General features: G+C 32.9%; 2 protein-coding genes across 2 annotated transcripts; both read left to right on the top strand.

The window, feature by feature from the left end:
- Window positions 1–23,268: 23,268 nt before the first annotated feature.
- Window positions 23,269–81,855, top strand: LOC113509503 (calexcitin-1). The gene is made up of 7 exons (XM_052892594.1): window positions 23,269–23,378; window positions 25,594–25,622; window positions 69,199–69,265; window positions 69,364–69,416; window positions 71,862–71,981; window positions 77,595–77,807; window positions 80,207–81,855. Exons 3-7 carry the CDS (start codon window positions 69,208–69,210, stop codon window positions 80,315–80,317), a joined length of 555 nt encoding a protein of 184 aa, XP_052748554.1. The 5' UTR covers window positions 23,269–23,378; window positions 25,594–25,622; window positions 69,199–69,207; the 3' UTR covers window positions 80,318–81,855.
- Window positions 50,741–55,139, top strand: LOC128200156 (uncharacterized protein K02A2.6-like). The gene is made up of 2 exons (XM_052892593.1): window positions 50,741–51,786; window positions 52,161–55,139. The coding sequence occupies exon 2, from the start codon at window positions 52,309–52,311 to the stop codon at window positions 54,916–54,918; it is 2,610 nt and encodes an 869-aa protein (XP_052748553.1). The 5' UTR covers window positions 50,741–51,786; window positions 52,161–52,308; the 3' UTR covers window positions 54,919–55,139.
- Window positions 81,856–144,179: the final 62,324 nt, after the last annotated feature.

The raw sequence follows: 144,179 nt of genomic DNA, 5'->3' as shown, positions 1-144,179 counted from the left end.
ATATATTCTTTAAATGGTGCAAAGAGATAATAAATAAATAAATAATATTTGGGAATCTAATGTAAGTATGACGATGCAGATATGTTTTTTGAAAAACAAAAACCTTTTAAGAGAATAAATTCAAATAAAAAAGTCAATAAATTTTTACATTTTAAAATATTTCCATCAAGTGGGCGGTCAGCTTGTTTGCCATTTTAAGTAACATAAAACAAAAATATGATTTTTTATTGTACTTGCAACGGTAGATAAGAAGCTATGGACGTATTAAATAGTTAGTTAAAACATATTATGGCTCTAGAAAGGAACTTTAATAGCTAATAAATGGAAACAATACGAATAAAACCACTTAATGGGTCCGATGGGATAAATATCCATAAGTTCGCTCCCTCCCTGAGGGACAGATTGCGGGAGATAGCGATAGTAAACAGTTCGGTACGTGAAATAAATGTGATAAATGTATCTATATTAATACTAGCGACCCGCCCCGGCTTCGCACGGGTACAATGTAGAAACAATATGGAGTTTGTGTAATTGTTGTGTAGTTGACTTATAATATTACTATGATATATGTGTGTTACTCTTTCACACAAAAAATACTGAATGCAATTTTAATGAACTTTGATACACGGGTAGATTATAGCCTAACCACAGATAATACAATATTATACTGAACCTAAGTGAACATATAAGATACTTTATGTACCTACACATTCACGCAGGCAGAGCCGCGGGATTCAGCTAATTTAGCAATAAAAGTAATAATAACTCAGGGTTTGCTGGAAGAGAACTCTTACAGAGTTAAGCTCGCCTGTTGTACATCTTTATTTTATATATATTATATGTTTATAATTTTTTGTCTACAATAAAGAATAAATAAATAAATAAAAAATAAATTCATATTCATTAATCATATCGTACATTATTGTATTATTTTCTTTGAAATGTTTTTGTTGAGAATAATTGGATTGTATCCAGAAACATGGCTGTATAATTATCATTGTGTCATTCGTGAACGTGAGTTGTAGTTTTGGAGATGAATCGTACAATACCAACGGACATGTATGACAAACGTTTCTAGTCTGTTTGGATGTTGGTAAAAACGTTGAAACATTCGTGTTAATAGTGTTCATACCGAAGTGTAGTAAGTGTATTAGTAGTAGTTTCTGTTTAAAGGGTGGGATATGGCGTGAATTTACAGGGTACAGAGGAATAACACCATGCCTGAGTCCTCAGGCATGGCAACGCATGGGGGATATCATGGGCGAAACAGTACACTCTGTTATGTCCATGGTACTGCTCATGTCTATAGGCGACGGTTACCACTTCCCATCAGTTGGGCCGTCAGATTGTTTGCCATTCTAAGTTGTATATAAAAAAATCTAAGTATTAACCGATCTCCACTGGTTCCCTTTGGAAATCATCGTGAACAATTCTTGTTGAATTAGTCACGATCGGCTAACTGACTTACTTCATCCTCACATATCATTCTTCACTAGTGCCCCGCCGGTGTACACCGATAGCGCGGGTGGGGTTTACCATTCTATTATCACCCATTAAACCCTCTTAGTACAATAAAGCTGTATACGGATTCCTATGCCGAAGCGAATACAAATGTCTTTAAATAAAGCAAATTTTGCGGTGGTTATTGGATTATTGGTTACAATTATGTAGTCCCAGGTCAGGTCTTTATGCCACAAATATTCCGCTTATTTCTCGTTAACATCGTATCGAAATTCACGACGGTGTAACTAGAGGTAAATTTTCCGTATTAATTATTATGCAGGTATTCGGTTTGTGATCCAAGCGTTAAATTGTGAAGTGTGCTTGTTGTTTCGCAAAATACTCGGAACTGTAATATGTAAGGGCAAAGTATTTTGAAACTTAGAATGGCAAATAAACTGAAGTTGTACCTATTGTAAATCACTTCTGTCCCATTCGTGTTTCAACCGTGAAGCAGTTGTGTTTGCATGGCTGTGTTTCGGTTTGAAGTTTGGGATATGACCGTGAATTTACAAGGTACAGAGGAATAATACCTGAGCCCTCAGGAATGGCAACGCATAGGAGGTATCGTGAGTGAAACAGTATACTCTGTTATGTCCATGGTACTGCTCATGTCTATAGACGACGGTGGCCACTTTCTGTCAGGTGGGCCGTCAGCTTGTTAGACAGTCCAAGTTGCATAGAAAAAAAAGTTGGTGTTGAATATTGTAAATAAAATATTTTATATTAAATATTTTTTTTTTATTTTATATTATACAAAAATCCACAGATCTTAAAAAATAACTTAGATGCTAAGTCTCTTATGAATACAGCCAATAATGGATTTTATTTATACAAACAAAAATTTTGATTCCAAAGCGAGGTAGGCAGGTTAGAGTGAGTGTATGCAAATATAATATAATTAAAAATAAAATTGTTTATTCAGTTTCTGCGTTTTTATTGTTAAGTTATATATATATATATATATATATATATATATATATATATATATATATATATATATATATATATATATATATATATATATATATATATATATATATATATATGTATATGTATATATATATATATCTACTATAGGCTTTGTTTGAGATATTTTAAAAGTAATAATAGTATGTAGTTGTTTTTATTAGAGATAGTACTAACTACTAGACTAAAGTGTTATTTGTTTGAGATATTTTAAAAGTAATAATAGTATGTAGTTGTTTTTTATTAGAGATAGTACTCATCCATACCTTGTAAATTCACTGTCATATCCCACACTTCAAACTAAAACATAGCTAAGCAATCATTTGCTTTACGGATGAAACACAAACGGGAAAGAGGTACTCAAGCAAACGATTTTTGTACAAAATCTCCCTTTGGTAAACTTAAATGTATCTCATATTAAAATAAAAATTATATTATAGTAGAACAACTGTAGCAGCTGCACCTTGCGCTATAAATTTTATAAAGAAAAAAAATTTAATTTTAGAGAAGGATCAGTATATATAAGAAGCGACTAAAGGACCTTAATGATCGAGGGATGAGTAGCAGTGTTCCTCTTAAATCATCACCAAAGGTTAAACACGGTCGCCAACCCGCCTGCCAAACGTGGCAACTATTAACGAAATCCCTCCTAATTATGTAAGCCTTTATTCAACAATGTACAATTTACGTCTGATATAATGATGAATAAGTTAATCATTTAGCTTTAAAATATAATTAATATTTTTTTTAAAAGAAATTTAAAATAGATATTACACTAGTCACTTTAGCTTGCCAGTTTTATGGACTATATTAGTGACTTTGCTTATTCATATATCCTTGCTTTGGAATCTACAGTCGGCCAAGAAATACCTACTCTATTGTTTATAGAATATTAGAGTCTTCCAAAATTATTATTTCAACCGTTAACTGTCCACTGCTGGACATCATAAGGGGAATTTTTCCAGTAGTTGCCACACTTGGCAAGCGGGGCTTCCAACATTGTTCAGTGTTTTTTTTATACAACTTAGAATGGCAAACAAGCTGACGGCCCACATGATGGAAAGTGGTAACCGTTGCCTATAAACATGAGCAGTACCATGGACATAGCAGAGTATACTGTTTCGCCCATGATACCCTCCATGCGTTGCCATTCCTGAGGACTCAGGTGTTATTCCTCTGTACCCAGTAAAATCACGCCATATCCCACCCTTCAAACCGAAACACAGCCATGCAAACACAACTGCTTCACGGTTGAAACACGAATTGGACAGAGGTACCCAAGCAATCGACTTTTGTACAAAGGCTCCCTCTGGTAGTGTATTATTAATACAGAGGAAACAAGAAATTACAAATAATGTAGCAAAACCTAGTATGGAACGAAGTTCTACGCTACTTTTGTTTAGACGTGATATAAACTTTTTGTCTCGTCGCGCTTATTGCGTTTGTTGTGAACAAACTAAGTTGGAAGTGCTAGTTGGATGTATTGTAACAAAGATTCTAGCAGATAGTAAATAGAACAGAAATACAAGGAGGGCAAAAACAATGAAAACTTTTATTGGTGACAAATTATACTTACCTACTTTATTAATTAGAAGTAGAAGTTTGTTGTTTGGAATTGGGACGTGGCGATCCTTCTTATTCCCAAGATGTCGTAAGTGACGATCAAAGGAACAAAACATATTGCAACTGATTAATGAAAGGAATATTTGGTAAATAACCATATTCCATGGGTACCTACTAACTCATATTATTTGTGTCTCCGTCTTACGAGGGATGATACATTGCCAGTAGCCGGATATTAAAGGATTATGAATGGAATAACCGTTTATTCCTCTATATGAGTGCGTGCGTATGTCCGCTTACGTGTGTGCGCGTACGTGTAAGCATGTGTGTGCGTGCTTGCATGTGTACGCGTGCGTGCGGCGTGTGTGTTTGTGTGTGTGTTTGTGTGTGCGCGCGTGCGTGCGTGTTTGTGAGTGTGTGTGTGTATATGTATATGTCTATGTGTTTGTATGTATCTGTATGCATTATTCAATATTCTCGTAATAATGACTTCACTATGTAATAGAACATATAAATTGACATATAACCTTTTGTATTTCTTTAAATTAGTATGTTTCAATATTTTTTATAAGTAAGTAATGATTATTATAATGATATAATACTGAAACTAAATAAAATGCTTATAAAATACTTTTTTTAAAAAATACAGTATATCATTAGCGTGTTGTGAGTTAACGTTAACACCTTTTATAATTTTTCCATGGCTAATAACAGTTAATTATATTTTAACCGTCACCTTGTTATTTGTTTTGATATTTTAACCTATCAATTATATTTAACAAGAAGTGTTTGAAAACAAATAAAAATAACGATAAATTTAAATAACTACACTAACTGTATCGCGCGATTTCACGCGTAATTTAAATGTGATGTGAAATAACGTAAACCTCAAGCAAAAAATGAGTTTTAAATGCGAAATTATAATAAGTTTTCAAACCTGACTAGTAGTTCCAGAGATTAGTACGTTCAAACAAACAAATAAACTATTATATTAGTATAATGTATATATACCCCCTTATTCAATAAAATTAAATCTTACAAATACTATTACACTGCTTTGTCATATGCTTTCAAATTGGGAATTTAATACAAAAGAAAGAGACAAAACCGTTCAATAGCTAAAAAAGATTTATTCGAAGTTTGATGCTTTTACGTACAAGGGTATTTTGAGGGATGGCAATGGAATGGTAACTCCGCCTGCGCTAATGGTATACGCTGGCGGGGCACCAGTAAAGTACGATAGGTGAGATGAAAAGGCAGGTCAGTTAGCCCATCGTGATGAACACAACGGGAATTTAGCACGACAGTTTCCAGAGGGGGCCATGTGGAGGTCGACCTGATAGAGTATATTGTTAACAATGAAACTGGTAGTTCGCATTATTAACAATTCCTTTTGCTCCGTTTAATAAGGGGTTAGTATGCTTTGTAATGCCTCCGACTCATTAGCTCTACACAACAATTTCATATGATTTAAAACAACAAGTATATATTTAATAATAATAATAAATCTTTATTAACAAATATTATATAATTTAAATAGTTTTAATTTGGTTACTAGTGTGACCCGCCCCAGTTTTGTATGGGTATAAATTAAGATATAATTAGGATTCCATAGGCGACGGTTGCCACTTTCCATCAGATGGACTGTCAGGTTATTTGCTATTCCAATGTCTATAAATTATGTAGTTTAATAATGATATTCCCAGTTTACATTAATTAATATTCTAAACTCGTCTATTTCTACTTCCATGGTTCGTTTACTTCATACATATTATATATACATGTCTTTTACGTCTGTCTCCCATTGGGGTAGACAGAAATAATGGAACGTCAAATGTTTCGATTCAAACGGACCTCCTTCGCTGTTTCATTCTTCCTCCGTACATTTCACGTTTACAAAATAGTCAGTGGTCACGTACGGTGCAGTTTCAGAGGATTTCACATGTCGTGGAATATGAGCTCCCTGCCGAAGTTCTCCCTAGAGATTAGAACATGGAGTTCTTCGAAAAGGACGTAATACAGTAAGGGTCGGTAAGGCGCACGTGACACCACTGGTATTGTACACTTTGTTTGCCACCATTGACAGTTGTAGCACTTCAGCTGCCCGCTAACAAAATGCTTTCTTACTGTACTTGGTTGACTGGAAGATATCTCTGTCAGAGATAAGTCCACCCTTGCTCACAACATTTATAAATAGATTATTTTATACGTAACTTACAAGTGCAATAAAGAGAATATATATAGTATAAAAAAATCGTTTGGGTGAACTCGAAGAAAAAAAAAAAATTATAAGACTTCGTTCCTTCATTGTCTAGAGAAAGAATTTTAAATATTAAATTACGTTCATAAAAGCTATCATTATTATTAGTTTCACCTACGTTCAAGTTTTCAGTACGCAAGCTTTTTGCTTTTTTTATACAACTTAGAATGGCAAACAAGCTGACGGCCCACCTGATGGAAAGTGGTAAGCGTCGCCTATAGACATGAGCATTATCATGGACATAACAGAGTATACTGTTTCGCCCATGATACCCCTCATGCGTTGCCATTCCTGAGGACTATGGTGTTATTCCTCTGTACTCAGTAAATTCACACCATATCCCACTCTTCAAACCGAAACACAGCCATGCAAACACAACTGCTTCACGGTTGAAACACGAATGAGACAGAGGTACCCAAGCAATCGACTTTTGTACAAAGTCTCCCTCTGGTATAGTCCTATCACAATTCGTATAATCACTGTTTATAATCACGTATTTATATTCGATGTTGCCATACTACGTGTAATTTGTTAATATGTGGTTTTAACCAATAAATAGTACTGTAATAGAGAATTATGGAGCAAATTAAACGTAGAAAACTAATTAAAAACTAATACCGGCATTATTAGCAGTATTATAATGAAATAATGCAATATTGCTACGTGAATTTTGCTTTTGTGTTATGAATAATTTAATGTATGGTCTCAGTATTAAATAATTGAATGGCACATACTTTATGCAATTGATAATTATATATTTTAGATTAGCTATCGACAGCGACTTGGCGTGTGGATTAAAATAAAAAATTCTCTTGTAATGACAATTTCTCCAATTAGTCGTTTAAGTGTGATTAACTAATAAACATTATATATCTAAATATAAAAAAAATGCCACTTTTCGTTGTAATTTTATAACTCAAGAACGGGCTCACCTATCCAAACCAAATGTTTAGGCTTTGTTCGGACTATTTAGTAGATGGTTTATGTGAAGTTTGCACAAAATCGGTCGAGCGGTTCATCATTTATCACATATTTTGTAACAAATGAATTCAATAAATGGCGGATCATTTTGTTAATGGGGATTTTTGTGTCTAATTCAAACTTTTTTTAAGATGGGGATGGCGCTGTCAAATTGAAAGTTTTTTCAGTGTTGACAGTACAAGCATGTTGTTATGTCATTCATGCGGTCATTTCATTTTGGACGTGTTTCGATTAAAGCAAATTGTCAGTGATATTAATTTTTTTTATTATTTCACTTTATACGTAGCAAAGCACGTACCGGGCCGCTAGTATATGTGTATATATATATATATATATATACATATATATATACATACATATACATATATATATACATATATATATATATATATATATATATATATATATTATTATTAAGTATATACATAATAAATCTAATCTTAAAAATACAAACTAGTTAATTAAATTACAGAGTTCGGAGGTTAAATATTTTATTCATCTGGATTTTGTACAACTTTAAATGGCAAACAAACAAACTACCCATCTGATGGTAACCGTTGATTTTAGAAATTAACGTATCATGAATATTATAGATTACATTGTGATTCCCATGATACCTTTATTATGGGCATCATAGGTTACTATGAGGAATTGAAATAATAGGGACTATTTGCCCCATTTCTATACAATATACTCTATTCGATTGGTTGACCCGCACGTGGTCCTTCGAACCGGATCTATTCACTGATACACCATACATACATTTTCATCCCAATAAAAAACGCTCGTTCGTAATGGCTTTGAAGAATGATAAGCTTGTTAGTTATTTTAAACTTTCGCGTTGTTTACACATATTTTAAATACACTATAGGGACATAACGCGATGAAAAATGGTCCTGTCGTGACAACGACGTGGTGCAGTCCACGCCGAAATGTATGTATTTATACGCATGTTTCACAAATGAATCATCTTGAATCTAGAAACGCCGGCAGTAAAGAAGCAAGTATGTAGGTACTATTTACTTGCAAAATATTTTTTTGGCCCGATAAGTTGTGATAGTGTATTTAAAATATAAAAGCTTGTTATCGACAAAAGTCCTATTTACTACGTTAACTATATTCGTTCCAAATATATATATATATATATATATATATATATATATATATATATATATATATCTAAATCAATAGTGATTAGGGTAATCCCGCGTCAGATATTGAAAAATCCAAGCGAGCAAATTGCATCCCGCCGCACGGGATTTGCACCGGTTGAATAATAAAATTCTTTATGAAAATTTTTAACCATAAGCAAGGCGCGGTTGTAACAGTATAATCATTATTCTTCTCATGCCATCTCTCATCGAACGGCCATCAGAACTATCTTAAGTTTGGAGACTTCTGGCCGAAAAATGGCCAATCTGCCTTCTGGGCCAAGTTACAAATGTATGGATAAAATGTGCGGATGGAATCGTTTCAGCTTTCACATGAGAAAGAATAAGACAGCGCATGTCACTATCTTATTCTATCTCATGGACTTGTTAACGATAATGATTCATTTGTACTTTATCTAGGAAGACTGGTACTGATTCTGAATCCGTATCTAAGATTTTTGAGCTAGTAAGTACATATTCGGTCACATATTTTGTGGCCCTTTGTAAGTTGTAGTAAAGCATATTTGTCATTCCATATCAAGTAATCCAAGAGGTCAGTACATTCGTATTTGGGTATAATATTATAATCCCAAACCTCAGACATCTGTCTGAATAATATTTGTTTGGATCTACGATTTGGTGAATTCGTGTAACAAACTTCATCTGAATCCATTATTTATTAGTGTTCAAAACAACGCTTATCCAAAATGTAGCAACATCGAAAATTCCTGTCAATTTTTAAAAATATTAAAAAAGACTTTTAATATTTCATGCCTCCAGTCAAATGTTTATAATTACTCTTCTCCATCCAAAGGTTGCCTGGAGGAGATCGCTTTTAGCAATATTAGCGGCCGCCCATTGTTTTCAAAGTGTAATATTTTCTTGTAATTATTTGTGTTTATAATAAGTTTACTAATTTAATCTTTTGGGGGAAACAATAAAGATTTTCTATCTATTTATTTATTTTTAGTTGATTGTTATATAAAAAGTGCTCTGCGAACTTATACGTTAATCACAGGATAAGTTGTAATTGTTCCATCAAGAAGAACTATTTCACGTTTTGCTTCAGAGTTTTCAAATAAATTTGTTCTAATATAGTATTTAATGATATCTAAAAAAGAATTTTATTTCATAAATATTAAGTTACATATTGTTACGTATGCAAGATTTGACTGACGGGCGATGGAAGTTGTTGGGTTTAGGCCATATAAATTGAAACAACAAATAATTTTCTAAATTCTTGACAGCTAATACCCTTATCTTACTATAACGAACAATACGTACATTATACGCTAGTGAATTCCGTTGAAGGAACCCATCAGGATCCAATATCATAGATGCAGTTAGCATTCCCCTCTCAATACGTATATATACATATATATTTACTGTTCTCATATTCGTGTATAGTAATAATAATAATATATTTATTTATGTCTTCTCACAAACAACTTAAATTTGCACATAAGGTTTTTAGCATAAAATAAAATTAAAATAATACGGAACTCTGCTGTGAGGAGCTGGTGTCTGAAATAGGTTAAAACCTGTACCAGGCCCCCAACCGATATGTGTTTAAATAACAATTAATGTAAAAATGTGTATGTATGTAGTAAGTGTTATTTGTGTACCTATGTAAACTTAAACATGTATGTATATCAAGTAATACTAGTACCGCATTCGAGCAATCTAACAGTTCTCTAAGGTCAGCTGGGAGAGAAATGCTTTTAGCATTAAGTCGGTTTTTACACATATCTTGTATTAAAGAATAAATCAATATATTTATTTATTTATTATCATCATCATCATCATATCAGCTGTTGAAGATATGCCTCCCCCATATACTGTCATAAGGTTTGGAGCCGTTCCTTATGGCAGTTTACTATTGGGATATCTTGCCACTAGTTAACCCGCTTGGCAAGCGGATTGGCAACCGCAGTTAAACTTTCAGTGATGTTTTAAAAGCATATGGCAAAAAATATTTTATAGTGTACGAAATAAAATCGAAACTGTTAGAGGTACATAGACTAAGTATCTATCCACGCTATAGAACGTATTAGAGTAGAAATTCAACAGCTGAACCTGTCGTGTTAGTATGGGAAGCTCAACTTGTCATTTCTCGAAACATGTTTATTTGGTGAAAATCCTTCGCCAGTAGAAAATCTTTCCCTTCAAAGTAGGCATGGGTATATTGAGATCTGCTGGATATTAATGACAGAAAAAACGGGTCATTACCTATTTCGATACTGCTCATACCAGTCCGATATCTCCATTCATTTAAATCGGGTGCTTTATTTCAATATTATGTACAATCAATATTTAATATATCTTTTATTAGGCCGATATATAGATATTGCTATATAGATGTTACCCATTTCTACTTCAAAGGATGCTAAACAATTCGATATATGTATATAATTTTATATACCAATATAATTTTATATATTGTACACGTCGCTGTAGTAGAAGATATAATAAAGAACTTGTAAAAAAAATATTTTCATTTAATATATGTACACATATTTGTATCACTAGAGGGAGACTTTGTACAAAAGTCGTTTGCTTGGGCACCTCTGTCCTATTCGTGTTTCAACCGTAAAGCAGTGGGGGGAAAGGGTTTGTTAGCAATGGAGTTTAACAGCCCCTTTGCTAGCAATATGTTCTATTAGGTCGACCTCCACGTGGTTCCCCCTGGAAACCATCGTGAACAATTCTTGTAGAATTCGTCCAATGGGCTAACTGACCTGCTTCATCCTCACTTATCATCCTTCACTGGTGCCTCACCAGTGTATACCTATAGCACATACGGGGTTACCATTTCACTATCATCCATTAAAAAAAAATCCGTAAAGCAGTTGTATTAGCATGGCTGTGTTTCGATTTGAAGGGTGGGATATGGCGTGAATTTACTGGGTACAGAGGAATAACACCTGAGTCCTCAGGAATAGCAACGCATGGGCGGTTTTATGGGCGAAACAGTATACTCTGTTATAAAACACATATATATTTGAAATCATCTTGTATATATACATATTTTCAGAGGAACATTGAAGTGGAATTCACTAGGGAAGCATCGACTTGATTGTGGAAACCAAACTCGGCGAGTAAGCACAAAAGAAAGTACTTTTGACTTTCCACTTCGAAACTTCCGACTCGTGGAAAACTTAAGAGCAAAATTAGCAATCGTATCTTTTCCTTTTAAATTATATGTTAATTATTTTATAACTACAATATTGTAATGACTGTCTGAATTTTTAAAAGCATCTCCCAGTCTGTAATGGCAATTAAAAACTTGATTTGTTCATAGTAAATATATAGCATAGAATAGGCCATTGCTTCCTTTCCCGTAGGCGTCGTAAGAGAAGTCAAAAGGAGCTTGTGCTGGAGAGATGGGTAGCAGCGTCTGTCTTTAAACATCACCAAAAGCCAAACTGCGGTTGCCAACCTGCCTGCCAAGCGTGGCAACTACTGGCAAAACCCCCGTTATGGAGGAAGTTATGTTCAGCAGTGGACAGATGATGCAACAAATATATTCATAAAATCGTTTCAGCCATTATTTGTACACTGCTGGTCATAGGCCTCCCCCAATAGACCGCCATAAGGAACGGTCCTAAACCACCTGCGTTCACTGACTCCTTGCAGTGCATTTGAGGTTGTCACTCCATCTAATTCTACACTGCCTTCTTCATTATCATATTAGCAATTAACTGCCCACTATTGAAAATAAATCTTCCCCATAAAGGGAGCTTTGTCAGTAGTTGCCACGATGCCACTACAATGAGAAATACCTGTGTTAAAATAACTACACGTATGCTCTCTCTGAGCAGTTTATTCTATTTACTACGAAATAATTAGTAAGAGATTTATAAGTCTTAAATATGAAGAGCACTAGGCTACACATTTTACTGCCATAGAGATATACTGCACCGAGTTGTAGCTACGAGCTGTTCCCACCACTAATTGCCTCTTTTCGACAAACTCCGTTCTAAACTCTTAACTATTAGTGAGGGGATTAGTGTTATCGATAAAATATAACCGAAGGATATTTTTTAAATATCACCAGTTTCATGTTTTCTCAGTGTTCCCTGTACCTCTTTTCTCATAAAATCTTTTCTACCAACTTCCATTCGCTCCCAAAGTCCTTTTTCCTCTGTCCTTTTTTTCATATTATAGGTGGCGGATACCACTAATAAATGCATTTCCAAAAAGAGTTGACGTCAGGTAAGCGGCCGTTCGTAAAACTAAAAGTCAAAGCCTTGGATAATATGGATAAAAATATATTACGTCAACTCCATAATTTATATAATTAGGATCAGGGTAAGCAGATGATGATGATGATGTTTGTCGTACATACCAATTGTTAAAAGCCACTCACATATTATTGAAAGTATGATTAAACAAAATAATAGTATTCATGTAACCACTCAAGATATTTTGTTTACCATTTTTTCACAATCTTTAACGATTGTGAAAAGATTTATTAAAAGGAAATAAATCAATGAGTCACCATTGCGTGGTGGAGGAAAAATAAAACCAATGGACGTCACTTAAAGTGTATATTTAAATTGACAAAAAAGGTATCCAAAAACATATATTTAAAAGAATAATATACAAATATCTATGTAAAAAAGGCCGGGTGGCGATTGGAAATTGAATAAAATCCACGTTCCTTAAAAAAAATTAATTGTAAAAACTTTAACTTAATCTAAAGTTTAAATTAAACCATATTAAAGTATTATTATATATTGTTTAAATTTTAGAAAATATATAATAATACTTTTTCATAATACATAGATTTCACCTATGTAAACCAATATAACTGTTACAAATAATAATTTAACCATTACTAATTAACAATTTACTAACTTAGTAAATTGTTAATAAAAGTTAATTTATAAATATGATTAATAAATTAACTATTATTAATTTGTAGTTAGTTGGGGGGAAAAGGGATTGTTAGTAATGGAGACTGAGAACCCCACTGCTAGCAATATACCGAACCAGGTCGACTTCCTCGCGGTGCTCCCTGGAAACTATCATGGTTAATTCCTGATGAATTCATCATGATGGGCTAACTAGCCTGTTTTCATTCTTATCGATCCCCCTTTATTGGTGCTCCACCAGCGTATCGTGTTAGCGCAGGCGGGGTTACCATTCCATTTTCACCCATCGAAAAAAAAATTTGTAGTTAGTTGCATATATCGATATTACGAAGAAATTGGTTATTTCTCGTCTCACTATTAATGTCGAGTTAACAGGTTTAGGCGTAGATATAAAAGCACATAGTGGGCCAAATTATCTTCGGAAATTGCCTCATTTCTACTGTAACATTGTTCTAATACTATTTGTAATTTTTGTTTGGATGTTGTTACCTACTATCTTAGATAATATTATACTATTATTTGTTAGGTATCTTCAATAATAGGTCAAGTAAATTTCTTAGAAGTAATATTTAAAATGTTTTCTTAAAAGATTGTATGAAAATTTAAAATTGAAAATCCATAAAAAGACTAAAATATCTAGATAAAAATAAGTATAGATTTAATCCTAAAAGTGAACCAGCTTGAAAGTGATCTAGATAAAAATAAGTGGTTATAGTAAATAAGTATTATAGAACTTAAAAATTAAGCTTTTTGAATAAAAGAGTATTGCCAAATTCGATGGAGAATTGACAAAGATATCAACAAATTGATAGTATTTTTATATTCAACCGACTTTATAAAGAAAGAGGTTCTCATTTCATTTGTATTATATGTTTGTTAGCTTAAAAAATCCATCAGTTATAAACCAATTTAGAAAAATATTTTTTTTGTATCTCAAAGGATGTATATACATATTGATCTCATGGAAATTTTATAAGTATATTCAGTAGTTAAGTTCTTAATATAACGGGTTTTGTCACAACAGAAGTCGTTTTTTTTTTTATGAAACGCAATCTTTTTCCATCAGGTGGGCCGTCAGCTTATTTGCCATTTTAAGTTGCAAAAAAAACCACTTTTCCCTTTTACCAGCATTGAACAAATTTTTATCTATACTATATATTTTTTTTTAATATTACACAGTATATTTATAGTTACTTACATTAAAGTAAAAAAAAAATAGCGAAATCGGTTCATTCACAGCAATGTATGAACCAATTTCGCTATTTTTTTTTTGCAATACAAACATTTCGGTCCATCCTATATTAATGCCATATTAATTTTCCTATAATAAGTTGCCATTTTACTTTGAAGACCTAAAAATTGTTTATTCTGAAACAAAATCTATTTAGATACAATATTGTTTTGTACTACTATGGTGGCAAACAAGCATACGGCTCGTGGATGGTAAACGGTGTTGTCGTAGTCTATGGACGCCTGTAACATCAGGGATGTTACATGCGCGTTACCGACATTTAAAAAATCTTAATACGCACTTTTTGAAGAACTCCATGCTGTAGTTTAAAGGAAAAGTCTCGGCAGGAAGATCATACCACAACCTGAGTGTTCGTGAGAGGAAACTCCTCTGAAACCGCACTGTGCGTGACTATTCTGGTTCTAAGGAGTGAGAATAAATTCCCTGCCAATCGCAAGGAGTACGATGGTGAAAAGTGGCTATAGGCATTATATTTAAGAGTTCTTTAGAACTATTTATAGATACAATATTTTACGCTATAAATTCAAATATTCCCAATCTTAGATAGACTAGATCCAGAGAGAAACTCTGTACAAACGTCTTTATTTAGGTGCCTCTGTCCTATTCGTGTTTCAACCGTAAAGTATTATTGGGGGGAAAGAGATTGTTAGTAATGGAGACTGAGAATCCCATTGCTAGCGATTTACTTAACCAGATCGACCTCCTCGCGGTTCTCCCTAAAAACTATCATGGTTAATTCCTGACGAATTCATCATGATAGGCTAACTGGCCTGTTTCCTTTCTCATCTATAACCCTTCACTGGTGCTCCTCCAGGATATCCCGTTAGCTCAGGCCATACCATTTTCACCCATCAAAAAACCGTAAAGTATTCGTGTTTGCATGGCTGTGTTTCGGTTTAAAGGGTGGGATATGGCAGTGAACTTAAGGGTATAGAGAAATATCACCTTAGTTCTCAGGAATGGCAACGCACGGGAGGTATCATGGCGAAACAGGACACTCTGTTATGTCCATGGTATTGCTCATGTCTATAAGCGACAGTGACCACTTTATATCAGGTGGGCCGTCAGCTTGTTTGCCATTCTAAGTTGCATTAAAAAAATATCTAATATCTCTAACTACTAACATTTTATCTTTCATACCTGTTCTGTAATCATTGAGGTCGCTTCTATTACTAAATAAAACGTATTTCGATACAGAAATGTACCTAGAACCACTACAATACGTGTTGTGGAGAATCCAGATTATCGTAAAGCACTCCGAGGCATTGTACGAGACGAGAATTTATCTAATTTTGTCTGAAAATGAAAATGTTTTGAATTTACGCATAATACAAACGCAGAGTTAGAAAATATCTGTAGCGTATGACTTTTTAAGTATTAAAATAACAATCTGCTTATATTATTATCGTCATTTCAGCCATTTATTTGTCCGACATTATTATATCAGGTACTGGTTACGCTTCAAACTCTTTTCTTCTACATTCTTCACGACTCTGGAACGCGCTTCTTGATGCCATTAAGAGATTACCAACTAAAGCGTCTTTCAAAAAAAGCGTTCACGTTATATTATTCCCAAATTCGTGTATAATATAGTATATATCATATATGTGTAAGTATATTTGTTATTCATATATATTTATTCGTTTATATATGTAATTTTAGTATGTATGTATATCAATAATTAGTAGTACCGCATTCGAGTATTCTGACACTTCCCTATGGATGACTGGGAGAGAATGCTTTTAGCATTAAGTCCGCCATGTACACATATTTGTACTAATAAATAAATAAATAAATAAATAAATAATTTATTAATTCATTAATTGTTCACTGCTGAACATAGGCCTCATCTATAATAGTTTTGCCAGTAGTTGTCATACTTGGCAGGCGAATTGGCAACCGCAGTTTGGCTTTTGGTGATATTTTAAGAGATATGCTGCTACCCATCCCTCGTTCATTAAGTTTCCTTAGTCGCTTCTTCCGATACCTACGGGAAAGGAAAGGGTGGTCCATTCTATGCTGGGACCACTCGACAATATTATATTGTTATGTGAATCTTAAAATACCATTGTTGCCTTTTGAATTTTTTTTTTTACTAGCAATATTTTTAATATTAATTTTTACTGTATTAGTAGCAACTCGCCCTGGTTGTGCACGAATTAATCAAAATAAAATATTATTTGTTGATAATGCAGTTTAGAAACTAGTTGGTAGTTAAATAAATAGAAGAACCAAACATACAAACACAGGTTCTTTGTCGGATAAATTCGAAAGGGGCGGTGCGGGCACAATATATTTGCCAATAAATCCAATTGGGGCGGTTAAAAGGTTAAACAAATCACAAGTTAACAACATATATAACTACTAACGATCTGTCGAATAGATAGGAAGATAGATAGATAGATACCCTTTATTGTTTCCTCCAAAAGATTACAATAGTATACTTAATATAGATACAAACAATTTTTCCTCACTATCTTATCAGCTTTTAACTGTCCACTGTAAAACATAAGCCTCTCCCTTGAGGGGTTTTGCCAGTAGTTGCCTCGTTTGGCAGGTGAATTGGCAACTGCAGTTCGACTTAGGGACATTTTAAGAGCGACGCTTTGCCCATCCCTCGCACTCCCTTAGTCGGTTCTTACGACACCCACGGGATAGGAAGGGATGGCCTATTCTATGCTGGGACCACACAGTCAATACATACATACAAACAAAATAATAATTATTATGCAACTTAGAATGGCAATTAAACTGATGGCCCACCTGATGGAAAATGATAACCTTCATAAAAACATGAACAGTGCCATGAACATAACAGAGTGCACTGTGTTGCCATGTTATGTTATTTAATATTAGTTTTATTAGACAAAATTTTGATACTTTGGTTTACATTATTGTAGTTTTTATTGAAATTTCTAATCTTATTTAATTACTATATATCCTATATTACTCGCTGATAATGTAGCTTGCTGTAGGCGAAAGAATTTCTAAAATCTGTTGAATAGTTTTTAAGTATATCTATTATAAATAAACAAACAATTATTTTACTCAACTAGGTATTACCTTGGACATCGTTTTGCGATTAGTAATGCGTAGTTTGGGCGCCGAACGGTTAACACTAGGCTTCGAGTAGCAATCTAATAATTTGCCTGAAGAAGCCTCATTTAGAGGTGAAACATGTGTCGGAAAATGTGCGTGACCAAAAATGGCATTAAATTCCGTAAGTACACATTATATTTTTTTTTTATACAACTTAGAATTTTAAACAAGCTGACGGTTCACCTGATGGAAAGTGGTAACCGTCGCCTATAGACATGAGCAGTACCATGGACATAACAGAGTATATGTTTCGCCCATGATACCCCCCATGCGTTGCCATTACTGAGGACTCAGGTGTTATTCCTCTGTACCCAGTAATTTCACGCCATATCCCACCCTTCAAACCGACACACAGCCATGCAAACACAACTGCTTCACGGTTGAAACACGAATGGGACAGAGGTACTCAAGCAAACGACTTTTGTACAAAGTCTCCCTATGGTAAAATGTTAATGTTAATGTAACAACTACCAATTTAACTACGTATTAATTTGGTTGAAAAAACTCGAGTAGTTTCAGGAACATTCGGGACCCTTAAGCTTAATCAAATTACACATAAATTACACTATTACCTATTGCATTAAAATGACTACTAATTAATTGAATTTAGAAAAGGTTTCTGTAATAATTTAGAATTAGAACTTGTTTACTTTTCATTAAATTCTATTAAATAGACTATATACTACAAGATATAAATATTTACATAGTACGACTGAGTATACACAGTCGAGCGATTCGATACTGTTCGGCAAACTTTTTAATTAATACAAAGTTACCATAATCAAATATCTCTATTTAACTAATTTCTTTTATAACAATTAAGAATACAAAAGTCAAGGTGAGTTCTGAGAAGTTTCTAATAATGGATTTTTATAGAAGTTTATTATTTTATAAGATACAAGTGTTTTTTTTTTAGAAGTAAAAGAATCAATTAAATTGAATGCTTCTAGGTAACGTATCCACATATTATGGACACCAGATTTTAAGTTACACTTCAGAAATACGACTGTGAAAACTGTATCCAATTTGGTGAAGTAATTTTTGCGTGATGTTGGAACCAATATTATCATCGTGTCAGCCTTTAACTGTCCACTGCTGAACATAAGCCTCTCTCCTGGGGGCTTTGTTGGTAGTTGCCACACTTGGCAGGCAGATTGGTAACCGTAGTCAGGCTTTAGAGATATTTTAAATGGGACGCTGCTGCCCATCCTTCGCCCTCCCTTAGTCGACTCTTACGTCATCCACGGGATAGGAAGGGCCTGTTCTATGCCAAGACCACACAGCTACAAATAACGTCACAGGAACAAACATACAGACATACAAACTGTTTTAAATTTTATAACTTTGACTTCTATTACTTTTATTAAGATCTCATGTACAGATAGCATCTAATTATAATTTTGTTATAATAATAAAATAAAATATGAATAATCTAAGGACAAGACTTTATGGGTGAAAATGGTATAGTAACCCCGTCTGAGCTAACGGGTTACGCTGGCGGAGCACCAGTGAAGATTGATGAGAATGAAAACAGGCCAGTTAGCCCATCATGATGAATTCATCAGGAATTAACCATGATAGTTTCCAGATGGAACCGCGAGGAGGTCGACCTGGTTGGGTATATTGCTAGCAATGGAATTTTCAGTTTCCATTACTAACAATCCCTTTTCTTCCTAGGACAAGACGTTAGGACACATGATGATGAAGGTAAAATAGAAGGAAGGAGAGGAAAAGGGAGATCAAGGCATAGTTACAGCAGGCAGATAAAGGAAAAAGTTAGTATCGTGCCATATCAAGAAGTGAAGAGACTTGCTGAAAATCGTAGTGAGTGGCAAGAGCTCCATCGACAAGAGCGCTGCTCTTAAATAGGAAATGAATAAAAAATTAAGAACAAGACTTTATGAGCGGTAAGACAGTTAATGTATTTTGTGAGTTTATTCAATAAAATATAAATTGACAATTTTGAAATTGGAAGAAACAGAACATATCAGCGTGTCGATATCTGTGGAAGTGTAACGAACGGGTCGAGTATTGATTGAGCCAGATTTTAAGAGACCCTCACGTAGTGCCCACTGCCCGCAGTATATATTTTTAACATTCCTTCTAAAGCTATGCTCCCATTAGTTACGTTTTATGTTACCAAATTGCTAGATTCAAAGTAGTTACATACTAGAAATACTTATGTAACATTGGGGTCGTTTCTAAGAAGCCATTTTATAAACCTATTTCTAAAATGTAAATTTTATTTCAATAGTGTAATATAATTTGTTATGGAACATTAAAAAACTGAATTTAATTCAGTCGTAACTGAAATTTATTATACATTTAATCTATACTGATTTTTGGAATAAAGGTATCTCTGTAGTCTGGGAGTGAAATTTTAAATTCAGAGATAGAGAATTGTGCTTCGGAATCGACCCCATTAAAGTTTAAACGTTTACTATCTTATTATAAAATGTAAAATAATCTTTAATTTGCATTTTGTCCGTACCTATTAAATTTAATGTTAGAAATAAACAATTTATAAGAGCAATACTTCAGGATTTATGTAATACTAGTGATCTGGTCTGACTTTGCATGGGTAGATAGTATTTTTTTGAAAATAATAAGTAAACCGTGTTCATCATTATGTAAAAACATGATGATGAAGTCATCATATTAGCTTATAACTGTCAACTGCTGAACATAAGTCTCACCTGTGGGAGTTTTGCCAGTAGATGCCATGCTTGGAAGGCGGATAAAACCGGCATTTAGGCTTTAGAGATATTTTAAGAGGGACGCTGCTGCCCATCCCTCGCCCTCCCTTAGTCGGCTCTTACGACACCCACGGGAAAGAAAGGGGTGGCCTGTTCTATGCCGGGACCACACATAAACCGTATTACTCGCTGATAATGTAGCTTTCTACTGGTGAAAGAACTTTTAAAAATCAGTAATGTAATTTTTTAATTTATCCATTATAAACAAATAATCAAATTTTTCCTCTTTATAAGAAAAACCGTCGCAAATTATTTATTTAGTGATTTTAACTTCATACCAGAGGGGGACTTTGTAAAAAAGCCGTTTGCTTGGGTACCTCTGTCCCATTTGTGTTTCAACCGTGAAGCAGTTGTGTTTGCATGGCTGTGTTTCGGTTTGAAAGGTGGGATATGGTAGTGAATTTACAAGATACAGAAGAATAATACCTGCCTCAGGAATGGCAACGCATGGGGAATATCATGGGCGAAACAGTATACTCTGTTATGTCCATGGTACTGCTCATGTCTATAGGTGATAGTTACCACTTTCCATCAGGTGGGCCGTCAGCTTGTTTGCCATTCTAAGTTGTATAAAAAAATATGTTTAACTTGTGTTTGCCCACTCATCAATTACCTTTTTTTTTATCTAGTCTAGACTGTAACTAATTCAATTTTCGTTAACTATATATAGTAGCTTTAAGTTGGCATACTGTTTTTATATTTATCTTATATATAAAAATCTTGTGTCACGGTGTTTGTAGTCGAACTGCTGTGTAACTACTCGACCGATTTTTATGAATTTTTTATGTATAATTTGGTAGATATGAGAATTTATATAGCAGAACATTGTTTGCCGTATCAGCTAGTTTTTATATATATAACTATTTTTATCGTCATTATCACTACATAGTATAAAACAAAGTCGCTTCCCGTGTGTCTGTCCCTATGTATGCTTAGATCTTTAAAACTGCGCAACGGATTTTGATGCTGTTTTTTTTAATAGATAGAATGATTCAAGAGGAAGGTTCATATGCATAATACATTATGCATGTATTGAAACACTAATGATTTTAGAGGTTTCTAATGTGATATCGTAATCTAAACAAATTTTTTTGCGATTAAATTGTAAACCAGAGGACTGTACAAAAGTTGTTTGCTTGGGCATCTCTCTCCCATTCATGTTTCTACCGTAAAGCAGTTGTTTGCATGGCTGTGTATCGGTTTGAAGGGTGGGATATGGCAGTAAATTTACAAGGTACAGAGGAATAACACCCGAGTCCTCAGGTATGGCAACGCATGGGGAGTATAATGAGCGGAACAGTATAGTCTGTTATGTCCATGGTACTGCTCATGTCTATAGGCGACGGTTACCACTTACTTAGGCCTTTAGCTTGTTTGCCATTTTATGTTGCATAAAAGAAATAAGCGCTGGCTGAACCCTAAGTGATAGATCAAAATAATGTACTACAGTATTATACAACTTAAGAAGGTCTACAAAAATAACAACTATTACTTAATAAAAAACATGCTTTTCAGCACGACAACGTAATCCGTTCTTATAAGTACGTTACGATAAATTAAATATATATATATATATATATATATATATATATATATATATATATATATATATATATATATTTGTATTCTGTAGTATATTTGGTATTAGCATTCGGTATCACCCGTGCGAAGCCAGGGCGGATCGTTAGTTATAAATAATTATTAAGTTATTCTAGATGTAAACTTCTCTCAGAAAAATAAAATAATATTAGTATAGAAGATTGTCATTATTTATTCGTTGTAATTTTTTTTTTCTTTCATTTTAAGCAACTTGTATTTTTCTAAGGTATGTGGCGAATTAGGTTAAGCGATCGTGTCGCTAGTGCTGAACCGATTTTGATAATTCCTTTGCAATTGTTAGTATTTATTTCCGTTTTGATCTCATAATTTTTGTGACAATTGGAGTTGTCTTTCTCGGAGTAAATGTTGTTTATTGTGAAGCAAAATCTATTAGAGGGTTTTTTTAACGACGAAGGTGGCAAAAGGTCCGTGTGATAATAAAGACTGATACAAATTCTTTCTGAATTTAAATATTTTCCATTTTAGCAGAGACACATTGATGAGTTGTTGTGATAATGACATATTAAGACTAGCTCTATCCCACAGCTTCGGTTGTGGTTGTCTCATTATATTAAATAGTCTATACCTTCCTCAAGAAATGAATCATAAAATGTAAAAAGACTTTTGATATACCATACAAGTAGTTCCAAACGTTCACGTTCACGTTCAAACAAATAGACAAACAAATTCTTCAGCTTTATTATATCAGTATAACCGTAGTACTTGCAAGCCACAACAATGTTATTTTCAGATTTTTTTAATATAAATTTATCTGACTATTATATTAATATGTATTTTTTTTATATATATATATATATATATATATATATATATATATATATATATATATATATATATATATATATATATATATATATATATATATATATATATATATATATATATATATATATATATATATATTTATATATATATATTTAGATCTTTCAATATCAATCACTTCCCATAACAAAACTCAATCTTTCAATTTATTATATTACAGTTACATTTATTAAAGTACTTTATATTAATTGCCGTGCGCTAATTGTTCCATTTCCCCGAAGAACAAAGTCAGAGTTACCGCAAATTCCATTTTCAAAAATGATTGACTATTAAATGTCAACACAACGAACACCCCACTTAATCGCTGAAACAACCCTTTCAAGTAGGAAAGAGTCAATTTGCTTGGTAAATCGAAAGTGATACACAGTCCAAATATCCCAGGGGCTGAAATTCTAGCGATCAATCTTCAAGCAGGTTCTTTGCAACTGCAGTAGTACGAGTATATAGTCCATACTTCAGGCAAAACTCGTCCGCCGCACGGCATTTGACGTCGCGACACCGTAGCAGTAGCCCGCCAACATATCGCAGGTGGGTACGCCCCTTTATACGATAGCAGTGTTCCATTTTTAAAATTTGAATTTTTTATTTTTAAAAAATAAATATAAATACTCTTTTTTTTATTGACTTCTTTTATATGGCTTTGAGTAAAAGTTTTGTCAAGTTTCCATTTGAAACGCGAAGACGTGCTACGAAGTTGCTCCGTTTAAGTTGTTAAAGTTTAACTTGACTCTTGGGAAACGAATAAAAATTATTAAGATACATTTGCAGTGCTTTGTACTGCATAAATTAAAAATCATTTCGTTTTTATATTTTTAATTAAGAAAACAAATGTAATTTGGCCAATTTATAAAAAACTGCAATAATTTCTTATCAATCGAGTATTCGATGATACATAAAAATATTTATTATTTTATAATAATAGTATAGTACATTTAATAATTAAACAATTAAAAACTTACTCTAAATTGCTTATAAAAATGGAGAATTATAAGAAATAAAATAGATAAGTGTTTTATTTATTTTCTTTAATTGTATATTTCTCTCTTATTGTTTATATTTCATTGTTTGTGTTAATCGTGTAAAATTACTAGATTTTTCACTATTGACTTATAACTGCGTACTCCATAAGTATGTTTGAATTCGAATTGTTAAATGTTGCGTGATGTTAAACGGCTCTTACCATTCATTTTACCATAAAACAAACATTTGCACAGACCCCATGGGGATTTATTCTACTTTGTAAAAGCGGACGTCAGACTTAACAGCTAATATTTGTATGGTAAACTCTTACATAATAGACGAGTTAGAATGGGGTTCAGCAATTAGATTTCGATATTTGTGTTATATTGTGTATTAAATTTCTATTTAATATTAATTATACTGTTTAGTATAGTACTACACTTAGTTCTAGTAAAATAATAAACAAAAAAAATATTTTATTCCACTAAGTGACAACTTTCAATATTAGCAATTTATTTTATTTTTATATTTCTTTTGTTCGAAATTTATTTTCACTTAAATCTAATCAAAATAAAATTGTATTAATGTATATCTATTATAGACTCTTATGATACCTTATTTAAAAAAATATTATAATTAATATTTCGGAAAAAATATATCAAAATAAAAAATATAGATTAAATTAATTAACAATTATCAAAATAAGCAAAATATAGTGCAATTATTTATATTAAAAAAGACAACGATATATGTGTTTATAATTGACTAATAATAAATTTATAATTGATTATATCTACGTACCATTAATGTCATCGTATATTCTATTGTTTGGCATTTGAATAAAAAATCTTTTCGAGAATGGGTACATTTTTCGTAGATTGAAATTGGGCGTTATTACTTTGTTCCATTGCGTAACAATTATTATAAAAATTGTTACGCAAATTTCTTTGGCACGTTAAACAAAAATAGTTTAATATGTTTATTTATATTTATTAAAAAATATATTTAAATAAAAAAAGAATTTAACATATGATTTATTTTATCAATAATTGTGAGGAATATAATGTGATTATTAAGTGGTACAGTGATAAACAATGAACTTTAATCGAATTTGGGGTCTGTGTTTACTTTAGTTTAAATGTTTTGACCTGAAATTGTTTGATGGAAGTTTGGGCGTGGCTGCATGCTGTACTGGGCACCTTAGAGAGTAAACTTTTGTTTCAGTATCTATGTAATCTAATTTGGTTCTTTGCAATTACGGACGGTATGATTTTAGGTAGAATGTTGAAATTCAATAATAATAATAATTTGTTTTGATAATATATTATTTGCAAAAAAAAAAAAATTTTATGATTTACGTCGTCCGTTACTTATAAATAATAACAAGAATATATTGATATATTGTCAATATTTATAATATATGATAAAATATATCTGGTTAGCATTAAGTCGAATTGTATGTAAATTTTGGGTACATGTCTTGAATTTTTTTTTAATATACTAATTACTTGTACATTAATAACATACTCTTCTTTCAAAGTTTGTTAAAAATAGTATTTACTCTTTTTAATAATAACAATAGTATGTCATAATCATTACAATAATGCTGTGAACTCACGAATTAATTCGTTTCAAAATAAATTGGAAAACGCAAATACGTTATCAACAACATACAAATATAATATATCTGTGTAAAATCACACTCAGTTGCCCAATTAGTACAGTTTGATAGCAATGTAGTCTCACAGCGACGGATGTTAATGAAAATTCTCTTTGATTGCAGGTGCATCAAAGCAGTGCGGCAACTAACGAGTGAGTTACAATTCTTCATTAAATACAGCTTAATTTGAATTCTGTACAAATACCTTCAGTATTTACTACCTCGGAATAGTATATTTTTGGTTAAGGATTCCAGATGGGACTTTTTATTTCTACCTAAATGTCAAATGTTAATTTGTGAAATTTTATGAAAAATTTAAGTTTCTTTTTTTTATTTAACGAACGGTACTACGAAAAGTATAAAAAAGAAGTCATATTTGTTTCTATAGTATGTTTTATTGATCTATATATTACTGTATACGATTTACAAATAACAAAACTGCCAAAAACATTACCCAACTTTTTCACACCCATTTTATTTTTCCCAAAAACTTCTTCAACAATTTCATTACTACAAGATATTGCAAACACGAAAATTTTTACCCAAAATTGCGAAAAATACTCGTATACCCAATTTGGCAACGCTGAGGAAGGAATCCCATAGGATTCGCTATAAGATGTGAAAACAGGAAAATCTTTTAAAGGGAATTTTCTACCTGAAATTTTTTCTAAAGATTTTTTTTTCTACATTTATTCAAAAATGGCAGAAATATTTGACTTACATATATAATGAATTAAATAAGTAAATTTAATATTAATTACGAGTAGGTGCGTCGTGTTAAAATTGGTTGTTCAAATTATTTTGTCACTTTATGACTCATTTTTCTCGGGGATAAAATATTCAGTCTCATTAGTGGAATACTCCGTTCAAAGGATGATGATTATTCAAATATCCTGTAATCGTAAATTTATAGAGATTATATTATTTTTCTTTTCTTTTCTTTGTTTTTTTTGGCAAATATCTTGACGAAGAAATGGCATAGTCAAACGCATTAGTCGACTATTATCGTTGTGGTAGAGTATCAGTCGATTTTTCCGTATTTATGATTTGCTACGCTCATGATATCGGTTTTTATGACATAGGGAAGGAAAAGAAAGGTGACAATTTTATCCTTATGTCGTCATTATTCCGATAATGCAACACAATTGTGCGATACCAGCCTTATATGTATATGTTGCAATCTATTGACAAGAATTTACTTTAACAGTTGGCTAATTCATTATCAATTTACCATATCATCATCATATTAGCCTTAACTGTTCACTGCTGAACATAAGCCTCCCCTTGGGCATTTTGCCAGTAGCCACCACGCTTGGCGAATTAGCAACCGCAGTTAGGCTTTAAAGGTGTTTTAAGAGGGATGCTGCAGCCCATCCCTCGCCCTCCCTTAGTCGCTCTTACGACACAAACGGGAAAGGAAAGAGTGTCTTATTTTATGCCGGGACTAAACGGATAGTTGACGTTATCAATTACTCATCATTATCATATCATTTAAAAGGCCGGCAGCACACCTGCAATGCCGCTGGTGTTGTGGGTAATCATGGGCGGCGGTAGTCACTTACCATCAGGTGAGCCGCATGTTTGTTTGCCCCCTGTGTTGTAAAAAAAAAATTATTGATGGATAGCTAATTATAATTTATATTGATATTTTAAGGTTTATAAATTGTAACATAATAGACCATCCTGATTTAGTGTACTATCTCGATATATAGACAAACCAACAAGCAATCTTTCCATGTGTCCACTTAAACTTACATTTAATTCACCAGGCATGGAAAACACCAATAAGAAATAAAATTAATTCGAGTGTCAGTGGTAGTCTCGTCTCCTGTTACACTGGATTCTTATATGTTCGGAAAAATGTAAGTAGTATTAGTCGAATAGGATTGAAAAGTGCTGCCGAGGTCCAAAAGGGGCGCCGAGAGGTCATCAGAAAAGGATCGCATCAAATTCGACTTACTTTTTCGTCGTCAAAATATGTGCTGGGCGTAGTTAACATTTTACTCTTTTTTCGTCGTTAGGCGAGTGTGTGTGTGTGTGGGGGGGAGGGGGTAAAATATTACCCAGAGGCGTCAGGTAGGTGCCGACCTTGAAAGTGAGCATATCGAATGTTAAGTTCACCGCAATGGCAAAAGTTGACAAATGTCAGAAGCATTTCCATTAGGGATTATAGTCGTGAATATATTTACTTTTTATTTATACGCACTAGCGCCTTTTACTCTTTTGAAGTGAAAACGAATGATATCGATTCTACGTCCCTAGTGAATGTTGAAATTTATTTAACACTAAGACGCATTCCCTATAGGGGAATGTTTATTTATTACATTACAGTTACGAAATAATGGAAATATATTGAAATGAATGGTTCTTTTAAAAAGAAATAGGTAAGACTGTGTGTATACTGGTAAAGTTGGACTAAATGTGTCTTTTTTTATTTAATGTGACTATAAAAAAAAATATCTTTTTAAATTGTTATTAACTATTGAAATAAAACGGTAGAAAAGTGTTTTATAATCATCGGTGATAACGGAGATTTAAATTATATATTTACTAGGATTAAAATGTTAAAATCTCAAAACTAACAATTTAGATTAATTGTTATTTAAAAAATAATATACCTACAAAAATTAAATATATTTTAAAATGAATTAAGACTGGCCGACAAGATGAAGTAGATTTATAATATTTAAGTATTTAAATTCAAATAATTTAAACATCATAAATTTTAAAATCATCCGTCCCGCGTTCTTAATTTAAATAATTTATCATGTATTTATAACCAGATTTAGTGTCGTAATAAGCAATTTTTTATTTCACAAAGAGTAATGTGACGAAATTAGATAATATGGACCAATACAGGAGTGACTATTGATTGTAAAAAATAATAATTAAAATCGATTCAGTATTGGTGTTGCACGCAAACTAATAAAGATGAATTGACAACCTGTTTGTTTTTTGAAAATAGCCGAGACTCTAGAGACTCATGAACATTATTACAGAAAGAATATACACATATATAAGGAGGAGAAAAACGAATACTAGAACAGTAATTATGTCAAACAGATTAAGGAAAATGTTGGAGACATGTCGTGTCAAGATGTAAAGTTTTCGTTGGAAATTGGAGTAATTGGAAAGAGCTTCGCTTACCAGAGCGCGCTCTTAAATTGTTAGTGAATGAAGTTATAAAAGTTCTGGTTACCAGATACTCAATAATTAATGTCCAATTCATAAACATTTCATAACAAAAGATTAATTTTAGATCGAATAGATTTATTACCGTTCATATTTAATTCAGTGACACACAAAGGACGTAAAGAATATAACATTTTTTTTAAGTAATATTAGATTTTTCTAAGAAACAATAACAATATTATTGTTACGCTACGTGACATGTTATAGTAATATAATATTCACACCGCGAGTTATAATAACGGGTTATTATAAAGTACTCTGAGTACCTACCTACTACGCAGTTTCAATTTCCTACGTTAAATATGATAATAATATGTTTGAATTTCGAATGTTGTTCACTTTTGTTTGTTTTTACTGTACCAAAAAGGCACAAAGGAACCCTTATGGCACGACTTTGCCCGACCGTCCGCAGTCGGCCTGTTTTATATGTCTGGAACTACTAGTGTTATCAATTTGAAATTTGATATAGTTTTACATATTGTTTGCTTGCATATACTGAAATAGAAATAATTGAAAAATATTTTTATTTTTGCTATAGGGTGCAAAAGTGGTATTCTAAATTTCATTATGGAATTCACAGTATTAGTGAGGAGGTTCATTTTTATATTTTTAATTGTTTTTATATAAATAAAAATGGCAATCAAGATGACAGTTCACCTCACGAAAAGTGGTAATCGTAGCCTATAGACATGAGCAGTGCCATTAAATATAACATAACAGTTTTTTTTATACAACTTAGAATGGCAAACAAGCTGACGGCCCACCTGATGGAAAGTGGTAACCGTCGCCTATAGACATGAGCAGTACCATGGACATAACAGAGTATACTGTTTCGCCCATGATACTCCCCATGCGTTGCCATACCTGAGGACTCAGGTGTTATTCCTCTGTACCGAGTACATTCACGCCGAAATTAAAATTTTTCATCTTCAATGATACAAATATATAATATATATTGATATAATATATTAACTTTATATGCTTACTAGTATATTTTTTATTGTCTCGCCTAGTACGTTGCACAACTGCTGTGGATTATACCCTCTGGTTCATAATTTCTAATATTAGGTTGTCCATTCAAATAAGTTTCAACTTTAGTTAGCGTTTATTACTACTTTAATCAAGCCAAAGTTTGTGAACGAGCTAACTCACAAATTTACAGTGTTGTGTTACTCCCAAATGAGATAAATCTACATATTGTAATTCAAAATAACTGATAGATTTTCCAACTGAAGTAGCACTCGAGATATATTTCATGATTTAACTACCTTTATACTTAGGTTATAATAATAAAGCGTTTCCATACAAATGTTTCGCTAGAAACATGCTACTTTTTTTCTATCTATGCTGTGTAAATGGAGTTGCCATAATGTACATTTATTACTACTAATAAGAAACTAAACGCCGCGTAGTCTTAGCAAGGAATGGGACACTCCTTCCTTTTCTGTGAGTGTCATAAGAGGTGATTAAGGGAAGGCGAGGGATGGGGAGCAGCGCCCCTCCTAAAATAGCTCCAAAGACTAACTGCGGTTGCCAATCCACCTGCCAAACATGGTAGCAAAATCCCCAGAGGAGGAAGCTTATGTTTAGCAGTTAAAGGCTGGTATGATGATGACGATGAGAGAGGACATGTTGTACACGCATGGGAAAGGAAGGGCTGGCCTATTCTATACTGGGATCATACGGCAGAAATTGACATGTGGGGACATATAAATTTTTAAACATTTCCTATGTACAGATATGGTCTAGTTACGATTTTAATATATTACTAAGACAAGATTTCTATTAAAATAAATATTATATTTGCTCACGATTGTTACTCCAAATGGAGTAGGAAGTAGCATTAGTCAATTGTTATCACAGTGGTGAACTCAGCACTCAGCTTGCCTATATTTGACCGAACAAATTTGAATCTAATGTCTCAGGGGAGATGATAATTTATCATTGTCTCGATTTAAGATTGTGGTACCGAAGTAAATGGGAGCTATTTATTTTGTTTATTACATACTATTACTAAAGAGGTAGTCGGAAATTTGAATTGTAAGTTTTTCCTGGCCATTCGCAACGATCTTGAAGGTCTTACAATTCAGGGTTGCCGCTACTAGGCTACGACGCTCTCTATTGTTACACTTCGTCTTATAGATATTTCGTACAAAAATGACGGGTTGCAGGATTGTAACTACTGTATAAGACGTTTATACACATTCAAATATATGTATTGAACAGCTTCCGTTCTTTTTTCAAACGATTATCTGTCATTTTGGAACCAGAGGGAGACTTTGTACAAAAGTCGATTGCTTGGGTATCTCTGTCCCATTCGTGTTTCAACCGTGAAGCAGCTGTGTTTGCATGGCTGGGTTTCGGTTTGAAGAGTGGGATATGGCGTGAATTTACAGGGCACAGAGGAATAACACCTGAGTCCTCAAGAATGGCAACGCATGGGGGGTATTATGGGCGAAACTGTATACTCTGTTATGTCCATGGTACTGTTCATGTCTATAGGCGACGGTTACCACTTTCCATCAGGTGGGCCGTCAGCTTATTCGCTATTCTAAGTTGTATAAAAAAAAAAGGATGAGTTTGAGAGAAGGGCACAGCATAGCTTTATTGTATACAGTAATACTTTTTTTTGTTCTTCACAGTGACCTTTTTTTTTATTCTTCACAGATATTTAGAATTCTCTTAATATAATTTGATCTTGGAATGAATGAATGAGTATTTATTTATGAAAAACATTAATAGTATTTTGATTATATAGATAGTGTCTCAATACAAATGTTTCCCTAAAAATAGCTCTACTTTTTGTCCATTTGTAGATGAATAGAGTAATAAGGTAAACTTATTTCTCTGTATAGAAGAGAAATTATATTGTAGGGTTGAGGTATGTTTAAGGTATATTTGAAAGAACAAAATAAACAGCGCATAATGATTCATAATGCTGCTTATCTTTACTGATTACTTTTATTTATAAATGAGTACCTATAGTTAAAAAATATGTATTTATTTTTTAATTATTGAAAAAAGCTACTATTTTATTTAATGCTTGTATATTAATTTGCAAACATTACGCCCATATGTATGGATATATTTTAATTATTTATTTTGGCTTTATTCACGTTTTAAATTCAGGGATATTCGGCCAATACTTTATATTAAAATTTAAAAAATCGAACAGACATGGGAGTTTTTAATCCGATTACTTGCAACATTGAAAAAAAGCGCGATCTGTTTTAATTTAAAAGAACTAATATATGTGTTATATTTATTATTTTTGACAGTTAAACGTCAAATTAGCTGATTATACTTTGACCCATGTTTGACACTCCATGCTCTATCTATATGACAGTTTTGTATTTTTTTTTAATTATTTGTCAATTGTTTTCAACCAACTTTAGAAAGTAGGAGTTTTTTAATTCGGTTGTATTTTTTTATGTTTGTTATATTATAACTCCGTTAATTGTAAACGGATATGAAATTTATTTTACGTAAAAGAATATACTTACATATCGGTCTCATCATTTTATAAAATCGGTCTAGTTTTTTACTTTTTCAATCAAAATAACTGGTCTTACCATAATTGAAGTCGGTTTTTCTTAGGGCAACATTGTGTTAATTATCTTACGTATATTAGAATAAAAAATATTTCACTTGTTCCCATCTAGGATATGACTTGTCTATGTAGATACGAACATTATTTCATTTCCGTTCGATCGTTTGAACGTGATTGAAAAACGTTTAAACATTCAAACATATTTGTATCCAAATAATTTATATATTTTGGACTCCACGGGTACCTAAGTAAATTTGATAAAAAATTTGGCCTGTTGAATTCTTGTATTTTATTAATATAGTATGATAATTTAGCGTGTCTACCGTCACTAACGATGAATGCCGGTGAAAAATAGACATACCGAGGCCACGGCTGGCAGGTCTGCCTGAAAGCCGATATACCAAATTAGAAAATAAATGATTGCTTAGTAATTGATTGGAATTTATTGGTAGGCTTTTAGGTATTCGAAGTTTTGCAATTTATGTTAAAATATATATATTTAATATATAATTTAGGTAAAATTGGCAACTGTAACCAGGCTTATGTTGGCAGCATTGGATAGTTAAAGACTGATGATGATGTAGGTAAAATTATTACATCTATATTTTGGATCGAACAATTATAAATACGAAATTGGTTGCGTTTGTTATTTCACAGGACTTTAACGGTTTAATAAAAATTGGTATACACGTCCTTTACGGGATGAAAAAGGGCATAGGCTACATTTTATTCCGGTCAGTGAACAAGTCCCGGTCACGCAAGCAAAGATGCGGTTAAAAACTAGTAAAAAAATATTCAAATATATCCAAGCATTTGTGTGAAAACTTTTAAAATATTTCTACGCCAACCATTATCGAGAGTTCCCACAAAAATGGGTTCGGTACATGTGAGGAAGATATTACGTTGAGGCAACACGCTCGTTCACTTTCCGCTCCCGGTATCTCCTAATGACTCAGAAACCTACTTCCAACTTGGCCACAGTTTGCCGCAGTTTTCCTTCGTTATCAGCACGAATCTATGGTTTACATATATACATTTGGAAGTGTGTTCGTGTAGTGACGAAGCAAGAATGTGTTATTACTGCTTTTTATTCTCAGGATACCTTAAGATAAAGTGATTAGTGGAACAAATCAAACTGTTCACTAAGTCGTAATCATCATTATTATCAGTATCAGCCATTAATTGTCTATTATTGAACATAGTTTGCCCCCATAAGGGAGATTTTTCTAATAGTCGCCGGTTGGCAGGCAGTTAATCTTTGGTGACGTTCTAAGAGGAACGCAGCTGCCCATCCCTCGACTACTAAGCTCTCTTAGTCACCTGTTATAATATCCATGGGAAGGAAAAGGGTGGTTTATTTTATGCCGTGACCACATGTCGTCGCTATCTCCTAATGATCCAGAACCTTACTTCTAACTTGGCTACAGTTTGCCGCAGTTTTTCTACGGTACCATGACGAATCTATGGTTTCATATATAGAATTAGAAGTATGTTTCTTTTCTGTTGGCAGTAATGTGTTCGTGTAGTGACGAAGCAAGAATTTATTATGATTAATAGATAGATATATACTCTTTATTGTTTTCTCCAAAAGATTACAATAGTAAACTTATTATAGATACAAACAATTACAAGGAATAATCACAGTGAGAAAACAACGGGCGATCTTATCGCTAAAAGCGATCTCTTCCAAGCAACCTTTGGATGGAGAGGAGTAATTATAAACAGTTTAATCGGAGGCAGTTTGATTGCTTTTTTTTAGGTTGCCTAAACTGATTAGTGAAACAAATAAAAAAAATCCTAAGTTCCAATAGTAAGCTAATATTCTCCTATGGAGGAAAGGTTGCTAAAATCGGACTTTATTGTTTCATTGTTGTCATATCTTCTAGAAAGTATTTTGTTTAATTCTTGGTGAATTTGTTCACGAAGGACCAACTAACTTGACTTCATCCTCGCCTATTGTCATTCATTGGAACTCAGCTAGCGTATCACTCTAGCGTGATTATTAAAACAAAATATTCCCTTTTATAAGAATAGTTGCAGTGCCTGCCCAAGTTTTGAAGTCGCTTAAAAATGTTAATTTACTCATGAGGTTTTATTATCGCCTAATAACTTTAAACTGGGAAAATCAACTTTGACTTACTGTAACGATAGTTAAGTGGTTCTTTCAGGAAGAAATATAAACAACAATATAAATACTTTCCTTTGAAACTTAATTTTGCTGGTTGCTACTTTGTTCGAGTCATAGATTTTCATTTGCTCTTCTAATATTGTTTTATAGTTAATTATTTGTTACAGTAATATTTATGTAGGTATATATTTATTTATTTAATATATTACATGTATGTTTATAATATATAAATATATTTAGTATTACTTTTTATATTTCTGCAATTCAATAATGCACCGCCTACTTATTTCTCGGTTTGCCCAATGGTTGACTGGTAGAGAACATCGTCCGGTGTTAAGTCCGCCATATGTTTCACTGCGCATTGAAGTTTAAATAAAAAGAAATAAATATATTTACGATATTTCGATATCCCGTAATGATTCTAGAAAATTCATCTTTGAACTCGTCTACAATTTCATGCATTTTCCTACGGTACGATCTTGAAATTTGATATCTCCTAATGACTCTTGGAGAACCACTTTGAATGTATCTACAATTTCGTGCAGCGTTTAATGATTTAGTTTCACGTTGTTCTTATTTAATACTAGCTATATCTCGCGGTTTCACCCGCATGAATCAGTACAAAAAGTATCCTGTGTGCTAAGTTAGGACGTAGCCTACCCGTGTACCAAATTTCTTTTAATAAAGAGTGACCAAACATTCATTGGTCCATCATTACAAACTTTTATATTTATTAGCCGTATCCGTACAAAAAGTATCCTGTGCACTAAGTCAGGATCTAACCTAACATTGTACCAAATTTAATTCTAATTTGTTCAAAACTTTTTGCGTTAAAGAGTAACATATATCCATCCATTGATCATTATAATCCTTCTTATTTATAGTAACTTTTTAAAATTTTAAAGCATGGATCTTTATATGTAATATTCGTCAGATCCGTCAGTATTCTACCACTATGACGAATTGTTTAAAATCGAGATTCCTCATTAGTTTAGGTATTCTGCACTATTATTAACAATCGAATCAAATTAAAATGTGAAAATTGTAAAAATAATTAGCTATATATATATATATATATATATATATATATATATATATATATATATATATATATATATATATATATATATATATATTCTTATTGCACTAAAACTTACAACAAGAAGTTAATAATAATATTAGCAGAGGCGAACTTATCTCTAAAAGAGATTTCTTCCGGTCAATTATTATTAAATTATTCACGCATTGTTAAAATTACATTGACGAAGTATGACCAGAGGGAGACTTTGTACAAAAGTCGATTGCTTGGATACTTCTGTCCCATTCGTGTTTCAACCGTGAAGCAGTTGTGTTTGCATGGCTGTGTTTCGCTTTGAATGGTGGGATATGGCGTGAATTTACTGGGTACAGAGGAATAACACCTGAGTCCTCAGGAATGGCAACGCATAGGGGGTATCATGGGCGAAACAGTATACTCTGTTATGTCCATGGTACTGCTCATGTCTATAGGCGACGGTTACCACTTTCCATCAGGTGGGCCGTCAGCTTGTTTGCCATTCTAAGTTGTATAAAAAAAAAAAAAAAATTTACTGTTATTAGTTTTTCTTAGTTGGAGTCTATAGGGTATATGAGTCTACGGCTACTGTTAATATGATGACGATAATAATAATTATTAAATAGAAGACTTTTTAAATTATTATTTTAATTTCTCAATCATTTTTTTATATAATAAATTAATTTTACCAACTAGTAGGCTAACAATAGGCATTTGTTATAAGAATAATAAAAAATATGTTGGTTTTATTGTTTAGCCATATTGAACAACATTCTTAGAATCAGAATTTACAAAAATATATTTTAAAATGATTTTATTAAAATACTGAAATTGGCGAGTTTCAGAGTCGTTCAGGATCGCTTTAGTGGCTCTTTACGAGCGCTCTAGAATTTTCGATGAGAACATTTTTCCAGAAAATTTTCATCGTTTTATTATCTCGGTCGATCGCTTCTTGGAAATGGCAAATAGCACGTGTGTGTTAAAAATGTTATGTTATAACGTCTAATTCAAAAATAAGTTTATTCGGGAAGAAGTAGAAAGAAATATTTCTTTGTTGTTCTTTTTGAACAAAAGTTTACGATAACTAGCTTTGTTCTGCAGCTTTTCCCGTAAAGTGTCGTATGTGTTTGTCTATCTGTGTACCAAATTCCATTGGAATCCTTTTGACGACTTTGCTTGCGAATCCCTATGCAATCCAATCTCAGTATAATATAAGCATTTATATTCATGAGTATGTCTGTTTGTGTTGCTATGATTGTTTTTTTTATGTATGGATTTACAAAAAAGTATTTAAGTATTTCTATTTACTATATAAAATGTATGGACACGTGGATAGGCAGGGATGAGGAGCATGTTTTAAGAAAGGAACTAGGTTACGCTTCAAACTCTTTTCTCCTACATTCATCACGACTCTGGAACGCGCTTCCTGATGCCATTAAGAGACTACCGACTAAACCGTCTTTAAAAAAAAAACATTCACGCTCACTTTTTTACTTTATCCGTGCAGTAAGTCCTTTATATTATTCTCAATTTCGTGTATAATATAGTATATGTCATATATGTGTAAGTATATTTGTTATTCATATATATTTATTCGTTTATATATGTAATTTTAGTATGTATGTATATCAATAATTAGTAGTACCGCATTCGAGTATTCTGACACTTTCCCTATGGTTGACTGGGAGAGAATGCTTTTAGCATTAAGTCCGCCATGTATACATATTTGTACTAATGAATAAATAAATAAATAAATAAAAATAAGTATACATGTGGATAATAAGTGGAGAATAAGGGTAGAAAAAAATCTAAAAATTGAAACATGGTGGCCATCATTATCATCATCATCATATTAACTATGATGTAATGATAATTATATTTTGTATTAGTGATGTTAATTAGTCGTTAACTGTCCACTGCTGAACATAGGCCTCCCCAAAAAGGGAGGTTCCAAGAGTAGTTACCACGTTTACCAGACGGAGTGTCAACCGCAGAAAGGCCTTGGCGATGTTTTGAGAGAGACGCTGCTGTTCATCCCTCAATCATTAAGTTCCCTTAGTCGCCTCTTACGACACCCACGTGAAAGAAAGAGGAGGCCTATTCTATGCCGGGATCATACAGCAAAAAAAATGTTTACTTGAATAAAAACATATATTTCTTTTTTTCCTTTATAGTATTTATTTAAATTACGTATATAGGTACAAACCACGAATTATACTTTCCACTAATTATGTAAAATACAACACAAAATACAAGTAATATTAAAAGGTAGGTATAAATAAAATATGATTATGGCTCAGGGCACGGCTCAGTTCGTTAGACGTATTTGTAGTTTAATATTCAAACAATAATATTATGGTACACGCACACGCACACGCACACGCACACGCACACACACACGCACACGCACATGCACCCGCACACGCACCCGCACACGCACACGCACATGCACACGCACATGCACACGCGCATACACACGTGCACACGCGCACACACACACACACACAGAGAGAGAGAGAGAGAGAGAGAGAGACTCAAATATATATATATATATATATATATATATATATATATATATATATATATATATATATATATATATATATATATATATATATATATATATATATTATATATATACATACACATATAATATACAAGTATACATGCAATAACAATATCCTTTCAAAATAATTACAATACGTTTTATGATTTTACAACGGCGTTATCGATCCGCCAATTGCGCCCAGAACAATATCTCGCACAGTAATAAATAATGAGTTATGATACCAAATAAGACATTATTTATTAATGTAGTAGATAGTCGCTGTAACCCAAAAGTTCTTGTAAATATATGACAATAAAACCATTTTATTTTATGCGATAGAATTTACTTGTATACAAACAAAGTGTAAATATGTTTATGCGTGGGTATTTAGGGCAACAAATAGTTTGTTTTTTTTTCTAAGAATTATTAATATAAACAGAAAGAGTATAATTGTAAATTAATAATGGATAATTAAAGAAATAATTAACCAATTTTGAAAACACTTACGTTCATAGATAAATATATAATTAATTTGCATTATTTGCAACATACAAATAATAACAGACATAAATAGACATGCACAATACAAAGAGATAAAAGAACACGTATGTAAAAAGAAAAAAGAAAAATACATAAAAGACACACAAATACGTAACACCCAAAATGGTCACAACTCAGTTTATTGCTTTGCCTTCAAAAGAGCAAAATACTGATAAATTCTGATATGGCCAAAAGTGAATTTTAATTCAAAAGCGATTATTAACGTATAACATGTTCTATACATTATTAATAATAAAAATAGAGATTTATACCGATCTAGACCTATCTATGCATGCAAAACCGGGTCGGAATGCTAGTGAAATAGAGTGATACCAAGGTAGCGCCTGTTGGTATGTTAGACTTTCCGTTTACGCTAGCTGACTGCGAATGTGGGATAATAGGGGAGATTAAAGTTAGTTGTACCATTGTCACGAATTTAACTGGATTTAACTACGATGGATTCTATGGGGACCGCGTAGATATCGACTTGAGAGTGTATATAGCTGATAATGGAGCCATTAGTCCCCATTGTTAATATTAATTCCTCTTCAGTCCTCTCCGAAAACGAGGTATTAGAGAAAATTGTTTAGTTTCATGAATACATAATGGAAACTACTGTTTAGTGTAAAACCTTATTAAATTATATATAAAGATTTTTTTTTTTTCATTTAAGAGTTTCCTCTTGTCGGTGCAACTAATTCATGCATCTTCCTCCAGCCAGCTCTATCCCAGGCCATATCCTTTATCTCCCTATACGACATGACGCCTAGTGTTTCCTTTATCTGTCTCATGTAGTTAATCTTCGGTCTTCCTCTTCCTCTTTTGCCCTCTATCTTTCCTTCTATTATGCTCGTAAAAAAATCGTCATGTCGTATAAGGTGGCCCAGCATTTTGCCTCTTCTATTCTTTATTATAAAATTAATTAAAGAATATTGAGTTCCAATAAATATTATGTCTGTTAAATGTCACTTCTGCTGACTAAAGTTTGTCATGCTCATATTTTTTTAAACTACAATAATGCCAGTGTGCAACACTGTATTAAATTAAAATTTTCTAGATCAGGTATATTTTATATATATATATATATATATATATATATATATATATATATATATATATATATATATATATATATATATATATATATATATATATATATATATATGAACAACATGTTTGGGCGTCGAAAAGTTAACACTATGTTCCGTCCGATCTATTAATTGACCTAAAAATGCCTTATTTAGAAGTGAAACACGTTTGCCAAACGTGCTTGGACATGTCATTCGGAGATTGATAGCTAGTATGGAAATTTGTATAACTTCGGGTTATAGGGATAGTACTCAATCTTCAAATGTTGTCAGCCGCACACATTTGAATGGTAACAGAAGTAAACAAAATAATTGTAATCGACTAACCAGTAATAGAGACTTCCACAAGATAACAACTTGGTCAACAAAGTATTTATTAAAAGTTAAAAGTATTTATTTAAAACACCTAGAAAGTGTAAATGACGAATTTAACACCACATGGAGTTTTTGATGGGTGACAATGGTATGGTAGCCCCGCCTGCGCTAACAGGATACGCTGGCGGAGCACCAGTGAAGGGTGATAGATGAGAATGAAAACAGGTCAGTTAGCATATCATGATGAATTCATCAGGAATTAACCATGATAGTTTCCAGGGGGAACCGCAAGGAGGTCGACCTGGTTGGGTATATTGCTAGCAATGGGATTCTCAGTCTCCATTACTAACAATCCCTTTCCCCCCACACCACATGGAGTTATCTACCATTCGACAATAGACAAGAATAACAGAAAATGTAACTGACAGTGCAACGTGTATGTGAAAATAAGATCATTATAAATCTATTTATTTCCTTATTTCAAAAATATTCGTAAGTATTTATTTTGTATATTTCTAATTTTTTAACACATACTTAGTAATAACACACACACACACGCGCACACGCGCTCACGCGCACACGCTCACACGCTCACACGCACACACGCTCACACGCACACACGCACACACACACACGTGGATAAAAAAGTTAACCCACATTTTTAGCATAGCATTTGTATGGAGACACTTCATCCGTGTAATCAAAGAACACCTCGTATATAGATTATTGCATAGAAAGTACAGCAGCCTGTATAGAGAAATAACCGTTTGCGCCGCTCGATTTCACAACTATCCCATTCGTATCGTGAAAATGTGCAATCGTATACGTTATATCGTTACAGATTTACAGCGATATGGTCCTATTGTTTCACCGTTGTTAGCCTGTTGAACCCGCGTCAAAGTAACAAAGGCGAGTTAAATAAAGCCTCCTCAGTTTCCTGAAAGTTCCAATCTATTGTTACAGCAGTGCTATTGTTTTGGGCCTTTTTTCCCAATTATAACATTGTTTTTTTTTTCATATTATTTCTTTAACGTCTGTCGGCATTACACTTGTGACATCCTTAATGTTGCAGGCGTCCATAAGCTACATTAACCGTTTACCATAAATGCCACCTTCGTGGTATAAAAAAAGAAAACATGAAGTGACATATAAAACTAAACTTCGAGTAAAATTTAGTATATAGTTCCTTACACTATTTAAACTGAGTTGTGACCATTTTGTGTTACTGTAGCACACGCATAAAGGGAAAAATTGTTACTTTGTTTATGCATTTTTTTTGTATATATATTCTTTTATCTTTTTTAACTATACGTGTCTATCTATGTATGTTATTTGTGTACTGTAAGTAATGTAAATAAATTATCTATTAATCTATCTATTTGTACGTATCCCATCAAAAAAGATATTTTATATGCCAAATGTGCAAAACTAATTTAGGATTAAGTGCTCCGCTTGCGAGAATGTGTAATAAATATAATCATATATATGCGGATTAGATCCGGATATAAACGTAAGTCATAACTCATTGGCGATATTTCGTTGTTAAGTACTGAAGATCATCTAAACTTGTTAGTACAGTCTTTCTTTATATTTTATTCTTAAAATAATTAATGTGTATTTATTGATAATTTAATTTATTTAATTATATAATGACATTTATATGCATGTAATCATATAGTAAATGTCCATACCAGCATTGGGGAGTTTTGCCAGTAGTTGCCATCCTAGGCAGGCGGATTGACAGCCATAATTAGACGATTTTTTAAGATGAACGCTGCTGCTCATTCCTTGACCATTAAGTTCCTTTAGTTGCCTCTTATGACACCCATGGGAAAGGAAGGGATGGCCTATTCTATGTCGGGACCATATTTATACGGGGGCAAATGCATATCAGCATGCTACGCAAAAAATGTTATTTAATTTGTCTATGTGATGTTGGATAATTTTTTTGTTTATTTGAAATAGGCACCAAAAATAAAAAATAAAATAAAAATTAAACTAGTAAGCGTAATTTATTTTTATTTAGTTTTTTAGTATATTTTATATTCAGTCAAAAATAGTTTTCGATTTTGCATTGACTTTTTTTGCGTTCACTAAAACTCATTATTTTTTTCAATCGATTTAAAAAGAAGGAGCCCTCCTTCTTTTTAAATCTGAGACCCCTCAATTCGGTTGTATTTTTTTTAAAGTTTATTACCTTATAACTCTGTTAGTTGTAAACCGATTTGGGAAATTCTTTTTTTATAAGGATTCTTGATTAAAAGACTGATCCCATAGAAATTTTATAAAACTCGGTTTAAATGATAAAATATATAGTATAAATATTAAGTACTCTCTGTTTAAATACTATTTAATTTTTTATATTTGCAAATACTATTTAATTTTTTGACATTATATAAATTGCAATATTTTTTTGTAAAGCCACAATCTGACGACTAAAATTTTGTATGCTAATATTGGCAAAACATGTTCAATCTAAAACACTGTTAAAATACCCAGTATGTACCTACTCTACACAGATATTTATGGAAATAAATTGATCTTTATCTTTATCTATCTTTTTTTATTTAAACGAAGGAATAAAAAAAAATATAGCCACTCCTAAATTCATTTGGACTTGTATAAAAAATTCACAATTCCACGATAGCAAATGCTAAAAGGGTTAAATGTACCTCACCTGCCATAATTAAAGGGAAGAGACGCGTTTGAAATGTAAATAGCTATTGCCCTGAGTCATGGTGGAATGCAACCCTATGGGATACGGCTGTTTCTTGTAAGTACATATGTAATTAATGTCAACTTCGAAAACGACGGGATTATGGGGTCGACGCGTAGGTATTTTTGGATGTATGTGCAACGATGTCTTTACAACGATATAATCTAATTTGATGATTATTTTTAAGTAATATTTTAGTATAGAAAAGTGGTCCCATTAAGAGTCGTTAACTGTTAAATATAGTTTAGTTGCCACGCTTAGAATTAACAATCGTAGTTAGGTTTTGATAATGTTTTAGAAGGGACGTTGCTACCCATTCTTCGACGATTAAGTTCCTGTAGTCTCGTCTTACGACACCCACAAAAAAGAAAGGAATAAGCCATCCTATACCGGGACCACACGGTAATATTTCATCATAAATCTAATCCTTACTAAATTTATAAATGTGAAAGTGAGTTTGTTTGTTTGTTACTTTATAGCTCCTTAACGGCTTAACCAATCACTATGAAATTTGGTATACATATACTCGTATGTACTATATAGGATGGAGAATGATATAGATTTTCATACATAGATTTTATAACATATTCCAAACAAATAAATAAATAAATAAATATTCCGGTTACATGAATGATATCACAAGTAAAACCTAGTATCACTATATTTGAAAATGAACACATACTTATGTAACAATTAAAAAAAAAATATTTTGTAACCATAATTATGGTATATTGTTCTTTCTTGTTTTTAATTTGAGAATTTCCTCTTATCGGTGCGACTAATTTATTTCCTTTCAGCCAGCTCTATCCCAGGCCATATCTTTGACCTCCCTATACGACATGACACCTAGTGTTTCCTTTATCTGTCCCATGTAGTTATTTCTCGGTCTTCTCCTTCCTCTTTTGTCCTCTATTTTACCTTCTACTGTTCTCTTTAAAAAATCTTCATGTCGTATAAGTTGGCCCAGCATTTTGCCTCTTCTATTCTCTATTGCTTTTATTAATTTTCTTTTCTCATCCACCCTTTTCAAGACTTCCTCATTCGTTACTTTTTCTGTCCAGCTTTCCATTCCATTGGTGTATTGTTAAAAGAACAAAAACATGCTATCTAATAATGATGTTATGTTACATAAAGGAAAATTTATAAGCTACTGTAGTAGGGCCTTGTATATTGTACCTTGGGTATAATAGATCGGATACTATTTAAAAAGCCCCAGGCAATGTAACTAAAGTTTCTAATTAGAAGATTATTAGGATAGTTTAATAATGTCAGGTAACCAAACGATAATCTAAGTAAAATTCTATTTTACCAGAGGGAGACTTTGTACAAGAGTCGATTACTAGGGTACCTCCCATTTCCATTCGTGTTTCAACCGTGAAGCAGTTGTGTTTGCATGGTTGTGTTTCAGTTTGAAGGGTGGGATATGGCGTGAATTTACTGGGTACAGAGGAATAACACCTGAGTCCTCAGGAATGGTAACGCATGGGGGTATCATGGGCGAGACAGCATACTCTGTTATGTCCATGGTACTGCTCATATCTATAGGCGACTTACCACTTTCCATCAGGTGGGCTGTCAGCTTGTTTGCCATTCTAAGTGTATATAAAAAAAAAATTAATGTAAATTAGAATTTTAGAAGTTTTTCATAAGAAAAAAAAAACTATTTAGGATGTTAGTCTATGTATTTAATAAAATGCGCGAAGATTTTCTTTTTAAGATAAATAAATAAATGAAACTGTTCTTTTGTTCTTTTAGAAAAATCGTCTTTAATAAGTTTCAAGATTATAACAATGTACATACCTATGTATGTATATATAGTTAATAAATAAAAGTAGCTATCATAAAATTTTATAGTTTTGTAGCTCTTTTTTATACCACTGAGGTGGCAATCGAGCTGATGGCAAGCGGTTACCGTAAGAAACCTCTTTACCCTTTTTTTATGAACCTCATACAACATACATGTATCTACTTGTATGAGTAACCAAATAATAAATATTTGAGGTCACAACCTATAGCTATCCTAAATTAACTCGATTGAGAATCAAACCTGAGAACTTAATGTAACTAACGTGTTTATAATGACGGTCATTATGTTAACTGACAGGTCACTTCATTTCTAGTATATATTTTTACCTATTAAAACAATAATAAAAAATACGATTGCACTGTCAACAAATTAACATTTTTTTTTAAATGAAATGGAACGAAACGAAATGAAGCGAAATAAAACGAAATGAAACTAAATGAAATGAAACGAAATGAAATGAAACTTATTTGCTTAAAAACGTTGTAGATAAAATGTTGTATTTGTCAAGTTTACAAGATGTCCATTATGTTTCACTACATCAAGTGACATGCATTTTACCAAAGAGAGACTTTGTACAAAGTGTATTGCTTGGGTACCTCTGTCCTATTCATGTTTCTACCGTGAAGCAGTTGTGTTTGCATAACAGTGTTTCGGTTTGAAGGGTGGGATATAGCGTGAATTTACTGGATACAGAGGAATAACACCCGAGTCCTCAAGAATGGCAACACATGGGGGGTATCATGGGCGAAACAGTATATACTGTTATGTCCATGGTACTGCTCATGTCTATAGGCGACGCTTACCACTTTCTATCAGGTGGGCCGTCAGCTTGTTTGCTATTCTAAGTTGAATAAAAAAAAATACACAAAAAGCAGTAATGATTTTTACTTGGTACCAAGTGCACTCTTTTGTGTACATATTATTAAATTTTATAATCTGTATAACTTTTAGGTAACATTTTTTAAGGTAACGATAAAGAGTTTTCGTTCATACATTCCTTTTTGGGTGATCATCTAAAAAACTTGCACATTCACGTAGATATAACGTAAACTAAATGATATTTTACACAGAAGTTCCATAACAACTTAAAGATCCACTAAAAAAAGGTTTATGGTGTATCTCTCGGGACCCGAATGTAACAGCTTTCGCGCGAATGCGAGGTTTTAATACATATTTTACCCACACCTAACACCTATATTTTCAAAATCGATATATAAAGTAGAATAAAAGGGAGACATATGAAAATAGAACTTGTTCTTTGCCTACCCTCTTATTATATAAAAATTCCAAACACGATGTCAATGCAACCACTTAACAGATTTTAATGAAAATTTGTAATTTGCAAATGTGTACGATATGTAATGATTTTGAAAATGTAGGAAATAGTAAAAAAATACGAAACTATTACCTAATTACCAAGGAATCTATGATGAAATGATTTTGATTAATTTAAGATTTTGTCCTACGAAAAAAAAAACATCTTCAATTATGACAAAACCAGTTATTTTGATTTATAAATGACCAGATTTTTATAAAAAATTTATGGGACAAATCTGTATGTTTTTTTATAACTCAACTTAGAAGTTTTCTAAATTGATTTATAACTGGTAGAGTTATAGTGCAACAAACATAAGAAATACCATCTAATTAGATGGTATGTAATTAAGAATCTCCTGTTATTTTTTTAAGTCAAGTAATTTAATATCAACGAGTTTGAATATAGAAAATATTTAATATTTTGTAATGAATAAACTCACAAAATACTTAACCGATTTTATTTGTTTATTTTTATTTATTCATTAGTACTTATATGTGTACATGGCGGACTTAATGCTAAAAGCATTCTCTACCAGTCAACCATAATAAAGCGTCAGAAAACTCGAATGCGTTATTAGTAATTATTGATATACATACATACTAAAATTTTAATAATTCATGGGTTGTATTTTATTAAAATAAAAATACACATCTTCTACTGATACTGATCTATCGGTGCAAAGTCGGGTTAAACTGCTAGTCATAAATATATTGGGACTCTTGGAAGTCATATATTTTCTTTCACAGCAGATCCATGCAGATATTATAACCGTTTAGACGAATACGCGATTCCTATTGATACGTGAACGGAATTCTGATTTACGAATGGATGAAATGGATGCGTGCTACGTATTCTGAAAAGAAAGAGGAACACAAGTGCTTGACACCGTAGTGTACCGATATTAGAATAGAATGTAAGTGGAATTCTTTCCTATATCGCATTTCCATCATATACGCATTGTGTGTACATTATCAATGTTCGTTTTTTACATAATTTTTAAATTTTAGAACATAATTGTCAATTGACTTCTACTAGAGCAAATTTTTTAAACTTTCTATCCTTATTTCATTGCTTATTATTATTACTTCGCTCGCATAAGTTCAGCGTAAAAACGTAAAAGTAAAAGAAGCAAAGAAGCTGTTCATCGACTAATATAAATTGTGATTCGTTAAGGTGCTAAAGGCTAAGAAACAAACAACAAACAATTGACTTTCGAATCTATAATATGACTGTGTTTCGGTTTCAAGGGTGGGATATGGCAGCGAATTTACGGGGTACAGAGAAATAACACCTGAGTCCTCAGGAATGGCAATGCATGGGGGGTATCATGGGTGAAACTGTATACTCTGTTATGTCCATGGTACTGCTCATGTCTATAGGCAACGGTTTCCACTTTCCATCAAGTGGGTCGTCAGCTTGTTTGCCATTCTAAGTTGTATAAAAAAAAACTGTTATGTTATATTTAATGGCACTGCTCATGTCTATAGGCTACGATTACCACTTTCCATCAAGTGGGTCGTCAGCTTGTTTGCCATTCTAAGTAGCATAAAAAAATATGTATCACTTATAGTTTTTTATATATATATATATTGTGTTATGTGAGATTTACGTACGTGTAATTTTTATACGGATGCTATAAATATTATATATGTGTGTATGTTCATTCATCTTAAAATACATGTTATTGTATTGTATATTGATTTAGTCCAATGTCCCACCGTGTACTCTCCCTGTTTAGCGTAACGGTTAACTGGTAGAGAATACCATCAGGGATTAAGTCCGTCCTGTATACATATTCTAATAAGTGCAAAAGAATAAAAAAATAACTCACTCTTGCACCACTTACCCACTTCTATCTGTTCTCCTTTAATCAAAGGTTGTCTGTAAGAGATTGCCTTAACGATAAGACCGCCTTTTTTAGTTTTATGTATATATTTTAATTTGTACTTTAAGCTAATGTATATCACTTGAATCTTCAAACTGTACTTGTATATTTTTTTGGTTTTTGGTGCAATAAAAGAGTTAAATAAATAAATAAATAAATAATATTCGAAGTAGTTTTTTACATAACTACCCATTCGTTTAATGAAAAGACTTAAAAGATAAATATAAAACAAGACTGCTTCATAATCTTAACATTTTCTACATGTTCGCCATAAATAACTGAACATTTTTCGTTTACACGGCAGCTTTCAAGTTTATGTATGAGGATTTATTTATTTCAACATAAATGTTGGGGTACAAACATAAATGCGAGGCAAACGGTAATTAATTGTTTATAATTACAAGAAAGAAAGCCTTCTCGCATATATATATACCAACAATTATGGTAATGTATAATCGAAATAATAATTAATTAACTGTTTCGTTCAAATTGTTTTGACGGGAAATTCATGAAGTTCATCTTTGCACGCAATGCTAGCAATGGAGAGCTTATTTTGAGAAAGATATTTGATAAATATAAATACACGAAATTGTTTCACTGCCGTTTTATTCACACGACCGAAAAAATATTTAGGAAAAGAAAGAAAAAAAAAGTAAAAAGGAAAAAATAATCGGTTGTGTAATCCCATAATAAAATTAGTTTTTAGAAATTGAAGATCTGAACTTTAAGCTACAATTGACGTTATTTTATATATGTACGTATATAAAAATATACATATGTACGTACAATGTAGGTAATATGAGTATTATGTGTATGTTATTTTTTAATTACTGTTTTAATTTAATATTGTTCATTACGTTGCACCGTCAATTATATTTTCTGTTATTTATGTCTACGATCGACCGATAACGCCATATGGTGTTAAGTCCGCCATTTACGCTTTATACGTGTACTAAAGTATAATAAATAAACAAATATTTCTACTTAACAAATAAAATTTCTAGCTTATACGACATACGACATGAACATAACAAGGATTATAGCGAGAAATAAAAATAATAATTTTTATTACCGCCTTTGAAAATGAAATTACAAAACATTCATAGCTTCAATTCGCGACTTCCATGTAATAACTATTAGGTTTTAATGTAATTACATTGCGGAAACAGTCAAGTGCCCGAAACGTTGGGATAAACGATTATGTCAAAACTTATTACACGCCACGCCACATGAAACAATTTATAGAGTAACTCATTTAAGTTTTAATATTTTAACTCTTTTAAGAACATTTATTTGACAAGCTCATAATTATCTGTCAACTTTCTATAATTTTTGAAAAGTTTTAAACTAAGAACAAGGATTTACATAGAAGGAATGATAAAATTGTCAATTTATAGCAGGCTAGTGTATAGAAAATGTTATACGGCCGTATAACCCTACCAAATTCAGATACAACCTGCTTGTATACTTTCTACATAAACCATCAACCATTTTCTATACACTAGCCTGCTATGAATTGAGAAAAATGACTACTGATGGTCTTTCGTTCTCTTTTTACCAATTATATTTGCATAAGAAGAAAAGAGGCAACCATATGATTTACAGTTTTTATTTTATCGTTCCTTCTATGTAATTTCTTGTTCTTTGGTTTTAAATATTTCTGTTTGATCATTTAAAAAGCACTCTGGGAACAATAGAAATTTCAATATTTTTTGTCATCAAATTTCGAATAATATCTTAAAAATAAACTCATTTTAATTATTTACATTTTAGTTTTCACGGAGAGTATTTAAATAAACAATCAAAAACGTTAAGAATCACAGACAATATAGACATCGCTCTTAACATGACTACAAGGAAATAATATAAAATCTATTTGAAAATGTCGAATATTTATAACTATCTACACTTGCATGTATTTAAGACAAATAATAATAATTTGAATGAATCAGCACATATGGATGATATTTATTATCATGACAATTCAATCAATAATAAAAAAATCTACATAAATACATACATATCTGTCACGCCTGTCTCCCATTAGGGTAGGCAGAAACAATGGAACGCCAAATGCTTCGATTCAAACAAACCTCTTTCGCTTCCTCCACATTCATCAATCTTTTCATACACGCTCGCCAGTTACGAGTACTTTTAATTTGGCCCTTCTTCAGCACGAAAAAAAAATATATTTAATGGAATTAGTTTGTATAGGCTTTTATTACTTTAATTATATGTTTATAATTTATGAATATGTTAATTATTACTTTATTAATATTCATACTTTATTCACAAATGTATTTCTTGAGAAATACATGTTTACCTGTTTGTCCAATGGTTAACTGGGAGAGAACACCATCCAGTGTTAAATCCGCTAAATGTACATACATACATTTACACTGTGTATTAAAGTTGAAATAAATAAATAAATGTAATGCATTATATAGACAAAACAAATAGTTACAAAGATACGCACAATTCACTTTGAAATAAAACATTTGTATTCATTCATTCCTATTTCAATGCTGCGCTCTTGTCGGCGGAGCTCTTACCACTCACTACATTTTTCAGCGAGTCGTCACTTCTTGATACGACATGACATCAACTTTTTCCTCGATCTGCCTGATGTAACTATGCCTTGGTTTCCCCATCCCCTTCTTCCCTCTATCTTACTTTCTATTGTAAAGTTCATAAATTCGTCGTTTCGTTTCAAGTGCCCCAACATTTTCTCCCTGATGACCTTAATAGTCTTTATATTTTTTTTCTTTTATTGGTATTTTCTTATTTTTTTTTTTTTTTTATAAATAATATAGCTGCCACTCATTATAAAGTCTCTGATTTTCTACTAAAATTAAAGCCAGAAGAGATTTCATGATATTTTTTATCGCGCGAAGTTTTCTTTAAATCGGTACTTTTAGAATATTTTTAACGTAATTATGTCAACGACGTCTGTTTTTTATGAGCCTGTAATTTTCCAACAAAATGAGATAAAAACTTCAAATTTACAAAGTGTTGGGTATTTAAGTATAAAAATAGTTATAATTGATGTAGGTACTTTGATATATTGTATGTGTCAGTCGCGCAATAAACGGAGTAACGGAGTAACACGGGTTTTATTTATCAGTGGCGACGAGGATTAAAATAGCCAAAAAAAAACAATGTCAGTGGGAAAACTAAGTGAGTTTGACGTGCAAGAGGGCAATTGGAAGTTATATATAGATCGGATGGACATGTATTTCAAGGCAAATACGGTTAAAGATGAACTGAAAGTACCGACACTTATATCGGTGGTTGGTGACGCGGCCTATGAACTTATGGTGAATTTGTGCAGTCCGAGTAAACCGTGTGAGAAAACATACAGTGAACTAGTCTACACAGTGCAAAAGTTTTTACAACCGAAACCGTCGGTGTTGGCGGAGCGATATAGGTTTAGACAGTGTAGGCAAAGTAACGGTCAGTCAGTTGCACAATATGTGGCGCAGTTAAAGAAAATGGCGGCCAATTGTGAATTTAATTTAAATTTTAATGAAAATATGAGAGATCAATTTATTTGTGGAATATTAAGCGACGGAATCCGACAAAGGCTGTTTGCAGAGGAGAAGATAGATTTTGAAAGAGCACTTTCATTGTCGTTGTCTTTGGAGGCGGCGGAGCGGGACGCTCAGGTTGTCGAGAATAAGGAAGAAGGAGTTTCATACTCGCATGTTGCAAGGCAGGGCAATATCACAACGCGAAATAAACTTCACGAGTCCAGTTGTTGGGGGTGTGGTGACATCCATCACACGTATAAACAGTGCAAGTTCAGAGACTATGTCTGTAGCCGTTGTAACCAAAAGGGACATCTACGGAGAGTATGTCCAGTAAAAGAACAAGGGTTATATGGAGATGATGCGGCGTGGACGGCGGGGCCCCGATATCGTGTTCAGCGGGGAGCTAATATCCAGCGCGGAAGGGGCGTCCAACGTAATCAGGAGATACGGAGCCGGGGGCGCGGTTATGGCACCGGAAACAATGCGAAGCGACTCGATAGCAAGGAAACTAGCCAGGCCCGGGCGTATTGGGTGCGTGAGGGTTTCGATGCGGGTCATCAGATGGAACATCTGGAGGAAGCTGACGGTAACGCGTCTGACAGTGATGAAGCAGTATATCAGATGTCTTTAGGACAATATAAACCGGTAAGCGTGTCAGTTTGCATTAATAATCGAGTCATCACCATGGAAGTCGACACGGGATCGGCTTTGTCGTGCATAAGTGAAAAAATGTACATAGAATTATTTTTTGATATTCCGATAAAGCCTTGTAACTTAATGTTAAGATTCTATGATGGTAGTCGAATAAAACCCGTTGGATTTATCGAAGTAAATGTAAAATATGGATTGTTATATAAAACTTTAGATTTGTATGTTATAAATAGTGGTACGACTAGTTTACTGGGCCGACAGTGGTTGGCGGAACTCGATATAGATATTCCTAAAATATGTATAAATAATGTTAGACAGGATAATTGTAAATTGAATATTAATGATTGTAAAAAAAATATTATTTCCAGATATTCTGAAGTGTTCGAGAATGGGTTGGGGTGTTATACGGGCGAATGCGCCGTTTTGCGCCTGCGGCCGCATGCGCAGCCCGTATTCTGCCGGGCGCGACCGCTGCCGTATGCGTTACGAGAGCGGGTCGACGCCGAGCTAGATGCTATGCTGAGCGCCGGCGTCATCGAGCCCGTCGACCACTCTGATTGGGCTACACCGTTAGTAATTGTTCATAAAGCTGATGGATCTTTACGTTTATGTGTCGATTATAAGGTTACACTAAATCGTGTCTTATTAGTTGATAAGTACCCTGTGCCAAAAATCGAGGACTTATTTGCGAGATTAAGTGGAAGTACTATATTTAGTAAATTAGATTTGTCACAGGCATATGCACAAATACGGTTATCTGAGGACTCCACCGACCTCACTGTTATCAATACACATCGCGGTTTGTTCAAATACAAACGACTTGTCTATGGTTTGGCTTCAAGTCCGGGAATTTTCCAACGAATCATATATAATTTGTTAAAAGACATACCACATGTTACGATATTCTTTGATGACATCTGTATAGGAGGGCGAACAGAAGAAGAGCATATTAAAAGTTTGATAGCTGTGTTAGAAAAATTGAAGAGTCATGGACTCAAAATAAAGAAACAAAAATGTAATTTTTTTTCGAAGGAAATAAAATATTTGGGCTACATTATAAATAAAGAAGGAGTTAGGGCAGACCCGGAAAAAATTAATCCAATATTAAAAATGAGGGCTCCTGCCAATGTCTCAGAATTAAAATCATTCTTAGGAATGATAAACTTTTATGGAAAGTTTATTAAAAATTTAAGCAGTTATTTGAGTTCAATGTATGAGTTGTTAAAAAAAAATAATAAAAAGTGGGTTTGGTTAAAATGCCATCAATCAGCATTTGAAAGAGTTAAATGTTTATTAAGTAGCAGTGAGGTGCTCGCTCACTATGACGCATCTCTGCCGGTGATGGTCACGTGTGATGCGAGTGCACACGGTATCGGGGCAGTGCTGTCGCAGAGCGTGCCCGGCGGCGGAGGCAGTGGCGCGGAACGAGTCGTAGCGTATGCTTCGCGCGCTCTCACGCCTGCAGAACGCAACTATAGCCAAATACATAAGGAGGCTTTAGCTATAGTTTTTGCTGTAAAGAAATACCACCAGTATTTGTATGGTAGGCAGTTTGTGTTGCGGACCGATCACAAACCATTAGTTAGTATATTTGGCCCACGTTCGGGTATTCCCAATATGACAGCCAGTCGATTACAACGTTGGGCCCTCATATTATCAGCATACGATTTTAAAATAGAATATGTTTCGTCTGAAAATAATACAGCCGACGCGCTTTCGAGGCTAATAGCTGCTTATAAGGCGGAGGGGGAGAGGGAGGAAGACAGTCCCGAGCAGACTTATTTACACTTCGCAGCAGATGCTTTCCTGTTAGATTATAATGATGTAAGGAAAGAAACAAAAAGAGATCCCCTACTAAGCAGAGTGCTTAGATATATTCGGGAAGGCTGGCCTACTAATAATGAAATAAAAGAATTACAACCTTTTTTCAATCGTAGAAATGAATTATATACCGAGTTAGATTGCATCATGTGGGGACATAGGGTAGTGGTGCCGTACAAACTTCAGGCGAGCGTTTTGCAGGAGCTACACGAGACACATATGGGAATAGTAAAAACGAAGAGTGTCGCGCGCAGCTACGTGTGGTGGCCGGGGGTGGACGAGGCAGTGGAGCGGCAGTGCGCCGCGTGCGCCACTTGCGCCCAAGTAGCGGACGCTCCGCGTGCACACCAAACGCGCTCGTGGCCCTGGCCGAATAAGCCATGGTCTAGAATACATCTCGATTTTTTAGGGCCAATGGGAGATGTTAAGTATTTAGTGATAGTAGATGCTTGTTCAAAGTGGGTAGAAGCGATCAAAATGAAGTCTACTACAGCTTCACAAGTTATATATAAATTAAGAGATTTATTTTCTAGATACGGAATTCCTAAGCAGATAGTGAGCGATAACGGACCGCCTTTTTCGAGCGAGGAACTTATGCATTTCTGTAAATTTAACGGTATAGAACATCTATTTTCAGCTGCATATCATCCTGCGTCTAATGGGGCGGCTGAAAATGCGGTTAAATTGTGCAAAAAGGTGATTAAAAAAGCGATATTACAAAAGGTAGAACCGGAAACTGCATTGAATCGATTTCTTTTGATGTATAGAAATACAATACATAATACTACGGGTGACAGTCCGGCTCAATTATTTTTAGGTAGATCCATTAGAACGCGTTTGGATTGTTTAAGACCTGATAGGGAGAAACACGTGTCAACAGCACAACGCAAACAGGAACTGGCGGCTAGGGGGACACAGAGGTATTTCGAAGTGGGTGATAGGGTATGGTATAGACAGTTCGGCACAAAAACCAAATGGGGAGAAGGTATAATATTGGAAAAATTAGGCAGCACTGATTATAATATTCAAACTAAGGACAAGTCCATTAAACACAGGCACATAGATCAATTGAAAAGGCACGATATAGACACACAAACTAACGGTAACACGGAACGTAAGGATTCATGGCTGTGTCCAGAATTGCTATCTTTGCCTATCCCGGGTGAAAGTGAGGGGTCGGAGGGCTCGAGGGTGCCGCTAGCGGGGCGGACGGCCAGTCGGGCAGAATGGGGGAGTGCCAGGGAGCGTAGGCTACCAGTCCGTTATGGATTGGATGAATATGTAACGATCTGGAATCAAACATAATTATGTAATATAGATTTTAATCATAGTATATTTTATTCATAGTATATAAACGGAAGGGTGAATATGTCATTGCATAAATATTGTGTTTAAAAGTTAATTAAATGATTATTAGGAATTAAGGGTGGAGGTGTTGGGTATTTAAGTATAAAAATAGTTATAATTGATGTAGGTACTTTGATATATTGTATGTGTCAGTCGCGCAATAAACGGAGTAACGGAGTAACACGGGTTTTATTTATCACAAAGATTGAAGACATTAGATAAAATTGAGAGTTTGTTCAGTTGTCTTAATGTAATATTAAAAAGTTGAATAAAACACTCAGTGCTGATGATAGTGACAGAACTGTCATAGTGACAAATGTCAGCCGTGCCCGCTAATCTTCAGTCGCGAAAACCAGTATAAAAATTCTAAAAATTCTATGTTTAAATTTATTTCCCCTGGAAACTATCATGATTAATTCCTGATAAATTCATCATATATATATATATATATATATATATATATATATATATATATATATATATATATATATATATATATAATCGCAACAAGAGGATTCCATAGCAAAATTTACGTAATTTGTTCTATAAAATATATAGTAGAAATAGATAGAAATTTCGTATACTCAAACAGTACACTAACAACAAAACTGTGAAATTCCCAGTCAAAGTAGCTTAATATGTAATTTCTTATGTAAATATTTGATAAGGTCGCACGATCTGACGTACTGACGTTGCGTACTTGAAACTGAAAATACATATATGTTAGATGTAGTATGTTAGACGTAGTACGATTTGATATATCATATTGTGAGATTCATTCAACATTTATGTATCAATTTCAATGAAGCTTAATAAAAATATAAACAAAGGGACAATTGCGTCAACCATAAGATAATTTGCTGATGTCCAATAACAGTACGAATAAATAATCGATTATTTAATCGAATGAATCGATTTGTTGTCAATTACATTGAGAAAATATTTTTACGATAATTTCAACAAAATTTGCTTACTTTTTTATTAAGTTCTATTGAAACATAATAACAACTATTTGTACTCTTCTTAATAAACGTTAAGAATTTAATATCGCATAAGGTATATTGGTATGTTATTGCTGTAATATTTTTTTTAATTATTACTTGACAGGGTTGATGAAATTATTTTCAATTTAAATTAAAAAATGTTAATATTTTACTGAACAAGGTGTTACCAAGCGGAAGTCCATATCATTAGGTATTTAATTAGAATTATTTTGTTTAATTCCGCTACCATTAGTATGCATGTGACTGGCAAAACTCGATGATTGACCACCCCTATTATTACCGCAAATTTCACAACCTTCCACATTAGCCTACAAACTACGATTGTCATTAAAAAAAATGCAGTCACACACAAACATAAAGGTAGCGAAATAAAATAATTCCAATGAAATAACCAGGAATTCTAAATCGAATCTCCTGTCACATTGACAAATATCTCGCATTGTTTTTTGCTTAGGTTTTTTGCTAAGACTTTGGTTCTTTGTAATACTGGTTTTGACATAATTTTGACACTTGATATTCTGTATAAATTTATATAATAATATGATCAAAGTATTTTTATGATATTATATCCATCTCCTCTCCCTTACTTTTCCGTTTCTTTTTTCTAACGACAAAAATTATACGTGTACATTCAAATAAATAGCCAGCGGACGCTCTGTAAATCCTTTTTATGGACCGACCGAAAATAAAGCCACGCCGATCCCCCAGGGCCTGTTAATTTTCTCTTAAAACCTTTTTATTGTCGCTTGCTGAAGTTGTTAATATTACATCGGGACCATTAAATTCGTATTATATAAATGTATAATCTATATAGCTTGGATCATTAAGTTTATATTATATGAACGTATAATATAAAATCTATAGAGTTGTATATTACTTACAATTATATAACAATAATTTAATTGCACAAAAACAAAGTATAGAGATACTAGTAATAATATGTTATGAACATATATGTTTTGCCAAAACAATGGCATGAAAAATTTAATATATAAATTTAATAGATACAGTAATGTCTGTAAACAATTTATATTAGTTAATTAATGATAATAAATTAATAATTAAATTAAATAATAATTAAATTAAATTGTGTATTCTGCATTCTCTTCTGGTGTAATCGCATTGGCATTGTTAGACATTTTAACAACATTTACTATTATAACACAAAAATTTACTATGTTTATTTATGTTTATTTTTTTTAACAATTGAAATTTAAATAAAAAATAAGTGCATATATTTTTAAACGATTTCATAAATAGGAATTTCTCAGTTCTACAGCACTTTATAATATTGTATTTTTCTATATATTTTCCAAATCATATAATATCCCATTATGACCTGATTTTTAATAATAAATAATTACTTAAATAAAAAATAGATAGATAGATACACGTATATAATTTATTTATATTACTTACAGCACACAAATAACAACGAATATATCTGTGTCTGTTGTTATTTGCATGTGTATCTACATATGCAAAGAAAAGAAATAAAAGAATAATAATAATAGTTTATTAATAAGTTTATTTCAAAATAAATGTTATAAACATCTTTAAACATAGGTGAAATACTGCTCCCTAAATAGAAAACATATAAAAAAATACTGTATCTTTCTTTGAGCGAACTATTTATTCTCTCAAACAGAGAGAAAGAAAGATAAGTTTTCATTCATTCATATATACTATGCTCACGATTATAATTCCCAATAGGATAATCAGAGGCATTATTGGACTGCTATAATATCAATAGGAACGTAACATTAAACATGTTCATCTTTCCCCGAATCTTTTTGAATCCAAAATCCAACGCAGCAGAGAGCGAGCATATACCATCACCATATTATAAATTTATTTTATTATTATTTCAGCAGTTAACTGTCCACTGCTGGACATGAGCCTTCCCCATAAGGAGAGTTTTGCCAATAGTTGCCACGCTTGGCAGACGGGTTGGGAACCGCAGTTAAGCCTTTGAGGATGTTTTAAGAGGGTTCTGCTGCCCATCTCTCGCCTTTCCTTAGTCGCCTCTTACGACACCCACGGGAAAGCAAGGGGTGGCCTATTCTATATCGTGGTACACATGGCGTTTATAATTATATTGCCAATCTTGCAAATTGAAGTCATTAGGCTAATAAGGTCAAATAATCATTGGGCCATACCATTACATAGCGCACTTCTAATTATTACAATTACTTGGAAAGAAAATTTTCATTTAATTATTATTTAATTCGTATAAAAGCTGTGATGACGATGATGAAGTTATCGTCTTCACCTTAGCCATTTTTCGTCCACTGCTGAACATAGGCTTCTCCCATAGACTGCCATAAAGAACGCTCCCGAGCCAACTGCAATAACTTACTCCCTGCAATGCGTTTGAGGTCATTGCTTCGTCTCGTAGGGGGTGGTCCTACAATGCGTTAGCCCGGACGAGGTTGCCACTCAAGAACCTTTCCTTCCCATCAGTTGTCAGTTCTTCAAGTTATGTGACCAGCTTATTGACACTTTTTTTTTATACCACTGAGGTGGTAAACAAGCATACGGTCCACCTGATGGTAAGCGGTTACCGTAGCCTATAAACACGTGCAATACCAAAGGCATTACGCGTGCGTGGCTGACCCTTTTTACCCCCCCTTTGGAGAACCCCATGCTGTAGGCCTTGGAAAAACCTTGGTAGGGAACTCATTCCATAACACTTCAATTTCCTTATCCTTCGGACTATGTCAGTGACTTTGATTCTTTTGCGGATACTTGTTTTTATACAACTTAGAATGGCAAACCAGCTGACGACCCACCTGATGGAAAGTAGTAACCGTCGCCCATAGACAGTACCATGGACATAACAGAGTATACTGTTTCGCCCATGATACCCCCCATGCGTTGCCATTCCTGAGCACTCAGATGTTATTCCTCTGTACCCAGTAAATTCACGCCATATCCCACCCTTCAAACTGAAACACAGCCATGCAAACACAACTGCTTCACGGTTGAAACACGAATGGGACAGAGGTACCCAAGCAATCGACTTTTGTACAAAGTCTCTCTCCTCTTCAGTCTCTCTCCTCAGTCTTTCGGATTATGTCACGCAAAGAAATTTCGAACATAGCTCTTTACATAGCTCGCTGAGTAATTTATTTTGTAGCGTGTCAATTAATGACTAATCAATCAGTTTATAATTAAACATACTAAATGTTCAATGTAATATTACGTAATATTTTTCATCATCATCATCATACCAGCGTTTAACTGTCCACTGCTGAACATAAGCCTCCCTTACTGGCAATAGTAGTTGCCACGCTTGGCAGGCGGGTTGGCAACCGCAGTCAGGTTTTAGACATGTTTTAAAAGGAACGCTGCTGCCCATTCCTTACCATATCTTAGTCGGCTCTTATGATTCCCACGGGATAAGAAGGGATGGCCTATTCTATACCGGAACTACACGGCCAGTAATATCTTTATTGTACATAATTTACATTGGACACATTGAAAAGAATAAATATATATAATGGCGGACTTATCCCATAGAGCGATACAATTATATTTACAACTGTTATAACGTATAAAATGTTATATCGCTTACGTTATAACGTTATTGTTATAACGTTATTGTTATATCGTTATATTGTATTATATCGTTATTTTATTAAGGAAATTACGATTTTATATTTTTACTTTTATTATCAAGATTTAAATAGCTTTATCTGAAGGATATTTAATGGATCGTTAACTTTCTTACTATGCTTCAAGTTATTACTTAATCAGCGTTTATTCTGCTTAATTCCGTCATTATCATATAATTAAACGTATTAATTTAAAGGAATTAAGTATGGTAGGTAAGTAATACGAAGTATGTATACTTATATATTGTCTATGTGGGGGGAAGGGATTGTTAGTAATACGGACTACCAGTTCCATTGCTAGCAATATACGCTATCAGGTCGACCACCACGTGGGGTCCCCTGGAAACCATCATGTTTAATTCCAGGTGTTTTCATCACTAACTAACCTGCCTTTTTATTCTTACCTATTATCCCTCACTGACGCCCCGCCAGCGTATACCGTTAGCGTAGGCGGGGTCACCATTCTATTATCTCCGATTAAAAAAAAATATTGTCTATGTTTGTTACATTTACTACAAATAAACTTGATTTATTGAAATATATTGACCATCTACCACTCTCTCCATCTGACAGTATGTATGTATATATATATATATATATATATATATATATATATATATATATATATATATATATATATATATATATATATATCCTTCTCAGTATATATATATATATATATATATATATATATATATATATATATATATATATATATATATATATATATCCTGAGAAGAGATTGAATTTTTGAACATTTATTTTGGAAAATGATGCGCCCGAATTTTTATCAACTTTTTTTTACATTATTTAGGTACATGTAATGTATATTTATGTAATATATATGATGTATGTATTATATGTTAAGTTAGGATATAACTTATACTTATACCAAATTTCATCCATTTAAGCGTAATTGAGTATATTGAATAAATATATAAACAATTGAACATACGTAGATATTATACATTTAGATGGAGCGTGTAATGTAAAAAATAAGTCGTGGATTATGCGGCGTTTGATATTCTTATAGTTGTTCTTATAGTAGTTTTATGTAACATTTATATCAACTATTCTATCTTGCGATTTTAGAGTTGTACCCCATAAAATAAATGTTATGGCTCTTTGGGACCAAAAAGAGGACGGACATTGGGTTGAAGTTTACTAAGCACTTTCTATTTTTTGGTAGACAAGCGATTTCTGATCGCATGCTAATAACGAATAATGTTTTTGTTTACAAAATTTGATATACTCAGTAAAAAAAAGATTTTTATTAAGCAATTATTTTAGATAGATTTGAAATAAAAGAATATGTAAATATTGTTATTTAATTTAATTTTCAATGTGGACCGAATTCAATCATCTTTTAATGCCAATATTATTCTTTAAACAATCATTTATGACGTACACAATTTTAGGCACGTGTTTTTTCATTTTCATAATTAGTACAATATATCTACTATAATTATATACGAAAAAATAAATCACAATTAAAAAAAAACTATTAATCTATGTAACGCCATACCTGTTGCAATGATTATTTTATGATAGAATTCTACTTCAATTAAAATCACAACATAATCGACGAGGTTTATGATTTAATTTATTTAAACAACAGATGTCAGTTCCCATTGAGTTGACTTCAGCTTAATTATTTTTCCTAGAAATATTAGATATAGTTATTCGTATAACATATTCGTATAATACTGGCAATTTATAAAGTTTCAACTAATTTTGATAATGGAACACAGTTTTTTTTTTTATTTAAAAAATATTCAAACATCAAGGTTCAATATTTTTTATTCTTCTGCTGGAGACGATTTGGCGGTAATTTATTTGCAGTGTCACTTTGAATAAAAAATAAGTTTATATATATTCTATGTAACCATTTCATAGTATTTGAAAGTTTTGCACTGCAAAGTAGTTGATCTTTTATAACATTTCAATAAGTTGATAAAATGATCGTGGCCTCATTATTAATATTTATAAGACCCTGATTTTTCATTTATTTTATAGTCTTTATATTTCCAGTGAGTTGCAAAGAAACTTTTCCAGTTTCCTTAATATAAGTGCAGTGCCAACTCTTAAATAACATTGTGATTACTTGCTCTGTGGCAGTAATTGACTTGTGGTATGAGTTTCTACTAATTTAACTTTGTATTCATACTATCATTTTGGTAAGTCTGCTTTTTTAAGAGCAATATACTTTATCATTTATTGGTTTACTATATCTAAAAGGAGGTAAAAAGCTTACAAAATGAATTGATTTATAGGTATCTCTAAATATTCATTATTTAGTTTTTCATAACAGAGTTTCCTGTGTAGCATCTACTTAAATTTTATTGGCTAATAAATATATTGTAAAAGGCGGACTTAACAATATAGATATTCTACCAATCTTCGGTATGTACAGATATATACGATGGGGACATTGTATGAAAATAATTATATTTTAATATTTTATGGAGAACTAAAACCATACAATACAATATAAGTAAATACAAACAATTTGTATGAGAAAAAGAAAAATGCAGTTTTTACAATTTTCCCGCCAATTTTTCTAAATATTCCCTTTATAGAAATTTTTCTTAGCCTTGAGCTAATATTATAAAAAAAAAAAAAAAAAAACTGTCGAATTGTTGCGGCCGTTTCGAGTTTTACGCTCAGCAACACATTTAATAACTAATTTTTGTTTATATAATATAAACAGATAATCTTTACAAATCTATTACATCACCGATCTAAATTTAGCTTGCTGAATCGAACTTAGAACTTATACATAATATTGTGGCACAGAGGCTAATTCCGTAGTTAATTAGGACGAGTTAGCCGGTCAAAGTTGTAAGCGTAGTCCGGTAACTCGTGTAAGCCTGTGCCAGATGCGTATAATCTCAGCTCGACCCCGCCGATTATGTTTTCACCCCTCCCCCCCATGTAAATTGGGTTCGATCGCTGCTATTGAAAGGTTCAGGTGATTTATTGCTTAATTTAAATTCACACAATTAGCTTATTTGTGTCTGTAGGTCTTTGTAGGTAGGTGCGTGCTATTCTGTATAAGCAGTAATTACATTGTACGCTTTATCAGCAATAAGCTAATATTAGAAATGTGAAAATAATTTTTATAGCTCTTGTTGTCTTTATTAGGTATATAGGTAATACTTGAGTTTGGAAAAGACAGACCACTTTTCAATTAACTTCAAAAAGAAGAAGGTATTGAATTCTTTAAATTTTAAGTGAGGTTTTTTTTTTAATAGGTGAATATGGAATGGTAAATCCGCCTGCGTTATCGGTATTCAGTCATTCTGGCGGGGCATCAGAGAAGGTTGACAGGTGAGGATGAAGGCAGATCAGTTGGCCCATAGTGACCAATTGAAATCAAATTTAACCGCTATGGTTTCCAGGGGGAACTGCGTAGAGATCGACCTGATAGGGTGTATAGCTAGTAATGAGACTGTTAAATTTCATTACCAACAATACCTTTCTCCTCTTTTAAGTGAGGTTGAAGTCATGTTAGTTGGCTCGTTGTAAAAATTTCTCAAGAATTAACCATGATAATTTCCAAAGTGCATTACTCATTTATTGGTCTGATAAGATATTGCTAACAATGGGGTCTTTAGTCCCCATTACTAATAATCTCTCCTCTACTTAAGCGATATCATTACCTCAATTATACGATTAAATTGCTCAGTTTCTCTATAATATTAAGCTGCTTCAATGTACTCGGTTAATGTCGCGGGATAGGGGAAGGTACTTATTTATCTTGCTTCCTCGTAATATACGTTACCAATTTGTTCAACATATTGTACCTCTGGGAACGTTATACAGTATGTTAATTAATAAAATCAATTTCTTAAATCTAGTGACTAACACTAATAGAGATTTATTAATATAGACTCAAATTTCTTTTGTTTCCTAGAAATACATTTTATATTTTTTTTATTTAACTAAATTGAATAAAAAAAAAAATTTTATACAACTTAGAATGGAAAATAAGCTGACGGGCCACCTGATGGAAAGTGGTAACCATCGCCTACAGACATAAGCATTACCATGGACATAACAGAGTATACTGTTTCGCCAATGATACCCCCATGTGTTGCCATTCCTGAGGACTCAGATGTTATTCCTCTGTACCCTGTAAATTCACGCCATATCCCACCCTTCAAACCGAAACACAGCCATGCAAACACAACTGCTTCACGGTAGAAACACGAATGGGACAGAGATACCCAAGCAATCGACTTTTGTACAAAGTCTTCCTCTGGTTCTTTCCCTCATAACATAAAGTGGCACCAGCGAATAGGAAACTTATCCTATATTATTGTCATTTAAAAATTCTGCCACAGTATAATATATTTTTGATAACAAATATATATATATATATATATATTGTTAAAAGAATTTTTGTATAATATATGTAATATATATATGCACCATAGTATTATTATTTGAACAATAAACTTCAAATACGTCTCACGAACTAAACCATATTTAATGGAGTCGTAATCATATTTGATTTATACCTACCTTTTAATATTACTAAATCCTTGTTTATGCTAACAAAACATGAAGCCTAACCACGGTTTCAGATTAATGAATAAACAAAAAGAAAATATATTTTTGTTCACTTTAATTTCAGCAGGATTTATGGAGGATTTGTGGATCAACTATGAACGCTTGAAATATCCATACATTCTATTGTGTTTTTAATAACAACACAATGAAAATATTTATCTATTTTATATTTATTACTAGCGACCCGCCCTGGCTTCGCGCGGGTACACATTATATCACGTCACATTAGAAACCTCTAAATTTATCAGTGTTTCTACAATATTATGCATTTGTTATACATAAAAACCTTTCTCTTGAATCACTTTATCTATTAAAAAAACCGCTACAAAATCCGTTGCATAGTTTTAAATATTTAAGCATACATAGGGACATACAGACAGCGACAACGACTTTGTTTTATACTATGTAGTGATGGATAAACAGCTTATCATATTTACAAACCGTGTGGTCCTGGCATAAAATATGTATGTATGTACACATGCATTTAGTCTATAATTTAAGATTATGTTCCACAAAAAAAAAACTTCGAAAAAAAAACAATTGTGGCAACACTAGTTATTTTGATTTATAAACTAAGCTACTGAACTGATTCTCGTACAATTTCTATGGGATCAACCTGTAAGTATATTTTTTCAGGTAAAGAAAAATTTCCAAATCGATTAATAACGGACTTATGAGGTAACAAACATAAAAGAAATACAACCAAATTTAAAACCTTCTTTTCGAAGGCAGTAAAAAATAGAACTGAGGGGGGGAAAGGGGTTGTTAGTAATGTAGACTGAGAATCCCATTGCTAGCAATATACCCAACCAGGTCGACCTCCTCGCGGTTCCCCCTGAAAATTATTATAGTTAATTCCTGATGAATTCATCATGATGGGCTAACTGGCCTGTTTTCATTCTCATCGATCACCCTTCACTGGTGCTCCGCCAGCGCATCCCGTTAGTGCAGGCGGGGTTACCATACCATTTTCACCCATCAAAAAAAAAACATAGAACTGAGGGCCTACCACGAAATATTTTCCGAAATTTCGGGGACAAACGAAATAGAAATTTAATGTTAAAATAACACAACACATGCCGTTTAAAATTATTAAAAATAATAAAATATCGTTCCTCTGAACTATTAGGATAGGATTTATGATGAATGAAACGTTAAGCTCCATTTACTGAGTCGATTTAGGTACGAACAAAAACACGAAATTGAGCCCGAAAATTCGGAATTTCATTTCATAGTAGGCCCCCTGATTCCTAACAGCTTAAAAATCAATAAACAATTTCGATAGATCAAACTATCATTAAATAAGACTCCGTCGCAAAATGGAGTTTCTGAATGGAAGGCAAATTGCGATACTGCTATCCAATGGATTGAAATAATAACTTCCCGTTCAATTGGTATGCTAAAAAGTGTAATAGGTTCTTTCCTATAGAATCAAATTGGATGCGAATTTTTTACAGGATAGATTTTTTTTTATAAGAGATGGGTTTGGCGCTTGATCTCTTACCTTATAAAGTAAGTGATAATAAGATCTAGGATAAAGCGCGTTCACCATTGACTTGAAGAGTCTCAGCTTGTATTTCTCTGGAAACACAGAAGCCCTCCCTTGCTAACAAGTTGTTAAACTAATCGTTGTATGTATTGTTTAAATGCAATAGAGAATATATATAAGCAGGAAGTGTATACCGTTCCTTAGCACTTCGCGTTTTTTTTTATGGATGAAAATGGCACGGTAACCCCACCTGCGTTATCGGTATACATTGGCGGAGTACCAGTGAGAGATGATAGGTGAGGATGAAAAGGGAGGCTAGTTAGCCTATCATATCGAATTCAACGATAAATTAGTCACAATAATTTCCAAGGGGAACCGCATGGAGATCGATCTGATACCACATTGATAACAATGTGAACTAACTTCCCCATTACTAACAATCCCTTCCCCCCTAGCACTTCGCGATAGAAATGGAGAGGCAAAACACTTCATGCAGATGTGTGGAAAGTCTACGATGTAAGAATGAAATCCTGGTATGAAGGTCAATGATAGAAGGGAGGTACTTAATACGATATTAAGTGTATACGTTACGTATTGTTTTAATGGATGAAAATTTAATACATGTAATACTTTACCAATGAGAAGGTCCTGCTTAGGGTTAAGGAAAAAAGACAAATTATTAGAACTATTGAGGACAGAAGGGGAAAAATGTTGGGACACTTGATACGACACGACGAACTTATGAACATTATAATAGAAGGTAAGATAGAAGGAAGGAGCGGGAGAGGGAGACCGAGACATAGTTACATCAGGCAGATCAAGGAAGGAGTTGGTGTCGTGTCGTATCAAGAGGTGAAGAGAATCGCTGAAAATCGTAGTGAGTAGCAAGAGCTCCACCGACAAGAGCGCAGCTCTTAAATAGATAGATAGAATACTTTACCCTACCTGCACTATTGGTTCTCTGATAAGGTTAGTAAATTGGAATTAATTTAGGTTAGTTGCCCCATTGCGATGAATCTCTCTCTGTTACTGATAATTTCCTTCCTACATCACGCGTGTAACCTACGTAATATAAATTTTCATTACTTTATTTTATATTCCATTGATGGCATTTCGTTTAAATATTACATAGTCTTCAGTAACACAGTAAATTTACGAGTATATGTATATTAAACAACTCCAGAAGAAAATGTTCTTTAGAATGTTCTTGGGAATTAAAATATGATATTATGGTGGTCATTCAATATATCGCAGTTATGAATGAAGTCATGTAAAATGACTAGTATTATGTACCTACTAATAAGAACAGTAATGATATAAGTAAAGATGAATAGGAGAAAAACTACTCACTCAGTTCCGTTTAAAAACTCGACAGTATTATAAAGCGATACGTAATGTAAATATATGTACATACATATAAAAAAGAATACTGAGTGATTGACTAACCCATATATTAATGCATAACTGAAACCGCTGAACCTAGAACTTTAAAATTTAGCAGATAGTTTCTTTACATAGCGAAGGTAAATAATAAGTAAGAAGTTCTGGAAATTCGATCCCTATGGGAGTAAAATGAGTGTTTGTATGGGATTTCGACAGTTTAAAAGTCCGACAGGTGAAATTTTATATTTGGGCTCATGGCAAAAAATAAAGTCACCAAAAAAATTAAATACCACACTCGAACGAAGTCGCGGGCAAAAGTTAGTACATTACATCGTAATAAAGTATAATATTATATAGAAAATAACACCAAGAACGAATGGTCTTTTGGGGGATTAAAGTATGAGTGACATAAAATAAAAAAATGAATCGCAGACGAATGAAAATCGTACATCATTCAGGGAAGTGGCTTAACCAGCGGTCAGGCCACCTGCGAATAGATTGACTTGAAAAGGGTTAGCTTAAGGCTACCACACCAAAATGTCACTGTCGCCGAACAGGCTTAGGAGTAATTGTGTTACTTACACGGAGATACGATTTTTTTTTGAGTATATATAGTCGTACATATATTTTTGATATGATATAATATTAATGTAGATATAATTCTACATTAATATTATAATGAGGAAAGATTTGTATTTTTATATGTATGTTTGTAATGAATAAACTCAAAAACCACTTTGCCGATTTCAAAAATTCCTTCGCCATTAGAAATCTACATTGACCCTGAGTAACATGGGCTATATTTATTGCTAGAAAAGATTAGAGATCCTTATTAAAACTTTAGTAACGTAATTCAAGGTGTAAAAAAAAATACTATAAAATATCTTTCGTCGCGTGTGCTGCAGAAACTATTGGTGATAGAACATAAGTATGTTCTACAATATTGAAGAAAATATCAATAACTACAAAAAACTTTACTATACTATATGTCCAACTATTATCGTTATGTCACAATAATCACTTTTTAAACTGTTGTAAAAATATCCACCCGCGCGAAGCCGGGACTGGCCGCTAATACCTTTATAAATATATTAAAAAAATCCATTTATTCCGTATTCGATTCCCGGTCGGACCAATTTAGGAAACGTGTTAGTATTTAGTTATTTTTTGTTTGTTTTATGTATGTTTTATGTCAGTTTTCAACTAATTAGAAAAAAAAAATATTTTTTATCTGAAAGGATATACATACGGATTGGTCCCATAAAAATTTTATCAAAATCAGTCCAGGAGTTTAGTTTTTAAAGTCAGGATAACTGGTTTTACCACAATTGAAGTCGATTTTTTTTGTAGTACGAAAAATTTAAACTATTTGATATATATTTATTTATTAAAAATATTATAAAATATTTATTAATAATATTGGAGATATTTGTCTAATTAAGAATTATGTAGTATATTAACCTAATAAAAGTTAACTCTTTAGAGGTACAATTCACAAATGAAAATATTTATACTCATATTTTAAACACACAAAACCTTTGTAGGTGAATAATACGTACATACCAGCTTCTTTATTGCCGATGTTTCGACGTGTATCGTACGATTAAATTTTATATCGCACAAAGTTCGGATAGTGTATCAAAAATATTCTCATTCTTAAAACGTCACCAAAGCTTACCTGCGGTTGCCAACCCGTCTGCCGAGGGTGGTAACTACTAGCAACCCCCCCCCCCCATCCAAAGGAAGACCCAAGGTCGGACTGGGCCGGAAGGATCCGGGTGGCTGACCACAAACCCGAGGTCCGAGACCAGAGGATGGTAGTTACACCAGTTGATACATACCAGCTTCTTTATTGCCAACGTCTCGACGTGGATTGCACCACGTCGTGATGTCGATTGTGTATTTAAAATATGTATAAACAACGCGAAAGTTTAAAATTAACTATATTTATTATACTCGTAGAGAAACCAGCTATTTTTCCATAAAGAAAATTTCAATGCGCTTACTCTAATAGGATTATTCCATTCTTTCAACACAAAACCACAATCTGTTTTATAAGAAAAATTCCTTGCGAATAAAATTCACAAACTTCAGTCTAATTGAGAGTTGTTTTAATAAAAATGTTCATCAACAGTACAAATGTAAATTCTTTCTTGCTTTATTGTTACAGATTTTGAAAATGTCCATCTCAGAATTCCGGCGGAAGAAGCTCCTTTACGTTTTCAACGTATTTTTCGGTAAAGTATTATTTATTGTAATAGAAAATACCTTTTGTTTTTTTTTCTGTCATATTGCATATTCATTACGCTTGTTAATATTGTTTTTCTTGTTTCAGATGTGAATCAAAGTGGAACAATAGAAAGAAAAGACTTCGAACTGGCGATAGAGGTATTTTAATAAATAATAAAATATAATTTCGTTTAATATTTTAACACGGATTGTGAAAAGAAACTCAGGAGTAGCAACATATGATAAGTATCAAGGGCGACACAGTATACTATGTTATGTCCATGGTACTGTTCATGTCTATAGCTAACGCTAAGCATTTTACATCAAGTGAGCCGTCAACTTCTTTGCTATTTTAAGATGCATAAAAAGGTTGGATTATCATTTTAACTATACCTACTCATACCCCGTCAGGTCGACCTCCCCGTGGTCCTCCCTGGAAACCATCGTGCTGAATTCCAGGTGTATTTATCACGATGGACTAGCTAACCTGCTCTTTAATTTTTCATATCATCCCTCACTGGTGCCCCGCCGGTGTATACCGATAGCGCAGGCGGGCTTACCATTCCACTATCATCCATTAAAAAAAACTATTAGCTGCAACTAGAATGATATAAAGTAAAAAGAATCCTACGTATCTCAAATTTAGTCCTTTATATTCAATTAATTTGAAAATCCTATATATTTTAATGAATCCGTTCAAAGCATATAGTGATATTCAACTATATTCGCAAAATTTTTATTAAAAATATATCGACTAGAAAATAAAACACTGTGTTATCTTCTACTCTTTCAAGAATTTTCATAAAAAATATACTTACCATGAATTAATCTGAAATTGTCATAAATTATCTAATGGAAATTCGATTTGTTCCAGAGACTGCCTACAAATGAACGAACTTTACCTTTTTTAGTGCTAAAGACCCTTTATCTTTATTTACTATCTTTTCCTTCATTCACTTTTATGACTCATCTGGTACATGTACGCCTGTTTCGGAAACTTTTAACCCTCGCTGTCGTGTCATGGCTGAACGGTTTTCTTTTTTAATCTAAACAAAAAAATCAAAATATTGGATTAGAACAAAATTAGACAGGATTTATTTTATGTAAACAACGACGTGGGAAATAGTATCTATATAAAATAGACATAATTCTGAATTAGATATTGCAATTGTTGAGTATAATAATCATGAATGGTACTGTATTGTAATGATAATTGTAAAGCCTACATAAATAATTATAATAGATTTTGACAGTTTATAACTTGACTAGTAACAGACATATCCATAAGTGTCACAAAAAACACAATATGTCAAATAAAATGCAAATAAAGAGATACCCCGCCTACTGCCATCTATTGTTCAGAACACCGATACTTGTCCAATTATCTACGAATTTATCCTCCACACTTGTTGTATATATGGTATCCCTATTATATTTAGTTGGAAGTTGAAATTGTAGATGGCAACACATTTTAAAAATAAAAGATTACATATGGACGCTCCTCAGTTACTTTGTGTTTCATTTAGAATAATAATTATAAAAAATATTCTATCATATAGAACAACACTATTTAAATACTGTAATTACATCAAGATGGATTCAATTATATATTTTTTTCAAGAAGAATATTGACTGCAACAAGATTAATAGATATTAAAGATGTTCTAAAACGAAACATCCAAAGCCGTAAAGCTAAAAAAAAAAACAATAAAATAGACATAAATCAGAATTAGACCTTGCCATTGTTAAATAATAATAATCATGAATTATTCTGTATTGTTATTATAATTGTAAAGTTGACATAAATAAATTATACAATAAATATTGCAAGTTCATAACTTGACCTTATAATACTAGATGTATTCATAAGTGTCAAAAATATCCAATAAATCACTAGAAAACGCATTTCACAATACCTCAGTTGATTAAAAGAAATTTTGGCCCCGTTTTCATACCAAGTGAAATATTATCCATTACGGGGAAGCATTACGTATTCGAGTTGCCAGTGTCTAGGATAATGACTTTTTAATGCCATTGCGAATGGAAAGCAGGCTAATAGACTACTGGATGGGAAACAGCAACCGTTGTCCATAGACACAGCTATAAATTAAATCAACTGAAAAAAAAAAAAAAGATTAAAGACAAGGAATAATACAGGCAGAAAGAATGAATTAATGATACTGGCTGATGGAATCGTACAGAATGGATTCCATTTGTGGCATGTTCAAAGGAACAAATCGAAAAAAAAAGGATAATTTTAATACATATTTATATTTTGTTTTGAAATTTACATGAAATATGAATAAATGCAAACCCAATAGTGTCTTTCAAAAAATGATATAATTTACATAGATTAACAATGTGTATAAAAAAATAATTAACTTAATTAGAAACTTTAATTAAATAAAAATAAGATTTTTTATCTTGCAACAATGGGCGACCCTATCGCTAAACAACGATCTCTTACAGGCAACCTTAGAATGGTGAGAAATAATTAAAGTTGTGTCAGGCCAAGGCATAATGGTAGCAAAATAATAAAAAAAAATAGGCTAAAGATAAATTTAAACGCACTATAGATAATAATAATAATATTATTTTTTCTAGAAAATCTGCAGTCTCCGCGGATGGAAGCCAGGTGACTCAAAAAATAGCGAAACACATGAGATTATGATCAAGATTTGGGATGGTCTACGAAAGAGAGCTGACTCCAACAAGGATGGACAGGTAAAGTAATTCTCAATTAACATTGACACCATAACACTATGGTTCTTAGAAATAGCAACACACAAAGGCCATGTGCATCATAATGTTTTCAGTAATAGCCATGATGTCTATAGGTGACAGTTACCACTTTCCATCAATCGTCAAATCGTGTGTTCTTAGTTATATCTTCATTAATTAAGAGTAAGCTTTAATCAATTGAAAAGTACTTAAGCCTTATAAAGTACTCAAATATCCAATCAAATAATCGAGTACTTTTCGAGTTATTAAATTCGAGTCAGAATTCATTCTTTTCTTTTATTTAGTACCAAAATACTCGAATGCCAAAAGAAGTGACTCGGAAAATCACTAACCGCAACGTGGTCATTCTGACCAGCCACTATAAAAATGTCTTTTTTAATCACCGCACCTGTAATCATAAAAATATATTGGCTACTCGAATTTTTTGCCCTCAAATTCATTTATTCGTAAAAACAATGAAAATGTCAAACATCATATCATTCGGGTCTGCTTAATTAAGCGTGGGATTTCCATTTTTGTAATACATTAGCCAAGGTGAGCCTTTATTAAGGTTTTTGCGTCTTAATTCGGTTATTGTTCGTACAGCCCCGCGACTGGGTACGTTTTATCGACGCCAACATAGCACACTTCAGTTTATTGCAGTTGGAAGCTTGAAGGTTGGAATTACAGTCTTGGATTTTAGGGGGCCCCGCCCCTGCAGATAACGGAATTAATGAAGTCGTAACGTTTCTAAAATCATTGTATCTAAATTGTAAGTAAAAAAAAAATATATAACTTCTGTTTTAACAAAATTATTTAAAAAAATAAAAACTCTTTCATTTTAATATGTTACATATTTGGAAAATCACCAAAATTTATTCTCAAGATATTGAATAAGGAAGACGTAAACAAATCTTAAAAGGAGTGCGCATTTTGAAAAATAGTTATTTTATACAGAAGGTCTAAGTTAAAGAACTTTTATAGAGTGAAACAACTGAAGTAATTTGTATTACTATCCTTGATATAAAATAGCTGGCAATACAGGAATGTCCCAGGAATTATAATCATCATTATTAGCTCATAGTAGTCTACTATTGGGCATATGCCTGTCGCAAAATGCAATACTTTTTACGATCCTGTGCATTAGGTATCATATTCCTAGCAGTTTTGAGTAAATCGCGTCAGGCGTCTAACCTGTTAAAAATACAAATAAGTAAAATCGTCAACTGAAAATTTCTATCAAAAAGTTGTAGTTGAAATCCGTTGCGTACAAGCTCCAAAGGGAAATTATATAAATTTTGTCTCAAACGGAATGTTCTTTCCTTACTCGTCTGAGTTTTATTCAATGCAAATGTGCTAAAACTATTCTTTCATATTGTCTACATTCGTGAACAATTTTGTAGAATGCTCGGTTGCTGCTATAAGAATATACACATACAGCTTTTATTCGGATTCAAACGCGTTGGTTCGCGAAGGAATGAATTTAAATTACTAAATAGCAGTAAATACCCTCGAATGTGGAATAAGAATAAGAAGAACAATCTCACAAATTAAAGAATATTTGTAGTACGCAGAATTGCCTTGTTACTTTCCACCGTTATCCTTAAACATAATAAATACAATCCATCCAACGTATTTTTTTTAATAGGTGATAATGGAATGGTAACCCCGCCTGCGCTATTGGGATACGCTGGCAGGGCACCAGTGAAGGATAATAGGTGAGGATGAAGCAGGTCAGTTAGCCCATCGTAACGAATTCAACAAGAATTGTTTGCGATGGTTTCCAGGGGGAACGACGTGGAGGTCGACCTAATAGGGCATACTGCTAGCAATGGGGCTGTCAAACTCTAATGGAAACAATCCCTTTCCTCCCTAAACCAACGTACTTTCCGTGTAGTCCCAGCGTAGATTGGTCCACCCTTTTTTAATCCGTGAATATCGTAAGAGGCGATTAAGGGAAATTAATGGTCAAGGGATGGGCGATAGCGTCCTTTTTAAAACATCACCGAAGCCTAACTGCGATTGCCAACCTGCATGCGAAGCGTTGTCACGCTTCGCATGCAGGTTGGCAATCGCAGTTCTACTACTACTAGCAAAACTCCATTTATGGGAAAGGCCTATATTCAACAATGGTCAGTTTTCGGCTGATATAATAATAAATAATGTTAAAAAAAGGTATTCGCCTAAAAGCAATAGTGCTCTTAGGCAAAGACCTCTTAAAGTAGTAGAGCTCTTCTTTATCTATGCATTACCTTAGCGACTTGTTTGTTAATGTTTGGTTGAAACAAATTATTTTGCCGAGTGCAGAATAAAAACAGAAGAGCAATCCCACAAAATAAAGAATATTTATAGTACATAGAACTGCTTTATTTTCAACCGTTGTTACTTAATAATAATAAATATAATCCAACTAACGTATTTGAGAATGCACACACAAACTATACTGGGACATAACGATCAATACCGATAAAGCCATTAATTACAAGAGGCCCGATGTAACTATATATGAAGAAATCAATAACGCAATGTGCATAGTTAACATAGCTATCCAGAATATACATAATGTACAAAGCATTAGTAATTAAAAACTATAAAAATATAGCTACATATTTAGTAATAGAAATTACGCACCATTCAAATAATACCTATAGTACTAATATAATATAGTAGAAATTGACTTCTGACTACCCTTCTTCTATATAGCGAATATAACGAACGCAAACAATGTATTTGACCTATATTTCTTTCTTTTTTTTAATATATTTTTTTTCAGTGGTATTTCGCGACTCACTTTTTGCCATAACAGAAAATCAGTGTTTTGCTCTTTTTAGGGCAAAGCAAAAAGTTGAGTTGTGGCTATTTTGTGTTACTGTAGCACACGCATGAAGAAAAAAAAATTGTTACTAATTTTATGCATTCTGATTTTGTTTTTGATTTTTTTTTTTTTTATATTTTTTGTACACGTATCTTTTTTTATCTTTTTTCACATTGCATTTGTGTCTTTTGCTGTTTGTGTGCTGTAAGTGATGCAAATAAATTATTTATCTATCTATCTATCTGTCTACTATCATCTACAGGAATCGTACACAAAAATTTCCGCAAGCATCTTGAGATCTCACAAATTATCGCCTATACAATAGATTTGATCCATAAAGCCGTCATCTTCCATACGATGAAAGTCCTTTTATTATCACTATCATCCTCTTCATATATAATTTAAAGTCACTCATGCTTAGCTAAGACCCGTATCACTGAACATATTACGAGTACCATCATAAAAAGGTAGACACATATGCATTAAATAATAAAATATTCATTGCATGCATTAATTTTTAATCTAAAGTCTTTAGTAGTTCTAGCTCTATCATAGATACTGTCTTATGCTCTTTATTCTCTGAGTATGTTCTCCATCTTAAAGTATTCTTGAGAATTCAATAAAGTTGAAACAATAGAATAAAGCTCTTTCTTGCGATCAGGGTATAGTACTGATAAATAAATTATGCACACGCAAGGATTTCGTACCTGTTTTGTAGAGATGACTCACTTTATATGCGCATACCAACTACCAATTGAAAATAGTCGCGTTACCTTAAGATAAAGCCATATTAGATCACAATACAAGTAATGTTTACTATTAAAATATGATTTAAGTCTTCAGAGAATATGATCTTTTATTAGAAATCACTTGTAACATAATAATACTCCAAAAGTACCCGCCAGATAATTTCAAATTTTAGGCATCTTTATTCAAATAGACGTTTTTAAATAGATGTTTATTTAACACTTTTAAATCGTCACTTTTTACAATGTCAGCTTCCGCATATTAGAATACTATTTTTATTTATTTATTCTTTATTGTACACAAAAGGTTATTGAAATGAAAAAATAAACATAATAGTGCACAAAGACGAGCTTATCTCCAAAAGAGATTTCTTCCAGCAAACCAGCAAATATGAAAAAACTGACAGTTTATTAGTAGTTACAGTCATACATGTGTACCAATCGACTTAAATGTTATAGTTAGAAATAAATAAATAAAATGTCTTTACAATTGAAAAGACCGATAGGTATAAATAAACAAATAAAAAAATATATAAGTAAATACATATAAATAGATAGATATATATTATATATAATACACGAATATAATAAGTACGTACGTCAGCATTGTGAGAGGTAATAATTCTACAGACGCGATTTGAAAATCCCAATGCTTGGGCTATTTCTAATTTCATTTTATTCTAGTATTATCTGCAGTTTATAGAATTAGACGACTGTTGCTGTCGTGGTAAAGGTAACACTCAACACACCCACATATCGCCGAGCATATTAGATTTACAAAGTGGCCAGGCCTACTATTATCACGCGGAGTAGTTTGGAAGTTAAATAATTAATATTAACTGTGATTTCCTTCTCTAGAAAGTCAAACGAAAACTTAAATTGTCACAGAAGTTTTTGGATTTGAGAGTCTGTTTGCCAAAATAGATGGATAAATTAGATTTAGGGAATAATTTCCAATTATAAAATTCAAGGTATTTTGGAAAATGTTATTATCTCTGATTCCTTAAATTCGGCTCGTTCATCGTCACTTATTTAAATGGGTTTATTCTTTTTTCTTAAGTGTTTCTTTTTTGGTTGAGCATCTGAAGCACGGAGCAACATTTATGCCGAGCGACCGCAATGTTTGGCTAAGCAGTGTGTTTTGCTTGTTTCCATTTATTTTGTTTGTATTTGTTCGTTCGGGACTTGCATTACGTTCATTTACATTACATGTTACAATCTAACAAATTACTAAATAAACGTTATATTTCGTATAGCTGACTAAACGTTAATGCAAATTCACTGTAATACAAAGTGGTTTAGTTTTTAAATACAGCTTTATTATAGAATCAAATCAAAATCATTATTATTCTTTTAATCCCGTTTTGTAATAAAGTCCGAGTCGTCCCGGCATAAAATTGATTACCCCTTCATTTCCTGTGGATGTCGTAAGAGGCGACTAAGGGAACATAATGGTAGAGGGATGGGCAGTAACGTCCATCTTGAAACATCTCTAAAGCCTTCCAAGCGTCGAAACTACTAGTAAAACTCCCCTTATGGGGAAGGCTTGTGTTTAGTGGACAGTTAACGGCTGAAATAATGATGATGAAGATGATGATTATTGTAAATAAATAAATAAATCTATTATCTATTCCTTTAAAAGACTGTTCTGCTAAAGGCACTGAATGTTTTTCCAAAAAAACATTTGTTCCAAAAAATACAATAAATACTTAGAGCTTCCAATTTTAGATGAACAAATTAAATAGGCGTGGAAGCTTAACTTTATCGTCATTAATCTTTTTTTATACTACTGTAGTGACAAATAAGCATACGGCTCACCTGATGGTAAACAGTTACCGTAGTCACAGATAATATAATACCCGTAGTCTATGAATATCTGCAATACTAGAGGTATACTCGCGCATTGTCTTCAGGGTCGAAGAAACCTCTTTACCTAACGGTAGATCTATTTGAGAAAAACTTCTAGTCTTTCGGATCGTACATTACTTTCTTTAACGCGACGAATTCTATAATTTGGTTTAAACATATTTTTTATATAAATTTTTCTTTTAACAGGTATCAGTAGAAGAATGGGTATCGATGTGGAACGACTACGCACACAACCCATCAGCGGCACTGCAGTGGCAGCAGCAATACTGCCACTTCATGTTCCAACTAGAGGACGCCAGTGCAGACGGGTCCATAGACTCGGACGAGTTCACCACCGTTTGCTCATCCTACGGCATCGACCCGCAGGAGTGTAAAGTGGCTTTCAACAAAATGGCCAAGGTTAGTACGTGATATTTCACTAATTGAATACTGTTCTGAATAATTTACCATGCCATTTACATAAATTTTACGAGCACCAAGTTCGTCTTTTATGTTCGGATTTGAATGGCAAACAGTCTGACGGCCCACCTGATGGATTGCCCATACTAACCCTTACCTATAAATATGAACATCAGTAATAAATTGTTTAATATTTTTGTTTCTTTTGAGAAAATATATAAACAATTTGTTATATATAATATATATACAGGGTGAAATTATAATAATTGTCTTGGTTTTAGTAAAATTTTCTACTAGCAAAACTGAAATCATAGTCGAGAAATGTGATCTTTCCATAGCCCAACTGTCAAATCTAGTATGGGAGATAAAAAATAATTATTTATAAACCCATATTTCTTTCTTAATTTGAGAATAATGGCTATAATTAACATTAAAACTATAATATTTTATTATTAAAATATAAATGGAAATATAACTAAATCAAGTGGTTGTTAACTGAACAATAACGGTTTTCAGTTTAACATTTTCTTAAACATTTGTTACTTGTTGCTTAATTAAAACGAATAAGAGAAACCGCAGAGAAGTTTGCTGTCGTAATAAAAATGATAAATTGCTAGATAGGAATAATTTTAGCGTCTTTAATCTCTGCTGGATTTATAATAATAAATTTGCTTTATAAGCAAGATTTTTTGTTATTCCTTGAAAATACCCTAATAGGTGCTTTAGCGTGATAGTACCACAAACTCAACACCATTTAACAAGATTTATAAATAAAAAAATAACTTTATCATTAAATCTCATAATAATAGATAATTCAAATATATTTTTATATCTTCCATTAAAGATTCCTCAAGGAATAAATAATGTTAAATTTATCTTTTAATTATCTTCGTTGAGTTTACTTACAGAGGTTCATTTTAATTTTATTACATTAAGAAATATATCAAGAATGTTGCTTGATAATAAGATGGTTATCTTTTGAATTTTATTTTCATACTAGTTTTATTCCACGACAATGCCCACTTTAATGCTGAGCTAGGTCCTTTGCACAAACACTGCTACATTCATTTTGTTTTTTATATGTTTTTCTTTTTATTCTACATTAAAAGTAAAAAAGTAAAATGTTATTATATAATTGTTTTGTTTTTATTTTGTTATATGTAATATGTATAATTTATATTATTTTTTTCTTAAAGAGCGATTGTATTTAACTAATGATATTATTTAAATGAAAAGTTTGTTTAGTGTATATGTAACATGGGCGAAGCAGTGTACTCTGTTATGTCCATGGTACTGCTCATGTCTATAGGCGACGGTTACCACTTTCCATCAGGTGGGCCGTCAGCTTGTTTGCCATTCTAAGTTGTAAAAAAAAATGTAAATAAATAAATAAAATAAATAAATAATCAGTATTTTGTACACTTTTATTCAATATGTTAAGGTAAAATATAATAGTTTAAGCGTAATTGAATAACAAATACCTAAATATATAAACATTTTAACAAACTTTGCAATTTGTATTATTAATAGGATTTTAATTGATCGTATCCTGTGTGCCAAAACGTCTAAGGAGTAGTGATTATTGCCCTACAGTTCGTAAAAAGCAGATTCGTTTAAAAAACAAAACAACAACAACTGTATCAATACAATATTAAATTATTATTTAAACCTTTTTTATGTGTCCAATGTTAATAATGTATTATATACCATCTTTGCTTAACAGGAGATACCAAACCCTATAATGTAACTAACTACCTTTGTATAAAGAAATAAATTTATTATTATTATATATACATACATACATAATTGTCGGTTAATACCTCTGATCCTCTCATTGACACTGATCCTTCTTATATTAATACGAATGAAACAAAATATCGTTTATCGAAACATATTTTTTTACAGAAAGATTTAATTCTGTTTAACTGATCACCATTTTAGAGGTTATAAACCTCCAAAATGCTGCTTATGATTTCAATTTCACCCTGTATATTTAAACTAATATAAGGTAAAGAGGAGAGAGTTTAATTTTTGTTTGTACCAATTAAAAAAAATCTTTCTCGTATAGAAAGCTACATTATCAGAAAGTGCAAAGCAGTAGCGGGTTGCTAGTCTACTAAAAATCATATCTATGGAAAATTGGGCTTTGAATCAATAAAACAAGCTCTCCAATATTATTTTATATTGGTCTTTTCTACTGTACTACTAGGAAGTCAATGCAAGTCTATAGCGCATAGAAGTATCGCTCAAAAAGGAGTGGGACGGTGACGTAGGAAAGTGAAAGTTAAATACATGAGTCATTCAATATCAGTTTTTAGTCAAATAAGAGATTAATTTTTGTACATTAATTTAAATAATATCAACAATATCAATAAAAATTATATCTTGTCTCCTACCAGGGCAAAAGCAGCGTCTCCTGGGAAGAATTCCAGGAACTATGGAAGGAGTATTTCTCCACTGAGGACCCGACAGCCGCCGGCAATTTCATATTCGGCAGAACTAGCTTCTAAGCAAACAGGCATGTTGTTGACATCAAAACTTTCAGGAGCCGATCGAAACGGCCGAAAGGATATCGAACGGAGAACCGTCTCAATACATTCCATTGATAATATTAGATTTATGGATCAGCAAAATTGGCTTCAAATGAGGCCTTCTATGGGCGCCCGCCGACTCACAGTTCCGTGGAATCGCGCATTCAGTTTCTACAAAGCTTCGGCTCGGAGTGTGCGTTGGTGTTGTAACAATCGATTGTAAATTAATCGACAGTATTCAATTAAATCAAAATATCCATTGGCCTTTCAATAATATCTTTCATATCGATACGAGTAGTATCGATTTAAAATTGTACGAATTTTAATCGTTTGTAATCTAATAATCGTATATAAGCCTATTTGATAATATTAATTATAGTCCAAGCAAGATTATCGATTAATTTCTATATAATCGTTAGTACTATACAAATACATTAATCGATAGTATATTACCTAATTATAACCGATTATATCGTATTATATCGATTCAATAAACGATTATTAGATTATCTACGGTACCAATGGAACTATCGATTAAGAATCGACATCCAATACTAGTGTACGAGAGCTAACATGTCAATATCTGATTCCTTTGTGTGTCTGTCTGTGTTCAGAATAGTGGTAATTCTTAAACATTTCTCTTGAATAGCGATACAGTAATTTAATGGTCACTTTACTCACTTCTTTTTAAATCTTGAAGCTCAAGCGAATATTAGTGTTTCGAGTTACTAGGATCTAATCTTATGACAACGAATGAATTATTCACTATTTTCATCATTATTAGCATATCTTGTAGTCATATCTAATATAAATTCTTCTCATATAATACTTCACCGAAATGTTACCCGAATTATATAAGATTTAAATATTTATAATAATATGTATGAAAGTTATTTTGTTTTGTATAATATATAAATGATTCTTAACATTGTTCTTAATAAGGATTACGAAATAAATTCACGGGATATAGTGTTACATATATAACACTATGTATGTTACAATTAAAACTTAAACGGTCAAAATTCACTTTAAAAAATACAACAATCATAAATAAGCACTTTTGACCTGTCAATTGTAGTCAAAAATATATTTGACCAATTGAGAAATTTGACTGTAACGTATGAATTTACCGTCTTATTCATAAAAAATAATACCATTAAATTAAATGTTGTGCTAAAACCCATTTACCTTTTACAATGTCACTTTTAAATTGAGAATTTAATACAAATGTCAAATGATTTCAATAGCTCAAACAGAAAATGACATTTGACTTCTTTTTTTAATGAATGAGGCGATAAAATAATACATATACGTAAACCTGAATAAGTCCGATTGTATGTTACATTTCTACTGCGGTTATACTTATATAAATTCTAGTCATTTCATGCGTTTTTAAATGTTATTTATAAAATTATATAATTCATGTTTTTGTGTCGATATAAGAATTTTTACATGTTACGTTGCTGTATCAAAATGATTATAGCATTATAGAAATCTATTAAATGTATGTAAATATATGTTTGTTGTTTTATTTATGGCCATTTTTTTATGGCTACCCTCTATAAGATAAAATAAAGATCCCCATCTAATAGGTGAGAAATTGATGATGAGGTCAAGTCGATCACGATGATTTCTGCATGGACCGATTGGTTCTTTTTTTATAACACAGGAGGCAAACGATAATATCCACCTCAATGTACATAAATTATAATAATCAATAAGTAATTGAATTAAAATTCTATTACATTAAACTGAAATAATTTGGTAATATATATATATATATATTGCTAAAAGAAATATACAACTTTTTAAACAAGCTGACGGCCCACATATATAAAGAATACATCTGTCGCATATATACAAGAATTTCTACTTCCATATCCATGGACATAACAATGTAACAATTTCAATAAATAATTGAATTAAAATTCGTTGCCATTTCTGAGGACTCAAAGAATTTATTCCTCTATTATAAATACACATAAATTAATGCACAATAACAGCAGAAAATATTTTGTATTACATCATGTAATTAAATGAAATGAAATGAGATTTATTCATAATAAAACATAACCTTAGTTTCTTAACTATTATTAATATAATAGTTTTAAAAAGGTATGTTACGGTGCAGTAAGGTAGTTAGTTGTGGTTTTAGAACTGGGCTTATGTTTATACAAATAAATTCTTAATTGATTGTTAAAAAAATAACTTACGTATACACAAATAAAAGTGCGTGATATTCTCTTCTGTAAGTCAAATAAAAATAAAATTAAGTATATATAACTTCTGCGTCAAGACACTTAACAGACAGAGAGACAAATATAATAAATACAGGTCTACATAAGTCAAAATAAATATTTATTTGATAGAGAACAAATATGTCGACTTGAAATACATTTTCCTAATGCATTGGATAATGACTTCACGCTTACAAATGTCGGGACCATTTGTAAAGTCGAAAGCTAATGATGACGAATGTGAACCATTGTCATGAAAATTGATCATCTGCGTCATAGAAGGGAACCCTAATTTTTCCTTTTTTCAAGATGCTACCGACTGATTTTTATAGTACAATTTTTCTTCACATTAACAATATTTCAATTTTAAAACAAGTCTTTTTTGGAAAAAAACATCTCAGGAATTTTCTTTTCGTCCATTTAAAATATTAAGTATGAATATATAAACTACTTTGCCGTATGGTCCCGACATGGAATAGGCCACCCCTTCCTTTCCTGTGGGTTTTGTAAGAAGGGACTAAGGGAGAGCGAGGGATGGGCTTTGAGTTTTATAAAGCTAAGAGTAATGAATATTTTTGCTATATATTTCATTTATGTGCACGCCGTATTATAGAATTTTTACCAATTACAATAACATTTATTGTAATTAATTATTGAAAATATATATATTTATCGAAATAAAAAGTAGTCTAGAGCAACGAAGGATAATATATCTTTTTAAGAGTGAAAGAGTTTTCAAAATCGGATCGGTAGTACCGGAGATTCACCCTAAACATTGAAACTCACAAACTTTACCTCTTTGTACGAGATTTTATCACAATGCGTCAACAAATAACGAGGCAGCGCCAATACACGTTAGGGTCACCACATTCGCATACAATCAATATCCGGAGTAAAGGACCAAATTCGAATATGAGACTGACATTATATGGCATTAATATATGTAGAATAAATAGCTCGTAGCGTTTATATAATATGCTGGTTCTTATTGTTATATATTGATATTTATTAATTATTTATATTATTTTATTAAATATATTATATTAATTGTAAGTAAAAATGCCGTCTGTTGACTTGATGCAATATTTTTTTTTAAGGGTGAAAATGGTATGGTAACCCCGCCTACGCTAACGGGATACGCTAGCGGAGCACCAGTGAAGGATGATAGATGAGAATGAAAACAGGCCAGTTAGCCCATCATGATGAATTCATCAGGAATTAACCATGACAGTTTCCAGGGAGAACCGCGAGGAGATCGACCTGGTTGGATATATTGCTAGCAATGGGATTCTCAGTCTCCATTACAAACAGTCCCTTTCCCCCTAATGCAATATATTATATATTTTGTTATAATTCATTTGCTTTTAAATTTTCTTTTTGATAAAAAAAACAACAATTGTCAATATATATATATAAAAAGGTTCATTTTGAACACGTAGTATTTTATATCATTTCGAAAATTCTTGTTTTTGACACTTAAAAATAGTACTAAATAATTAAGTTTATCTCTGAAGGTTTTTTGTTATCGGCCATAAACTGTACTAGTTAGAAATATTGTTATATTTTTTCTGTAATACTATTCATAAGCTGTAACTATTTGAGATTTTTTTGCTTCACAAACTTCGTTAATAAATGGGAGGAGGCGATATTTTTTCCACATTTTCAATCATGAATCGAAATCTATATGACATAGAAATACTCGTATTTAAAAACCAGTTTATATATGCAAATGCATTAGCTTGTAAATTAGATATATTTAGAAATTAAAACACCCTTTTTGGAGGTTCTAGCAAAGAAAATAAAAATATCTTTACAAATATTTCCTTTTGCATTATGTGTGAGATAAGGCTATTTCAATCTATGCCAAATTTCAAACAGAAACAATTAATTTATTCATATATATATATATATATTTCCTTTTATACCATTTATACACTAAGGAATATATTTTCATTGTTTGTTAAAATTATTATTTATTTATTTAGACAATTATTTTATAGACATTTAATTTCTGTTTACTGTAATAAATTAAGATAAGGAGTTATATAAGTAATGAAAGGAAAGGTAATGTGGAATATATATGTAAATTTCTTATATTGTTAAATATTTGCCAACATAAAGGTATATTTACATTTTATCAAATACATTCATTTTATTTCATTTCATGACGGAACCCCAAAAACCAACTCGCTCTCCCACTATAATACCACCACATATTACAAATGCGTCCGCCAGCTTTACCCTACACTTTACTTCGAATTAAATTGCTTATATTCAAATATGATTCTCGGTAAAATGATAGTAAATGGGGTCAATTTTGAATCAAACATAATTTGCCCCAACATTGTTTGGGGCAAACTACGGTCGAGACCAATCAACCAATATCAACAATGGAATTTCAATTTATCACAGACATCGTTGTTCATAGGATGATTAATGAACTTTCCATACTCTATGCTTTTAAGGCCGAGGATAATGAGTTTAGAAGTTTTAATTGTAAAACTAATGGGAATGAGAACAAAATTAATCGAAGATTGAAGACAAAAGAAATCTAACTATGTATAAATAAAAGAAGGAGACTTTGTACAAAAGTCGTTTACTTTGGCACCTCTATCCCATTCGTGTTTCTACCGTGAAGCAGTTGTGTTTGCATGGCTATGTTTCGGTTGAAGGGTGGGATATGGCAGTGAATTTACAGGGTACAGAAGAATAACACCTGAGTCCTCAGGAGTGGTATACTCTGTTATGTCCAAAGTAGCTCATGCCTATAGGCGACGGTTACCACTTTCCATCAGGTGGGCTATCATCTTTTTTGCCATTCTAAGTTGTATAAAAAAATAACTTATCGCAATTGAAGAGATAATAAGATAAAGATGGAAAGTGGTAACCGTTTCCTAAAGATATTAATAACACACATGGTGGAAATTAACAGTACCATGAACATTACATAATATACTGTGATCTATGAGTTTCTATTTTAAAAGGGTAAAGTTTTATGCTTTCATGCGCGGTTACTTCACTGCCATATCCCAATCTTTAAACTAAATACTAGCTCGGCAAAAACATGAATGAGACAGAGTTGTCCGAGCAGATCATATAGAATCTTCCTCTGGTAAAATTATTATACGTACGTGCCCTATAATTTTCCCACCACACTCCCTCTTCAAACCTATTTTTACTAGTATGTTATTTAACTGAACATTATGTATATATTCGCGTCTAAAAACTATGCCTAAAGCATATCCAACATTACATATATTATATATCAATGTATACTACCAATTTGCCCCAAATGCTATAAAATTCCTCCACCATTCCATAACGGATTAGCCCCATTTGTCTTCTCCGTAGGCTTGGAATATTTCACGTATCACAAGTGAAATTTCATATGTTACGCTATATCACGTCACTTTTGCTACGTCCATACCATACTATATACGCAGTGGACAACTATTATCGAACATAAGCCTCTCCCATAAGAGGGATTTTGCAAATTGTTGTACGCGAGTTAACAACGGCAGTTAAGTTTTGGTGATGTTTTAAGAGGGATGCTCTTGCTCATCCCTCGTCCATTAAGTTCTATTAGTCACCTTTTACAACACCCACAGGAAGGAAGGGATACCGATTCTATACCGGAATCACACGGTAACGTTTCTACGGTAACGCGCTGTATGAAAACTGCTACAATGAAATCGCACGTTCGGATTTATTCGTGATTCATCGGCTGTGTTCGGTTAGCAGTTTAGTGAAATCCCATCAGACGGCTTCCTCGATCATGCAAAGCAAGCGAATAGAGACTTTATCTATAACACTGTAGATACTCATTTGCTTGCTCTTATCATAACAATCCTAATTCATATTTCGCATTAAAAGCAAATAATACTGAGTACGACATTAAGTAGTTGTGAGCGTAAATCACATACTGTGATTTGTCACACGTAATATCACTGTGAATAAAAATAATAATATCACTATATGATAACGAAATGAAGCAACAATTTCCATATCTAATTCTCCGTAGTGAAAGGTAGATATAGATAGATAGGTACCACGCGCAAGGGTATCGGAACAAGTCTGCCCCATACCACCGTAACGTAAGCATTACAAGCAAGAAAATATTTTCAATTTAACTCGGTACACTTCATCTTTTCATTTCGGTATTTTTATTTGCCTCCGTTTATTTTCGCTGAACAACGTCGAATGTAGAATGCAACAGTATCGAAATATTTGCATGCAGTTCTATTTATTGTTTACATTGATTTTGTATACTGTATTTTGTTTAATCAACTGTAAAGTTTCCGTTATTTTTTTCTGTTTCCGTGTTTTCAGCGAGTAGGAGAGGATTTTATTTTGTACTAGCTTTCACTTGTGACTTCGTCTGCATAATCAAAATATGTTTCCTGACCTAGATATAAATATGAAGAAGGAGATATAGCGTATGTTCTTCTCCGTTATATAATATATAATACTTTTATATCAAATTTCATAGTAATTAGTTAAGCCGTTAAAGCGCCAAAAAGTAATAAACAAACTAACATTCACATTTATAATATTAAAAAAGTTATAGTAGGGTTCATGTTTTATGGCTGCCATTTTTTATCGAGTAAACTAACAGGTTGTTTGTTATTACCGGTGATGTAAAAAAAAAAGTTTTTTTACGACATTTGACGACGCTATAGAAATATCACTCCTCCATGCTACTCAATATTTTACGGCTCCGTAAAAGAAGTGCATGGCAAATTGTTTTTCATGTAAATTTACCGGAACAAGAGTATGAACTAGGAACTATGTATTTTTTTATGGATGATAATGGAATAGTAGCTCCGCCTGCACTATCGGTATACACTGGCGGGGCATCAGTGAATGATGATAGGTGAGAATGAAAAACAAGTCAGTTAACCCATCGTGATAAATTCAACGATAAATTGGTCACTGTGGTTTCCAGGAGGAACCAGTGAGGGATGATAGGTGGGATTGAAAAAGCGAGTCAGTAAGCCCATTATGATAAATACATCTGGAATTCAGCACGATGGTTTCCAGGGAGAACCACATGGAGGTCGACCTGACATATATTGCTAATAATTACGCTGGTAGTCCGCATTACTAACAATCCCTTTCCCCTTTTAATTCAGCTTTAGATACTCACACTTTATGCCCGACTATATTCAAACTCATTAGTAGTAGTAAAATAAAGAAAGATATTTTAAGAACACTATTGCAACCTACCGTATTCAATTGTGCCATTCAACCATATAAGACCTACACAAATGCACAAAAAAATATCGTAATCGAGCCAACTATTTAGAAAAAAATCATTTATATACATACGTACAGTGGAATTATATGAATATATATAAAGATAGATAATTGTAAAACGCGCCTTTTTTAACCAAATTAATTAAATAGATTGAATAATATCCCAATTATGATGCTTAAATAAATCAAAGAACATGAATGAATATCGAAATACGTCATATACAGTAAGTTCACAGATAGAGTTGACAAATGACTCAAATGCAAACTTAGTAAGGAATATCTCAGATTTATAAATCATATTCATAGTAAAGTCTGCATCGGACGTTGGCGGATCCAATAAGTCCATTGAAAGAGTAAGGGATAAAATATGGCTATTGAAAAGCTAGGTGAATCGTTAAATACATCTAAACTATTGGAAAAAGCTGCTCTACATCTTTTCATTACATACTTAATCATAAAATAAGTAAATATATAAAGACGGTAATGAAAAAGGGGGAGAATATAGTGACTTGTATAGGCTGTGTCCACCCCAGAATATCATAATGTTATGTTTGGACATGGTACATCATAATATCAGCCGTCAACTTTCCACTGTTGCACATAGGCCTTCCCAGCATCGGACTAGCCATATAGTCGAGGTGGCATTTGCCAGCCGGGCCCCAGTCTGCATGGGTCTCCCACGGGCTTTTTTTTTTGCGGGGCTTACGGTGCCGCTATCAACTGGTGTAACTACCATCCTCTGGTCTCGGACCTCGGGTTTCTGGTCAGCCGGATCCTTCCGGCCCAGTCCGACCTTGGGTCTTCCTCTGGGGGGTGGGGGGGGTGGGGGGGGTTGCTAGTAGTTACCACCCTTGGTAGACGGGTTGGCCACCGCAGGTAAGCTTTGGTGACGTTTTAAGGATGAGAATATTTTTGATACACTATCCGAACTTTGTGCGATATAAAATTTAATCGTACGATACATGTCGAAACATCGGCAAAAAAGAAGCAGGTATGTTGCAGGTAGGTACTATTTACTTGCAAAAATTTTTCATGGCGTTAAGTTGCGATAGTGTATTTAAATCATGTGTAAATAGATAACGCGAAAGTTTAGACTATTTTTAGTATTTATAAGATTATTTTTAGTTATTTTTCTCAAATATATATATATAATTACATTTAAACTTTCCTATATGTACGTGGTTACATAACCGTAATAAACAGAAATTCATTTTTTCCTTAGCATCCCCACTTCATAATTAATTCCGATCACTCATTAAAAACTTTTTATAATTTTCCAGAGAATAAATCAACTCTACAATATTTCGCATAGAAATATTGCATCCTAAATTTTTATACACTCCAGTATCTAGGATTATGCGAATAGAATGAAAGGCTACGAAAAATTTTGCAGAATAAAGCCAGCAGACCGCATTCGAATACAGGAGTGCGAGAGCAAATTGGTTTGAAATTGTTGGTGTAAAAAGTAAAAGAACATTGGTTCGTTTCATTTGGAAATGTCAGATGAAAGAATGATGTAAAGTTTGACCAATGCAATAAAAATTTGAACAAAGAATAAATAGAATAGAATAGAATAGAATAGAAATCATTTATTCAAATAAACTTACATTGAAGCACTTTTGAAAAGTCATTACATTTTTTTTAATTTACCGCTCGTTCGGAAAGCTGTCTCATCACAAGAAGAACGAGCAAGAAACTTGCGTGATGCTCTTTTAAATAATTTTATTATTATTTTACATTTTTAAGTTTAATTGTGTGAATACAAACCACCAATTAGCACTAATTCAATTAAATACTCAAAAAGAAAAAAAAATTGAATACATAACCAACTGGTTAAACAATTAATAAGAGGAAATCAGTCATAGTGATTAGAGCAGACCAGTCCCTACAAGCAGCACCCGTTCACGAGTATGACGGATGAGCCAGCCATCACTGCGCTCGACCATATTATAGGGAGCCCAATGACCCGGCCCACCACGCCGCCACAAGTCTGGACATTTTAGTGAGCATGACTACTCAAAACACTAGACCACGTCAAAGCTACTCACAATTGCCATCTGATAGTTATAGTATTCACATTTTACATAAGAATGCATGCGGCAATTAATACAAAAAACCGCTACGCTTTCATATTTCTAAAATTAATCAATTAAATCAAGAAAGCAATGAGAAAATAAAATTATAACGTTGTATGCTAATAAACTAATTATTTACTTGATATGTTGTCATCTATGAATTCGTCTATCCTGTAATAGGCTTTCTTACATAAAAATTGTTTAATATAAGATTTGAATTGCCTCTCTGTCAGATTTAATGCAGATTCCGGCAGTTTATTATAAAATCTTATGCAATTACCATAGAATGAATTACTGATTTTGTGCAGACGGCATTTAGGTAAAATAAGCTTATTTATATTGCGTAAGTTTCTACTTGTACAGTCTTTGAGTTTTTTAAAACTCGCTAAGTTCTTTCGTGTATACATAATATTTTCATAAATGTATTGTGAAGTAACTGTGAGGATATTTGAGTCTTTAAAGCACTGACGTAATGACTCTCTTGAACCCATACCATAAATAGAACGTATGGCTCTCTTTTGTAAAACAAATATAGTATTTATATCGGCTGCTTTACCCCACAGCAGTATGCCATAAGACATTATGCTATGGAAATAACTAAAATATACAAGTTTAGCCGTCGCCACGTCTGTTAATTGCCTAATTCTTCTAATTGCATATGCAGCAGAACTGAGTCTACTGGCCAATTTTGAAATATGGGGCCCCCATTGTAATTTCGAGTCCACTGTTATACCTAAAAAAACTGTATCATTAACAAAATTTACTATTTCGTCATTAAGCAATAACTGTGTATTTATTAGTCTTACATTAGGAAGTGTAAATAAAAATAAAAAATAAATTTATCTGACCATAAGACTGTTAATTGAGATCTAATAGTCCTGTATATAAACATCGATTAATTGTTGTTTCCATTGATTACTAATTTCAATAATTCTATTGATATTTTTATTATAGTCTACATTTTTTTTTATACAACTTAGAATGGCAAACAAGCGGACGGTCCACCTGATGGAAAGTGGTAACCGTCGCCTATAGACATGAGCAGTACCATGGACATAACAGAGTATACTGTTTCGCCCATGATACCCCCCATGCGTTGCCATTACTGAGGACTCAGGTGTTATTCCTCTGTACCCAGTAATTTCACGCCATATCCCACCCTTCAAACCGAAACACAGCCATGCAAACACAACTGCTTCACGGTTGTAACACGAATGGGACAGAGGTACCCAAGCAATTGACATTTGTACAAAGTCTCCCTCTGGTGAGGGATAAATTGGAAAGCACAAGGAATGCCTTGTGCTTTCTAATTATTTCCAATTCGGCATAGAATGGACCACCCGTAAAAGGTGAATAAGGGAACTTAATGGTCGAGGAATGGACAGCAGCGTCCCTCTTAAAACATCACCACGACCTAACTGCGGTTGCCAACCGGTCTGCCAAGCGTGGCAATTACTAGCAAAAACTCTCAAATGGAAGGCGCATGTTCAGCAAAGGACTATAACAGCATTTTAAACCTGCCTACTGAAAGAAAGAAAGATATATTTTTATTCAAGTTAGATTTAAGCATTTTTGAATAGTTATTCGGAACGTAATTTCAGCCAAGAAGAACGGGCAGCCAACTCAACCGTTGCTTTTTTCAAAAAGTTGAATTATATAAATAACGAATTTGTGTAAATACAAACAAAATATATCAGTAAAATAATTCAGTTGCAGTGACCAGAGCAGACCAGTCCCTACAGATAGCACCCGTTCACGAGTATGACGAATGAGCTAGCCATCATTGCGCCCAACTATATTTTAGGGAACTCATAACTAATATACTCATAACTAACTAATAACTCAGCCAAATTAAAATAATTTCACACTTCATACTATCTAACGATCAAACTTCTCCTCTCAGTCTTTTACCATCACAGCCGTCAACCTTTGGAAAGCACTGCCTATTAATATCAAAAAGTTTCTAATCAAGTTTTCCTTCAATAAGTCCCTTCGAGAACATTACTTCAAATTATCACAACAATGAAAGCTTCAATCTGTAGTATTATATAATTAGTCATGACTTATATATTTAATTAATTAATATATACTATGTATAGTTATTTATATATGTTTAGTATTATATTTAATTGTTGTGTATGTTCATTTATCTTTAAATGTATTAATGTTGGTATCTCTCAAAATATTGATTTAATTTACAAATTGTTTTTGTGAAATAATGCACCGCCATTTACTCTCTCTCTCTGTTTAGCGTAACGGTTGATTGGTAGAGAATGCCATCGAGCTTTAAGTCCGCCCTATAGACACATCGGTTTAAAAGGTGGGATATGGCAGTGAATTTGCAGGGTACAGAGGAATAACATCTGAGTCTTCAGGAATAGCAGCGTTTGGGGGATAACATGAGCAAAACAGTATACGCTGTTATGTCCATGATACTGCTCATGTCTATGCGCGACAGTTACCACTTTCCATCAGGTGAGATCTTTCCATTAAAAAAATATAATTAATGTGTGCAAAAGTATAAATAAATACATAACAGTTACCAGCTATTGCGGTATTTTAACCAGCTAACCAACTGTTGTGTAAAGTTCTCGTAATGACTGTATAAAATCCAGCTCGAATAGAATGTGCATATTAGGTAATATATTATATTGTGCAGCCGACAAAATGAAGTACGATCCAATCTAAAACCCTGTCACAGTAACATTGTGGTCCGTTTACATTGTTTCCCCACTAACTTCACTAATTCACTATTGTGAGAGAGTTGTAAGGCATATCATTATTCTATTTGATTTCCGTTCCCGGAATAATATTATGCACACTATAGTTCTAGAACATACCTTTCAACTATTATTTATGTTTCATTTTTATGACACTTGTACTATTTTTCAAAAGTTTTACTTTATAAATTTTATGACCTCCTCGTTTTGCTGCATTCTGATATTATCAAAGTTATAAAAATATTATATCTTTCGTCGTAATACACGTTCAAAATTAATATTCGACATCAAGATATAAATAAATAATAATAAACAAATCTTAAATAAATAATAATAAACAAATCTTTATTTCACTCATTGTTACAATAAAGTGTGAAGTCCCTGACTCCCGAGGTAGGCATGAAAAAACCTGTGTTTTAGGAGTTCATCATCATGATCATCATTTCAGCCATTATCCGTCCACTGCTGAACATAAGCCTCCCCCATAGACTGCCATAAAGAACAGTCCTGAGCCACCTGCGTCCACTGACTCCATTGCAACACATTTTAGGTCGTCACTGTGGGGAAACTACGCCACAAAAGAACGCTGCCCAATCTAATTAGTTAGTAGTTAGTTTAGAAGTTAGAAATAGATATATAATATATGTCATATAAGTGTATGTAAAGTATTACAATTTTCCTAGGAGTACACGTTTACACAAACACAATTTTATGCTACTATCTGCTGCGTTACACGCGACTTCACTTGCAAACGCGATATCTTCCGGTCCCGTAGGAATTTCAGAAAATCCCTTTTTAGTACTCGCATACATTGTACAAGAAATTCTTGTGCGGAATTTCATGATTTTAGACTCGCCGGTTTAGGCAGCAGATTGCTTGTCAGTTAGTATCTGAAGTTTTATATAAATATATGTAACGTATTATTACAGCAGCCGTTAACTGGCCATCACTGAATATAGGATTCCTTCTATTGAAAGGTTTTTCCTATAGTTGCCATACTTGACAAGCGATTTGGCATCCGCAGTCATGCTTTGGTGATATTTAAGAGAACCGCTGCTGCCTATCACTCGGATTTTAAAAGGCGACTAAGGAAACTTAATACTCGAAGGACAGGCAACAGCACCTCTCTTAAAACATCAGCAAAATCTAACTGCGGTTGCCAATTCGACTGCCAAGCATGGTAACTAAGCTTGTTTGCCATACTAAGTTGTATAAAAAAAAAAACTAAGAATATAAAAAAAACAATCAATAAAACAACAACCACGCTTTGCAATCTACTTCCAGCAGCAGTATTTCTGAACTGGGTCTCTAGACAAGTGGCAAGCGAATTCGTCGATGGAATCGACATCGCTAGCGAGTCCGTGAGACAGAATGAGATAGCAAGGCCGGGTGACTCATTCCAACTCACGGACTTGCTAGCGATGTCGATTCCATCGACAAATTCGCTTGCCACCTGTCTAGAGGCCCTGATACGACATCATACCTTCAGGAAAAGAGTATATTCCTTTTTAAAAGGTTGACAGCGCATCTGTAATTCATTCGGAATTCCAGGTGCATATGGGTGACGGTAGTTACTTACCATTAGACGAGCATTGAGGCATATACTCGTTTGCCTCCTGTGTTATAAAAGAAAAAGAAAAAGAAAACTGTATGTATTCCTGAAGCGAAGTCACATAATAAACTAATACGTACATGACGTCAATCAAGAAAAGCTACACTGCTACACGTAACGAAGTTAATTTAACTTCTTAAATGTAAAAAGTAAACGTACGTATGTGATTTTCACTCACTGAATCTTTTCGCCTCTCTTTCGCACTTTTATACGAAACAATTCGATTTCAACGTAGAAAGAACGAAATAGATATACAAATTTTGCTCAATAACCACTCAGAAGTAGAGAAATGTTTGCTTTAATTTTGTATAAACCTACGCTAAATAGAGATTTGTATCTTATCCATTATGGAGCGGCTACATAATCAGTCTTAAGAGGGTTCCCGCCGTAATGCTGACAATACAAATGTAAACAGTGACCTGTCAAATTTCTTATACAATTAGACAATTGGTGCGTTAATAATTGCAATTGTGTAAATTCGTCATTTCATCTGTTATATACTAGTCTTTACCTGTGGCATTGTACGCTTAGTATTGTATTTTTCTTTAAATAGAAATGTTTAATAAACCTATCTTACAGGTTCTTATGTTATAAAATTATCCTATTTCTCAAAACTTAGTTTCCTAGATTTAGTAGTTTTGGCTGTGTAGTCAATCAGGACAAATGTTTTAAAAGTATACATTACTAGTTTTTATCCACGACTTTGTCCACATAAGTGAGATTAAAAGTATTCTATATCCCTTTCCATCTTATATAGTATGTGTATACCAAATTTCATAGTGATTAGTTAAGCGGTTAAGGCGCTATAAGATAACAAACAAACAGACTTATTTCCACATTTATAATATTGGTAAAAATTGTAGATAAAATACTTCATATCCCGGTGAAAGTCATTTTTAAATTTATCGTCATCTATCAATATATATCTTTATGTCCGATCCTTTACGGGATAGGCAAAGGGAATAGAGTACCAGGGGGGAAAAGGGATTGTTAGCAATCGAGTTTCACAGCCCCATTGCTAGCAATATGCCTGAATATCAGGTCAACCTCCACATGGTTCCCCTTGGAAACCATCGTGAACAATTCTCGTTTAATTCGTCACGATGGGCTAACTGATCTGCTTCATCCTCATCTATCATCCTTCACTGGTATCCCGCTGGTGTAGCGCGGGTGGGGTTACTATTTCATTATCACCTATAAAAAATAGAGTACCAGAGGCCCTCTAGGCAGACTTTTATACCAGTTATAATTTAATGTTTTTTTAATTATACAGCACTATCATACCTACTTGTACAACAATTAGTCCATTACCTTAAGGTTGTCTTGAAAAGATTGCTCTCAACAATAAGACCGCCTTACTGTACTTATACAATTGTATCGTTGTGTTTGTAAATTGCCTTGCTTATTTCCTATATTGTATAGTGCAAATAAAGTATACTCATTCATTCATTCAATTATAAAACATATCCTGATCATGTAGACAAAGTTGAGTTTTACACTCAACTAGTATTGAATAAACTCAATACTTAACCGAATTTAAAAATTCATTCCCCTATAGAAAACTATATTACTAGCAAACAAAACGAACTGTAGTTTACTTAATATAAAACCCGCGCATCGCCAGCTCGAATCACTAGTCTGTACTAAAAAAAGAAACAAAAGCCAACACAAGAAAATGATCTATTTATAACCAGGTGCACCATCCACTTGACGCGTTACTCCCATTAACTCCAATAAAAAATAACTGCCAAGTCACTAAAGAAAAGTGACGCCCGAAAATTTTTCATCAACTCGCATAAATCCCTCAGGCTCATTAGTGGGATGGATAACATAAATCACACGATTACCGACCTCCACTCCATGTGATCTCAACTTTAATACCTAAATGGATCCTTTTAAAGGAAAATTCGGTATATGAGGTGTCGGCAATGTAGGTGTAAGTACATAGGTGGAATTAACATCACCAGGTGTTACGTTTTCGACGAATTTCACTTTAGTTTGTTAGTTTTCACTTTTTAAATTAACAGTCAATTATCATTTACGTCAATCTCATCATTATATATATAAACAAGCATACGGCCCACCTGATGGTAAGTGGTTACCGTAGCCTATGAACACCTGAAATACCAGAGGTATTACGCGCGCGTTGCCGACCCTGAAGAAACCTCTTTGCCCCCCTTTGGAAGAACCCCATGCTGTAGTCTCTTGGGAAAACCTCGGCTCATTCCATAACCTGAGTCTTCGTGGGAAGAAACATCTCTGAAACCGCGCAGTACGCGACCATTGAGGCTGTAGGACATGAGGATAAACTCCCTGTCGATAGCGAGCCGTACGACGGTAGAAAGTGGCTGTGGGCAAATATATTATATCATTAAAACATGTAAAATAGAATAGAAGTAATCTTTATATAAAGAGATTTGTCTACAAACATTTTTGATTTATTTTTTAATAATCTTCTAAATCTGAGAACTTTGGTAATGATGTTGGACATTTGTTCATATCGATTTTTATATTTTAATATTATTTATATAATAAAATATTAAGGAAACTGCTCACAAAATATTACAGTGCGCATCTAAATACATAAAATTGACGATTTTACGATCGTCTATAATACGGCTAGGTGTAAAATGAAAAGTATCTGATAGAGCAGCGAATTCGCTCGTTTTATGGATGCTTTTATAAGCTTCTAGAATTTTCTTAACGACTCTAAGAACTTTTCAAGCCCTACTTAGGTACCTATCTTAATTGGGGATAGTATTCATAAAACTAAACAACTTTTCCTGAGAAGTAAAGTATACTTGACCGCAAGGTTCGTAAGAAAAATTCAAATGTATTTGTTAACAAATTTTTACTAGCGACTTCGTCTGCATGACAAGAAAATGTTCACTGCCCATTTTTTTTTTTTCACTAATAACACACAAACTGACGGTTTACCTGATGGAAAGTGATAACCGTCGCATATAGACATGAACAGTATTATGATAAATAAATAATTAGAAACTTTAACTACATTTTGAATATTCTTTTTATAATTTTTTGTGATGTTGGTATCAACCAACATCACAAAAAAGTATCTCCTTTAGTAGATCCAGAAAGTATCTCCTTCAATTCCCACGAGAGAGGCTCTCGTATTCAGCTAGAAGCTATCAAATTTCACTCCACTCTTGGTGTAATAAAAAATCTACAATCATTCATTGGACAATTCCAAGTATGTCGTTTTGCGAAAAAGCGTCAAATTTTAATTAAATTAACCGAAAAGGGTATTAGGCCGGAAGAGAGAAGTTGCCCTGAGGGTTTTCTAATTAATTCCGTGTGGTAGTAACGCTGGAAAAAGTCGTGGACAAAAGAGGCAAAAGTGCTCACTTTGCATTTTCATTTTGAATTAAAAAAAAAATAAATATTTACATTTTTTGGCACTTTGAAAACAAATTTTAAATATATATAATACAGAAGAGAATTCGAAGAGTCGAAATATTAAGAAAATAAAAAAAAACATTGTTAATTTGTTTTTGATATTGATAAGTGCATATTTATAAATGTATATATATATATATATATATATATATATATATATATATATATATATATATATATATATACATATATATATATATATATATATATATATATATATATATATATATATATATCATATTTATATATTAATTCATATTCATCATATATAATAATAATTTAAATATATTTAGAACTAGCTGTATCCCATGGCTTTACTCGCGTAAAAAGGTAACAAAAATGCATTCATCCATCTATCCTTTAATACGATAATAATACATACTCGATGCATATAAAGAAGAGAAGGGTAAAAGTAATCCTTAAAAATTTTCTCTTTTAGTATTAATATTTATTGGATAATTATATTCATAGTCTGTCTTGGAAACTGGCCAGAAAATAGTCTAACCTATAGCTCTTATGACGGTGGAAACTCAATATCTGAAGTATTCCAAGTTTCGTCATTTAAACTTTTAATTAAACGCTTATCAGTAGGGACCTAATTCTTGGTGAATCAACTTAATGACCGTGATGTCATTGGTCACAATGATACGTCGAAAGCAGTGTAATAAGATTTAGGGTTACACAAAAACTTGTTTGGTTTAATTAGTAAGTAACATTACTAGTGATTATACTTACATTCTTCTTTTCTTCTAGTTCTAGAATAAAAACTATTACACCAGGTTCGACTTAATCTTTTTAATCCTTTTCTATTTGTTCTCCTTTAACCAAAGGTTGTCTGTAAGAGATTGCCCTAGCTATAAGACCACCTTTTGTACCTTTATGTGTATATTTCAATCTGTATTTATGTTACTGTATTTCACTTGAATTATTCACTTGTCATTGTATATTTTTATTTATGGTGCAATAAAAAGTTAAATAAATAAATAAAATATAAATTTAATTTGTTTTAACCTTATTGTTTTTTTGATAAATATGTATGGTTTATTGCACGTTTTGAAAAAATAAATTGAGAATTCTGTATTTAATTAAATAATATTCCGTGTGAATATTCCTAAAAGTAATAAACTTTCTCCAAAATACATAGTAGGTATGTAAACATGCTTGATTTTTTAACTTTTTATACCTACTGAATATAGTATCTCTCCGTGTGGTCCCAGCATAGAATAGGCTACCCCTTCCTTTCTTGTGGGTGTCGTAAGAGATGACTAAGGAAGGATGAAGGATGGGCAGCAGCGTCCCTCTTAAAACATCTCTCTAAACCTAGCTGCGATTGCCAATCCGCCTGCCAAGCATGGCAACTACTGGCCAAATCCACCAAAGGTAGGCTTATGTTCATGATGACGATGATATATTTAAATAACAGATAATTAAAAGTATTTACATACATTAAAAAATTGTATCATTTTATTCATTAATTTACGTGTGTTAAATGGCTCAAATGAAGTGTTTATCTATCTATCTATCTATCTATCTAAAAAAAACAAAACTTATTTTTATTCTAAATTAATATATCGTTTACCATCAGACTGGCTGTATGCTTGTTTGCCACAATCATGGCAATATACTTATTTATTTATTTATTTAACTCTTTATTGCACCATAAATAAAAATATACAATGACTTATCTAAATGATAGGACAGAATACTTAATCAAAAGCTAATGTAAACACAGAGACCGGAGGGAGACTGTACAAATGTCGTTTGCTTGGACACCTTTGTCCCGTTCCTGTTTCTACCGTGAAGCAGTTGTGTTTGCATGGTTGTGTTTCGGTTTGAAGATGTGTGCGGTAGGACATGGCAGTAATTTTACGGGGTACCGAGAAATAACACCTGAATCATTAGGAATGGCATCGCATAGGGTATCATGACTGTAGGCGACAGTTACCATTTTCCATCAGGTGGGTCGTCAGCTTGTTTGCCATTCTGAATTGCATAAAAAAACACAGAATTATCAAATTATCAACTCATCGCACGCAGACGATTTGTCAAATAATATTAGACGCTCAATCATACCACAAAATGGAATTAATGACTTAACACTTAACACTAAATGCCAGGGGGGGAGGGGTGACTAAACTACTTGTAATCAACACCCATAAATATTCTGGCGGCGTACAACTGTATTACGTTTAGGCGACGTGAATCATCCATTTCGTTGATATTGCACAACTTCTGTCCACATGTCGTCCGGGTCAGCAGACGGTAAATTCATTTGATGTTTTTCGTTGAATTCTCCTTGAATTATCACTTAATTTAGGTAGTTCCTCTTAGGTAAGTTAAGTTTTTTTATTTTTTATGGGTGAAAATTAAATGGTTACCCCACCTGCGCTAACGGGATACGCTGGCGGAGCACCAGTGAAGGGTGATGGATGAGAATGAAAACAGGCCAGTTAGCCCATCATGATGAATTCATCTGAAATTAACCATGATAGTTACCAGGGGGAGCCGCGAGGAGGTCGACCTGGTTTGGGTATATTGCTAGCAATGGGTTTCTCAATCTCCATTACTAACAATCCCATTCCCCCCAGGTAAGTTAAGTTTGTAGGGTCAGGACTGGAATGTTCTTTAAGTTACTCATTTTCTAATTACATTGACATCATCATTTACATCAATTACATCATCATTATCTTATCAGTCTTTAACTGTCCACTGCTGAACATAAAGCTTCCCCTTGGGGGGTTTTGCCAATAGTTGTTACGCTTGGCAGGCGGATTGGCAACCGCAGTCAGGCTTTAGAGATGTTTTAAGAGAGACACTACTGTCCATCCTTCACTCTCTCTTAGTCGCCTCTTACGACACCCACGGGAAAGGAAGGGATGGCCTATTTTATGCCAGAAACTCACGGCTATTTATATTAATATTATAGTAATAAAATACAAAAGATTTTTTTTTCTATTTTACCTTACTTTAATGAACAGTCCAGTTTTTATTCACTTTATCAAAAATACATAATACCTCTTTCCAAATTTATTTAAACAGTTTGTAAATAAAAAAAAAAATATTTCGCATTTAATACTGCAAATATTATGCTAAACCAAGAATAGCTCAAAGACAAAACAAGACCAAACTTTCGATGTCTTTTCTTCCCACTAATTTCTATTTATTAAATAGAAACGTACACAGAAAAGGGGGCGTTCTTGAGAGTGACAGAATAATTAGTTATTTGCCGCAGCTTCCGTTCACCATTATTATAAATTTTCCACTTCCCAAGAAGTTCCAAGTACTCTCTTCTTAATTAGTCTCTTACTTTATTATATATTATATGATATATGCAAAATATTATGTTTGTGTTTGCAAACAATCTTTATATTTCTGGTCATGCATTAGTCAGACATTTCTACGTGAGTGAATCTTATTTTTATATTTTTATGTAATTTAGAATAGCAAATAAGCTGATGAGCTCGTTTACCATGATGGAAAGATGTAACCTGACGCAAAGTGGTAACAGTCGCCTATAAACATGAATAGTACCATGGACATAATATACAATGTCGCCCATGATTCCCTTGATTTGTTGTCATTGCTGATGACTAAGGTATTATGTCTCTGTACCAGTGCTTTGCTCTTTTGAGGGCGAAGCAATAAACTGAGTTGTGGCCATTTTGTATTGCTATGGCACACTCACAAACGAAAGTAGTATTTGGCTATGTGTATTTTTTTTTTGTCATTTATGTTATCTCGCTTTTTTGTGTATGTATGTTGTAATTTGTGTGCTGTAAGTAATGCAAATAAATTATCTATCTATCTATCTACCCTGTAATTTCATTGCCATGTCAAACAGTCAAACTGAAACACGACGCTTTCCGGCAGAAATAAAAATGGGACAGAGGTACCCAAACAGATGGATTTTCTACAAAGTCTGTAGTAAGTGAATGTGATTTTTTTACTATGTCATGTTATTATAGGTAACAGTTCAACCAATTGTAAAATATCAATTTAATATAAAGAAGAATAAAGGCTATTTTTTTAACTCGGTCAATCAATTTGAGTTAATCACGTGGACGAAGTTGCGGACACAATTTTTTTTAATGGACGATAATATAATGGTAATCCCACCCGTGCTAATGGTATACGCCGGCGGGGCACTAGTGAAGTATGATAGGTGAGAATAAAAAGGCAGGCCGGTTAGTCCATCGTGATAAATACACCTGGAATTCAGCACGATGGTTTTCAGAGGAGACCACGTGGGGGTCGACCTGCCAGGGTATATTACTAGCAATAGGACTGGTAATCCGCAATTCTAATAATCCTTTGCCCCAGCGGGCACAGTTAGTATGCTATAAATGTCATCACTTAAAAATACCTACACTTACTGTAACATTTCACCAAATTTCCACAAAGTTTCAACTGTCCGACGTAGAAATACAAGCAAAATTTAAAAACAATAAAACAACCTATTCGTATAAACTCAATTGGACGATTGCAAACTCAGTACAGTCGCTCGTACATTTAAATTCATGTCGCCAGTCACATATCGGTATAATAAATATAGTGGCTTGGCACAAACCGTTCCTCGTGAGTTTCTCGTACATTTTTATGTGTTATTATAAAATATCGTAGCATGGCTACTACGGCGGACGGCGGCTTTTGTTAGTATTTTCCTTCCAAAGGTGAATTTTATTACATAATTTATACGCTGTCCAATAGTTTATCGTTTTGTGATTCTTTATAGCAAAAGCGTAATTTATCGAAGTATAAAATTAAGATTTTTACTTTGAAATTTTAGGTAACTTTAACGATAACTTTGACGATACTTTTACAAAACTCTTAAAAGACGGTATTGAAAGTACATAATTCGAAAAATTATTAAAGAGTAGTGTGTGTAATAAAATATATTTATATTTATATATAAAAAAAAAATTAATCAGCGATCAACGAATATATATCACCGAATACCTATAATCGCTAAAAAAATCATATTTAAATTCTTGCACACAAAAAGAAGTTTTATCAGTACTGACAAATTCAAATAATTAAAATTAATTTAAAATTTAATTACCTTTTACGTTACAAAAATTAATCTAACCAAATAAATCAAACTGTATTAGCAAAGTATTCTAGTAAACCAGAATTAGTAGATCATGTCTCTCCTAATTCGAATTCAATTCGGTTCCTTACTCCTACTATAGTAAGTACGAAGGTATTTGCAAGTCAATTCAACGCCGCACCTGGTCAGACATCGGATCTGATAATGAAAACTGGGACAATACAGTTAGTTCCGGATGTAGTTTGCTCGAGTTAATAGCTGCATTGCAACTGACATTACCATCTACAGAGTACATAAACGATGCCAGTACCTCAGTTTATATAAAAGCTAAGATTACCACTTGTAAACTACTTGTCTTGATATTTATTTATTTGAATAACTTTATTGACCAAAATAAAATAAGGTACGAATGGCGGACTTAATGCTAGTTGCATTCTCTACTAGTCAACCTTTGGGATGAAGAGTGAATCACCAACGCGGTACTTAAATATTGGAATAGGTAAAGAAAATAACAGTTAATAAAGTATAGTTATAAAAAATAAGTAATACATTCATAAATATAAAGGAATATGCATATATATACAACTAAATTGATATATAAGATATAAATAATATAAAATATAGGTAATATATAAATAAATAAAATATAAAAATTGATGATTAGCTACTGTTGTTGAAATGAGTTCATAAGGTGAGCATGGACTCTTCTCTTGAACGTGAATTTATTTGGAAGTTCTCGTAAATATCTTCAGGCAGTGCATTCAAGAGTCTTGAAGCTTGAATGGTAAAAGAGCCAGATTGGCCACCCATTCCTTTCTCGTGGGTGTCGTAAGAGACGTCTCTTAAAACATCTCTAAAGTTTAACTACGGTTGTCAATCTGCTTGCTAAGCGTGGCAATTACTGGCAAAAACTCCTCAAGGGGGAGGCTTCAGCAATGGACAGTTAAAGGCTGATATGACGACGATGACACATCTTTTGTAGAAACTCAAAATTGTAATTTATAATTTAAATTCTCATATATATATATATATATATATATATATATATATATATATATATATATATATATATATAATAAATTATATATATATATATAATATATATATATTAATATATATAAATTATTTTACTTGCAACTAATTGCAAATATCAAAGAAAATTCAAAAGAAGAAAGAGAACAAAACAATAAAAAGACGATGTTTTTTTTTCGCTCGAAGAAGCTAAATTTCTATCAAACGCCATGTAACTCGTTGGTTTTCCTTGTTATAATATTCTCTGTGCCATATTACCGGTGTATTTTGAAAAGAAAATAAAACTTTTCGTATCTGCTTTTGTGAAATAAGCTGTAGAATAGCTTGTTGCAATATGCGATTATAATGCAAATTTCACCAACGACAAATTTCTATTTTAATTAAATTCTTTCGTACGTTTAGAAACGTTCGTGGAAATACGATAAAAAAGTGCAATACACTACAACTCAGCTATGCATATAATTAAAAATATGTTGTATGAACGAATGGATGAGTATGTTTTATTTACATTATCTTTACCACAGATAATATAATACTATACTAGTCTATAGTAATATTACAAAGAGAAAAAAAGATTTGATTGTTTATTTGTAATGGATAAACTCAAAATTGACTCTATCGATTTAAAAAATTCTATAAAAAAAAACGATATATCAATAAATAAGACAGGCTATAGCCTATGTTACTAACTGTTTGAAAATAACATACATATATGTCATTTTAAAAAATTCCATCCAATCGTACGAAGCCGGACCGGAACAATAAATACGGCATAAATTTATGTTGACCCTTTTTAGTAGAAATTTAGTAGCGCTTGTTTCGAAAAGTGCAAATTTGCAAAATAGTACTCGTAGTATTATTAAGCATAATTTCGCTTTTCTGAGAGAATATTAAGTTAAAAAATAAGCAATATATGAGTGCTTATTTTTGACATTTCATTTAACGTAGGAGAGAAAATGATGAGAACAATAACACCTGCGTAGAAATAAAAAATATTTTTATGTTCATTGTTTTTTTTTATTTTCAATCGACCTCAAAAAGAAGGAGAATCTTAATTGGGTTGTATTTTTTTGTGTTTGTTACCTCATAACTACGTCACTAAACTAATTTAGAAAATTGGTCCCATAGAAGTAATTCAGCAGTTTAGTTTTTATATAAAAATGCCATAAATTAAGTCGGATTTTTTTTTTTTTGGGATATACAATCTTATTAAAGAAATATATGTTCAACTATTTGATTCAACTTTCTCAGCAGAATGTAATTTATATGATTTAGAAATACGCTAAATAAGAATCAAATCGATTCATAATAATTGATAAGATAACAAAACCTACATGCACACATATGCATACTTGTTCGCACACATACATACATACATATCTGTCACGCCTGTCTCCCATTAGGATAGGCAGAAACAATGGAACGCCAAATGCTTCGATTTAAACAAACCTCTTGTTCGCACACGTGCGTACATAATAATATACGTACACAAGATACAGTAGAATTTAGAAAATTTTTCTTTTTTGAAAAAAGAACGTCGATAGTTTAAAAACCGTACATTTGGCCACCGCTACTCTATTATAATTTAAACAATGAATACTAATAAAATAAAAAATAAATAATAACAAGAATTACTCTTTCAGTAAAAGTTTCTTTTTTTTTTTTTATAGAAAAATACCGAGTTAAAATAGACACGAAGCAATTAGTTTAATTAAGTTTAATTAAGTTCACGAAAGCCGATACCTATCTTCGTTTTAAAAGTTTCACAATCTAAGAAAATAGATATAAGATTTTGTTTATGGTCCGTTAACGTTCGAGACAAAGCTTTGTCTTTACGGGTGATTGTATCGACGCTCATTCGATAATGTATTTTTCTTTTATGTTTATTTAATTGTATTGATATTTTGCCAAGTGTACAATAATAGTACTGTTTGTAAAAATATGTTTCTTGTATTTTTTTCTGTACCACAAAAAAAGGAAGGGTTACTCGATACACTTGTTTTTTTAGGACACGTTTCATATCATATGATTACATGTTGTATCATATATCTTTACAAATCATTAACTGATTTTGTTTTTAATTAAGTATATTTTTTAATTTATACACTTTAATGTTTGTCTTACAATCGAAAGAGTCTGCTGTTACGTATACATGTACTCTTACTATGTTGACATATACATTTTTTATATGTTTAAAATCAGAATTGTTTAATCAGTAAATGAGTCATTATGACATCCTCTAGTGTCAGTAATGGTAAAGTTTCTAGATTGTCTATCTGTTAACTAAGTTACCCTTATCCTAAATTCCATCGTCCAAAACTCCTTTCCTAAAATGCTGTTTTTCCAAACTTAGTTTTTGGCGGATGCACTTTGTGCCGTGCCATAAGGGATTAAAAAAAACTAAGTTTCGCTAATTTCCGTCCAACTATTTAAGTTTTAATTTAACAAACATCCTATTAGCGAGAGAAATGACCAAGTCTTTAATTCTTTGTATGTAAAAAGAGAATAGAAAAAATTTCAATTTGATTTTCAATTCCTTTTTCTACGTTCTCAAACTTTTTTTTTTTATTTTAAGGGCTTTTACCTTCTTCTGGCATATCAGCCATATCGTACCCTGAACTGATTAGGGAGGAAGAGATTGTTAGTAATATGGACTACCGGCCCCATTGCAAGCAATATATCCTAACAGGTCGACCTCCACGTGGTTCCCTTGCCTTTGGCACGAAAGCTCGAGTCCCAGAGGGCAAACTACCAATCTCTTGAATTCTACTGATATGCTCTGACTTCGCTGTGGCTATAACTCTTTTGAAAGACCTAGAGGCAGAGTTATACTTCTTTTTTTGAGAGCACTGGTGTTAGGATCTCGCGACGCCACACCTTTAGCCCAGGTTAGGAAGCACTCCTGTTTCAGACGAGATGCTGTTCTACAAGAGGCTCCGGAAACCATCGTGGTTAATTTTTAATAAATTCATTACGACGAGCAAACTGAACTCCTTCATCCTCACCTATCATCCCTTATTGGTGCCTCGCCAGCGTATATCGATGGCACAGACGGGGTTATCATTCCATTATCACCCATAAAAAAACTCTGAACTGATTTCTCAAATAAAGTTTTATCTACTTTCCCTAGACACACACAGAGGGAAATTAATGGGTATCAATAATTTACAAATATGTTAAAAATTTCTGATTTGTGTTCAGCTATAGATTCTCACACTTGTATAGTTATTTACATACCAATATTACATTACTGTATCTATAATGGTTACTCCTACATACAATATATAGTCGTGTGTATGTATGTAGATACCTTAGTAAGTACATTTCGTAGACCGTCACGTTTGTAGGGTAAAAATTTAAATAAATCTGCAATTTCCAACGCCTTTTGGATCGAACCTTTCCCAAGGGCTTTTAAGTTTGTTGGATGTTTTATTTATACGATATTATGTCTTAGATAAAATATCTTCGTGTTTAAATTTATTACTTTCAATTGTTAATTGATATATTTTTTATTTATTATCAGATATTTTAGGTTTTAGGTTATCGTATGGTCCCAGCATAGAATGAGCCACCCCTATCTTTTTCGTGGTCGTCATAAGAAGCGACTAAAGGAACTTTATGGTCGAAAGATGGGTAGCAACTCTATTAAGCACACCGAGTTTTTTGGATGCCAGCTTTACCATATCTTCGAGGTAGCCACGGAATTATACATCACCAGAGATATCGACACCAAGGATGGGATCCTTGGTGCTTTTAAAGATGTTAAGAGTTAACTGTATTTTTATTTATACAACTTAGAAAGGCAAACAAGCTGACGGTCCACCTGATGGAAAGTAGTAACCGTCGCCTATAGACATGAGCAGTAGCATGGACATAACAGAGTATACTGTTTCGCCCATGATACCCCCATGCGTCGCCATTCCTGAGGACTCAGGTGTTATTTCTCTTTACCCTGTAAATTCACGCTATATCCCACCCTTAAAACCGAAACACAGCCATGCAAACACAACTGCTTCACGGTTGAAACACGCATGGGACAGAGGTACCCAAGCAATCGACTTTTGTACGAAATCTCCCTCTGGTATACTGTTTATAAACACTCTATCAAGATATATTGTATATATATTGTATATTAAATCATTTACCAATGTTTAATCTGAGTTATGTACAATAAATATTTTACAATACAATACAATATATTACAATAATAACATGTCGTAGATATATGTATTCCTAAGTAAATAAAAGGAAAGATTATCTATAAACAATCTTAAAAAATAACCAAAAATATTTTTGTGGTAACGAAAAATTTTCGGTCAATATATTTTGTTTCCTATGTTTCCAACAATTATTGTATTTTTCTCAATTTTTCGCATACAAAACATTTACAGTTTAATTTTTAAAATATTTTCTTATGAATAAAACTTTTTATTATTAATTTATTCGCGTGAAAAAGTTAATCGTGTTAAAAATTACCGGCCGCGGTGAAAATTTAATTCTTAAAAATGCTGACTGTGCACAAACAAGAGAACGAATCAGGCGCGGCTTGCTTTTAATTTTAATTTTTATGTTTATCAACATTTTTTACGAATATTTTAAATGTTTACTACTGAAGCAGCTGTGTTTGAATAGCTGTGTTTCGGTTTGAAGGGTGGGATATGGCGTGAATTTACTGCGTACAGAGGAATAACACCTGAGTCCTTAGGAATGGCAACGCATGGGGAGTATCATGGGCGAAACAGTATACTCTGCTATGTCCATGACACCGCTTGTGTCTATAGGCGACGGTTACCACTTTCCATCAGGTGGACCGTCAGCTTGTTTGCCATTCTAAGTTGTATAAAAAAAACTAAAACAGTCATAATGGGTGTACTACGCTGAAATGAGCTGTGTTCATAAAAAATAACAAAAATCATCACGACTGTAACTGTAATCTCTAATGGCACAGTTAGAAGCATATGTCAACCTTTGCCGTCATGTTGAGCATTGTACTGAATATATTCACTTTCGAATCGATTTCATGAAAAGGGGTTTCTCAATTCGATTGCATTTTTTTTTTTATATTTGTTACCTCACAACTCGAAGTTCTAAACTAATTTAAAAAATTCTTCTTTTGTCTGAAGGGATATACTTACAGTATAGTCCTGTAGAAATTTTATCAAAATCGATTCAGTAAATACTTTAGTTTTTACATCAAAGTAACTGATTTTGTCCACATTTGAAGTCAATGTGTATTGTGGGACTCAATCTTTAATTATTTTGGAACACAATTCTATTGTCTTTAAACATATTGAAATCCAACATAACAAAGAGCGTAAGCAAAGCAAGCATATTACTATAGCTCGGATCAATTTCCTTTGTTATCGGTATTTTCTAGAAATTTTATTAGTACACAAAGTATTTGGTGTCGACGAAACTTGAACTCAACGAACTGAAGAACTTGCCCCAAGAAGCTTTTAAAAAGAATAATAAATTAAATAATTAATTAAGAATAATAATTTTTAAATCAAAGAATAGTTTATTGTATTAAAACCACCAAATTGATCACATGATCGTAAAATTACCTACGGATGTTAATTGTTGATAAATATATGAAATTCGAATTATAGAGCTAGTTTGAAACAGGACCTATTAAGTGGTCTGTTTTGAGGATTCCCGAAGAAATTATAAGAATAAATATAACTTTGAGATTATCTTACGCTTTGAATTCATATCACGCGCGACCCACAGCGCACCTACTTTTAGGATGAATTTCAAAATCTGATTTAATAATTTAATTTTATACTTTATCTTGATTGGGCGTTAGAAAAAGTATACCGTTTAAAATCTTCTATAACCAAAATATGAAAAAAAAACATAGAATAGTGTACTTGACACTCGAAATAATTAGCATCCTTTCAAGAGGAAATTATGGAATGAGCTTCCTTCTTAAATTTTCCTCTTTCAATATAATATGGGGCATTTAAAAAACGTACTTGCAAACAAAAGGTCGGTACAAGCAACTCGTCTCTTGCTCCAGGTGTTCATGGGCGATAATAGGCACTTTTCATCAAGTGGTCAATCTGATCGTTTCCGTCAATGAAAGTAAATATTTTTCCCAAAGAAACAAGAACTTAAAAATAACAAAAAAATTATCACAGTATTAATATGGAAATATCCACCTTTATACTTTACTATTTTACCTTACTATTTTACCAGAGGGAGACTTTGTACAAAAGTGTTTGCATGGCTGTGTTTCGGTTTGAAGGGTGGGATATGGCGTGAATTTACTGGGTACAGAAGAATAACACCTGAGTCCTCAGGAATGGCAACGCATGAGGGGTATCATGGGCGAAACAGTATGTTATGTCCATGGTACTGCTCATGTCTATAGGCGACGGTTACCACTTTCCATCAGGTGGGCCGTCTGCTTATTTGCTATTCTAAGTTGTATAAAAAAAAACTCCCAAATTAAGAAGAGATCTTACTATGTGTACTAGATAACTGATAGAAATACTTTTTTTGTTATTACTTATTGTTAATTTTGTTAATAATTATTAAATATAAAACATCCAAAACAATACAAAAAGACATATTCACACATATATTCGTAACCAGATCCAGTCCAAAACCATTAAAAAAATGAGACAGGTTATTAAACCGCTATGCCACAAAGGTCATCAATGGAATAGACATTATTGGTTTTAATCCTCGATTAATTAAAAAATCGAAAGATAAGAAAGAAATATTTTTTTCTATAATAGATAAACTCTAAGTATCAGATAAACCTAAAAGTCTCAACGTCGAATGTCAATGTCATCTTTCGGATGAACTTGGATAAAATTAAGATCATGTTTAAAGACTGGGTTCATCCGGCACTGGTTTCCGTAAATGGAGTCGCACTCGAAATTGTTACGGAATATGTCTACCTAGAGCAAACGCTCCAACTAGGGAATTTTTAGAGAGAAATTAAGAGGCGAATACAGCTGGGCTGGGCAGCTTATAGAAAACTCCGTCGAATATAGAAGTCTCGTCATCTCTACCACAAAATCTAAAGTCGAAAGTTTATAATCAATGCGTCCTACTTTCATGATATACGGTGCTGAAACATGGACACTTATGATAGTATCTACTAATTTAAAGTCGTTTGGCGTGCGATGAAAAGAGCTATATTTGAAGTTTCTCTGAAGATTAAAATTGCCGGCGTTTTCATGCTCTTTATCGTTTTTTATATAGTATTATAACTCAATATTGTTAATTCTACATATACAAATACATAGTATTGCTTGTATGTTGAAAGGACTTGACTTACAAGACACAGGTTACTCTAATTTGTAACCCAGGGCAAAAAATATTTAACAGTGCAACCCTGCACTTGTTAATAAAGGATTTTACTTACTTACTTAAAATTGTTCAACGGATTTGCAAACTGAAGTAGCAGTGCACTGGTCATATCTATAGTAGAACCAACAACTGTTGAAGAAGACATATTTTAAAGTGGAGATCGCGTATCATCCAGTATAGTGTGGGATGCAATGTGGCTACGCAGAGCAGATAGAAAAACTATAGACGAAGAGCTGAAGATCGTGCTCAGTGGCGTATCTTAGAGAGGCCTATGTAAAGCAGTGGACTGCAGTAGTCTGATTATGATGAGGATAATGAATTGATTAATTTAATAAATATTTAGATTATTATTATTATATATATCAAGTATTGCTTTATTTTTCCTCTATTCCAAAATGCACCGCCTACGTATTTCTCTGGTAAAGAACACCGTCCGGTGTTAAGTCCGCCAAATGTACATAGAATTTTACTGTGCATTAAAGTTTAAATAAATAATAAAAAAAAAATCACCTAATAGAAAGCTACATTAACAGCGAATTATATAGGCTGTGTTTTATTTAAAAGAACCGTGGGAAGTCAGGACGGGTCGCAATACATCCGTCAATTAAATAGGTAAGTTCAGTAAAAGACAATAGTATGTAGGCAATGTAAATTTCGGAAAATTTCGCACGGAATCCCGAGAATGTGAGTTATCAGTGGAATCCATTATTCCCGTATACGTAGTCAGATCACGCGCGGACCCGAGATCCGCACCTACACCTTACCAAATATACGTACAGTATCGGACTTTAGGTCTGCCCCCCAGGGGCGCAGTCAGGCAGTGCCTTGGGGCGACGAGATTTAATGATGATGCTTAGATACAAAGTACCACAGGATGAATTAGTAAAAAAACGCATGTAATTTAATATTACCATTTTTGACTGAACAGCGAAATCGTGTCATGCGAAAACTGTCACTATCTGCTCTTTCAGCACTCCCGAAATGTGATACCCTTTAATAAAAACACTACAAATATTACCCTGTAAGAGGACACAGAGTACAAAGACACTCCTTAGTCTTTAGGAATGGCAATGCTTGGAGTAATAATGAGTAAAACATTATACTTTGTTATGTTCATGGTGCAGTTCATGTCTATAGGCGACGATTACCAATTTCCATCAGGTGGGCCGTCAATTTGTGTACCATTCTAAGTTGCATATGAAAACCATTGCACGTACAGTTCATGTATATCGCAACTATTTATTTTTATAGGAAGTCCACATTACCGGGCCTTCGGTAGTTTTTTGTTTACGTCATCAGAGGACCTGTGAAAAATGTGTCCAAGGCCCCAAGTACACTAAAGCCGGCCCTATACATACACAGTACACCGCCCATGAATGTGTTCTGTTTTGTTAGTATACATTTACACCAATATTGTGCATCGATTACACATGTTCATATTACAGTATCGACGACTTAATCTACATAAATGTAACTGCACAATAACGATTTTATTTGATGTTAATATAAAATGTCCAATGATTTTTATTTTTTGCAACTTTTAAATGAAAAAAGAAGTGAATAGCAGATTTTATTTGATGTTAATTATAACACAATTTTCATCTTTTAAATATATTTACAAGAATGTTGTATCGTTTGCATCTTATAATTTAGCCTTATAATATTAATTTCTTCCACAAATTTAGTATCAGTTTTATATGCTGGTAACCCTATACACGCATACATACATAAAACAAATTGATCTATTTTTGACGAAATATTTGTATGGGAACACTATATAATAATATATAATCTATCTATATAATCTAAGCTCTTTACAAAGAAAATCAGTTTTATAAAATATGTAAATAATACATCAGTATTGTGTCAGAGTCTCAAAAACGGGTCAACTTTCTGTCAGCTTAGCTGACTCTTTTTTTATTATTATTTTATATACACAACTTAACGTTATAAACTTACGTACATAATGTATGTATGTAATGTATCTTGACATATCTATTTTTAATTATTTAATAAATAAAATTAAGTTTTAATGCATAAGCATTAAAAAGATACAAAAATTATAAAACAAAATAAATATAGAAGTTATAAAGGGAACACTCATAACTATTTATCACGCATAATTGCTGACCCGATTTTCTCGAAGCATTTGTATGGAGACAAACAAACATAATAATATAATGTTGAATAAACATAATATAGATTTAATAATATAAATTAAAACGAAGCAAAGGCCTAGTATTTATACAATACGCCAAGTACTAATCTAAACAATAAATAAATTTTATTAGTAACAACTTAGGTAAGTAGGGCCACGACCCCGAACTGAACACAGCTGCCGCTGTCACGACTTTGAACCATTTGTCTGGTATACAAATTATATTTTCTATTTATTCAGCTCCCTGCCAAAACGCTCGGCTGTACTATTTCGATTCTTTACCTTAAAATTTATGTTATTTACAATTCCACTTAGAAATCTCGAAGTCTAGATATAAATATTCGAAAAATGTGTCCACTAAATTCTTATTTCTTTCTATCTATCTATTGAGCTTATCTCAGCCAACTGCTGGGCATATTTTTGTTGCACCACTTGTAACGGTCCTATGCTAACCTCATCCACTGCGTCCTCGCTATTTCCTTAATTCTTATTTAACCTGCACAATTTTTATTTTATTATATTTATCGGTGGCGGAACCACCATCAAATGGAGGGGAAGGGATTGTTATTTGTAATGGGGTCTAGCAACCCCTTTGCTAGCAATATACCCTATGAGGTTGACCTCCACGCAGTTCCCCCTGGAAACTATCGTGGTTAATTCTAATGAATTTGTCACGATGGGTTAACTGACCTGCTTTCATCCTCACCTATTATCTATCACTGGTGCCCCGCCAGTGGATACCGATAGCGCAGGCTGGGTCACTATTTCATTTTCACCCATTAAAAAAAACACCATCAATTGCATTCCCAAACAGAGTAGACGTCAGGCAAGCGGCCGGTCGTAAAATTATAAGCCAAATATTTTTGTAATATGGATAAAAAAAAACATATTACGCCGACTCCAAATAATAATTGGAATAAGGGTAGGATGATGATGATGGTGATAATATTATCATTATAATGTTATATTATACCTAATAATAACTTAACTAACTTGGTTAAGGCATAGGCAACAAGAATAAATGGAGATGTTGGCAGAGGCCGCCGTAGATGGAAGTATATCGACCAAATAGGCGACGTGCTGAAGAAGGGCCAAATTAAAAGTACCCATAACCGGCGAGCGTGTATTAAAAGATTGACGAATGTGGAAGAACCGAAAGAGAAAGAGAGCGTTTGTTTGAATTGAAACATTTAGCATTCCATTGTGTCTATCTAAGCTATTGCGAAACAGGCGTGACAGATATGTATGTAATGTATAGGGATGGGCAGCAGCTTACCTCTTAGATCATCACCAAAAGCTAATTGCGGATGCCAACCTATCTGTCAACCGTGACAACTACTGGCAAAATCCCTCCTTTATGGGAAGACCTATGCTCAGCAGTGGACAGTTAACGCCTGATATGATGATGATGATGATGTATACCATGCAGGATGAAGAAGGATATAGGATACTATTTATTCTAATCAAAAAACTTTTTATGGTCCCGCGAAGGAAGTCGTGAGTTAAAACTAGTACAAAATAAATGAAAAATGATAAGATAAATTCAATACAATTATCTATATCTGACGTAAATACAGCTCAAATCAAATCAAAGTTATTTATTTATTTAAACTTTAATGCATAGTAAAATTCTATGTACATTTGGTGGACTTAACACAGGACGGTGTTCTCTACCAGTCAACCATTGGGCAAACCGAGAAATACGTAGGCGGTGCATTTTTGAATAGAGAAAAAATAAAGCAATACTTGATAAATTCATATAATATAAACATACTCATAATATATTAAATAAATAAATATATACATAAATAAATACATAAAATATTACTATATAAAATAATTAAATAAAACAACTGCAATAGAAGAACAAATAGTAATCTATGACTCAAACAAAGTAACCAGCCGGAGAAGCTTAAAGGGAAAGTGATTTTTCTAAGAAATAGGTGCGCAATTTGTGTTTATAAACTAGCCTGCTTAGGGTAGATCTTACGTCAAACAAGAGTGTGTTCCAGTGTTTAATAGCTTGAACGGTGAAGGAATATTTATCCACTTGAACCATGCATCATGCACTATGAATGTCACTGAACTCTCGCCAACATCACTGTGGTTAAATCGAGAATGTACTACAAGACACTGATATTAGCCTCTGCTTGTGGTTTAACGGTTACTACCTATGCACATAGCACAAGCGGATAACCTCATTAAATAAGTTTTTTGATAAACAACTAATTTTGGTCAATAGCAGGATTTTACCCTGCAAAGAATGTTATTAACATTACAAATGCAAAAGTTTTTAACGATAGATGAATGTTTAATACTCTTTCACGCAAAAATTATTATACGAATTTGAAAGAAATTTGGTAGACGAGTAAGTTATATCGTAACCTAGCAGATAGGGTACTTTATGTACTGATTTACACGAGCGAAGTCGCGGAATACAGCTAGTAACTAATATAAGAACTCCTATTACCAGCAAAATTAATTGTTTTTATTTTTTGTTGGTAATAAAGACTGTGTATCAATCTATAAAACAGTACCATAGACATCATATCAGTCGTTAGTTATCCACTGTTGTTTACCAGAGGGAGACTTTGTACAAAAGTCGATTGTTTGGGTACCTCTGTCCCATTCGTGTTTCAACCGTGAAGCAGTTGTGTTTGCATGGCTGTGTTTCGATCTGAAGGGTGGGATATAGCGTGAATTTACTGGGTACAGAGGAATAACACCTGAGTCCTCAGTAATGGCAACGCATGGGGGTAATCATGGGCGAAATAGTATACTCTGTTACGTCTATGGTACTGCTCATGTCTATAGGCGACGGTTACCACTTTCCATCAGGTGGACCGTCAGCTTTTTTGCCATTCTAAGTAAAGTAGTATAGATATTGAACTTTATTATAACATAGGAAGCAAACAAACATGCGACTCACCTAATAGTAACTGATTACCGCCGCCCATAGACACCCGAAACATCAGAGAAATTGCATGTACTCGTATATTGCGGGTCTTTTAAAAAAACAATATGTTCTTTTTTTGAAGGTTTCACTTCAATTTCTTGCATTTAATAATTGCAATATTGTAGATTACTGGAACGTAGATTGATTTCCAGATATTTACGAGTAAGTATATTAGCTATTCAAAACGCCGAAGTCAAGCTAGGTTTCGCCAGACTACGTTATCAGGGGATCAAATTTTCCGCACAACTGATTACTAATTGGTTCATCTCTATAAATTCCCTTAGATTTCTCTTGGGATTGCTCTGCATTGAATGGTAATTGCTACTTTAGTCCTAGATGGTTTGATTTTTGAAATATCCCATATTTTAATGCTCAAGAAAATTTAAAACCTATAAAATATGATTTTACAATGTTATAATTGCTATTTGTGATTAGAATGTTGAATTAAAAATTGGAATGAATACTTTATCATCATCATCATCATCATATTACCCACTGCCAAACATAAGCCTCCACTGTAAGGGGGTGGTTTTCCCATTAGTTGTTATGATTGGCAGACGGGTTGGCAACCACAGTTAGAATTTGGTAACGTTTTAAGAGAGGAGCTACTGCCAATCTCTTAATGATTACTCAACATAAGTGATATTACTAGCCATATTCCGCGGTTTCGCCTGCATGAATTAGTACATAAAGCATACTGTGTATTAAATTAGTATGGAACCTACTCGTGTAACAAATTTCATTCAATCCGTATAGTACTTTTTGAGTGAAAAAGTCCTCCATTCATTCATCCATAGATTCAAAATCATTCTAGAATGAATGCCTAAGCTTACTTAACATGTACATATTTCTCTTCTAATATTATATGAATATGAGTTTGATTGCCGTGTAGTACTGGCGTAGAATGGGCCATCCCTTTCTTTCTCGTGGATGTCACAAGAGGCGACTAAGGGAGCTTTAGGGTCGAAGGATGGATAGCAGTCAGTCTTAAAACGTCACTAAAAGACAAACTGCGGTTCCAATCCGCCTGTAAAGCATAGCAACTACAGGCAAAACTCCCCAATAGGAGAAGAGCTATGAGAATGTTTGTCACGTAAGACACAGTTCTTCATCCAACATCATCGTCATTATATCAGAGAAATGTTCACTGCTGAACAGAATGTTTTTCCAGTACCAGCATTAACAGACTGGCACAGTTCTTCATCCAAGACGCTGCTGCCCATTCGTCGCCCTCTCTTAGTCGGCTCTTATACGGGATAGGAAGGCATCATTCTATGCCGGCACTACCGGCTTAATTCGTATATAAAAATCTTCTATAATCCAATGTTACAAGAAATACAGAGTAATAAATGGAGTAGTCCGAAAAACCAATTTACCCACAAAGCAGCTGTACCAGAGACAAAAGAAACGTCTTTATCCCTCCAAATGACATTCAGTTAACGAAATATTTATGTTCGCCCACCATACTGAGATTTTCACGCTCTCGAGTTACCTTGAGCAAGGATTGTATTTATTGTATTTCTTGAATGAACATGCTATTTTCAGAGGAAACTAGTTTTTATCCGTAACTTTGTCCGTGTTAATGGAATACTTTGTTTGACTAGGACAAAAGTAGCCTATGTCTTTCTCCATCCCTTATAGCACATCTATACATACATATATGTGTATATACATATTCGTGCTATATCGAATGGAATGGGATATATCAATTTTTGTTGAGAGCCCAAAGAGAGGTTCAGCCGTAAAAGCGTCAAGCGGTAACAATTTTTTTTTTTTTTTCAACCTTATTGCCGACCTGATGGAAAGTGGTAACGTTACATTTTTTATTGACTGACATTGATACTTTGAATTCTTGTTAAATAAATTAGTTTTAACATAATGTTAAAACCATATTAATTATATAACATTTGAAGCGATATTCTTTGTGTGACAAAAAATTGCAAGTTGCGAAGCAAAATAAATTAGTTGTGTTACATTTAAATATTTTTAATATAATGTATCTTCGACGTCAGTTTTTTTTTTGTAGAATACAATATTTGTTATATTTAGTATCATAAAATATTTTAACTTTTTTCGTTAAATTTTTAATTATACTATACTAATATTAACAAATTTTAATAACAAGTAATAATCTTTTCTGCCAACATTCTCATTTATATTACATGTAATTAATAAAAAATAAATAAATGTATGAATAAATAAATAGCAAGTGTTATGGGGACTATTGGGTCGGATACAGATCATAAATATTACTTTGACCAATTATTAATTTATTTTTCAATTAAAACATTTTTGTAATTTAAATGTATGTAAGTATGTAATAACATTTATGAAATACTATTTATATAATTGTAATAAATAATTATTTTGCTGGAAGAAAACTCTATCAGATTATTGTAATAAATTAATTTTGATTATAATATTCTTATAACAAGTGTGTAAATATAAAATATATAAAAAAAATATATATATAAATATAAAAATAAATAATGCAATAAATAAAAAGGAACGTAATAAATAAATAAATATTCATTACAATTAATCGTAACTTTTTATATGTATTTTAATTTTTTAATTCCCGGGCCAATAGAACCCAAAAGTACCCACCTCCTTTGTATTCACAATGTATGTATCCAAACACACGTGTAATAAACACTTCAGCAGACAGTTAACGTGTTATTTACAACATAATAGCGTCTGCAACGAACGTACTGGTTTTAATGGGACGTTAAAAATGTAATCTCGTAAATATCCTTTGGGGGATTTTTGAGTTCGTCGTCGACCCCTTACGTTGATTTGTACATTTGGGAATAATCTGCCTAAAGGTAGTGATGGGTAGCTATTCTAATAGCCAGCTATATAACAGTTATTGTAAGAATAGCCACGTTTATGTGTCGTCAACATAGCTAGCTATCGGGGGGAAAAGGATTATTAATAATAGGGTCTAACAGCCTCATTGGTGGCAATATAATATATCCCTTAAGGTCAATATCCGAGCAGTTCCCCTTTGGAAACTATAGTGATTAAGTATTGTTGAATTCATCAAAATAGGCCAACTGACCTACTTTCACATCTCTCATTGATGCCCTGCCAGTGTTTACCGATAACGCAGGATACCATTCCATTTTTATCCATAAAAATAAAAAAAAAAATAGCTAGATATTGGTGATATCCATCCTTGAGTGTCCGAAATGTTATAACGCAATGACGACTGACTGCTAACAACATTCGCCAGCTACGGCAACTATATCAACAGCTATGTTCCTCTAATATTTTTATACTATCACGCACTATTGGATTTAACGAGAGCGCGTAGAATCTACCTCAGCTGAAATATGTCTTTCATAGACTTTAGAATAACCGATACATTGACAGTGGCAGCAAAGTTATTTTTTAATGTGTCCTATGTGAAAGATAAGCACTGATGTTTGTGAAGTAAACCGAAACTGGTCCCCAGTATTTAATATAAGGCCTTGACTGTAATTTTCACACATGTGAATTTTATATGTAGAAAAACCCGCGATAGAAGGTACTTTTAAATAGCGTTATTTGATTTTAAATAAGTTCGACTCACAAGAATACAAATATGAAAACAGCATATCACTTGATGTATTAGTGTATGTGCTATATTCAAACATACTGACAAATAGACAAAAATTTAAAAAAAAAAATTAGATATTTTACTAACATTATAACTCGAAGTATACAAAATGTATTTAATATAATAATAAATTATCTTTCTATTTACCAATGAAAAGCCGAGACGGATCACTAGTGAAATTTATAAACCGTATGTGATTTTAAAATAAATAATTAATGATTGTGTCTCGAAAAAAAACTATTTGAATTGTGATAAAACCAGTTATTTTTTATTTAAAAACTAAACTACTGAACTGATTTTGGTAAAATTTAAGCACACAATCTGTAAGTATATCCTTTTAGAAAAAAAAAAGAATTTTTCAAATCGATTCAGAACTAACGGAATCATGAGATAATAAACATAAAAAAATACGACCGAATTGAGAGTCTCTTTCTTTTTGAAGTCGGTTGATAAAACACTTGATATACTTCCTTATATTTTAAATGTGCTGGCAAAATCTAATCTCTAGAATACCCTGGGGCATATTGAGTTCCGCTTTATCGAAAGCGTGGACCGGACTTCGGACGTTCCGTTATAAAACATAAAATGGTTGGAGGATATAGAATCGAGTAGACAGTACTTGCCGCTCTTTTTTAACCAATTTGATAAAAAGAGGAATCGATTTGTGTTAAATTGTATTTTATACGAAATGGTGGTAAACGAGTATGCGGCATACCTGATAGTAAATGATAGAAGGGAAGGGATTGTTAGTAATGCAGACTACCATGCTATTTCTCATTGCTAGTAATATTTCTAGCTAGGTTCCCTCGGCTAGTTATATAGCTCAAAAAGCTAATAACCAATGGCAAATAATATTTCTTGAGTGGAGACCTCGTACAGATACACGCAGTGTAAGACGACCTCCATTTGATGGAGCGACGACCTCAAATGCAAAGCAGGGAGTCCGTGCATGCACATGGCTCGGGACCATTTCTTATATCTATAGGGAGGACCGTGTTCAGTCAATTCACAGCTGAAAGTTTTTGTCCCAAATAGTATCATCGTTATGAAATTTGGTACAAACGTACCAAATTTCATAACGATTAATTGAAGCATTAAGGCTCCAAACGATGACTAATAAATTCAGTTTTACACTTATAAGAAAGTAGGTTTTTTATGCAACTTAGAATGGCATAGAAGCTGACGGCCCACCTAATGGAAAATAGTAACCGTCGTCTATAGACATGAGCCTAGGACTATATAGTATACTATTTCGCCCATGATACCCCCCATACATTGCCATTCCTAAGGATTTAGATGTTATTCTTCTGTACACTGCAATATCCCTTTAAACCGAAACACAACTGCTTCACGGTAGAAACACAAATAGGACAGAGGTGCTGAAGCAAACGACTTTTGTACAAAGTCTCCCTCTGGTAAAGGTATGTCCTTCCATAATAAACAATCATGAAATCTGAGATGGATATTAGCATGATTCTTCCTTCAACATTATTCAACCATAGAGTCAACTAAAAACAATAGAGAATTAAGCTACTATTTACCCAATGGTAGTCTTGATATAGTATCTCATTTCAAGTTTTTTCCCCTTCGTACATAATACTTTATTCCCTCATTCCTTTTTACGACAATCTAGTGACAAAAAAGGATTACATTTTATATTTATAATCCGCCACCATACGTAGATTTCACTTTATTTACATACATTAAAAGTGTCATACACTGTGAGACTACTATTTCAGCATCGCTCGCCCGCTAAACCGCATTAAAATTACAAACGGGACGTGCATCATATAATATTATGTATTTATTCAAATAAAATTTCACGGCGGGGGAAAATGGTAGCACACAATTTTACCTGCGCTGCCGATCCTGATATTATGGTAGATAAATCTGTATAATATATATTTATAAATATACAGTGTGAGTTGTAATGGTTTCATTTTAACAGATGAAAATGGAATTTTAACCCCGTGGGGGTAATGGGGAAATGATAATTGAATGAGCTGAGGACGGAGGTCAGTTGGCCCGTTGCGACAAATTAAGTAATTTTTTTTAATGATCTCAAAATGATGTGATGGGACGTCATTTCGTTCTCAGCTTTATATACTAACAGTAAAAAATGTAAAACCAATTGTTAAAGACATTTTTTTAGTGGATGATAATGGAATGGTAACCCCGGCTGCGCTAACGGTATATGCTGGAGGAGCACCAGTAATGGATAATAGGTGAGAATGAAAAGACAAGTCGGTTAGCCCATCGTAATGGATAGACGTGGCATTCAGTACAATGGTTTCCAGGGGGGACCACGGGGAGATCGACCTGAATAGGGTATATTGCTAGCAATGGGACTAGTAGTCCCCATTACTAACAATCCCTTCCCCCCTAGGGGGAGGGAGGTTACTAATGGAAACTACCAGCTTTAGTGCTAGCAATATACCCTGTCAGGATGACCTTCACATGGTCCCCATCACGATGGGCTAACCAACTTGCCTTTGACTTGACTCGTAACCCACCAACGTATACCGTCAGCGCAGGCTCAATTATAATTCTATTATCATCCATTAAAAATAATACGCTATCGATTTCAAAAACAATGCTAAAAATGATTACAGTATTGACAAAGATGTCTTGTAAAGTAACGCACAAAATATTCGAACGAATATTAATAATTTCAGACTTCACTGTGAAAATAGAGTATTACGAACAAAGTGAGATTCCTTCACTCTTCGGAATTCATTTAAAAATAAATAACAATTTTAAAAGTCAAACAACCGGCCTGTTGAACAAACTGACAACTTTGCTGGCATAATTAATATATAGACGGGACGATTCGAGCCGGCAATTAAAGCAAGCATCGCATTCTATTTTGCCCAGTCAATTTAGAATAGACTTGAGAGTTATGTGAAAGTTTAGTACAAAGGAATCGTTATCAGCTTCCGATGAAACCATTGTTCCTAGCTCATTCTTTATTAACCAGAACACAGAGAGTTAATGACAACCATTACTAGTCTTTGAGAAATTAACTTCTTCACTTCAAGTAACTATAAAATTCTATTGTCAATGTAATAAAATCGACTAAACATGATAAGACCAGTGGGGGACTTTGTACAAAAGTCGATTGCTTGGATACCTCTGTCCCATTCGTGTTTATACCGTGAATTTACTGGGTACAGAGGAATAACACCTTAGTCCTCAGGAATGGCAAAGCATGAGGGGTATCATGGGTGAAACAGTATACTCTGTTATGTCCATAGTACTGCTCAAGTCTATAGGCGACGGTTACCACTTTCCATCGGGTGGGCCGACAGCTTGTTTACCATTCAAAGTTGCATAAAAAAAATTCGCATTTATCATTCAAGCAATCGTTTATTAAGTAATATAAAAATTAAAAAAAAAATCAATAGCTCGCTTTTAAATCAAGAAGATCAAAATAGGTATCATCAGTTTTTATTGTTATTAAAAAGAAACATAACGATAGATAGGAACGTCTATGAAATATTAAAACATATTTCGTAGAAAACACCTCATAAAAGTATGCCCAGAAATGCACTAAGCGAGAGTTTAAGCAATGCATGCAGTGATAAAAGTAGATAGCTTCGAATTTCGAATGGCTTATTATTTTTTATTCACTTTTTATAGTGCTCAAGTATTTTTATGTTTATTAAACTAACTTTTTCATTCTACTAGCGTATATATATATATATATATATATATATATATATATATATATATATATATATATATATATATATATATATATGAATTAAATGACAAATAAACTGATAAACTATAATATCTCTATAATATTATATTATAGACAAGAACAAAGAACAGCGCCATGGGCTTTGCAGTGATATCTGTCATATATTGCCACAATTTAAATAATTAAAACCTCTTTTCAGCAATGAAATATTAAAGAGTTTTAATACGATGATAGCTTTTTTTATTTCTCGATCTTTTCTTATATAGATAAAATCTAAATTTAAATAAAAAATTTCAAGTTTTTATTGGATAAAATTTTTAATGGCATGTAAAAAGGACAAGAAAATATTCCATACTAAATACAGTGCATTCAGTTATCAACGTATTATTTATTACTAACTATATCCTGCAGCTTTACCCATGTGAATCAATACATAAAGTATCCTATGTTCTATGTTTTTTTTTAATTAATACTAATAAAATGGTAACACTGCCTACGCTATCGGTATACACTGGCAGGGCACCAGTGAGGGATGATAGGTGAGGATGAAGCAGGTCAATTAGCCCACCGTGACGAATCTAACAATAAATCAATCACGATGGTTTCCAAGGGGAACCACCAGGAGGTCGATATAGTATATCGCTAGCAATAGGGCTACTTATTCCCATTACTAACAATCCCCCTCCCCCCTCCCCCTATGTACTACGTTAGGATATAACCTATCCATGTACCAAATTTCGTTCGGTAGTTTTTATATAGAAGACTAATCCATTCATCCATCTATCGTTACAAACTTTCACATTTATAAGTTTTTGAAAAACTCCATACTGTTGTTTCTTAGAAAAACTTCGAATGGGTGTCCATCCTATAACCTGAGCGTTCATGGGAGATATTACCTATATCTAAAATACCGCTGTAAGCGACCATCCGTAAGGTTGAATTCCAGTTACAGATTCGTTGCATAGGTATTTTATAAATATAATAATTTGGCTTTTACATTAATATACTTTTGTGGAACACAATCTTAAATATTTACGACACGATTTTTTCGGTTTTCTTATTAGTAGTGCTCAGACTTTTTTGTTGTTTTTAGTCAAGTACTATTTATTACTTATGCTATGGTAAAATTATGTGTTTGTTTGCCAACATAGTTTACGCAGTCACTTCTTTATTTGTTTGTCGTGTTAGAACACAAAATTTGTTTACATACTAGGAACAAAAATAAGAATTACAAGAAGAAAAACAAATTTAATCATGTAGTGTTGAGACGTAGAAAACAAATGTCTCCACTGCTATGAGTTACAAATAAATAAATCATTTTTGAAATTACTTTGATACTACACGTACTAATAGATAGATAGATAGATAGATAATTTATTTACATTACTTACAGCACATAAATTACAATTAAAAAAAAAAACATATATATAATAAACAGTAAAAGAGATAAAAGAATGAAAAAAAAGCAACAAAACAAAAAAAAATCAAAAAAACAAAATATAAAAACTAACAATTTCCTTTCTTTCCCTTCCTTCATGCGTGTGCCACAGTAACACATAATGGTCACAACTTAGTTTATTGCTTTGCCCTTAAAAGAGCAAAACACTGATATTCTGTTGTGGCCAAGAGTCAGTCGCAAAATTCCTTATTTTTGTCAATATAATGTCAGCCTTTGACTATTCACTGCTGAATATAAGTCTCCCCTTGGGGGTTTTTCCAGTACCAGCCACTCTTAACAGGCGGATTGGCAACCGCAGTTAGGCTTTAGAAATGTTTTAAGAGGGACGCTGCTGCCCATTCACCGCGCTCCCTTAGTCGATTCTTACGATACTCACGGGAAAGGAAGGGGTGGCCTATTCTAAGCCGGGACCCCAGGGCTTATATAATTTTTTTAACGTTGTCTGTATATATTTGTATTGGAATTTTTATGAACTCACTATGTTTTCCGTTTCTGAGAATTGTTTCGACTTCATCCGGAAGTCTTTTACGAGTGAATTTACAGGGTACAGAGAAATAACACCTGAGTCCTCAGGAATGGCAACACATGGGGGGTGTCACGGGCGAAACAGTATACTCTGTTATGTCCATGATACTGCTCATGTCTATAGGCGCCAGTTACCACTTTCCATCAGGTGGGCCATCAGCTTGTTTGCCATTCTAATTTGTATAAAAAAAAGAGTACAACCACAGTACGGCAAACATAGTATAATCATAAAATTCCCGTTTACTCAATATAATGAAATACATTGTCATACAATGAAATTAATGTCTTATTACCTGAAATTGATATAATGCATGATAGTTCGAATTCCTACAGGAATAAATTGCTGAAACACTTTGTACAATAATTATAGTATTATTATTTATGAATTTAATTTCTTATAATTGTTTACTTCATTTCATACTGTATAATTATGTTAAAGCAAATGCTGTGATTCCTTTAAATAGGCATGTGCATTAATATTGTATTATATTTAATGTTTGTTATATGTGTTATAGTACAATATGTTGTTGGTGTTCCTTTAAATAAATAAATATATACCTGTCAAAAAGAAAAGTCATCTTTTTTTTTTATACAACTTAGAATGGCAAACAAGCTGAGGGCCCACCTGATGTAAAGTGGTAACTGTCGCCTATAAACATGAGCAGTATCATGGACATAACAGAGTATACTGTTTCGCCCATGATACCCCCTATCTATCTATCTTCACGCCGGTCAAAAATAATATTATAATGATAATAAAAAAGATATTATGTACTTATAATGATATAGTAGGTCATTTATCTAAGCTTACGGTGTTCCGTAAGAGATTTATAAAATGTCAGATTCTATCTAGAGGTATGCAAGTGTGAGATATTTGTAGTATCTGCAACCGAGGATAAGGAAATTGTCGGTAGCGCCATTTCTAATAATATATCCTGTGTAATTGACCTCTAAACTATCACGTCTGGAAACGTAAACTATTTGTTTACATTTCCAGACATGATAGTTAAGCAAGCAAGTTAGATATTTAAGCGCAGGCAAAATTACTGTTCCATTTTCATTCTTTAAATTATATTTATAGTTTTAATGACCTTGGCCTTTTGTTTTTTGTGACTAACTATATTCCGTAGTTCGGCCTACATGAATTAGTACGTAAAGTATCCTAAACTATTTGTTTACGTTTCCAGACATGATAGTTAAGTAAGTAATTTAGATAGTTAAGCGCAGGCAAAATTACTGTTCCATTTTCATTCATTAAAATAGTATTTATAGTTTTAATGACCTTGGCCTTTTGATTTTGTGAATAACTATATTCCGCAGTTCGGCCTACATGAATTAGTACAGAAAGTATCCTGTGTACTAAATTAGGATATACCCTACCTTTGTACCAAATATCATTCAAGTCCATTCAGTATCTTTTGCATAAAAGAGTAACAAACATCCATTCATCTTTCCATAAATCCATCCATAGTTGTGTTTGCATGGCTGTGTGTCGGTTTGCAAGATGGCCTGGAATAGAGCTGGCTGGAAGAGAATGATTGAGTTGCCCCAACAAGAGGAAACTTTTAAATGTAAAGAAAAAAAAAGACAACAATTATATTTTTTTTATGTAATCATTAACTAGTCCGTCATTTATAGACAAGGAACAGGTTCAACAAATTAATATCGTGAACTAAAAAAACAAATTTCTTTCTTATATTTATTTATATAAAACTAACAGAATAATTATATAACCTTACCTTTCTATTACTTCTCATATAAATTTGTCGTTGCTGCCCCGAGAGCTATCAGCAAAAGGTATCCATTGAGAAGTATACAGGAATTTATACACGAACGCATTTCTCTGACCGCCCTAAGGACGGTGATCGATGACCGGCCTAGCGCGTTTCGTATATTGCAATTTACAGCAAAGAGAGAGATTGAATACGTAACATACATACACATGTCTATGGAATTTTTAAGGGTACAGATTATATTATTTACTAGAGATTCGGCTCGACTTCGCACGGTTGGATGGAATTTTCAATAGTAATATTATAGCCTATGTTACACGCTGATAAAGTATTTTTCTGTTAACGAAAGATTTTTTTAAATCAGTTGAGTAGATTTTGAGTTTATCCATTACAAACAAACAATAAAATCTTTCCTTTTTTATATGTATAAAGATTTGTTTTTTTATTATTTTAGATATAAGCTGTTGATTCCAGTTAAAAATAAAAATCAAATAAAAATAAATAAAATAATAGTATTAATTAGTAGGTAAATCAGTACCGTTCTTTATGGCAGTCTATGGGGAAGCCTATGTTCAGCAGTGGACAGATAATGGCTGAGATGGTGACGATGAGAGACTAGCTCCTCTTGCTGGCAGTTTTGTATGTATGATATTATGTTTCCCCTTTAAGTTACATTATAAAGTAAACCTATAATTCTAATTTCTAGACTGAGTACTTTTGACTGAGTATTAATAATCAATCGGAACGAACGACTTTATAAAAATATTACTATAAAGAATACAGATTTCAAATAAATATATAACAAAAAAATATTTTTAATGGATTCTATTTAACTTTAATAAGTTTCTGTTTTTACTACGCGATTTTGTTGAAATTTTGCACAGACCTATGTTTATTTATAATTTATTCGTAAAATGAAAACCAAGACTTATTTACAGAAAAAAAAATAACTACAAGACAATGAAGTCAGTTTTCACCAATAGACGCAATATACAAAATTTGACAGTGCTTGCCTCAAATAAATAACCCAAGGAGTATATAATTATTTATCTCAGGCAGCCACAAGCTTGTTTCTCGTAATAATAATACTCAATACTTTAATATTTTCAAAATGGCCGCCACCACAAAATGGCAGATGGCGCACATTTTGTCAAGCCTATTAACATGGGTATCCAACGAAAAAGCTTGAAAAGTAGGTAGCGATAAGATAAATTTTATTTATTAAAATGGTTGCAACCGCATAATGGCAGGTTACATTATTAAAACTTGCTTTTAGAAATATTTTTAAAGTCTTATTATATGAAATATTTACTAGTCTTTGATTAGACCCTCAGGACAATCACCCGATTGTTTGTAACAGGGACAGACGGCCCCATTGCTAACAATATACCCTATCAGATATTTATTTATTTATATTTATTCGCATGTCACGTGGTACAGATTAGATATTATAATAAATAAGCGCATAAGACACGTGACACCCCATTAAGGCACCACAATTTACAGAGAGAGCCATCCACTTTTGATGACAGTTAAAATCACATAGTATTATTATATTTATTTATAATAATATATTATAACATAATAATACATAATAGCTACTCATCTTCAAAAAATTCATTTATATATAATAATATATTTTATTGATTAGGTACTTTTTTAACTGATATATAGATATACCTCCACATGGATATCGTAGATAACCATCTTATTTAAGTTTGCAGAATTCGTCACAATGGGCTAACTGACCTGCTTTCATTATCACCTATCATCATTCACTGCTACCTCGCCTGTACATACCGATAGCGCAAGGGAGTCAGGGGTTACCATTTAATTATGTATAACAAGAGCTTCATACAAAACTTGTCTGCATCTCAGGCAGACATGTTTTGTATGAAGCTCCCTCTAGTGTCATTATCTTCAAGAACTGTTTTCTTTAAAATTACACTCTGCTTATTTATGTGTGCATTTGGATAGTAGAAAGAGCTATGAGAAACATATTTCAAGAGGCTAATTTCTCTTGAGTTTAGGTAGACATAAATTTTGATAGCTCCAATGTACCTTTTCCCAAACGTTATCCCTTTTATCTCAGGGTCTAATGTTATTTACGTAATAGCCTTCCCCTATGGTTTTGCAAATGAGAACAAAGCAAATTTTACTAGTGAACAAGAAGAAAATATGAAATAGAATATCATACTAGGCCGCTTGGTAATACTAAGTTTCGGCATTCTCTCTTAAAGGCTATAAAAATAATCACACCAATATCATAAATATGACTTTTTGTAAAAACGATAATACTGATTTTCTTATTACAATCATTTTGTTTAATTCCGCTACCATTAGTATATGTGTGACTGCGAACACTCGAAGATTGACCACCACTGTTACTACCAGAAGTTCCACAATCTTCCATATTAGCCATCGATCTCATCCTGTCATTTTGTTCGCGCACATTTTACACACCTGTTTCATTTCTAAACGAGACATCTTCTGTAAAAAATTAAACAAATGCTATGCGGTACATTTATTGTCAACATAAACATTAATATTCCGTGATAGCGTTGTAAATGAATCAAAACTTGATCCGACTAAAACTAAGTTATGCAGCAAATTCGCCGCATAGCTTCATAATAACTCGACTATTGAGCTATATGCTGAATAACTAACTAGCTGAGTGAAGTACTTCGTATTTGCAGAGATAGACCCAAATGCATTTACATATATATATATAATAATATAGCTCTATATGTATTTCGTATATGCAGAATTTCATACTGGGGCTAGGGTCCAAGGTGTAGCATCATTCCAGACAGATAACTGGTCGTCAATTCGAACTGTGACCGGCCGACTATGCGACTTATATCAGGAGCCAAGCGAAACTACGCACTGTATAGAAAGGACGTAAGCTTTGATCAACCTAAACACAACACACAACAATACTTATATAGGATTTACACATAGATATCCGTCACCCCAATAACAAGGGTTTCAGCTAATTTCCGGACTAAGAGATCTCTGGGCTCGATCCTTCAGCCAGGACGAGACCTGGAGACTGCCGCTACTCGCGGCGTTTGCCCAGCGTTGACTTCAAAACAAAAGCACAGCTCACGTGCATGACTTTCGAGCCACCTGTTCGACATTGTCCAACTCTAGGACCGTCCTCGAATAGGAATTTTATGAACTTACTATGTTTGTCATCCAACTATTGTTTTGATTTCGTCTGGAAGCCTTCTTTAGAAAGACTACAACGCTTTGTGTCACAGAAGTCGCAGCAGTGACCCATCTCACTGGCAAGAGCAATGTCAAAAATGACACAGAGTGTCGTAAACAAATCGAAACCTTTATCAAAAACGACAAACAGTAAAATCATAAAGCTTTATAACGTATACAACGTTAAAAAATAAACATAGACTTTAAAAATAATTTTAAAATTATTTTTAAAGTAAAGTAATTTTGAGTTTTTTCATTATAAACAAAAAACAAAACAATTCTTCTCTTTATAATATTTGTTTACATTTACATGCCATTCAATTTTTACTACAAAGATAAACTATATTCGTAATAGAAAACTTTATTTTTTTAAAAGTAACAAAAGCTTTCAATGTTTTTGTTTGCGTTCAAAAAAGCTAGTTTGCACAAGAAAAAGGATTTCATTAAAATGTTCACTCGCAAATTGAATATTTCACTTCACATTCATGTTTTATATTGCAGTGTGACAGGTTAAAAGCCCCATCACATTGCCAGCACAGAGTACGGACGGAATGTCGACGTGCAAAATTTTAAATTACTACCACTATAATAAAAATGTTACTTACCACAAGAAAATAAAGTTAAAATGACAGTAGTATTATTTATTTTATTTTATTTATTTAAGAAACACCAACAGCGTATTGCATTATAACATAAGTATACCAGACATTAAATATAATACAATATTAATGCACACGCCTATTATAGGTATTCACAGCATTCACTTTAACATAGTTATACAGTGCGAGAAAATGAAGTAACAATTATAATGAATTAAATAACACTAGACTACAAATATTTTAAAAGTTGAGTTATTAGTTATAGAAATATACATGTAACCTGAGTTGTGAGCAATATCAGAAAATACGATTATAAGTGAATTCAATTAAAAAATATTAAAAAAATATATATATTATGATAATTAGAGTTAATTTTTATTAGATGTTTAGTCGTCCTACTACAAAAACGTGGCAAACATTGGTTTATGTCTAAACAAAAGAAAGTCTATGTTGTTAAAAGTAAAACATGTTTATAGTAACCAATTTTATTATAATAATCTATAGATTTTGGCTCATGTAATTAAAAATAAATATTATTACATTATATTACTAAATAATCCTTATAAATGATATAATAAAATTTGAAAGTCTTTGCGAAGAATGAATGGAAAAATGTTCCATACGAAAACTACTGGATGGATTTTATTTTACTTATTTAATACAAAAGTCTACAGCTCTCTTATAATATAATTTACATGCTGCGTATATTATAAATACAAAAAAAAAATATCAAATTTTAATTTTATAAACGAATAATATAGATTCTTTACTAAACTAGATGTTATAATATTTTGTGGAAGTCCCTATCTTTCTTTTTTAATGGGTAAAAATGGAATGGTAACCCCGCCCGCGGTATCGGTATACCCCGACGATACACCAATGGAAAATGATAGGAAAGAATAATTGCAGGTCAGTTGGCCCACAATGATGAATTCGACAAGAATTACCCATGATGATTTCCAGGGGGAACCGCGTGGAGGTCGACCTGAGAGGGTATATTGCTAGCTATGGGGCTATTTGACCTATCATTGATTAGTAGGTTAGAATTATTTTGTTAATTCCTCTGTTAATTAATTAATTGCTAATTTAATTAAGTCTACGTGTGACTGCCAACATTCGAAAACACCCTACTATCATAATTACCAAAAGTTCTACAACCTTCCACATTAGAATAGGGTTCTACAAAAGGGATATATTAAGATTTCTTCAGGGTCGGCAACGCGTACGTGACACCCCTAGCATAGCACGCCTACAGTCTACAGTGATCGTTTACCATCAGGCAGACTGTATGTTTGTTTACTACCTTTATGGTATATAAAAAAACTATTAATCTCCAACCGCTATTCAGTCCACGCACTTTTTGCGACACGTGTTTTATATCTAAACGAGGCATTACATATTAAATAAGTTAGAGTAGGTGTACAATAATTGGGAGAAAAAAATTATAACAATGGGTGGTCTAGTAACAAATTAGTTACATAAATCCTATATTGAATGAAATTTGTACATAATGGTAGGTTATTTTCTACCTTAGCACATAAAATACTTTATATACTTATTCAAGACTTATTTAAACAGGCGATACAGCGAGATCTAGCTGGTATTTAAACATTTTGACAGAAATTTGTTAAAAAAAAAATTAAGCGTTGAAATATGCATAAAAACATTGTGTTTTTCTTTTTGAAAATTAAATTGCAAATTTTAAGCAATTCAAAGTGAGAGAGTAAAAAGAGGAAGGAAACAAAAAGCAATTGAATGTTAGTGTAGTGAAAAATTACGAGTCCAAAATTTTTTTTTTTCTTATTTTTCTTTTTTAATATTTTATGAGATTTATATTTCTTTTATCTAAATGCTTTGTTTACGGATAATTAGGATTAAAAAACAATATATAAAACACCTAACTAAAGTGTGACATTTACTCCACTATTCCCAACAAAGGACCTAAATTTGGTGCGCTCAGATAGAAACGTTCACAAGGGATATCTTACTGCGAGTATGTTAGATGGAAAACAAAATGAATTTGTCACCCAGTATATAGGTATATATAACACACTTAATGGCGCCCCTTCCGTCCGCCCCACGTAAATCATAGTCAAAAGTTTTGACACATAAATTAACTGGAATAAGTTCAGTTCTAATATCTATTACAAGTTAGATATAAACATATAATTTAACGTTGGGATTTCATTTGAAGAATTCATTCCGAAATGATATCGTAACAAACTTGACAGCTGTAAGCGCCGTGTATGTGTGGGAGGTACGAAATGTATTCTCATTTTCAACCGACTTCAAAAAAGAAGGTTCTCAATTCGATTGTATTTTTTTTATGTTTGTTAACACATAACTCCGTCAGTTATATACCGATTTGGAAAATAATTATCTGAAAGTATATTACTCGTACTTACCGATTTGACATAGAAAGTTTATCAAAATCGGTTCAGCATTTTAATTTTTAAATCAAAATAATTGGTTTTACCAAAATTAAAGTGGGTTTTATTTGTGGATCACAATCTTAAATTTTTCAATCCTTGTTTGTTTGAGATAAATTTTTAATTTCAACTATAGGTTTTTTTTTGTACAACGAAGGTGGCAAAAAAACATACAGCCTGACTGATGATAAACGGCCACTGACGCCTGTAACATTAGGGGTATCACGTACGTATTGTCGACCCTGAAAAAACCTTAATACACCATTTTTGATAAACTCCATACTGGGAAAACTACAAAAAAAAATCTAAGGAAATACTCAGCAGGTTATTTCATTAAACGGATTAACTAATAAATTAAAATAATTAATTAATTGATTGTACTGATTGATAGTCTTTAATATAATAAATATTATATAAAAAAAAACAAACATACAACGTCAATTCAAAAATGCTTAAAATTAAGTTTACTTGAATAAAAATGGATCTTATTACCGTTACCAGTTTTCACTCGCGACTTCGCTCAAATATCTAGATTGGTCGGCATAATAAAATTCCTCATGTTTTTGATCCCAAATCATAAAGGAATATCATAAATTCTTATATACAATAAAATGTTACATCTATTTCCAAACCTGAGAGTCTCTCGACAACAACAGGAGAATTAATATTTTACCTCAAATTTCGGCCAAAATTGAATCTTAAAATTGTTATAATATTAATCGAGATATAGCTTTCCTAGTAGTTTTTATAATTACTTTACGCAAATAAAGAATGGGGCATGCCATTTTTTTATTACAATGCTATGTACAATAAAGGACAGAGATATTATTAGGTGTAATGTATACCTTAATTGTAATGCCGATATCTCTCTTTTCAACCCCACAGTCGGTCAAATCAAAGTTATTTAATTTTCGAATAACGCCATTCTTAATTGTATAGCTAATAGTTACTTACAAATATAATTAAATTTCTTACTAATAGTACTTTTTTTATGCAATTTAGAATGGCAAACAAGCTGACGGCCCATCTAATGGAAAGTAGTAACCGTCGCCTGTAAACATGAGCAGTACCATGGACTTAACAGAGTATACTGTTTCGCCCATGATACTCGCCATGCGTTGCCATTCCTGAGGACTCATCTGTTATGTAAATTCACTGCCATATCCCACTCTTCAAACTGAAACACAGCCATGCAAACACGACTGCATCATGGTAGAAATACTTATATGTGAGGTAATACTATGAGAAATCAAAATATAAATCGTCACCTTTTTAAGAAATAATTTATCGTGGAAGAATAAAATAAATTATTAATTAGGATTAATTGGGAGAGAATGCTTTTAGCATTAAGTCCGCCATGTACACATATTTGTACTAATGAATAAATAAATAAATTAGATTAAATCTACTTCGAAAAGTAAAAATTTCAAATAAAAGTCTTATTCGTTTTATGAAAATAGTGATTTGCTTTTTATGTGCATTTTATAATACACTTCAATACATAAATAAATTTATATTGCCACGTCATTACATTCCGTTTTTAATTATGCATGAATAAATTTCTAAAGAACATTTATTAAAAGTATTCCTGTCGTTATTGAAAGCGTGATAAATAGAAGTACCTTTTCCATTTGAATTCGTATCTCGAACTGGCACAAAGTTATTCGCTAGCCAATGAGTTATTTCGTTCGTGCTCTTTCAACGCGCCGAATAAGGTAACAGACAAATGTATTTTGTTTAGACTCCAGTTATTGTTTTATGTAGGTATGTAGGCTATATCAGCTGTTAACTCCCCACTGTTAAATATAGGTTTCTCCCATAAGAGAAGGTTTTGTCAGTAGCTACCATTTTTGTCAGGGTGGCAACCGCAGTTAAGCTTTAGTGATATTTTAAGAGGGACGCTGTTTCCCATCCCTCAGTCATTAATTTTGTGTAAAAAAGTGCATTAAAAACTCCTTTTCAACTTCATTTTGTAAAGTAATGTGCAGTTACTCAGATACCACGCTGAAGGACGCCACCCTAATACGAACAGTAATAAAAATATCAAAGCTATTTTAACATCAAAATTTTTTCTTCAGTTAATCGAACCCAAGACTTCAAAGCCTTCAGTCGACTCAATGAGCCATCATTTCGGTAAACCGTGCACTCAATATGTAAATGAAACATGGAGGTCCCTAGAAAACGGCTCGAGTCTGGAATTCAATCCAACTTGGTACCAACTTTGTACGTAACACACAACTTTGTATTGGATTATATATATATATATATATATATATATATATATATATATATATATATATATATATATATATATATATATATATATATATATATAACACAACAATATTCCTCCAGTCTTTACGATTGAACTTTAGGAGAACGATAAAAATGACTTATCTTTCAGAATATGATTAATCTATTTTGTTTATATTCAAAATGAGAAAGAGCCATCATTCAGTAAGATTTTTTTAAGATACATTTGTACACAAAACCATTTATTTCTCAAATTAGACCCTGTCTTCTAAGTTAATATTAAGTATAATCAAAGTTTTGACAAACTTCTTCCAGAGGGAGACTTTGTACAAAAGTCGATTGCTTGAGTACCTCTGTCCCATTTGTGTTTCTACCGTGAAGCAGTTGTGTTTGCATGGCTGTGTTTCGGTTTAAAGGGTGGGATATGGCGTGAATTTACAGGGTACAGAGGAATAACATCTGAGTTCTCAGGAATGGCAACGCATGGGGAGTATCATGGGCGAAACAGTATACTGTATTATGTCCATGGTACTGCTCATGTCTATAGGCGACGGTTACCACTTTCCATCAGGTGGGCATCAGCTGTTTGCCATTCTAAGTTGTATAAAAAAAAACTCCTGCTTATTTCATGCTATAAAAATGTGTAACGACCTCCTATCCTGCATTCTAACAATCTTAAGATCTGCGAAGGAAGGGATTGTTAGTAACACGAACTACCAGTCCCATTGCTGGCAATATACCATGTCAGGTCGACCTCCACGTAATTCTTTCGGGAAACCATCGTGCTGAATTCCACGTGTAATCACACAATGGGCTAACTGACTTGCTTTTTTATTCGCACCTATCGTCCCTCACTGGTGATCCACTAGCGTATATTGTTAGCGCAAGCAGAATTACCATTTCATTATCATCCATTAAAAACAAATCTTGAGGTCTTCAAAATACGTGCAAAAAATGAGCTAGTAAACCGGCATAGCAGGATCAGCCGGTAAATTAAATTCACTAAGCTTCCGATTGATCCTATTCATGGAGTATGCGTCAAGTAATGCTTCTGCAAGCATTTGTGGTATCATCACCATAAAAAAAATCTATATAAATTTACGATCAGGCCCCCTAAGCAAATGACAAACGAATTCGTCAATCGCAAGCGAGTCCGTGAGTTGGAATGAGACACCGGTCATTGTTATCTCTTTCTGACTCATGGACTCGTAGGCGATGTTCATTCTATCGCTTTCCACTTGTCTAGAAAGCCAGATCAGCCACATGATGCGAATATGTGTGACCACGCGTATTGCCACGTCAAAAAAATAATCGGCAGTAAAAATCAGGAATAATGGATTGTGTTCTGAAAACTTTTTTAATATGATCACTACGGCTACTTTTCACCATCATACCGTGCGCCATCGACCGAGAAACCATCCTCATATCTTAGAACCAGAATAATCACGCACAGTGCAGTTTTAGAAGAGTTTGAGTATTCGCGGGAGGAAGCGAATACTCAGGTTGTGGATTGATCTTCCCGCCGAGCCATTCCTAGGAGACTACAGATTGGGATCCTTCAAAAAGGGCGTATTAAGGTTTCTTAAGGATCGGCAACGCGCGCGTGACATCTTTGATATTACAGGTGTCTATAAACTACGGTAACCCTGTTTACCATCAGACGAGCCGTATGCTGGTTTGCCACCAAAGTAGTATAAAAAATAAACATTAATGGTTTCTTCCTCTAAAAAAAAACTAATTAAACTTTCAAAAAAAATTTCGCCTGTATACGCTGAGGGGTCACCCGTAACAGATAATAAGTAGAAATTTAAAAAAAGGTCTGTTAACCTATCGTGACGAATTCCACAAGAATTGATCACGATGGTTTCCAAGGGGAACCGCGTGGGAGACGACTTGATTCCAACAATATACTCTTGGTAGAAATGAGGTCTTCAGACCCCGTTATTTAAAATCTCTTCTCCCCCTGGTATATAGGTACTATTACATTACAGAGCCCAGATCGTGAATTTAAATACGTGTGAACAACACGAAAGTTTATAATTACACACATACATACTGTCACGCCTTTCTCACATTAGGGTAGACAGAAACAATGGAACCCCAAATGTTTCGATTCAAACGGACCTCTTTCGCTTCCTACACATTCATCACTCCTTTCATATACGCTCGCCGGTTACGGGTACTTACAATTTGTCCCTTCTTCAGCACGTTCGCCTATTTGGACGACATACGACCGTCTAGGGCGACCCCTAGCGAAATTTCTATTCATTCGTGCTCGATAAATCTTGTAAAGTTTAAAATTAACTGTATTTAATATGTATGTTTACGTAATGTAATTGTATGTAATATGTATATCACTTAACTGTATATTTGTTTATGTATTCTAAATAATAATAGTTGTAGCACTTCAGCTGCCCGCTAACGACATGCTTTCTAACTGTATTGGGTTGACTGGAAGAGATCTCTGTCAGCGATAAGTCCACCCTTGCTCACAACATTTATAAATGTATTAACTATGTAATTTACAAGCGCAATCAAGAATATATATTTTGGTATCCATTTCCGTAAACTTATCTCTAAATCTAATATTTTTATTTAATAATTTTGCAATATTTCTAATATTAATAGACAATTAAAATGGACTTTATTATATACAATATTAAATAACAATTACAGTAATACAATTCATATATGTAATTTTAGTATGAATGTATATCAATAATTAGTAGTACCGCATTCGAGTATTCTGACACCTGCCTATGGTTGACTGGGAGAGAATGCTTTTAGCATTAAGTCCGCCATGTACACATATTTGTACTAATGAATAAATAATTAAATGTATAATCATTTTGATCTTAAACCTATTAGAAAATTACTTCCATTAGTCCTTAGAATAAAGACTTAGCTCTGAAATTAATTAGAAATTTTTATTTTAGAGACTTTAGAGATATGGCACTACAGAATCGACCCCATGTCTATTCAGTACGCCTACTGGTAAGCACTGGAGTTGAAAAAACCGGCTTCAGCTCTCAATAGTCTCATGTTCTTCATGTTCCTAGGGGGAGGCTTATAGATATGCTTACTTTCGGATTCTCAAGGTTTTTTTTTTATACGACTTAGAATGGCAAACAAGCTGACGGCCCACCTGATGGAAAGTGGTAACCGTCTATAGACATGAGCAGTACCATGGCCATAACAGAGTATACTGTATCGCCCATGATACCCCCCATGCGTTACCATTCCTGAGGACTCAGGTGTTATTCCTCTGTACCCTGTAAATTCACGCCAAATACCACCCTTCAAACCGAAACACAGTCATGCAAACACAACTGCTTCACGGTAGAAACACGAATGGGACAGAGGTACCCAAGCAAGTTGACTGGAAGAAATTCCTTTTATGGATAAGTACCTTTGTGTTAAGGGTATTATACAAAAACATATTAATAAATAAAAATTTGTATCCTGTATGACTGTTTTTATTAGTCTGAGGGTTTTCTATATATAACATTGTATATATGTACAAAAAAATGTATTTCAGTATTGTTATCAATTGTTTAGTATCCATAGTTCTGCTTAGTCTGTCACTAGATGGCGCTGTGTTCAGAGGAATTTATTAATTATTTTATTCTGGACAGCACGATAATAATAAGTTGTATTCAATCCTTACAAAAAGAGAATCGTGTCTCGTAATAGGATCATAATGGGTTGTTAAAGATACGTTAGAAAATTGCATTTTTCAGAAACAAGTATAACAATATATGTACCGTTTTGTATCAAGTAAAATGCACGCCCCAGTTTATCTAGATAGAGCAATATTGATCGCTACCGCAACAATACGTTTACGGGTCGGTCAGATCGAGTATTGATAAGATAAAACAGTACCGTAAGGAGAATCTTGAAGGGTTTTAATTTATAAACTTTTTGTTGCCATTAAAACAAAATTAAAATATAAAAAATAAATAATATTTCAATTAGAGAATTACTAAATTCTGATTTATTCTGGTCTAATATTATAAATTTACTAGCTGACTCCGTAAACGTTGTTTTACCACTTATTACGAAATATAAAAATCGCAATTAAAATACAGGGGTTGATCGTAAAACGATGAAAATTTAAAGACGTATGTATTTTTCAATGCTAAATTATAATAAAATTAAAATAAAAAAAATTGTCAAAAAAATAAAAAAAAATATTTTGGGGTGGGTCACCCCTTATTACAGGTATGAAAAATAGATGTTGGCCAATTCTCAGACCTACCCAATATGCACACAAAATTTCATAAATATCGGTAAAGCCGTTTCGGAGGAGTTTGGTAACAAACACCGTGACACGAGAATTTTATATATATAAGATATTTAGTTTATAATAAAAAGTAAAACATGTAACAGAATTACATTTACGAGTATAAATAATGTAACAATTTGCCCAAGCATCGCAGGGGTAGATAGATAAAAAAAATAGTATTTCATACTAATTTTAATAGGATTTTTTTCAATACCTTAGATATATTATTATACTTCGTAAGGATTTCTATTTTTTTCTGAAAATAATATTATATATAACCTATTTAACTCGCTGACAATATAGCTTTCTACAGGTAATAACTTTTTTTAAAACGTTTCGAGTAGTTTTCGAGTTTATCCATACAAACAAAATATCAAATTTTCCACTTTATGATATTAATATAAATAGAAAAGATAATAAAAAATAGCTATAAATGTATTATAATATAATCAATTGTCATTTCGTTTGCACCTTCCCCTATACAATATACTGTAAACCATAAATTCAATCACGAAAATAAACCTCCATATGATCTCTCCCAGAAAATAACTTGATTTCTTCTTATAAATTCTTTTTTTATGCAATTAGAATAACAAACAAACTGGCGTAAAGTGGTAATCGTCGTCTATAGACATAAGCCGTACCATGGATATAATAGAGTATACTGTTTCCCCCATCATACATACCCCCCATGCGTTGCCATACCTAAAGACTAAAGCGTTATACCCTTTTTATTATACAACATATAATGGCAAACAAGCTGACGGCCCACCTGATGGAAAGTTGTAACCGTCGCCTATAGACATGAGCAGTGCCATGGACATAACAGAGTATACTATTTCGCCCGTGATACCCCCCATGCGTTGCCATTCCTGAGGACTCAGGTATTATTCCTCTGTACCCTGTAAATTTACTGCCATATACCACCCTTCAAACCAAAACACAGCCATCAAAACATAACTGCTTCAGGGTTGAAACACGAATGGGATAGAAATACCCAAGTAAAGGACTTTTGTACAAAGTCTCCCTTTGGTATCATCTGTTATCATGCATATCTATCATTCCTTATTGGTAACCTCCCAGCGTACACATAGCACAAGCGGGGTTATCATTCCATCAATGCACATAAAAAATGAAACAGATGTGAGTAATACATGGAGATATCTATGTCATTAAGATCCTTTTACGGGAATGATTTACTACTGAAGCGGAGCATTTTCCCCAAAGGAACATGGGTCGTAAGGACAAAAAAGTTTGAGCTTCCCTTTGTACCTTAAATGGCTAGACTCGCCTTCATATTAGTTGTTTTGGAAAAAAATGTATGTGCAGATATGTATGTATGTAAGTGCAGTTTCACTGGTAAAATATTTCCTTGAAATTATACAAAAAATAATTTCGGTTTCTTTTTTTATCAAAATCTGATGATAATTTTCTTTAGGAAAGGAAATGTCAATATTTATTTATTTATTTATATTTATTAGCAATTTAATTTAATTTTTCAAAACTTTCTAAAATCTTTGCTGATATTATAAAGATGAGACTGAGTTTGTTTGTTACCTCTCGACGTCTTGACGGCTTAACCAATCGCTATGAAATTTGGTATATAGGTACTACGTGGAATTGAGAAGAACGTAGGGTATTTTTTATACGTAGGGTAATGTAATTTTTAACCGTACTAGTGAACATATCCCGGTCACACAGAAAAAGTCACAGGTAAAAGATAGTTTCTCATTAAAGAAAAAATATAATAGCTAGCTTATCTCAAAACATAGTCTTGTATGCTTATATAAATAGTCGTTATATGAATATCTATTGCAAACTGTACACTGCTGAACATAGGCTTTCCCCATAAGGGGAGTTTTGCCAGTAGTTGCCACGCTTGGCAGGCGGGTTGGCATTCGCAGTTAGTCATTGCAGATATTTTAAGAAAGACACTGCTGCCCAACTCTCGACTATTAAGCTCCCTTAGTCGCCTCTTATGACACCCACAGTAGAGAAGAGGTGGTCTATTCTATGCCGGGACCATGCAGCGACTATATACAAATAGTATAACATTACAATTACATGGTAAAATTTAACCATCCACCTCAAATACCAATTGCCATAAATAGAAAATAACTCAACCAAATAAGATTACTTTGTATGGATTTTTATGACTTCGCACAACCCTAATTTAAATTTATACAACGTGGAATGGCGAACAAGCTGACGGCCCACCTGATGGGAAATAATAACCGTCTCTAAATAAATATAAACTGCGCTCTTAATATTACAAATAATTACTTATAACGCCTACGGCTCTTGTTCTAAATAATTCTACAATTTTTTTTTATTGTTAAAAAGGCAAACGAGCAGACGGTCTACTTGATGGTAAGCGGCTACTAAATGTTTGTAGGTACGTTTTTTAAAATACCCCATATTGTATTTTAAGAGGGAAAACTCTAGAAGGAAACTCGTTCCACAACACAGATTTACAAGGAAGGAACATAATACTTAATCGTTTTATAGTCAATTATATTTAATTTCAGCCGTTAACTGTCCATTGCTGAACATAAGTTTTCCCCATTATAGGAAATTTGCCAGTACTTGCCACGCTTAGCAGGCGGGTTGGCAACTGCAGTTAGTCTTTCAGAGATGTTTTAAGAGAGACGCTGCTGCCCATTCCTCTGCCATTGATTTTCTGAGATCGCCTTTTACGACACCGAAAGAAAGAGGTGGCCTATTCTGGGTATCATTTCTATTATACTTACATGTTAAGTAAATTTTAATTTTAAAACTCCTCTTATGGGGAAGGCTTATGCCCAGCATTGGATATAATTGCATTGAAAAAAATATCTGCATCGTAATTTTACTTTTTCCCTCTTTATTTCGGTCACAGACAATATAATACGAGTATCCCGTCGCCCATATTGAATATCAAGAACGGGACACCTAGTTTGACTAAGTGTACCAAATTAGGAAAAAAAAATATTACAAAGAAGAAAAAAAAAACATACAATAAAAATAGATTTTTTTCTGTTTCTTAATTTGTTAGTTTGAGATAAACTCAAAAACTACTTAATCGACTTTAAACATTCTTCCACCGATAGAAAGCTACATTATCAGCAAGTAACACAAACTATATATTATTAAAAAAAAATTAGAAAACCCTATGAAAATTATAATAATCATTCCTATTAAAATTTATATAAAATACTAACTTATCTTTGTATCTGTCTGACCGTGCGAAGCTAGGGCGCAGCGCTAGTATACATACAAATAAAGAGGAAAATACACACCCAATCCATATAACAAAGAACACTTCTTTGTGGCGTCACTGCTTCCGCTCCGCCAAGTCGGGCACTATACGCCTCTTGTTTCAAAGTATAGGGAGCGTTCCTTTAACGTGCGCATTAAAGAGCTTTGAAAATTTGCACAAAGTATAACCATGCTAGGAAACCTTTTTAATGGCGCTGTTCTATTTTAGAATTCGTTAACGGAATACGTTTACCGTTGAAATAAAAGAAACGGAACACGTAGGCAGAAGGAAACGTTGATACGTGCACCTCGTTCTTTCTTTTGTGATATTATCGCTTGAACGTAATACTTTTTTGGTTCGAAGTTTAAATTAAATTTAAAATTAAAAAAAAAATTTAACAACTTTAAAAATGGAACACCTGAAGATTGCTTTTAGTGATAAGGACGCCTTTTGTAAATACATATTCTGTATAAATACTCTAATATTTATTATACTTTATTGCAACATTTTTAAAAATATCAAGTACAGTTTAATTTTAATGAAAAGTGATACAAAAGGCGGCCTTATCGCTAAGCAATCTCTTCCAGACAACCTTTGGGTAAAGGACATTGAGAAAAAAGACAAAGGGTAGGTGTTGCTATGAATAAATAAAAGTAAAAAAGACGACCTAATCTCAAGAGATATTGTCTTTATTCATTTCACTTGTATTTTTATTTCTTGTTACTTCTAATTTAGCAGCGCCGAGGGAAAACGGCCCCACCCGCTGAATGCGAAGCGTCTTCCAAGAAAAAGTGTATTATAAAGACCCTCAGCAAAAACATTTACAATATTACTTACATATACTTAATACATATTATTATTTTATTCATAACTAACTATACCTGTATCATTGTAATGGAATGAAGCCTTGTACCTCTCGATCCCAAATACTAACGTACCTATAATATATTTAAAAAACAGACGTTTCACCAAA

Source organism: Galleria mellonella, unplaced genomic scaffold (assembly GCF_026898425.1).
Source record: "Galleria mellonella isolate WM207_F2 unplaced genomic scaffold, CSIRO_AGI_GalMel_v1 utg159, whole genome shotgun sequence".
In the NCBI taxonomy this organism is placed as follows: Eukaryota; Metazoa; Arthropoda; class Insecta; order Lepidoptera; family Pyralidae; genus Galleria; species Galleria mellonella.
Note: the sequence above shows the minus strand (reverse complement) of the source record. Positions and strands in the feature narration are given on the sequence as shown.

Coding starts and splice junctions, on each gene's coding strand:
- LOC128200156 (XM_052892593.1), top strand. CDS start 52,309: ATGCTGAGCGCCGGCGTCATCGAGCCCGTCGACCACTCTGATTGGGCT.
- LOC113509503 (XM_052892594.1), top strand. CDS start 69,208: ATGTCCATCTCAGAATTCCGGCGGAAGAAGCTCCTTTACGTTTTCAAC. Junction 69,417..71,861: donor ACTTCGAACTGGCGATAGAG/GTATTTTAATAA, acceptor TATTTTTTCTAG/AAAATCTGCAGTCTCCGCGG. Junction 77,808..80,206: donor CTTTCAACAAAATGGCCAAG/GTTAGTACGTGA, acceptor GTCTCCTACCAG/GGCAAAAGCAGCGTCTCCTG.